Consider the following 125,134-nt stretch of genomic DNA (forward strand, 5'->3'; position numbering starts at 1 on the left):
TTTAGCCCCCCCCAGAATTTGAAAACCTATTTACATTTTTATAAAAATTAAAAAAGTATATACTCGTACTACGCACAAAGTTCCACTAAAGACTTTCATGCACAATCGAATTACTTGGGTTGTGGTAGAAGTCTGATATTTATTTAATAAAGCTGTGGTTGAACTTATGATTTAGTTGAATAAAAAATAGTAGTTTAGTTGAATAAAAAGTATTCTTTCATAAATTAATATCTTAGTAATGCTGCATAAAAGCGTCGCCAAAAAAGAAGTGAAAATGTTCTTTTTGGGTCTGGAAGTGGTACAAAATTGGCGGAGAAGCGATGAATGTAATATGAACTTGTCATAAAGGTTAAAGGTTAAAGTAGCAGCCCGATTAAATTTCAGGCTCACTTAGACTATTCAGTCCATTGTGATATGAACTTGTCATAGAACGAATGTCCACCGTTTCAACAGCCGTTGCAATGAATTTGTTTGCATTTGAATAATTTGTACCATTTTATTTATTCTTACTCTTTTTTTAACTATTTGAAAAAAGAAAACAAAAAATTACGCATTAAAATATAAAAAAATGAAGTAAAAAAACTTCCTGTGTAGTTAAAATAGTTAACTTCTTTGTGAAGACATTCTTGGAAGTGCTTTTAAAGTTGTGCCTTTAGAACAACTCCCAATTTTTTGCTGGGAAAAGTGTGGAACTACCCTACGGGAAATGGATCAACCACAGAACTGGTACAGGACTAGTCCCTGGTGTGTATGGACCAGTCCCAGTTCTGATCAAAACGTATGGAAGGGACCGTCCACTTTAACATGGGTTTGTCATTGACGGAGTAAACTTACATTTTAGGACGCGTCTTGGACTCATCCCAAAGGACACGTCCTGGGACAATTTAGCAGGAGCAACCCATAAACAAGTCCTCAGGAACCAGTCTCGGACAAACTCTTAGAAATCCCTTTCAATTTGGGCTCCTAATCGAACCCGAAATGAAAAAAAAAAACTTTTGAAATATGTCGAACAAAAGGTTATTCTGATAATTTTATTTCACTAAATGTGAAAATTGCAACTGGAGCAAAGGTACCAGTTCTGTGATAGGTCCGTCAGTGGCAATTTGCACCAATTTCCCGTAGGGTACTTTTAGTTGCTTTATTATAAATTGATTGTCGAGTTATTTTTATGTCTATTTTTTATTCAATTTTATGAAATAAAACATTAGTTGAACCTATAAGTTCAGTCTATAAAGTTTTAGCTAGGGGGGCTGTAGCCCCCCTTAGGAAAATTGTCTAGCTACGCTAATGCCTGGCTTACAACACAAAAAAATAATTTTTCATCAAGACAACGCACCAGCGCACAAGAGTGTTTTAACAATGGCTAAAATCAACGAATTAAAGTACGAGTTGCTTGACCACCAACCTTATTCTCCTGATTTAGCTCCCAGTGACTTTTACTTGTTCCCAAATCTAAAAAAAATCCTTGCTGGCAAGCGAAATAAAGATGCAATTAAAGTTGTAAACCACTATTTTGAAGAACTTGAGGAAAACTATTTTAATTAAGGGATAGAATTGCGTTGGACTAAGTGTATTTAAGTTTCAGGAGATTATATTGAAAAATAAAAAACTAACTATTCTCTTTCATTGATAGGCTAAGAACCGCCCTCGTATGTATGGGAGCTATAGCTAAATTTGAACCGATTTCGATGATCTTTTGCACATATAGTAAGTACTATAGAGAATAAGATGAGGCCAAATTTGAGTAAGATCCCTTGATAAATAAGGGACTTATGGGCAAATTTGCCATATATGGTAGCTATATCTAAATCTGAACCAATTTCGATGAAATTTTGCACACTTAAAGGGTGGTCAATTAGATTACTTTGTGGCAAATTTTACGCTGATTGGTTAGTAAATGAGCGCAATCTGACCCCATTTGTAGAAATCGGGCGATGCATATATATGGGAGCCAAATTCAACAGCGTTCGTCCTTGTCGAAATTTTATAAAAATCGATTAATAATTGCGACCGCAATCCTGCAAACAACAAATACATGGACAGACAGACGGACACCAAGTGTTAGATCGGCTCAGGAGGTGATTCTGAGATTTTTTTCTTCCAAATTGAGATTTTTTTCTTCCAAATTGAACCATTTGTTCACCACCACTGTGCATCATCTTCTCACATAGCTACAATCCTTAAATTTTATTTTTCGATGTCAGCTTGTTACTACATTTTCCTTCCTTCCCGTTTCTGCAGAAATTTGTGATTTGTTAATTATTTGTTAATTATGAGCGAGTACCGACTGTCATGTTTACTGCACCATACATAGTGATTTTGGCTTAAAGTCTCCAATTGAAATAACTCCATTCTTAAGTTTTTTTTTTTTTTTTTAACTCGTTAACAATTTTATGAACATTCCTAAGAATTGAAACTTCTTCGCAGATAAGCTATTTAAGCTATTTTTTAACCCTAAAAATCCCCCAAACGTGGAAAAAAATCCCTAAATTTGGGGGGAATAACCCCCTGTGTGCAAAAAGATACGGCTAAACTCAGTACTCATACAAGTCCAAAACATATTTTTCTGAGTGTACTCAAATCGATCGATATATGTTAATAACCCTGTAGGATATTATAGTATGTATTCATAAAGTTGCTAATAATTGCACTTATCCATTAGTCTACATTTTTCCACTTGTGTATTCCTCGAATGTAATTTCGTTAACACTGTAACGACGATATTAATTGTGAGCATAAAATTGCTCTGTTATAAGAACATTCAACCTAAAATCCTTCTTCCCCTCACCACATCCGAATACCTTGGATAACTGGTAGAAGCCGGCAGGAAGCATTGTCTACACACACACACACACAAATACCCATGTCTGTCTATCTATCCACAAGCGACAGATACATTCTTTTGTATATTTCTTTCTCCCGGTTTAAACAAAATTTTGAAATTTATTCGAATTTTGCGCTCATTTATGCCTGTTCTTTGCTCAACTCATTATATTATTACAACAATAACAATAATGACAACACCAACCGTGGTGGCAATGGCAAAACGTCCCCTTGGATGTTGGCTACGACGGAGGCAACGACGACGACGACAACGACAACAGCAATGTATGTAGTACGAGCAAACAAATTATACATATACATTGGGATGTCTCATAGTTTTGGAAAGAAATTTCATCCGTGAGCAGGAAGAAGAAATGGAACCAGGGATGCACTGAAAAAATATTGTCGTGAGCAGGGCTGTGGAGTCGGAGTCTGAAGATTTTGCTGGAGTCGGAGCCGGAGTCGTAGAAATTTTGCTCGACTCCGACTCCGGCGAAACAAACTTTGAAAAACACTTCCTATCCTATCCTATAGAACAACGAAAACCGAATAATGGACCAAAATATTTCCAATTAAAAAGTTAATTGAAGTTGAAATTTTTTTCAATTAATAAATTAATTGGTACAATTAACTTTTTAATCAAGATAGAAACATTAAGTTAATTTAGTCAATGATTGAAAATTTTAAAATTTTTAATTAAAAAGTTAATTGATACAATTAACTTTTAATCAAATTCGGAAGACTAAGTCAGTTATAAAAGTGATTAAATTTTTGATTAATTTTTTTTTTTTCAAACAACCAATTGTTAATCCAACTAAAAATTCTAAGCCAATTCAGAATGTAATTGAAAATAGTTACCTTTGTTTAATTACTAAATTAATTGAGTTTTGCAATCAACATCAATTAAGTTTTTAATTGAATCAATTAAAAACTTAATTGAAATTTGGTAATGAAATCAATTAATTTTTTAATCAAGAATTTTTTCTATGCCCAATTAAAACTGTGATTGATACTATCATTTTCGTGATTGAAGATATTTCAATTAAAAAATTAATTGGATCAATTAATTTCGTGATTGAATCAGAAAAATTTTTTTTTGTGTGTAGCAATAGAACCTAACGTTCTAAATTTTTTGGCAGGCATGTCGAGTTCGAAGATGGGTCATGCCGGACAATTTTATGATATAGCACCTAAACCTAAACCCATCTTCCGATTTGTTTTAAGAAGTTTTTTCCAGTCTAAAATTTTCATAAGATTTGTCAAAATTTTGAATTTAGAGTTATTTGAGATCCATAAATAAATGCGGAAATTTACCGTCGGCCCAGATTTTGTATATGGAGATAATTTCTTGAGAAATTTCCATATACACCCGATGTCCTTGGACGCTGTAATTTTAAATTGAACCTCGGCCAACGTGCCATCTGAGCCGGTCTTTTGGGAGAATATTTGTTTCATAATCAAATTCTTTACATTAATGTCCATAACTGATAGACCATTTATAAATCGATGTTTGCTTAGCGCATTTCTGTAATATAACGTTTTGTTCCTTGTCCAAAAGTCGGTAAACTTTTCAATGAAGTCGTGTTGTCCTTACACGGATGAAAAAGACTGTTTTTCATATGTTTGGCTATAAACATTATATGTTTGGAACACAAATTTTTAAACACAATATTTTTGAGTGCAAGCATATAATGTTCATAAACTAGCATAACATGTTTGGGACATATATGTTAATATGTTAGAACATATTATGTTTGGGACATAAAATGTTTTTAAATATAATATGCTTGGATGCAAACATATATTAATTTAGAAATAGCCTATAAACATATATGTGTTTAGTAGCTTGGAGCGCTATTTAACAGGGAGCGATATTGAATTAAGTTGGTGGTTGTTGCTTGTTATTACAAAATTAACATTTTATTTTTCCTTGGGCAATTGATCAGCTACTTCTTTGATCCTTACAAACTGTGTGGTCCGCTGTTCGAATCCCCGTCCGGCAAAAGGTAAAATTAAAATAAAAAAATCATACAATTGAATAATTTCTTCTACAATGTTTGTATTACAGAAAAAGGTGCTAAGAACTAAAAAATCTCGTGGAAGTGAGAAAGATGTGGGGGAATATACAATTGGGCAGAAACAAAATTTTGAGCATTCAGGTCGAAAACCTATGTTGTTAGCACCTATATTACCTGTTTATTTTCATAATTCATTATGATTGTAAATATATATAAATAAATAAATAAAATTTTGAGCACATTATTGTTTGGGAGAATTTTTTTAAGCATATAATATTTTTGGGTGCAAAATGCTTCCAAACATATTATATGTTCACATAATAACATATTGTATTTGGAAGACAACATTATTGAATTTGGATGCAAAAATACAAAATGTTTGGAACTTAGACTACCCAAACATATATTGTTTACACCAATATGCTTTCAAACATATTATATATTGGAAGAGATCAAACATATAAATGTTTGGGCAATACCCAAAAATGTATATGCTTGAAGCAAAATATGTTTGGGAGTATATGTTACAGAAGCGATTTTTTGTGAGCGTGTACAACCGTGCATCGAGCCAAAAAACGAGCCGGACTATCGACTTACAAGAAGGTAGTGATAACAAAATACGACGGCCAAAGCGCGATCCCGGAGGCTGTACACGACGATGCTGACGAAGTTTGACTGCGTGGTAATGGACGACGAAACCTACGTCAAAGCCGACTACAAGCAGCTTCCGGGACAGGAGTTTTATACGGCAAAAGGAAGGGGAAAGGTAGCAGATATTTTCAAGCACATAAAACTGTCAAAGTTCGCAAATAAATATCTGGTTTGGCAAGCCATCTGTACCTGTGGCTTGAAAAGCAGCATTTTCATAGCTTCCGGGACTGTCAACCAAGAAATTTACGTGAAAGAGTGTTTGAATAAACGTCTGCTGCCTTTCCTGAAAAAACACGGTTGTTCCGTACTGTTTTGGCCGGATTTGGCAACTTGCCATTACGGTAAAAAGGCCATGGAGTGGTACGCCGCCAACAACGTGCAGGTGGTTCCCAAGGACAAGAACCCTCCCAACACGCCAGAGCTCCGCCCAATTGAGAAATACTAGGCTATTGTCAAGCGGAACCTAAAGAAGACCAGAAAAACTGCTAAGGACGAGCAGCAGTTCAAGGCAAACTGGCTTTCTGCGGCGAAGAAGGTGGCTGTACAAAATCTGATGGCAGGTGTCAAGCGTGAGGCCCGGCAATTCGGATTTGGAAAAGCGAAAGCCTAACTGAATATTTTTCCTGAATTTTATACTAATTGAACTTGAAAAAGAAATTTAATTTGATTTTTTAAATAAACGATTTCACCGATTTACACGCGTTTTCCCTTGACCACATTTTGACCGTATCACCCTTTAAGATTTAATTCGTTTGTGTTTGAGATTGGTTGATTTCTGATTACTTTTCTTTAGACGGTAAAAATTTTCCCTTAAGGTGAGTATTAAGTTCGAGTTTAGCCGCTAATTTTCACTAAAGTGAAAACTAAATCAGTAAAAAAAGTCATAAAATTATACATATTTGTTGCAGATTTCATTATAACTTGATGGGGAATAGCCCAAAGCAAATTTTAACAAAGTTTGTATTCCCTAAAATGGATTATTAAGGAAAAGTAATCGTGAAAAAATGACGATTTTAGCGGCTAAACTCGAACTTAATACTCACCTTTAAGATCAAATTACAACCCAGAAAAAAATACTTCAGCAGTAAGAGTGTAGTTGCGCTTTTTGGTATACAATAAAGTAGGCAGTGCATCCACACTGCATGAATCGTTGGCAATAACGTAAACGAGTAATCAAACTAGTTTATGATCATTCGTTTACGTTATTGCAACCAATTCATGCAGTATAGATGCATGAAAGGTAGTGCTGTTTTCCTTCACACCAACAATGCTATACTCAAAATTATATATCACTTCTGAGCAATATTTCTATTAAAATCAGCAATTATATCAGCGCTATGTAGAAGCTGCTCTAAATCGGGACATCGCCCACAAAAATCAGCGCTGATTCGGTTGTTTTGTAAGCAGTTGGCACTGCCTCTCTCCCTTACAATCCTGCTGAAATAGTGCTCCATTTTTTGCTGGGATATCACTTCTGAGCAATATTTCTATTAAAATGAGCAATTATATCAGCGCTATGTAGAAGCTGCTCTAAATCGGGACATCACCCACAAAAATCAGCGCTGATTCGGTTGTTTTGTAAGCAGTTGGTACTGCTTCTCTCCCTTACAATCCTGCTGAAATAGTGCTCCATTTTTTGCAGGGAAATATTAGAAAGAATTCTAGCTCCACTTGTCATAAAATCGGATTTATTTGCTCTTAAAGAAAATAATTAAATCAAAGGGGAATTTCGTTCGGAATATACGAGGAATATATCGTATATACCGATTACTATAATTTTAATGCCTAGAATTTGCTCTTTTATGCTTATATTTGAAATTTGATGCAATTTAAATCCAAGAAGTACACTTTTTATTTTCGTTGGTAGAGTGGAAAAAATCGACCAACCAATGATTTTGGTATTGAGCCAAAGAAGCGGAGAGTTTAAGTAAGGATACCTCTGAGACACAATTCTTTTTATACCCTTCACCACTACTGTGGTACAGGGTATAATAAGTTTGTGCATTTGTACACCCTCACAAAAAATCGCTTCTGTAACATATACTCCCAAACATATTTTGCTTCAAGCATATACATTTTTGGGTATTGCCCAAACATTTATATGTTTGATCTCTTCCAATATATAATATGTTTGAAAGCATATTGGTCTAAACAATATATGTTTGGGTAGTCTAAGTTCCAAACATTTTGTATTTTTGCATCCAAATTCAATAATGTTGTCTTCCAAAAAACAATATGTTATTATGTGAACATATAATATGTTTGGAAGCATTTTGCACCCAAAAATATTATATGCTTAAAAAAAATTCTCCCAAACAATATTGTGCTCAAAATTTTATTTATTTATTTATATATTTACAATCATAATGAATTATGAAAATAAACAGGTAATATAGGTGCTAACAACATAGGTTTTCGACCTGAATGCTCAAAATTTTGTTTCTGCCCAATTGTATATTCCCCGACATCTTTCTCACTTCCACGAGATTTTTTAGTTCTTAGCACATTTTTCTGTAATACAAACATTGTAGAAGAAATTATTCAATTTTATGATTTTTTTTATTTTAATTTTACCTTTTGCCGGACGGGGATTCGAACAGCGGACCACACAGTTTGTAAGGATCAAAGAAGTAGCTGATCAATTGCCCAAGGAAAAATAAAATGTTAATTTTGTAATAACAAGCAACAACCACCAACTTAATTCAATATCGCTCCCTGTTAAATAGCGCTCCAAGCTACTAAACACATATATGTTTATAGGCTATTTCTAAATTAATATATGTTTGCATCCAAGCATATTATATTTACAAACATTTTATGTCCCAAACATAATATGTTCTAACATATTAACATATATGTCCCAAACATGTTATGCTAGTTTATGAACATTATATGCTTGCACTCAAAAATATTGTGTTTAAAAATTTGTGTTCCAAACATATAATGTTTATAGCCAAACATATGAAAAACAGTCTTTTTCATCCGTGTAGACGATACACCCAGCTTATTTGCAGCATCTCGGAGAGAGAGGTTAGGGTTTCGCTTGAAACTACCGGCAACTCTCTTTGTCGTCTCAGCGACTTCCGGTTTTCGATTTCCCCCCGATCCAGACTTCCTGGCTGTCGACAAACGTTCCCCAAACACTTTAAATACATTTGTAATGGTTGATTTGGCAACTTTTAGCGATTTTGCCAGCTTTGCGTGCGAGTAGCTCGGATTTTCGCGATGCGCGAGCAAAATTTTGATACGTTGCTCTTCTTGCTTGGACGGCATTTTGACAACTGAAGAGTGAATTCCAAAATCAAAATAGGAGCAACATTCTACACACACACACCTTCAAAATGAGGGGTGTTCAGGGGTGTTTTTAAATGCAAAATTGAAAGAAATACGTCAAGTTTATATTGACCAAATTTTGACCGTATCACCCTTTAGTAATACTTGTAACATTTCTGAGAATTTTACACTCAGAAAGGGAGCCACCTTAGTGCAAAGTTTTCCGGCGGTGGATTATCCCACCTCAGTAGGTTAGGTTAGGTTAAAGTGGCAGCCCGATTAAGATTCAGGCTCACTTAGACTATTCAGTCCATTGTGATACCACATTAACTAAAAGTACCTATTACATATGGGCACTTCTAGTTTTAATCGTTGAACCCTCTCGATTATTTTCTTCTGTTGAACCAACCAGATTGTTCCAAAAACATTAGCATACTGCTTAAGTTAACGTTTTCCAGGTCCGCCAGTAATCTGAAGCTATATGCCCCTAAAATTTGCTTACGCTTTACACACAATGAAGGACACTCACACAAGAGGTGTTTTATTGATTCCTTTTCCTCCGCATCATGACAGCTCATACAATAGTCATTATACTTCGCACCAATAGTTTTTGCAAAATCGCCTATCAGGCAGCGACACGTTATAGCAGATATCAGGAGTGCTATCTGACGCCTTGAGAACACTAGCATATCTAGTGTGCGGTTTAAGTTTAAATGGGGCCATATATGCTTGGTGTCGATACAACCCTTGCAATTCTCCCATCGAATATTGGCCATCATAACAGCCTTCTCACGCAGTAAGAGCTTGCAGGTGGCCAGATGCATACCAAAAGATTCTAGTTCCCCTGGAATATGTAAGGTAGTTCCTAGCCTTGCTAGCTCATCTGCTTCGCAGTTCCCCGGTATGTTCCTGTGGCCAGGCACCAATATTAGGTGAATATTGTGCTGCTCAGCCATCTCATTGAGAGATTTGCGGCAGTCGATGGCCGTTTTCGAGTTGAGGAACCTCAGTAATGCTGGTGATATTTCTGAGGGTTTCAAAGCTTCTCTAAGTGGTTTCACTGCAATGTGGAACGCCGTTCGGACTCGGCTCTAAAAAGGAGGTCCCTTGTCATTGAGCTTAACATGGAATCGGGCAGCACTCAGTGATAAGAGAGAAGTTCACCAATGTGGTATCACAATGGACTGAATTGTCTAAGTGAGCCTGATACATCGGTCTGCCACCTAACCTAACCTACATTCAGAAAAAAGTGAATCCACCATGAAAAAAATGTAGGTTAAAAATAAAAATGGTTTGTTATTGTTTAAGAAAATGTCATATTTGGAAGGGGAAAAAGGAGTCAAAAGTTGTTAAAATATCTTTAGAGCTATACGAAGTTCAAGTCGAGTCTGAATTTGGAAATTGAATTTTTCGTTAACATGTTTTTAAAGAACTTTGATAGCACATGAAGACAAAAACGAAAAAAAAAATTGTTTCCTAGAATCAAGTACACGAATTCGAATTTAAAAGAGAATTGTGTTTTATATGTATCCTTACATCAATTATCCGCTTCTTTGGCTCGGAATCAATACCAAAATCAGTGTATAGACAAAATCTTTGGTTTTGTATGGTTAAAATGGGCATGATTTGGCGCCAAGCATGTCCATTTTAAAAAGTACACCAAGGCATTAAAATTTCCGGGTTTTAACAACGCTTTGTGGAAATCTTATAATATTGGAGTACAATTTAGTTCAATTTTCGCACGAGGTATTTCATTCTTCCAATAAAAGAGTTTACTTTTTTGTGTGTATCCTGCGCATAAAATTATATAGACATGAGATGATTCTGAGTGTATGTGTTTATATAGTATATTTATTTTATGCTTTTTATTTCATTATATTTTCTTACCGAAAATATTTATAAGATTTTGGCCTTGTTATATAGATACACAGAAAAAATATCACCTTTATATTTCCAATTAAAATTTTAATTGCATTTATAAAATTACTCAATTTGAAAAATTAATTAAATCAACAAATTGTTTAATTAAAGCAAAAATTAATATTATTAATTCATTTTTTAATTGAAACAATAAATTTTCAAACAATTCAATTAAAAATTAATTGCTTCAATTAATTTCGTGATTGATCCAAAAAATATTTTTTTCTGTGTAGTCAGTCAATAATCAAACACTTGTATGTAGGTTATTAAGAATTGACTTTATTGCTGTAGAAATTCTCTAACCGAAATTGATGATCACAGAATTAGTGGATAAGGACACCCTACTGCACATATGCTTCATAACGCCATCTACTTATATACATATACAACAATCTTAGTTGAATGACAGTGAGCGCACAAGTAACCGTGTACGTTGGATAGTCGTTGTGCGAGCAGAGAACATCGCAAGCAATTTGACTCTTTGATTTTATTTTCATTATTACCCAGTCGAGTTGTTGTTGTTGTCGTAGCTATTTCTTCTTTTTTATAATTTTCTTATTTTGGAACAACAATACCGCGCTTATAAGTTTTCTTGTCTTCAGATACATTTCAAGTCGTTGACGTCAGCGTCGATGTTGACGACGGCCTCTGTTGGCGTATGTTTCAATTTAGTTTAAATTTTCTAGTGTTTTGTTTTTATTTTTCTAGTTGCTGGGCTCAGCAGCAAACGAAAAGTACTCAGTATTATTTAGATTTGTTTGCAGTTGATGGCAAGAGGAGATGCGAGTGTGTTTGATTTTGTTTTTACATTTCTTTAAACTAGGTTTGTTTGTATCATATTAACACATTAGTATGATGGGAACGTGTGCTGTTGCCATTGATGTTGGCTGTAATTTTCTTTTTTTTTTCTTTTTTGGGATTCTAGATTTGATTGGCTTTGAAGTACAGAGTATTTTGGAATGTTGGTTCCTTTTTTTGGTTAGCTGATATATACTAAGATTCGCCGCAAAACAAAAAAAACAAGTATATACGGCCGTAAGTTCGGCCAGGCCGAAGCTTATGTACCCTCCATCATGGATTGCGTAGAAACTTCCTCTAAACACTGCCATCCAGAATCGAATTACTTAAGTTGCGGTAACGCTTGCCGATGGCAAGGTACACAGTCTCACATAAGTTTACATACCCTTGAGGTTTTTACCTTATAACTAAACATGTTTCTTGTTGTTGTTTATAATCCAGACTAAAAACATCTACTTGAAAATGGACAAATACTTTGTTTTTCAAATTAATTTACAAAATCTAAAGCATATATATGCATATTTTATTATATTTTAATAATTAAAGAAAATACAATTTCTTAAACCGTATGTAAACTTGTGTAAGACTGTGTATCTTAAAACCTCCTAACACCATCTTCTAAATTGATGTAAGTCCATACGTGGTATATATTAAATCAAAAAAATCGATCCAATACGTATATAATTCAGTTTGACAAAGTAGACATAAAATTTTGACAAAATTTTCTACAGAAATAAAATTTTCACAAAATTTTCTATAGAAATAAAAATTTTGACAAAATTTTCTATAGAAAGAAAACTTTGACAAAATTTTCTACAGAAATAAAATTTTAACAAAATTTTCTATAGAAATAAACTTTTGACAAAATTTTCTATAGAAATAAAATCTTGGTAGATTATTTTTGGCTCGAGTGGCAACCATGATTATGAACCGAATAAAATTTGAACAAAATCTTCTATAGAAATAAAATTTTGACAAAATTTTCTATAGAAATAAAATTTTGACAATGATGAAAATTTTATTATGAACCGAATAAAATTTTAACAAAACTTTCTCTAGAAATAAAATTTTGACAAAATTTTCTCTAGAAATAAAATTTTGGTAGATTATTTTTGGCTCTAGTGGCAACCATGATTATGAACCGATATGGACCAATTTTTGTGTGATTGGACCAATTTTGGTATGGTTGTTAGCGACCATATACTAACACCACGTTCCTAATTTGAACCGGATCGGATGAATTTTACTCCTCCAAGAGGCTCCGGATGTCAAATCTGGAGAACGTTTTATATGGGGGCTATATATAATTATGGACCGATATGGACCAATTCTGCCACGGTTGTTAAAGATCATATACTAACACCATGTTCCAAATTACAACCGGATTGGATGAAATTTGCTTCTCTTGGAGACTTCGCAAGCCAAATCTGGGGATCGGTTTATATGGGGGCTATATATAATTATGAACCGATGTGGACCAATTTTAGCATGGTTGTTAGAGACCATATACCAATATCATGTACCAAATTTCAGGCGGATCGGATGAAATTTGCTTCTCTTTGAGGCTCCGCAACCCAAATCTGGGGATCGGTTTATATGGGCGCTATATATAATTATGGACCGATGTGAACCAATTTTTGCACGGTTGTTAGAGACCATATACCAATACCATGTACCAAATTTCAGCCGGATCGGATGCAATTTGCTTCTCTTTGAGGCTTCGCAAGCCAAATCTGGAGATCGGTTTATATGGGGTCTATATATAATTATGGACCGATGTGGACCAATTTTTGCATGGTTGTTAGAGACCATATACCAACATCATGTACCAAATTTCAGCCGGATCGGATGAAATTTGCTTCTCTTTGAGGCTCCGCAAGCCAAATCTGGGGATCGGTTTATATGGGGGCTATATATAATTATGGACCGATGTGGACCAATTTTTGTATGGTTGTTAGAGACCATATACCAACACCATGTACCAAATTTCAGCCGGATCGGATGAAATTTGCTTCTCTTTTAGGCTCCGCAAGCCAAATCTGGGGATCGGTTTATATGGGGGCTATATATAATTATGAACCGATGTGGACCAATTTTTGCATGGTTGTTAGAGACCATATACCAACACCATATACCAAATTTCAGACGGATCGGATGAAATATGCTTCTGTTAGAGGCTCCACAAGCCAAATCTGAGGGTCCCTTTATATGGGGGCTATACGTAAAAGTGGACCGATGTGGCCCATTTTCAATACCATCCGACCTACATCGATAACAACTACTTGTGCCAAGTTTCAAGTCGATAGCTTGTTTCGTTCGGAAGTTAGCGTGATTTCAACAGACGGACGGACGGACGGACGGACGGACATGCTTAGATCGACTCAGAATTTCACCACGACCCAGAATATATATACTTTATGGGGTCTTAGAGCAATATTTCGATGTGTTACAAACGGAATGACAAAGTTAATATACCCCCATCCTATGATGGAGGGTATAAAAATATATATATATATATATATATATATATATACACATGTGGACAGAGAAATAGGTGTAAGTATTTTATTTAACGAGGCCATGGTCCTTCTATTTTATGTTTTTTATTGAATATTTCGGAATTATTTATAAAGAAGGCATGTTTCGTGCACTTGAAAATTAGTTTAGAATTCAGATATGACTAAATAATAACTTAAAATAAAATAAATTAAAAAAAATCGTCGAATTTTATGTGGATAGTAAAATTGGTGTATATGAAACATGAAAATAATATAAGAATTTGTACATTAAAGTTAGTTTTTGCACTAAGCATCAAACTAGGCGCTAATATCCTGTATATTCACCGGAATTTTTAAGGACAGCTTCAATTAGCTTAGGCATGGATGACATTAACTTACTGCAAATCTCTACCTGTATATTACACCATACTTTTTGAATATTTTCCCATAATTATGTTTGGAGACAGTTATGCTAACATACTCTGAGGAAAATATTTCACTTGTTCGGATATATCAGCAGGATAACGACCCGAAACACTCATCAAGGTTGGTAAGTGAATGGTTTCGGGATCAGAATTCGAACGTTGTTGAGTGGCCAAGTCAGTCCACAGACCTCAATCTCATTGAAAACCTTTGGGACGAACTCAAGAGACATTTCTCTAAGCTTCCCTGCAGACGCAAAACATATTTTATGGGAAAATATTCAAAAAGTATGATATAATGTACAGGTAGTGATTTGCCGTAAGTTATTATCATCCATGCCTAAGAGAATTGAAGCTGTCCTTAAAAATCCCGGTGAATATGCAGGATATTAGCGACCTAGTTTTATGCTTAGTGCAAAAACTAACTTTAATGTACAAATTCTTATATTATTTTCATGTTTTTTCATATACACCTACTGTCCACATAAAACTCGACGATTTTTTTTAATTTACTTTATTTTAAGTTATTATTTAGTCCTATCTGAATTTTAAACTAATTTTCAAATACACGAAATATGTCTACTTTATAAATAATTCCGAAATATTCAATAAAAAACATAAAAAAGAAAAACCGTGGCCTCGTTAAAAAAAATACTTACACCTATTTTTCTGTCCACATGTGTATATATTAGCATATGCATGACTCATGTTGGTTAAATTTGAGTTCATTAAAATTAATTATTTAAGACTTCATGAAAATATGAAAAGTTTTCATATACATATACCAATATTCACCTTGACACATAATAATTTTATGAAATTTAATTTCTTTTAAAATTAGCTTTTTATTATTTATTTAAAGATTTTTCAACTGTACAGAATGAAAAGTAAATATTTTATGGGAAAAATAAATTGCCTCGTGCGAATATTCTACATCACTTTTTGAGATTTCCACACAAGGAAAATGTTATAAAAGAAAAAGTGAACTGAAAATATTAAACATACCATAGTTCATTTTTACTATTATTGGAAATTGTCCTGAGATTTTCTTCTAATTTGGTTTACATTGATCTTATTTGCACTGTGATTGGGTGTTATAGCCATGTTTAGTTCATAATATTATTGAGACATACTTTGGAATAAGAAATTTACTATCACTTGGATGGCATTATAGGCATAATTTTGACAGATTAATCAGTGGCAACACCCTCAAAAAATGCTTCTCTATGTCACAAATATATTTTGCAGGAAGCACATATATGGCACAGTATGGTGTTTATTTTATATGAACATATAATATGTTTGAAAGTACTTTGTCTGAAACAATATAATATGTTTGGAGACATCTTCACCCAAATAAGATTGGGTTCTTACTGAAATTAAAAATTATTTTTTGCAAGTTGAAAACATAAACATAACAATTTTCCCTTCAAATCATATAGTTCTTTAACAACAATCATTCACAAGTACATTATTTATTAAATTTATTTATATATTATTAATTCCCAAACCATAATTTTTTCAACACACATAAAATATTATTTAGGAGTGAGCAATTTTTTAGTTCATTTAACCCTGGACAGTCATCCTTCGTCAAAATGACGATTTATAATGCTGTTTGGAAATGATAAATTTAAGTTATACTAATTCAAACATTTTATGAATTTTTATTTTATACTAATTAAAAATAAATTGAACAAGAAAATGAACTCAATTTTGTTTCTCATTTTTGCTCACGATGCAAATTTTAGCATCTTCAAATAAGCCGTATTCAAAATGGCGAATGATGACGTCAGTTAAACATCATTATGACTGCATTTAAAGAACAAAGAGAACAGCGCTTTTATAGCTGTTCTCTTTGCGCGCTGAAAATTATGATTTACTTCTCTGGCGTCTTGTTTTGTTATGATGCCGATGGAGATAAAAACGCATACACTGTTAGAAAAATATGTTGTTCATATGTTCCGATATAAACAAAATGTGTTTCGGGCACAATTTTTAAACACAATATATTTAGTGCAAACATGTAATGTTCCTAAACTAACACTAAATGTTTGGACACATATGTTAATATGTTAGAATATATTATGTTTGGGGCATGAATGTTTCATAAAAATAATATGTGTGAATGTAAACATATATAAATTTACAAATTTCGAGTAAACATATATATGTTGTGATATTTTATTCAGAGAGCGGCAGAGAGTATAGAAAAAGAAATAGAGATGGAAACCGGGAGGGTTGACGAAAGATATCAACATAACACAGCGAGAGAATGAAAAGAGAGCAATTTCTGTGAAACCGCTTGTGTGTTGTTTCAGATAACTGTTTTATGATAAGGGCAAAATTTTGATATGCTTAAGTCTAAATATTATTTAATTTGAATATTACAATGAGTATTCGGAGTAAAGAGAGTAGACATTCGGAACCAAGAGAATAGACATTTGAAAAAAAAAAAAACAGCATGTGTTTTCGCCTTGAGAGCAGCATTTTATGTATGTGTGGACATGTGTTTTGTTTATCATTTTGGCATTATGGGCACAATTTTTTTTCTTGGTTCGTTAAAAGAAATCGGAACGTATGCTAACTACTGCTCCACGTGGCCAACAAATGTATGTTTCTGTTAAACAATATTATGTTTGCATGGGCTCGTGGGCGCTGCAAACTATGCTATATAAATGTAACTTATAACGATAATTGTTTATTGGTGACTATAACAGCTACGTAGCTCAGTGGTATTGTGTTGGCTTACAAATTGCATGGTTTCCGGTTCGATTCTCCGTCCAGGCGAGAGGTAAAATTTAAAAAATTATAAAATTGAATAATTTCTTCAACATTATTTGTATTACAGAAAAAGGTGCCAAGAACTAAAAATTTCGTGGAAGGGAAAATTATGTGAGGGAATGAGCACAATCTTCTTGAGGAGAAAATTCTTCCAAGCATATAATATTTTTGGTCTCAAAATGCTTCCAAACATATAATATGTTCACATAAAACAAACATAATAATGTTTCGGCAATATCCAATAATATATGTGCTTCCTGCAAAATATGTTTGGAACATATGTTAGAGAAGCGATTTTTTTTGAGGGTGTATTTAAAACGCTGCTCTCAAGTCAAAAACACATGCTCATTGTGCTTTTCTCAAATATCTATTTTTCAAATATCGATTCTTTTTGTCGCGCTCTTTTCCTCGTTACACTTTTTAATATTCAAATTCAAACAATATCAAATTCTTGGGGAAGCCTCATTAACATCTCAGCAAAAAAAGCGTCGCCAAAAAAAGTCGTGAAAAGTTCTTTTTGGATCCGGAAGTGGTGCAAATTTGGCGCAGAAGCGATGAATTTAACATAGTCTTGTCATAGGACGAATGCCCACCATTTCAACAGTCGTTACACTGAATTTTCGCTATGCCAAACGCATAGCCAAAACAAATGCATTCGTACACATAAATATAGCATGCCCGGTTCCAAAGATTTAGTCTTTACACTAATACTTTCGGTATTGATTCCGATCCAAAGAAACGGAGAAGTTTTAAGACATAATGGTTAGGTTAGGTTAGGTGGCAGCCCGATGTATCAGGCTCACTTAGACTATTCAGTCCATTGTGATACCACATTGGTGAACTTCTCTCTTACTACTGAGTGCTGCCCGATTCCATGTTAAATTCAATGACAAGGGACCTCCTTTTTATAGCCGAGTCCGAACGGCGTTCCACATTGCAGTGAAATCACTTAGAGAAGCTGTGAAACCCTCAGAAATGTCACCAGCATTACTGAGGTGGGATAATTCACCGCTGGAAAACTTTTTGGTGTTCGATCGAAGCAGGAATCGAACCCACTACCTTATGTATGCAGGGCGGGCATGCTAACATTGCACCACTGTGGCTCCCACAATTCTCTTTTAAATTTAAGTTTTGCGTACAGTGAACTCGCGGTAACGTGAACTAATTAAAACCAAGAGAGTTCACGTTAGCGAACTTTGAATTTTAGAACAAAACATCGCCATATTGAGGAGGTTTAGAGTACTAAAAACTTAAATTATAAATTTAATTTTATGAAAAAGTTTACAAACATCGGATAAATGCTAACTAATGCTAATAAATTAATAATTAAAATTAACAAAAAAATGCTAAATGAGATAAAAAACACTCCATAGGTGTATTTAAAATTGTATTTGGCATTGTCAAATTTCATGTATTTTAGCGTTGCCTAACACTTTATGACAAAAAAAAATGTGTTCATGTTATAGAGATTTCAAGTTTGTTCACTATACGGATTAGTTAGTGTAAGTAAAAGCATGTTCACGTTACCGTGATACTAATATCCGCATATATGGGGGCAATATCAAAACATGGTCCGATATATGCATGCCAAATTTGACACAGCTCGTAAATGGCTAAACATCCATATTTCCAGGTGGTACCATTAGGTATCAAAGAGTAATTTTTTTATTGCGTTTTAAAAATCAAATTTTTCATCCCTGGTTGATATCCTTCGTCAACTCTCTCGGTTTAATCACCTTCAACATGATTCAAAGCCAACAATTTGGAGGCTCTCCTTTCTAGCACTGTACATCGCGTTGTACACAATGAAGACCGACCCCTTACATTACTGGGATGTGTAATAAGTAAAAATAAAATAGAAAAAAACTATTCATAAGACAATGGTTTCGATGGCTACCGCGATAATAACCCAGAACAACATAAACTTACGCAGCAAAAAAATTTGGAAGTTGTTCCAAAGGCACAACTTTAAAAGCACTTCCAAAAATGTTCTCAAAACCAAAGATGTTCTCTATTTTAACTACACAGAATTTTTTATAACTGGCTTTTTGATATTTTTAATGTGTAATTTTTTTTTTGTTTCAAATAGGTTAAAAACAGAGTAAGAATTAATAAAATGGTACAAATTATTATCTACAAAAAGTGAGAATTTTTGAAAATATTTGAGGTCAAACGTTTAAGACAAGCGTTAGAATGCATGAAAAATTTTAAAATTACACTAGTTTACAAAATATTTTTTTTCATGTGCATTTGATGAGATGTGACTTCTCGTATGTATTTTGATCTGCTGAATTCGAAAACAAAATTTAATTTTTTTATGGAACAGTTTTTGAGATATTTCGTTATTTTTAGTTTTTCGCTCTTTTTTCACTAAACAAATTATATCTCGAGCTAGAAATGTCCGATTATATCGTTGAAAGGTATTGAGATGACGAACAATCGTTATAATTGGATCTGTCATAAGTTAAGTGGTTAAAAAAAGTCGATGCAAAAGAGCAAATTTTCAAAAAATCAGGTTTTACAGTGACCCTTTTCCGCCGGAAAAGTACAAACCATTGAAAAACGTCCGGCTTCTCTTCATGGTCGTATAGATGATACTCTAACGTAATTCTAATTACGGACACCTCTCAAAAGTGGGCAATGGATGTTTGCAATATTTACTCATTAGAATCAATCTCTCATAACTGGACATCTCGCAAACATGGACAAAATATAGGGGACCGTTGGTGTCCACTCCTGAGAGGTTTCACTGTATTATATTTATTTTTGTATATGAAGTTTCACTTAATACCGGCCTATACACATTCAAAAAAAATCGCTTCTGTAACATATACCCCAAACACATTTTGCTTCAAGCATATATATTTTCAGGATTGGTCCAAACAAAATATTGTTTGTATTGTTCAAACATATTATGTTTCACCTTTGGGCATACACTGGTAGTAAAACAATGTAATGTAATTTTCTTTGTGTGGATATATTTTTAAGGCGCCAATCGGTTACTTCCATTATTTTACTTGCAGCATACTCTCTAGGTCTCTCTTTCTAAACACATATATGATTATAGGCTATTTCCAAATTAATATATGTTTGCATTTTATGTCCCAAACATAATGTTATGCTATTTTATGAACATTATATGCTTGCACTTAAAAATACTGTGTTAAAAAGTTTGAGTTCCAAACATATAATTTTTAAACCGAAACATATGAAAAACAGTCTTTTTCGTCCGTGTAGATAGAAAACAATCCTTTTTATACCCACCACCATAGAATGGTGACGGGGGTATATAAAGTATATATATTCTCGATCAGGGAGAAATTCTAAGGCGATATAACCATGTCCGTCTGTCTGTGTGTTGTAATCACGCTACAGTTTTCAATAATAAAGCAATCGTACTGAAATTTGGCACAAACTCGACTTGGCACAAACTCTGCAGGGAGGTCAAGTTCGAAGATGGGCTATATCGGTCCAGGTTTTGATATAGTCCCCATATAAACCGACCTCCCGATTTGGGGTCTTGGACTTATAGAAACCGTAGTTTTTATCCAATTTACCTGAAATTGGAAATCTAGAGGTATTTTAGTACCATAAAAAGTGTGCCAAAAATGGCGAGTATCGGTCCATGTTTTGGTATAGCCCCCATATAGATCGTTCTCCCGATTTTACTTCTTGAACTTATAGAATCTTGAACTTATAGAATTCTTGAACTTATAGATTTCAAATCAAGGCGTTATTTCATAATTTTCTTGCACACTTACAAGAGATGTTAATGATTCCTCTAAAACTCAAACAAATAACATATGTTTCTAATAAATCCAGAATCTGATATAGTCTTCATCTTCTTCTTTAAATTTATCTTCGGAAAGTGAACTGGTTGAACTGCTCTGCTTGGGAGAATATCTGTCATCAAAACCCCCCTGAAATTTGAAAGAATATTTGATTTATGGTGGTGGGTATTTAAGATTCGTCCCGGCCGAACTTACTGCTGTATATACTTGTTTTTATTCAAAGTGAACTGATAATTTTTATAATGTTCAAAATGAATAAATAGCCCATTAAGTATTGTCAATATGTTAATAATTGCATTTTAGAAGTCCTAGTCTCAACTAAAAAAAAAAAAAAAAAAAACAATATAATGAGTTCAATTAAAATATTAATTGATTTGATTAATTTCTTTCATTTATTAAAAAATAGACTATTAATATCTATTAAAATGTTAGTGGAAAACACCTTGGATATATATATCTTGTGTATTTGTGAAAATAATGGAAATACAAATTCTAAGAAACAATTAAATACGAGTTCAATTTAGGTATTGTACATAGCCTCCGGGCAAAGTAAATACCTACTAAAATTATTCAATTTAGTTTAATTTAACTTGCTGTTTACTTCTGTTTCCGCTAAGTTGAGACGATTTTTTCGATGCTGTTGTTGTTGTTGGAATTTAACATCTATTTATGAGTTCGTCGTGATGCGCTATATGTATACCTACCTATCTGATGGCTGATGTTTGTACATTTCATTATAATTTTCGTTGAAATTTCATTTCATTGTTTGTAAAAATACAAAAGAATCAAAAATATATAAAAAAATACCAACAACAAGAAGGCCGTCGTAGTAGTAACGAAGACTCTTCGACGATGGGAGGAAAAGAAGTCACAAATGTTTCAGTTTCTTGACTTTTGTCGTTAATAAGTCGGGCAGCAACAGCAGAGACCAGAGCACAGTTTAAATTTGCTCTTGTTGTTCAGATCACACAGAATGAATATCTACTGCCATTTGATGTGGCATTCTCTACTCGCAGTAATCATCGTTGTGGTTCAAGACGATGTGATGTGATTTTATTTTTCTGCTATTTCATATTTTTATGTTTTCTTAAGGTGTTACCTAGATAGGGAGGGGTTCACGTGTGTATGAGTGTGATTGGAGTTTTCCATTGTTTGGCTTGTGTAGTCGAATGTATATGAGAGCAATGAGTTTGTGGATGTGTGCGATTAATAAGCACAATAGCTAATGAAACACGTCGTATGTTTTTTTTTTTTTAATTTTTAAATGTGCGGACGGATGTATGATGTTTGTTATTACTTGGATTTTATTCCATTTTCAACTACCGGTGTGAGGTGATTTCCAAGTCATAGTTAACGGCGTCGTCGTCGTCAATGGCGTTGTTGTTTGCACAACGGCGCAGTAGTTGAATCTGCGTCGCAGCTGATTTGTTATATTTTCGTATTTTTCAACTTGCCATCGTCTTCTTAAATTTTCCACTGTTCTCTGTCGCGCTACCATTACGTTGAGTTGACTTGCTGTCGTGAGGTGGAGTTTGGTTGGGGGGGGGGGGGGTTATTGTGTTTGTTCACAAATATGGAATTTTTGAATTTATGTCTGAATAATTGATATTGTGCTATTGCTGTAAGTACGTCGCACGAGTAAATCACACAATCACACACTCACACCATCTTGCTATAATAGTTATTTTATTATAAAAACGTAGATATGTAGCGCACACTGTGTGTAAATAGTATAAATGTTAGACTGGTGCATATTGAAATCATATATGAATGTTTTTGTTTGTTTTGTTTTTTTTTTTTTTCAGTTGAGTTTACCATAGTTTAGAAAGCTCAATGTAGGTATGTACGGATACGGCGTGTATGAAACTATGTTTATATATGAAATGTAATATAATAAAAGACGATGAAGAAACCGTAAACATGTTATAAAACTTTTGTTAAACTGTACTAGTTTTCTTATAGACTCATATATTCATTGATTATTATACGAAATCGTAGAAGGTAATAAAAACTAAATGAATTGAACAGTGGTAAGAATGAACAACCAACTGTGGTTGTCTTATAATCTCATTTCTTCATTGTAAAGAATATTTGCCCAATGTGATGGTTTCAGAAATATCACTAATAAAGACAGTGAGACTGCCTAATATGAGTGTCCACGTAAAAATGTTCGTGAGTGCATCTTCATTAACAAATTGCAACATTTTTTTACAAATCTCGTATTTTCAACCTGGCAAAAAAGAAGATTCAGCACATTTGGCAAATTTAACCACTGATTTTTGTTTACAAATACACGGAAAGAATTCTCTTCGTTAATTTTACGAAGAATTCTTTATTAACTATTCTTCGTGAATTTTTCATTAAAACAACGAAATTTTCATTCATTTCGTACATTTTAGAAGAAGAATATACGACAAGTCTACGAAATATTCTACATTAATTTTTCATCGTAAGTTTCGTACTTTTACCGAAACTTTCTTCAAATTTCATGATTTTTTTGTGAAGAAGTTTTTACGAATTTATGAATATATTGCGAAACATTCTGCGTTAAAATTTCTTCATAAAAAGTACGAAACATTTTCTTTAAAATAACGAAGATGTTTCATAGAAGTTGTAAAATTTCCGTTCGCGACATAACATTGCCTCTGATAATGTGCTTGAGTGTATTCCTTTATTATATTTTTATACCCTCCACCATAGAATGGTGACGGGGGTATAATAAGTTTGTCATTCCGTTTGTAACACATCGAAATATCGATTTCCGACTATATAAAGTATATATATTCTTGATCAGGGAGAAATTCTAAGACGATATAACGATGTCCGTCTGTCTGTCTGTCTGTTGTAATCACGCTACAGTCTTCAATAATGAAGCAATCGTGCTGAAATTTTGCACAAACTCGTCTGCAGGCAGGTCAAGTTCGAAGATGGGCTATATCGGTCCAGGTTTTGATATAGTCCCCATATAAACCGACCTCCCGATTTGGGGTCTTGGGCTTATAGAAATTGTATAAGCCCTGAAATTTGAAATCTAGAGGTATTTTATGACCGTAAAGTGGTGTGCCAAAAATGGTGAGTATGGGTCCATGTTTTGGTATAGCCCCCACATAGACCGATATCCCGATTTTACTTCTTGGGCTTATAGAAACCGCAGTTTTTATTCAATTTACCTGAAATTGGAAATCTAGAGGTATTTTCGGGTCATAAAGAGGTGTGCCGAAAACGGTGAGTATCGGTCCATATTTTAGTATAGCCCCCATAAGAACGATCTTCCGATTTAACTCCTTGGGTTTCTAGAAACCGAGGAGTTAAATCGGATTTGCCTGAAATTGTAAATATTCTGGTATTTGGCTCACAAAAACGTGTATCGGATTAAGTTTTTATCGGTCCATTTGGTAATACCTCCATATAGACCGACTTCACTTCTTGAGGTTGTAGAAGGCGCACTGATCATGAAAATTGCTTGAAACTCAATGTAAAATTTCCAGATTTTACTTCTACAGATGTAAGATTTCAAATCAAGACGTTATTTTATAATTTTCTTGCACACTTACAAGAGATGTTAATGATTCCTCTAAAACTCAAACAAAAATGGTTCTTATAAATCCAGAATCTGATATAGTCCTCATAAGTGAAATCTTTAAATTTATCTTCGGGAAGTGTCCTCAAGCCCTCCTGAAATTTCAAAGGAAACCCTAATATTTGGTTCATGGTGGTGGGTATTTAAGATTCGGCCCGGCCGAACTTAGTGCTGTATATACTTGTTTTATGCATGTTTATGCTACTTCTCATTTGGGTGATAGCGCGCTAAGAATAAAATTGAAGCAATAAAACTAAAAATTATTCAAAAACTTAAGATGTACAGTAGTGATGACATTTGTCACACTTGTTACTACAACCAAATGCAATTTCGACTATAAATTTTTTTTCTAAAAGTTCGAAAATTTTTGAACAAAAATTTTGAACAAAAGTTTTTCATAAAAAGAACGAACATTTTCATAAAAAGAACGAAATTGTTTCATAAAAGAAGGAACATTTTTCATAAAAACTACGAAAGTTTTTCATAAAAAGTACGAAACATTTCATAAAAATATCGAAATTGTTTCATAAAAAGAACGAAGATTTTTAAAAACTACGAATATTCTTCATAAAAGGTAAGGATTTTTTTTCTTACAAACTACGAAAAATTTGGAAGAACTTTTCTTCGTAAAAAGTACGAAATATTTCGGACTTTTAATGAAAAGTTTCTTTGGTTGTCAAACAATGACAAAAATTCGTACTTTTAACGAAATTTCTCGTTGTTTTTACGAAGAAAATTCTTTCGGTGTAGAAAGATTTAACTTTGGAACATGTTTTTAGCTGAGATTGAATATTCTTATTTTTTCATGCAAATACAGTGAGGGTCAATTTTATAACTAATGAAACTAAGAACTTTTGAAAACAATAAACATGTGTCTTCAAAGAAATAATCATTAAATTAACTGAAAATTTTTTTTTGAATTGAAACTGAGAGAGCTTCAGATATAGGCTAGTACTTACATTATTATTTACATAATAAAATTAATAATAAATAATTTAGATTTTTTTTACTTGCATTTACATTTTATATTTATTGCATAATACTCGCTCAACAAGAATACTAAATTCTTATAATTATATTACGGGAGCCAATATCCTATACTATTTTTAAATCTTATAATTAAATATATTATAATATAAACTTAAGACAACAAATTACGACAAAGAAAAAAACCAAGTTTAAACCAAAAGTTGGAAGTTTAACGAAAAACAGAATATATCAAAGTAAAAAATAAAGGCTATCCTATAATTTTTAACAATATAGAATTAATACCAAAACTGGTATATAAAATAAATCATTTTTTGTATTAATTCCATACTTTATACAGACATTTATTTGTACATAAAAAGTTTTCTTAACATACCGCAAACCGCGAATAAAATATCAATAAATGGAATCTGCATACTAATTTTAGTTTAAAGAGTTTAGATTTAAATCCAGATAGTTCCACAAAAAGTCGTTATTTGACTCGGAATCAATACCAAAATCCTTAAGGGTCACAATCTTTGGATCTAAGTAAACTTTTTTTGAGTTATAAAGTGATCAAGTACCTTATATAGATATTTGATCTATCTTTTTTATCTATCATAGACTCCATATGGAAGTTTTAAGATAGCATGCCATCGGCAACTGTTATCCAAGAAATTCAACTGTGGATAACAATCTATATGCCCATGTTCCCAAATCCACTTCCAGGTGAATGTGAATCAATTCCACGATTTTCGTGTCCTACAATCCACTTTCACCGGAATTTTCGTGAAATCAATTCACTTGCAAAAGTCTTGATGAAAGTTGAATTATGTCCAAGATGGATGTATTTCCGGTTAAAACAGTACTCGCGTAAAAAATTTGAAATGTTTTATACTTAATACATGAGTTTTATTAAAACTGCGTCATTTTTAATTAAAAAAAATAATAAATTATAATAAGTCTATTGATTCCACTTATTTTGATTTCCGCCTTAGTGAATTTTTCGGTGATTTGTGCAACCCAGCTGGTTACAGAAAAGTTGAAAAAAGAACGTGGAATTAAGAACACCAAATTTTCACGTTCGTGGATTTGACGTGAATAGTGGAAGTGGAATTGAAGTGGATATCGGAACATGGATGATATTAGAGCTTTGTACGCAATCCATGGTGGCTGAATCTTATGTACCACATTTGCACGAAGAAATATAAACTAGATAAATTCTATGCATTTAAAGCGAATTAGTTTGTTTGTTTATTAATAATTATTATTGTTTTGATTTTAGCTTAAAACCATACGTTGACTAAACTACAAGAGTAGCTTAACCAACAGAGGAAAAGTATATTTGTCAAACCCTTTACTCTGCAAGATAGGCGCATTATTGATAATATTTACAAATTTTAAGAAATTCTGAACTGTGTTGTGGGACACACGAATTTATGCTTCATTTATGTATAATTTGTTCCTCTGTTTAAGTTAATTTAACTAACTTACGCAAATAATTATTAAAGCCATGGAAACTTTCTTAAAACGTAATAAATCCATGAACTAAAATAGAATTAAATCGGCTGTAGTGAAATATAGGGTCCACTTTTTTTGAGTGTGATAAAAATTAAATTGAGTGTGATATATAAAAATATGTAACCTCCTCCGGCGTCAATGACTTTTTGCAATCTTCTTGGAACCGAATTCACCAATGTTCTAATGAAATCTATAGGAATTTCTCTCCAAAGATGCTAAATTTCAGAAATCGTATCGTCGCGAGTCCTTGTCAATGATGTTTCGTTTTTGCTTCATATAGGCCCATACGTTTTCTATAATATTTAAATCAGGACTTTGGGACGGCCAATCCAAAGTATTTACGCGATAAGTTAGTCACTTGATGGGAATGCACTTTCGTACAGAACTTATACATATTTATCCTTAACCATTGTTCCATCAATAAGAAGTATATCTCCGATCTCGTTATATGCAGTGCATCCCCAGAACATTACAGAGCCCCCACCGTGACTTGTTCTCTCACAAACTGGAGCTTTTGTTTTTCGTAAAATTTTTTGAAGTCTTACGTAAACTTTATTTTTTGATGCGTGATCTTGGAAAGTACTATCGTCCGTCCATAAAACATTGTTCCAATATTATGGAGGCATCTGTATATATTTTTTTGCAAACTCCAAGATTTAGCCTTATTTTTAACGGAAATTTGGAGAATTTTTCTAGTAATGTAGGCGACGAAACCACCTTCCTTTAGTCGTCTCCGAATTGTCCTTTTGCTGACTTGAATGTATGAATTTTCACGGAATTCATTTGCGACTAATTTTGGAGTCTTCAGCGGGTCATTTCGAAATTGTCGAAGAATAAGGCGATCATCGTGTCCACTTGTGGCCTTCCAGATTTTGGAAGATTTTTTGTAGTATAAGACTTCTTAAATTTGTTTATTTTATAATATACTGTTTGGTGTGAAGTTTTGTACAATTTGCTGATATTTTCAACCGAAATTCCTGGGTTATACTTCGCCACAATATCAGACCTTATGCTATTCCCCATCAAGTTATAATAAAATTTGCAACAAATATGTATAATTTTATGCCTTTTTACTGATTTAGTTTTCACTTTAGCGATTTTAGCGGCTAAACGCGATTTTAGCATCACACGTTGTTAGTAATATCAATATTTTTAACTTGCTGTGTAATATTGCTGTGCAGATATAAGCGAAAAATGTTTCTTTCTCCTCGTGTTGGTGACCATGATACGAGTACCTCGAATCACTGTGCGCTTGGCTTCTTAATTTAAATAATTATTTGAAATAATGGCAATAAACAATAAAAACATATTTCATTTTCGTTTCCAATGCATTCACATTGGGAGTGTAATTTATTTACGTTGCTTGTTTGCCTGTGTACTTTTGTTGTTGTTGGTTTTTCTCATTTTGCATATTTACATTTTTGTGCTGTAGTTGTCGGCTCTGTGTAATCGGCGATGTTTCAGCGCAGCTCGACTTTGTTTCTTTACATTCCATGCCTGACTAGTGCTGCCACCAAACGAAATGCTATTTGCAACATCACCTCAGATGACGCGGCAGAAATGAATCGAGTTCCTTCATTTCCATCCATGCAACACAAGAGTCGGAAGCTACAACAATAACAATAACAGCAATGCCAGTCATTATAATCGTTCGAAATAATTCGATTCAAATCGTTTCGGCATCTTGTTTGTCTATTGTGTGTGTGCGAGTGTGTGTATGTTTGCGTTTGTGTGCTGCATTGCACTGTGCACCTAATAGATAGATGCCATGCATGTATTTTATTTTATTCTTCGATTAGTGCAATTGCAAGGTTGAGAAAAGCTGAGAGACGCGATGCAAGTGAGAGCATGTGTATGCGACGAATTTGAATTCAAACTTGAATCGAAATATTTTAATCCGAGTACAAATGTCGATGTGTGTGACTGTTGTATTGTTTGTTTTGTTTGTCAGGCCATATATCTGGGCTGTGTATTCGATTAGTGGTTGCTGTTGTTGTTGCTGTAATAGTACTTACCGACCGCGGTGTGGTGTATAAAATATCCTATCCTATCTTATCTTGTTTCATTTCATTTATATATTTCTTTTTAAAATTATTTTTCCATATTTCAATTGAGTCAATGCCATACTACACTCATATTCTCATATACCACAAACGAAGGAAACCAACCGCCAGTCAGTCAGTCAGTGCACACCAATTCAACAATATTAAAAGTTGATTTATTTTCTCCATCCACAGTTGTCCAATTATGGTTGAAAGAACTTTGTCTTGTAGTTTTATTTGCCACAAAATTTTTAGAATGGGGGTTTGTAATCACACCTTTTTTCGACGATGAAAAAAGTTTTTTCATAAAGATCAAAACATTTTAGGTTGTGACCATGTTCTTTTAACTAGGAGAAAAACATTTTTAATGAATACCATAACATTTTAAATCGTGACCATTGTCTTTTCATTCAAACAAAATTCTTTGTATCAATATAATAACATTTTAGATGAGGACAATTATATTTTTCTTAGAACCATGTTCACTGAGCCAACATGGCTGCAGGTTAAAATGTTACAGGGTCGCCGCAAAAATAGCTCCTATCATATTATTTTGCTCTTCGAATAAGATTGTGACAATCATGTTTCTTCTCTGCGTGTATGCTATCAAAGTCCTTTAAAAACAGGTTAACGACAACTTTATTTTCCAAATTCAGACTCAACTTCCTGTAGAAATTATGCTATGTTTCAAGTCAAAGACGTCTTTAAACTGAAGTGTTGAAAAACATGTCCTATATTTGAACGATTTTTTGCTTTGTTGTCAAGAAGATATTTTCATTAATTTTAAAGAATTTTTCTGAATTATTAAAGTCAAGTTGACCTTATGCCAAAAAAATTTTGTTTCATGTTATGATACCCATTGTTAAGTCAAATCACTTAATTATAAGGACAATACGACTTCATTGAAAAGCTTATCGACTTTTGGGCAAGGAACAAAACGCTATACGAGTATTACAGAAATGCGCTAAGCAAACATCGATTTTTAAATTAATGTAAAGAATTTCGAGTGGCTTTGATGAAACAAACATTCTCCCAAAAGACCGGCTCAGATAGCACGTTTTCCGAGGTTCAATTTAAAATTACAGCTTACAAGGACATCGGGTGTATATGGAGATTTCTCAAGAAATTATCTCCATATACAAAATCTGGGCCGACGGTAAATTTCCAAATTTATTTATGCACTGAAAAAAATATTGTCGTGAGGTCAAAGATTTCATGTCTTTAAACTACGAATGCAAATTTTGCTTAGCATAGAAGACGCATTTCTCTAATATAAAGTTTTTTTCCTTGCCCACAAGTCGATAAACTTTTCAATGAAGTCATATTATCCTTATAATTAAGCGATTTCACTTAAAAATGGGTATCATAACATGAAAGAAAAAATGTTTGGGCTAAGGTCAACTTGACTTTAATAATTCAGAAAAATTCTTTAAATTTAGTGAAATTGTCTTTAAATTTGTTGTCTTTTTGCATCTTGACTACAAAGAAAAAATTCGTTCAAATATAGGGCATGTTTTTCAACACTTTATTTTAAAGAGGTTTTTTACTTGAAACATAGCATAATTTCTACTGGAAGTCGATTCTTAATTTGGAAAATAAAGTTGTCTTTAACTAGTTTTTAAAGGACTTTGATAGCATATGAAGGAAAAAAGCTGAAAAAGCGAAAAATTAAAATTTACTTCGTAGAAGCAAGTACACAAAACCGAAATTTAAAAGAGAATTGTGTCATAAAAGTATCCTTACTTGTATTCTCCGCTTCTTTGGCTCGGAATCAATACCACATTTTTTAAAGTAAAGACAAAATCTTTGGAACCGGGAATGCTTTTTTTCAGTGTGGATCTCAAATAACTCAACATTTCTGACAAATCTTATGAAAATTTTAGACTAGCAAAAACTTCTTAACCCTTATACTAACAGGTTGGCTGATAAGTCCCCGGTCTAACAAAGAAAAACACATTTTTTTTGTCAAAATTCGTTTTTATTATTCAACATAGTTCCCTTCAAGAGCGATACAACGATTATAACGACCTTCCAATTTTTTGATACCATTTTGGTAGTACTCCTTCGGTTTTGCCTCAAAATAGGCCTCAGTTTCGGTGATCACCTCTTCATTGCAGCCAAATTTTTTCCCTGCGAGCATCCTTTTGAGGTCTGAGAACAAGAAAAATCGCTGGGGCCAGATCTGGAGAAAACGGTGGGTGGGGAAGCAATTCGAACCCCAATTAATGATTTTGCCATCGTTCTCAATGACTTGTGGCACAGTGCGTTGTCTTGGTGGAACAACACTTTTTATACCCTCCATCATAGGATGGGGGTATATTAACTTTGTCATTCCGTTTGTAACACATCGAAATATTGCTCTAAGGCCCCATAAAGTATATATATTCTGGGTCGTGGTGAAATTCTGAGTCCATCTAAGCATGTCCGTCCGTCCGTCCGTCCGTCTGTTGAAATCACGCTAACTTCCGAACGAAACAAGCTATCGACTTGAAACTTGGCACAAGTTGTTGTTATCGATGTAGGTCGGATGGTATTGAAAATAGGCCATATCGGTCCACTTTTACGTATAGCCCCCATATAAGGGGACCCTCAGATTTGGCTTGTGGAGCCTCTAACAGAAGCATATTTCATCCGATCCGGCTGAAATTTGGTACATGGTGTTGGTATGTGGTCTCTAACAACCATGCAAAAATTGGTCCACATCGGTCCATAATTATATATAGCCCCATATAAACCGATCCCCAGATTTGGCTTGTGGAGCCTCAAAGAGAAGCAAATTTCATCCGATCCGGCTGAAATTTGGTACATGATGTTGGTATATGGTCTCTAACAACCATGCAAAAATTGGTCCACATCGGTTCATAATTATATATAGCCCCCATATAAACCGATCCCCAGATTTGGCTTGCGAACAGTGTTGCCAACTCCCCAAGGCCAAAAAGCACCAAAAAAATATTATAAATTCTGACATACCACCTTCCACCACAAAATCGAAAATTAAATGCTCTACTACTAAAAAAAAAAAAAAAAATAAAAAAAAAAAAACTTCTGAAGATGTATTATAGAACTTTTGTGAATTGAATTTCAAGAAGTTAAGGTGGGCATTAAGATCGAGTATAATAAAATTTGTAGCAAATATGCTTAATTTTATGCCCATTTTTACTGAGACAGTTTTCACTTTAGCGGCAAAACTCAAACTTAGTACTCACCATTATGAACCGCTATTCATGTATACACCTTGATCAGTTTTAATGCTTTCGTCCAATTCATTTTGATCAGTGATGTTTTTCAACTTTCAAAATATTAATATATGGAAGGAGTCTATTGCTTATTTCAGTTGTGCGTGCTTTTGTGAATTTTATACAAACGTTTTTAATGATATCTTTACCAAATTCAAAAATTCGACACTCATCGCTCTACTTTCCTACAGAATACCCTAAATAACAATATTAATTAAAAAATAATCAATACCAACTTCATAACAATCAAATTCTATATTTGGCAATAAATTTGAGTTTCTTCGGCTCTTGAAAGTCTAGTCAAAATTTTTGTATCAATTAAACATAATACTGTTCAAAATAAAAAAAGCACCAAAAACACTAAATGAAAATGCCAGAAAGCACCAAGTTGGTGCTTTTTTTGAAAAGGCACTAAAAATGCAATTTGGTGCTTTTTAGAAATCAAAAAGCACTAAATTTGGTGCTAAAAGCACCAAATTGGCAACACTGCTTGCGAAGTCTCCAAGAGAAGCAAATTTCATCCAAGCCGGTTGTAATTTGGAACATGGTGTTAGTATATGATCTTTAACAACCGTGCCAGAATTGGTCCATATTGGTCCATAATTATATATAGCCCCCATATAAAACGTTCTCCAGATTTGACCTCCGGAGCCTCTTGGAGGAGCAAAATTCATCCGATCCGGTTCAAATTAGGAACGTGGTGTTAGTATATGGTCGCTAACAACCATACCAAAATTGGTCCAATCACACAAAAATTGGTCCATATCGGTTCATAATCATGGTTGCCACTAGAGCCAAAAATAATCTACCAAAATTTTATTTCTATAGAAAATTTTGTCAAAATTTTATTTCTATAGAAAATTTTGTTCAAATTTTATTCGGTTCATAATCATGGTTGCCACTCGAGCCACAAATAATCTACCAAGATTTTATTTCTATAGAAAATTTTGTCAAAAGTTTATTTCTATAGAAAATTTTGTTAAAATTTTATTTCTGTAGAAATTTTTGTCAAAATTTTCTTTCTATAGAATATTTTGTCAAAATTTATATTTCTATAGAAAATTTTGTGAAAATTTTATTTCTATAGAAAATTTTGTTAAAATTTTATTTCAGTAGAAAATTTTGTCAAAATTGTACATCTACTTTGTCAAACTGAATTATATACATATTGGATCGATCTTTTTATACCCTCCATCATAGGATGGGGGTATATTAACTTTGTCATTCCGTTTGTAACACATCGAAATATTGCTCTAAGACCCCATAAAGTATATATATTCTGGGTCGTGGTGAAATTCTGAGTCGATCTAAGCATGTCCGTCCGTCCGTCCGTCCGTCCGTCCGTCCGTCCGTCCGTCCGTCCGTCCGTCTGTTGAAATCACGCTAACTTCCGAACGAAACAAGCTATCGACTTGAAACTTGGCACAAGTAGTTGTTATCGATGTAGGTCGGATGGTATTGAAAATGGGCCATATCGGTCCACTTTTACGTATAGCCCCCATATAAAGGGACCCTCAGATTTGGCTTGTGGAGCCTCTAAAAGAAGCATATTTCATCCGATCCGGCTGAAATTTGGTATATGGTGTTGGTATATGGTCTCTAACAACCATGCAAAAATTGGTCCACATCGGTCCATAATTATATATAGCCCCCATATAAACCGATCCCCAGATTTGGCTTGTGGAGCCTCTAACAGAAGCATATTTCATCCGATCCGGCTGAAATTTGGTATATGGTGTTGGTATATGGTCTCTAACAACCATGCAAAAATTGGTTCACATCGGTCCATAATTATATATAGCCCCCATATAAACCGATCCCCAGATTTGTCTTGCGGAGCCTAAAAGAGGAGCATATTTCATCCGATCCGGCTGAAATTTGGTATATGGTGTTGGTATATGGTCTCTAACAACCATGCAAAAATTGGTCCACATCGGTCCATAATTATATATAGCCCCCATATAAACCGATCCCCAGATTTGGCTTGCGGAGCCTAAAAGAGAAGCAAATTTTATCCGATCCGGCTGAAATTTGGTACATGGTGTCACTATATGGTCTCTAACAACCATGCAAAAATTGGTACCCATCGGTCCATAATTATATATAGCCCCCATATAAACCGATCCCCAGATTTGGCTTGCGGAGCCTCAAAGAGAAGAAAATTTTATCCGATCCGGCTGAAATTTGGTACATGATGTTGGTATATGGTCTCTAACAACCATGCAAAAATTTGTCCATATCGGTCCATAATTATATATAGCGCCCATATAAACCGATCCCCAGATTTGGGTTGCGGAGCCTCAAAGAGAAGCAAATTTGATCCGATCCGCCTGAAATTTGGTACATGATATTGGTATATGGTCTCTAACAACCGTGCAAAAATTGGTCCACATCGGTTCATAATTATATATGGGCCCCATATAAACCGATCCCCAGATTTGGCTTGCGAAGTCTCCAAGAGAAGCAAATTTCATCCAATCCGGTTGTAATTTGGAACATGGTCCATATCGGTCCATAATTATATCTAGCCCCCATATAAAACGTTCTCCAGATTTGACCTCCGGAGCCTCTTGGAGGAGCAAAATTCATCCGATCCGGTTCAAAGTAGGAACGTGGTGTTAGTATATGGTCGCTAACAACCATACCAAAATTGGTCCAATCACACAAAAATTGGTCCATATCGGTTCATAATCATGGTTGCCACTAGAGCCAAAAATAATCTACCAAAATTTTATTTCTATAGAAAATGTTGTCAAAATTTTATTTCTAGAAAAAATTTTGTTAAAATTTTATTCGGTTCATAATAAAATTTTCATCATTGTCAAAATTTTATTTTTATAGAAAATTTTGTCAAAATTTTTATTTCTATAGAAAATTTTGTGAAAATTTTATTTCCATAGAAAATTTTTTAATATTTTCTTTCTATTGAATTATATACGTATTGGATCGATCTTTTTTGATTTAATATATACCACGTATGGACATACAATTTAGAAGATGGTGTTAGGAGGTTTTAAGATACCTTGCCATCGGCAAGCGTTACCACAACTTAAGTAATTCGATTGTGGATGGCAGTGTTTAGAAGAAGTTTCTACGCAATCCATGATGGAGGGTACATAAGCTTCGGCCTGGCCGAACTTACGGCCGTATATACTTGTTTGATTTAATATATACCACGTATGGACATACAATTTAGAAGATGGTGTTAGGAGGTTTTAAGATACCTTGCCATCGGCAAGCGTTACCACAACTTAAGTAATTCGATTGTGGATGGCAGTGTTTAGAAGAAGTTTCTACGCAATCCATGATGGAGGGTACATAAGCTTCGGCCTGGCCGAACTTACGGCCGTATATACTTGTTTGATTTAATATATACCACGTATGGACTTACATACAATTTAGAAGATGGTGTTAGGAGGTTTTAAGATACCTTGCCATCGGCAAGCGTTACCGCAACTTAAGTAATTCGATTTTGGATGGCAGTGTTTAGAAGAAGTTTCTACGCAATCCATGATGGAGGGTACATAAGATTCGGCCTGGCCGAACTTACGGCCGTATATACTTGTTTCTTCTTCATATGGAACCGTTTTGCCGCGTTTTCGACCTTCAAACGCTCCAATAACGCCATATAATAGTCACTGTTGGTGGTTTTTCCCTTCTCAAGATAATCGATAAAAATTATTCCATGCGCATCCCAAAAAAACAGAGGCCATTACTTTGCCAGCGGACTTTTGAGTCTCTCCACGCTTCGGAGACGGTTCACCGGTCGCTGTCCACTCAGCTGACTGTCGATTGGAGGAGTGTAGTGATGGAGCCATGTTTCATCCATTGTCACATATCGACGGAAAAACTCGGGTGTATTACGTGTTAACAGCTGCAAACACCGCTCAGAATCATCAACACGTTGTTGTTTTTGGTCAAAAGTGAGCTCGCGCGGCACCCATTTTGCACAGAGCTTACGAATGATATGACCAACACGTTCCTTTGATATCTTTAAGGCCTCTGCTATCTCGATTAACTTCATTTTACGGTCATTCAAAATCATTTTGTGGATTTTTGTTGATGTTTTCGTCGGTAACCACCTCTTTCGGGCGTCCACTGCGTTCACCGTCCTCCGTGCTCATTTCACCACTCTTGAATTTTGAATACCAATCAATTATTGTTGATTTCCCTGGGGCAGAGTCCGGAAACTCATTATCAAGCCAAGTTTTTGCTTCCACCGTATTTTTCCCTTCAGAAAACAGTATTTTAAATTCCTTTTTTTCCATTTTTTTCACAATAACAAAAGTTGTTTCACAAAGGACGCTCTATCTCACAAACTAATTGACTTACAGACGTCAAATCTGTAAGTCAATTGACTTACACACGAATCATTTGAAGGTTGGTACTATATAAAAATAATATGCATTTAATACTAGCGACGCCATCTATGTGTCAGACCGGGGACTTATCAGCCTTATGAATTTGAAAACATAATCAAGTGAAAAATTCACTTAATCCAATCCAATAAAAAAGTCTGTTACGAAATGAATGAAAATATAATTTTAACCCAATTAAAATTTTAATTACCACAAATAGAAAATATTTCCAATTATTAGGTCGTATTTTTCATCACCGAATTTCTTACTTTTGGATTATAATTAAAAGTTCTTACTACTCAGCATGAATTGAGCATATGTTACCAATTAATGCACTGAGTGATAGAAATTGTTAATTATATTCGAACAGTAAGATATGCGGTGTTGAAAAATACGATATGGGTCATCAAATGACCCTAACGGGTTAAAATAAATCGGAAGATGGGTTTATATGTAAGTGCTATATCATAAAATTGTCCGGAATGACCCATCTTCGAACTTGACATGCCTGCCAAAAAATTTAGAACGTCAGGTTTTACTGCTATATATAAAATTGTACCTTTATCAAGAGTACATATATGGTCAAAAATCGATATTTTAATATGTTAAAAATGGACAATACAATTGATCAATTCAGCCAATATTCTAGTAAAACCTACTTTTTATATCACCGCGAAATTTCACCCATATAAATACACTTTGAATGGCCTGAAATCCATTACTTCGTTTTTCGTTGTTCTATAGAATAGGATAGGAAGTGTTTTTCAAAGTTTGTTTCGCCGGAGTTGGAATCGAGCGAAATTTCTATGACTCCGGCTCCGACTCCAGCAAAATCGTCAGACTCCGACTCCGCTTCCACATCCCTGGTCAATACCATAACATTTTTTGATGAAAACCATGTTAGTTTTCTTAGTATGTATTATGGTAACTGGGCGAAAATTGTACTTCGTCGCCAGGAAAAAATTCTCAAATAATTATTTTTCTCTTCGAATAGGGTCGTGACAATCATGTTTCTACTATGCGCGAGAAATTAATTTAAGCAAATATTTCTAAAATTTAAACACAAACAACATGACCCTGTAAATTCCTATAATTCGGAGCAAATACAAACACTTCTTGTTGGAACACAGTGAAACCTCTCAAACTCGGACGCTCTGAAAACCTGACACCTCTCAAAAGTGGACAATTGTCGTGAGATGTTCGCAATACAGTGAAACCTCTGAGAGGTGGACACCTACGGTCGCCTAATTTTTGCCCACCATATGAGAGATTAATTTTAATATGTTAATATAGCAAACGTCCCCAGTCAACTGTCCAATTTTGAGAGGTGTCCGGTTTTTAGTCCAGTGTCCAAATTTGAGAGGTTTCACTGTATTTACACATTAAAACTAATCTCTCATAACTGGAAACCCTCCCAAACGTGGACAAAAAATAAGGGACCGTGGCTGTCCACCCCTGATAGGTTTCACTGCAGTTTTAATTATATGTACATTGATAGAAGAGTTTTCATTTCTAAGGAATGAAATTTAAGACAAGTATATACGGCCGTAAGTTCGGCCAGGCCGAAGCTTATGTACCCTCCATCATGGATTGCGTAGAAACTTCTTCTAAACACTGCCATCCACAATCGAATTACTTAAGTTGTGGTAACGCTTGCCGATGGCAAGGTATCTTAAAACCTCCTAACACCATCTTCTAAATTGTATGTCCATACGTGGTATATATTAAATCAAACAAGTATATACGGCCGTAAGTTCGGCCAGGCCGAAGCTTATGTACCCTCCATCATGGATTGCGTAGAAACTTCTTCTAAACACTGCCATCCACAATCGAATTACTTAAGTTGTGGTAACGCTTGCCGATGGCAAGGTATCTTAAAACCTCCTAACACCATCTTCTAAATTGTATGTCCATACGTGGTATATATTAAATCAAAAAAGATCGATCCAATACGTATATAATTCAATAGAAAGAAAATATTAAAAAATTTTCTATGGAAATAAAATTTTCACAAAATTTTCTATAGAAATAAAAATTTTGACAAAATTTTCTATAGAAAGAAAATTTTAACAAAAATTTTTTCAGAAATAAAATTTTAACAAAATTTTCTATAGAAATAAACTTTTGACAAAATTTTCTATAGACATAAAATCTTGGTCGATTATTTTTGGCTCGAGTGGCAACCATGATTATGAACCGAATAAAATTTGAACAAAATTTTCTATAGAAATAAAATTTTGACAAAATTTTCTATAAAAATAAAATTTTGACAATGATGAAAATTTTATTATGAACCGAATAAAATTTTAACAAAATTTTTTCTAGAAATAAAATTTTGACAACATTTTCTATAGAAATAAAATTTTGGTAGATTATTTTTGGCTCTAGTGGCAACCATGATTATGAACCGATATGGACCAATTTTTGTGTGATTGGACCAATTTTGGTATGGTTGTTAGCGACCATATACTAACACCACGTTCCTACTTTGAACCGGATCGGATGAATTTTGCTCCTCCAAGAGGCTCCGGAGGTCAAATCTGGAGAACGTTTTATATGGGGGCTAGATATAATTATGGACCGATATGGACCATGTTCCAAATTACAACCGGATTGGATGAAATTTGCTTCTCTTGGAGACTTCGCAAGCCAAATCTGGGGATCGGTTTATATGGGGCCCATATATAATTATGAACCGATGTGGACCAATTTTTGCACGGTTGTTAGAGACCATATACCAATATCATGTACCAAATTTCAGGCGGATCGGATCAAATTTGCTTCTCTTTGAGGCTCCGCAACCCAAATCTGGGGATCGGTTTATATGGGCGCTATATATAATTATGGACCGATATGGACAAATTTTTGCATGGTTGTTAGAGACCATATACCAACATCATGTACCAAATTTCAGCCGGATCGGATAAAATTTTCTTCTCTTTGAGGCTCCGCAAGCCAAATCTGGGGATCGGTTTATATGGGGGCTATATATAATTATGGACCGATGGGTACCAATTTTTGCATGGTTGTTAGAGACCATATAGTGACACCATGTACCAAATTTCAGCCGGATCGGATAAAATTTGCTTCTCTTTTAGGCTCCGCAAGCCAAATCTGGGGATCGGTTTATATGGGGGCTATATATAATTATGGACCGATGTGGACCAATTTTTGCATGGTTGTTAGAGACCATATACCAACACCATATACCAAATTTCAGCCGGATCGGATGAAATATGCTCCTCTTTTAGGCTCCGCAAGACAAATCTGGGGATCGGTTTATATGGGGGCTATATATAATTATGGACCGATGTGAACCAATTTTTGCATGGTTGTTAGAGACCATATACCAACACCATATACCAAATTTCAGCCGGATCGGATGAAATATGCTTCTGTTAGAGGCTCCACAAGCCAAATCTGGGGATCGGTTTATATGGGGGCTATATATAATTATGGACCGATGTGGACCAATTTTTGCATGGTTGTTAGAGACCATATACCAACACCATATACCAAATTTCAGCCGGATCGGATGAAATATGCTTCTTTTAGAGGCTCCACAAGCCAAATCTGAGGGTCCCTTTATATGGGGGCTATACGTAAAAGTGGACCGATATGGCCCATTTTCAATACCATCCGACCTACATCGATAACAACTACTTGTGCCAAGTTTCAAGTCGATAGCTTGTTTCGTTCGGAAGTTAGCGTGATTTCAACAGACGGACGGACGGACGGACGGACGGACGGACGGACGGACGGACATGCTTAGATCGACTCAGAATTTCACCACGACCCAGAATATATATACTTTATGGGGTCTTAGAGCAATATTTCGATGTGTTACAAACGGAATGACAAAGTTAATATACCCCCATCCTATGATGGAGGGTATAACAAGCACTTTGACACAAGAAAGGTTAGAAACAATCGATGAAACGCTTATCATACACAGAAAAAAATTTCACGAAAATTTTTCCCATTGAAACCTTAATTGAGTTTCAAAAAATATTCAATTAAAAATTTAATTGATTCAACAAATTTTTTAATTGAAATAAAAATCAATCACACAAATTAATAGTATCAATTAATTTTTCCATGAACTAAAATAAAGTTAAATTGGTTTTAGTGAAATACAGAGCTCACTTTTTTGAGAGCTTACAAATCTTTTTAAGTAGTCCGGTAGGTGATGCTAGTGAGTGTTTGGGGAAACTTAACCACGACCTGAAGCGGTTGTTTCGATGGGCAAGGGCCAATGGTCTGCTACTAAATTCACTAAAGTCTAAATGTTTGATTATACACAAGAATAGAAGGTTCTCTTTGTCGAATGATGATATTATGATAGATGGTCAGAGAATCGATGTAGTCACTAGTGCTAAGAATTTAGGAGTTGTATTCAACAGCACTTTGAGTTGGTCGAGTCATGTAAACACGGTCGTTGGACAGACATGCTAAATTACGTTCTTTATGTGTTACTCATTCCTACACACCAGTCAATATTCGACTTCTCCTGGCGAAAAGTCTTTTGATACCGGGTTTAATTTACGGATCTGAACTCTTCGCGAATTGTAACGCCGTGAGCAAAAATAGAATTAACGTGGCATTCAATAGTATAGTTCGTTATGTGTATGTACTCAAAAAAAGTTTACTTGGATCCAAAGATTTTGACCTTCCTTTAAGGATTTTGGTATTGATTCCGAGCCAAAGATGCGGCTTCTTTAAAATAAAGACATTTTTTAGGGACCTCCCTGGCTTTAAATCTAGGATCGATAAAATTCAAATTGGATGCAGATCTCATTCATCGAATTTTTATTCTCTGTTGGCATTATATTAATAAAGGTATTCATGTACAAACAAAATCCAGTTTCAAAATCCAAATTATGCCAAGTACTTCAAAGTAAAAACTGTTTTCTTAATGCTAAAAAAACGAAACCAAAGATGCAAATTCTTAAAATAAGTCTTAGCCTATATTTGAAGCATTTTTATATTAAATTTAAAAACTAAATATGTCAGTTGAGTTAAAGACGATTTCTTTAAATTAAAAATGTTCTTCTTTATTTTAAGGAACATTTGCCATACTTCAGAGATCTACCACTTCAATAGAGGGACGCAAAATTTCAAGATTTGTGTCCTAAATTTAATGAAAAAAAATTTTGAAACAAGGATTATAAACTTTCTTTTAATTAAAATGTCTTTATTTTAAAGAATTTTGTCCTTAGCATTGCGTAAATTTCGAGTCCTAAAATTTAAGTTGCATAATTTTCCATATTAGGTCAATATTTTTTTCAGTGTGGGTTACGCAGGACCGATCATATTTCGCATGTTACATACTCCCTCTTTGGCTTTAGTTTTAATACCCTGCTTAATCGTTAGTATTTCTGCATAAATTGATTTACAGACGAAAACCAAGCTATCTCTATGATAGAATTCGGTTTACCAGATCTGATAGGAATATAATACCCTTTAGAAGGACAAGTCTTGTGTCCGAATGGCAGTTCTTTATTGGCACGATACGTCTCTGGAACACTCTACCACCCGATATACAATGCATCATCTTTTAAGAAGAGTATTCAAAATTTATTTCACAATTACAATATTTAATATTAAAATTTTGCTTGTAGATATAATATTGACTCACAATTTCAATCATCAAGAATGCTATGGATTTGAATATTAAAACTAATTTTCTTCTTTTTTCTTTAATATGTTAATAGACAATATTTATGGCAAATTTTCTTTTTTAGTTGAAGGAAATTTTCCACAAAGGTTATGGTAAGAGCTGAGTAATTTTGATTGGCGTGAAAATGAGACTACAGAAATTCTTGCCTAGACCACAATTTTTACCATGTTGGACTATGAATTGTTTCCTGAGCCGCCCTTCTATTCATGTACTTGCTGCTCACCTTTATTGAAACTGTGTATATCCTAAAAGTTTTATAATACGCAAGATAACAAACACAGAAAAAAATATCACCAAAATATTTCCAATTAAAAAGTTCATTGAAGTTGAAAATTTTTTCAATTAATAAATTAATTGATACAATTAACTTTTTAACCAAGATAGTCACAGTAATTTAATTAAGTCAATGATTGAAATTTTTAAAATTTTTAATTAGAAAATTAATTGATACAATTAACTTTTTAATCAAATTCGGAAGATTAAGTCAGTTAAAAAGTGAACATTTTTGTTCATTTTTAATTAAAAATGCATTTTAAACAATCAATTGTTAATCAATATAAAAACTCTAAGTCAATTCAGAAAGTAATTGAAAATAGTTATTTTTTTTAATTAAAAAATTAATTGAGTTTTGCAATCAACATCAATTAAACATTTAATTGAATCAATTAAAAAATTAATTGAAATTTGCTAATGAAATCAATTAATCAAGAATTTTTTCTATATCCAATTAAATCTGTGATTGATACTATCATTTTCGTGATTGAATCAGAATTTTTTTGTGTGAATGCATGCACAAATGAATTCTTTTAATGATGGTGGTTTTATTAAAAAACAGTAGTAAGTTCGGCCGTGCCGAATCTTAAATACCCACCACCATGAATCAAATATAATAGTTTCCTTTGAAAATTTCAGGGGGGTTTGATGACAGATATTTTCCCAAGCAGATCAGTTCAACCAGTACGCTTCCCACAGATAAATGTAAAGATTTTACCTATGAAGACTAGATCAGATTCTGAATTTATAAGAACCATTTTTTGTTTGAGTTTTAGAGGAATCATAAACATCTCTTGTGAGTGTGCAAGAAAATGAGGAAACAACGCCTTGATTTGAAATCTACAATCTGTGGATTTTCATCCCAATTATTTAAATGACTACGGGAAGTAAAATCTGGAAATTTTGCATTCAGTTTCAAGCAATTTTCATGATCAGTGCGCCTTCTATACCCTCAATAAGTGAAATCGGTCTATATGGAGGCCTTACCAAATAGACGGATAAAACTAAATCATATACACTTTGTTATGGGTCTAAAATGCCAGTATATTTTCAATTTGTGGCAAATCGGATGAAAACTACGGATTCTAGAAGTAAAAACTACTATGAAAACTACGGATTGTAAAAGTAAGAAGTAAAATCGGGAGTTCGGTGTAATGGGAGCTATACCAAAACATGGAAGGATACACACAGTATTCAGCACATTTAATTATAGTTCTAGAATCTAGACCCCAAATCGGAGGACCGGTTTCTAAGGGGGCTATATAAAAAACTGTACCGATACTCAATATATTCGACACACCCCTTTATGGTCCTAGTATACCTCTAGATTTCCAATTTCGGGCAAATTGGGTAAAAACTACAGATTTTAGAAGTAAAATCGGAAGATCGGTCTATATGGGGGCTATATCAAAACACGGACCGATAATCACCATTTTCGGCACATCTCTTTATTTTCCTAGAATACCTCTAGATTTCCAATTTCGGGCAAATTGGGTAAAAACTACGGATTCTAGAAGCCCAAGAAGTAAAATCGGGAGATGGACCGATATAGCCCATCTTCGAACTTGACCTGCCTGATATTTCGATGTGTTACAAACGGAATGACAAACTTATTATACCCCCGTAACCATTCTATGGTGGTGGGCATAAAAACAAAAAAATCGTGAATATATTCTTCAGTTAAATAGTAAAAGAATTCATTTGAAATGAAAATGTTATAAATGATCTAAATAAACATTAAATGATTGCGAAGATCGTGTCCAAATACAATATGTATATCTCAATAAACTCACTTCTTCTTCTAGTGCATTAATAAGGATATCAGTGTAATATAAACTCATTTTTAGATTACTAATATTCTATACCAGTTTATATTATATATCTAGACCAATTTTTCTAGTTTTGTTCTGAGGGTCCGTGTGTAGATGTGTGAGAGTGCATAAAAAGATAGAAGATACTCGTTTGCTAGTTTTTGATTTTTATTTACAATAATTTTTGTTTTTGTACGTTTTTCGTAAATATGAATGTGTAATTGTAGTTTCATAAAAATTCCAGCTGTTTTGTTTGTTTTTTATTATATTTCTTATGGGTCTGTTTGCCTAAGTGAGTGTACAAGTATTGTGGATATTTTGTTCGTGTGTGTGTGTGGTTGTGTGCGTGTGAGCGTTTGTTTGCCTTTTATTAATGTACAACAGAAATGTTCCTTATACACTTCTTCTTCTTTTACTTGTTATTTTCATTTTAGATACCAATTCCCCACTTACTACTTATTGTTATTATTATTATTATTGTTGTAGCAGAGCTGTCATCGTACACCACCATAGTTAGCAGAGTAGCAGCGACGTCGACGACGGTGCACCACAGTCATGACGAGTGGCACAAGCACTCAACATTTCAGCCGCAGTTAGTTTTCAATATTGGATCAGAGTCGTCGGTTGTCGTTGGTTTTAATGACGTCGGCCGTCTCATGCATTCCGGCGGATATTTTGTGATACAATTTTGGATATTTGTACGTGCGTGTGTGTGTGTGTGTGTTTTTAATTTCCTCCTCATAGTTGATTTAATTGCTGTTGTACAATAAACAATTTTCTCATTGAAGTATTTATCGATTAATAAAACAACAAAAATATATATCTATGTATTGTCGCTTGTTATGTGCTTCTTTCTGATGATAATCGCAAATAAGAAAATTCAAAATAATATTAAATGAGAAAGAATTACGACAAATTACCACCACCAACCGCCACTACCGTGAAAATACACGACATGACCGATGTAGGAAAAAATAAAAACGAAAGACTCGCATGTATTAGCCATCCAGAAATGTAAGAAAGATAATTCTCCATCATTGTCGTGCATTATTCTTGTGTGTGATAATTATTTGGCTGTATTGCCCTCTGCTTGCTGGATGAGCTATTTTGCGAACCATTCTTTCATACCAAACCAATAACATTGGCAGCTGTAGAAGAACGAGTAGCAGTTGCTCACCCTTTCGCCTTTGGCATAAAAAATCGTTCTATTGGACTGATATGTTTGTTTTTTGGCGTTGTGTTTACTGTTTGACACTCCTAGTTCGATACTATGGTTCGGTCGTAAACCCCATCACACACGTTGGGGCACTCACTCATTCCTATAGAAGAGATGCATAGGCAGACACTTGTTGTTTTCTGTTGGTTCACGTTGTGTTATTACCAAGTTCGTTCACATGTTAAAGTGTCGAGCTCCATCCAACTTGTTACAAACCCCATGCAGGCTGCTGTTATCCCCCACATGCTCTTGTAACAACAGTTTGAAGGCTTAAACTTGAAAATCAAAACGTAATACTATAGCACGAACAAAGAATCAATCGCGTGTGAGGAAATATTTATTTGTTTTGCCATTGAATCGGTTCGTTCGTTCGGTCTGTCGCTCATCTACAAATTCGGTGCTTCTCATTATTATGTTGTGCATACAGATTTGATGATTTAAGAACTTTTCGCCACAAATCAAAGTGAGCGATGTAAAAGAAAAATATATTGCTAGCGTTTCATGACTTAATTCTTGGGTTACGCTTTCCATATTTACCACTTGTCGGATGTTGTACGTTACGACAGTAATCAGTTCTAACCGAGAATAATAAGCATACAACAAAGATAACGGTTACGTTCCAACAAAACCTCCCCCATTTGAATAATGAATTAAATTGAAGAGTGTATATGTATGTTTAAATTTTGTACATGCATGTATTAGTGTCTCGTATAATAGAAAATTAATAAGTAGTAAATGGGAGTGGAATAAGCAAAGTAAAAGAATATTGGCTAAAAGATTTTCTTTTCTCCTCATTAGAGTCTAAAATTGACAAGTGTAACAACACATCGCACTTATTCACTGTGAATTTGTGTTGACAGTGTTTGCGAGAATATAAGGAGAAAGAGAGAGCGAGAGAGATTAAATTGTTCTCGCATTTACTGTATGTATGAGTTTTGTGTGGTGTAATCAAACAATAACAGTCATTTAAATGTCATCAATATGGATACAACAACAACAAATACGACTACAACAACAGCAGTGGCAGAGTCTACATCAAATTTACAACAACTATGCCGCATTTGCATCTCATCGAATATTAATTGCAACACACAAATGATTTCGATATTTGGCGAAGATTCATTATGGCGAAAAATTACAACATTGGCCAATGTTCAGGTATGTGTGAGTGCGTAATTTAATATGCTAATATCGTTGTCTCCGGCATTGCGGTCGATTATTATTTTCTTTATATTAAGTATATACGAGTATGTATGTGTGTATACTTCTGTTGTAAGCTATTTACATTTTACTTAATTCACTGCTATTGATTGATATACATACACTTCTGTTTGAAGTACACGTATGTATTTACAATATCATTTCTTTTCCATGATCGAAAATCGTATCTATAATTAATTAAAAATAATAATAAAATTAAATACGTTTCCTGTTTGAGCTTTATTTTGAATCATTCGGAATGTGGTTTTCTTCCGACAAGCCATGCACATATTATGTATTATAGTTATTTTCTTGTCTATTTTTTTTTTTGGTTTTAATTAAATTCGTTTAATATATTACATATGCAATATGTTTATGTACCTATGTAAGGAAAATTCGATTTGGGTATGTATTTTCCATACATAAGTTTTTGTTTTCAAAGTTGACATAATGAATCACAACTTTTCTTTGCGAAGTATAATAGCACTTGATTCATTGAGTCCAATGAACTCCCGATGGAATAGAGCAAATTACGTCACAAATATACTCTCAGATCGATACACTGTCCACAAATTTTATGCGCGCCGATGTTTGGCCTTATTTTGGGCATATAAAGCTTTATTTGGAAACTACCATATAAAGCTTTATTTTTAAACTTCACACAAAAAATTATAACCAAAACTTTTTCAATTAAAAGTTTAATTGAATTCTAAAAAAAAAAATCTTCAATTAAGAATGTAATTGGTTCCACAAATATTTTAATTGAAACAAAAATCAATCACAAGAATATGTTTTTAAAATGGCTTATAAATGATTTACCAGAATCAATATTTCGGTGCAACGTTTTAATGTACGCAGATGATGTTAAAATTTTTCATTCTTTTAACGATCATACTGGTCAAACTATTTTACAAGAAGATCTAGACAGATTATTTCAGTGGTGCAAGGTGAATCTGATGGAGCTGAATAAAACTGTTGCACTCATGCTATGTCTTGAACGATCGTGAACTTGAATCTGTTAATTCTATACTAGACCTTGGAGTCACATTGGACCCACGATTGGATTTTCGACGACATATCTCCTTAACCATTAACAAAGCATATGGAACTCTTGGCTTCATCAAAAGGTGGAGCAAGGAGTTCTCTGATCCGGTTGTAACAAAACTGTATTTCGTTTGTGCGCTGTATACTTGAATATGCATCTGTAATTTGGGATCCTGTTTATGCGATACACTCCAATTCAATAGAATCGGTTCAGAAACAATTTCTTTTGTTCTGTCTTCGCAGATATGGCTGGAATTCTAGTAACCTTCCCAGTTATGAATACAGGCTGAATATAATCAAACTCCCAACTTTAAAGAGTCGCCGTACAATGCTAAATATTAGCTTCTTGTCTAATGTTTTTCACGGACGAACGGATTGTGTCGCCACGAAACTACCAGCTGTTCAAAATCCCATGTTCTAGGTCAAATTATGAGAATAATAACCCAATACTTCGTCTGTTCTCCCAATTCAATAAGTATTTCTTCTTACTGGACCTATCTGAAGATCATACCACGCTTAAGCGTAAAATAATACTATTTTTAAATGCATAATGTTATTTGTAAATATGTATTTATAGAATTAGTCTGTAAGGATTATTTAATCTATAGACTTAATAATAAAAAAAAAACAATTAACAGCACCAATTAAAGTTTTATTCGTCAATTAATTTTTTAATTGACGTTGGCGATTGGTAATATCATCTCCGTGATTGAAAAAATTCAATAAAATCAATTAATCAATTAATTTCGTGATTGAAGACATTTTTTTCTGTGTTCAACAAAATCACTAGACTTAAAATTTAAATCGCATAATACGGACCAATGTTAGTAAAAAATATGGGAATAGTTTCGCAAAAGAGCATGCATCGTGTATACATCTCATTAGAGGCATACACGCAGAGAAGGAATACGATCACCCCAAACATGTTTAAAGAGCAACAAGTTATTTTTGAATGGTGAACAGAGAAAAAGAAATCGAGAAAATAACAGGATTGCGAGAAACATGTTACATGTTCGCTGTCCAAAAATAACAGTTTGCTTTTGAAACAAACTTTATTTTAATTCATGACAATTAAGTGCTTTAGTTAAATTTTGTCCAATGTGAACAATGTTCCTCATTTGAATAATTTTTGTTTACTTTAATGACGTGAACTAAAAATAAAAAAGTTGTATACAAATATAGTACAAAATTTTACTAAAAAATAAAAATTTTACTAAACATTTTCCTAAAATGAGTAAATTTTAATAAAAGTGTACCTGTCTTGAACTTCGTGTACCTCTAAAGATATTTTAACAGTTTTGAAATCCAATTTTTCCTTCAACATAAGGAATTTTCTTAAACAACAGAAAAATTTATTATTAATAACTTTTCTTCAATTTGATAAGTTATTTGTAACATGTTGCTATTAAAAAACTATTTTAGTTAAACTTTTCTTAAATAAACCTACATTTTCTTTCTGTTGGGTTCACTTTTTTTGGGTGAGTTTTGGCACAATATTTGGCAAAAACGATATTTACAGTCCGAGCCATATCTAAATCTTAGCCGATTCTATGGAAAGTCGCACGAACACATATATGGTGGGTATATTTAAATCTGAATCGATTTTGACCCAATTCTGCACACTTAAGTAGAATGTTCAATCTGTTCTCTGTGTAAAACATCAAGTCTATTTGGTAAATGGACAAATTTGGCATGCATAGCTAGAATGAATGTTTCATCGGGCGATATGTATATATGGCTATATCTAAATCTGATTCGATTTCAAATATATACAAAACACATACATGTGCCAAATTTGAAGTCAATTGGACTAAAACTGCAACCTAGACTTTGATTATAAAAATGTGTTCACAGATAGACGGACACGGCTAGTTCGACTTAAGTGCCGGCACTGAGTATTTTGCCAAAGACACCATGTATCTATCTCGTCTCCTTCTGGGTGTAGCAAACATTTGCAATAACCTAAAATACCCTGTTCCACAGAGTGATGCACGGTATACAAATCATAAGCGCCAAATCATTAACATAACATGCCGTAGTTCAGTCGTACTATTTTTGAGAAGTGTACGGAATGTTTAGTTCATAAAATTTTTGAGAAATATTTGGAAAAAAGAAAATTTCATTGGGAAAATTTCTTTAAAAAAAGCTGAAAAACTTTTTAATACTTAGTCCAAACTGGAATTGATTCCATGACCCTTTGTATGCAAGGCGGGCGTGCTAACCATTATAACACAGTGGTTCCCAATAAACTTCGACTCAATCTTTGGTTAATTTCGAAGAATGTATGTGGAGAATTGTGGTTTTATTTAACTGATTCTTTGGCACCTCGCCAATTAAATCCTCGCAACTAAACGGCCCCAAATTGTGAATCATTTGAAGGTTTCGTAATTTCACTATCCTTTGGCTGATCACTTATGTGTATATATATCGTAGCTTACCAACACAATAAAACACTCGAACTACTATCAGGCATTCCCATTTTAAGTATTCCATATCGATGTCTACATTCCAAAGTGCGCTAAGTCTAAAAAGTGAATTTTACAGGAAACAAGAAACAAGTTTTGTTTTTCGAAATTTCTCAAAACACGTATAAGATAGAAATTCCCTTATTTTCGGTCTTAAAATCATATTTTTTATAATTTTTTTTTAGTATGTACGAACTCAAAATAGTGATGATGGAACATAGCTAAAAATGACTTAGACCACTTTAGACCGAACAAACCTTTTTGCCCTTTTTGGGTTGGACATTTTTTAAAACTTTAGTCAAAGGCTAAGTACAATATTAACCATAACTTTTGATAGAAATGTCCAATAAATTCGAACTTTTGACAGGATGCAATTCACATCCATCCGTATAAAAAACAGCGAACTCCATCAAAACATGCTAAGTCGACTTAGCGCACTCTGGAATGAGGGCATCGATATGTCTTCCTAGTTCATTGATGTTCTTTTATTTCCAAATTTCGAATCATGATTGAATCGATAGCTAGTACCTATGTTGACCAAATTAAGAGTAGTGTGTTGTTGTTTTTGTTGTAGAGCAAACTGTTTATTTGGCAAATCAAAATTTTTACGAATACGAAGAGCCATTATTATTAATTGTTCATTTTCAAGCATATGAAATAAACAAATTTGCTTATTTCATTGTGGTTGTTGTTATAATTTTTATTGTTATTATTGCTAGTATTGTGACTGCTGATTAATATATTCACATGCGCACATATATACATATATGATGTGTTTACGTATGTGTGTGCGTGTATATCCATTTTTATACCCACCACCATAGGATGGGGGGTATATTAACTTTGTCATTCCGTTTGTAACACATCGAAATATTGCTCTAAGACCCCATAAAGTATATATATTCTGGGTCGTGGTGAAATTCTGAGTCGATCTGAGCATGTCCGTCCGTCCGTCCGTCCGTCCGTCCGTCCGTCCGTCTGTTGAAATCACGCTAACTTCCGAACGAAACAAGCTATCGACTTGAAACTTGGCACAAGTAGTTGTTATTGATGTAGGTCGGATGGTATTGCAAATGGGCCATATCGGTCCACTTTTACGTATAGCCCCCATATAAACGGACCCCAAAATTTGGCTTGCGAGGCCTCTAAGAGAAGCAAATTTCATCCGATCCGGCTGAAATTTGGTACATGGTGTTAGTATATGGTCTCTAACAACCATGCAAAAATTGGTCCACATCGGTCCATAATTATATATAGCCCCCATATAAACCGATCCCCCGATTTGGCTTGCGAGGCCCCTAAGAGAAGCAAATTTCATCCGATCGGGCTGAAATTTGGTACATGGTGTCAGTATATGGTCTCTAACAACCATGCAAAAATTGGTCCATATCGGTCCATAATTATATATAGCCCCCATATAAACCGATCCCCCGATTTGGCTTGCGAGGCCTCTAAGAGAAGCAAATTTCGTCCGATCCGGCTGAAATTTGGTACATGGTGTTAGTATATGGCCTCTAACAACCATGCAAAAATTGGTCCACATCGGTCCATAATTATATATAGCCCCCATATAAACCGATCCCCCGATTTGGCTTGCGAGGCCGCTAAGAGAAGCAAATTTCATCCGATCCGGCTGAAATTTTGTACGTGATGTTAGTATATGGTCTATAACAACCATGCAAAAATTGGTCCACATCGGTTCATAATTATATATAGCCCCCATATAAACCGATCACCAGATTTGACCTCCAAAGCCCTTGGAAGAGCAAAATTCTTGCCATTCGGTTGAAATTTGGTACGTGATGTTAGTATATGGTATTCAACAACCATGCAGGAATTGGTTCCTATCAGTCCATAATTATATATAGCTCCCATATAAACCGATCCCCAGATTTGACCTCCGGTGCCTTTTGGAGAAGCAAAATTCATCCGATCTGCTTGAAATTTGGTACGTGGTGGTAGTATATGATATTTAACAACCATGCCAAAAGTGGTCCATATCAGTCCACAATCGTACATAGTGAGTGAGTTGAAATTTGGTACATTGTGCTAGTATATGGTCGTTAACAACCATGCCTAACTAGATCCATATCGGTCTATACTTATATATGGCCCTCAGATAAATCGATCCCCAATCACACAAAAGTTGGTCCATATCAAGTTCATAATTGTATATAGCCCCCATATAAGCGACCCCCATATTTCAATTCTGGCTCTCTAAGTACAAAAAGTCCATATCGATTCGTAATTATTTGTAGACTTAACTATACATAACTTTTTTGTCTAATATATACCATGTATGGACTAAATCACAGTCTTTCGTAGAAGTTTCTACGCAATCCATGGTGGTGGGTACATAAGATTCGGCCTGGCCGAACTTGCGGCCGTATGTACTTGTTATTTTTGTTGTTGCTTTCGTGCGAATACATATTTGCAAATTTATTAAATTTCATATCAAATTGTTGAGATTTTCAATTAAACCAAATAAATAAAGGCACCAACGAAGACATTGTTGGCCGCGTCAATGGCAATGGGGTCTCGTCTCAGTGGGAGGGATGGGGAAGGCAGAGCGAAACATACAAATATGAAAACATTAATTTCGACGAATAAAAAGAAACTTGTCGCATACACATACCCGCACACACACACACTCACGCCCATATTATTTCCCATATACCATACTTACTAAATAACAATAATTTTTATTAAATTAAATTTCAACTTTTGTATACAACTTGTTGTGTATGTGCTCTCTTGTTGGTTTTATTTCTTAATGTTTGTGTCTTTTGAGAGTTTTATGCAATTCAACAATGACATGTTGTGGGGCGGGGGGAGCTGTGTACAATGAAAATCGTCTATACCCAACTTACTTCCCATATTCAATAGGGGCCCTCTCTCACCTCTCTCGGCAATTCCTCTTGTTTCTTACTCAAGCTCAAATAAAAGCAAACCAAATTTGTATTTCAGTTCATTTGAGTTGAGCTTTTTTTTTTAATTTGTATTTTTCATTCAATTAAAGTTTTGTTGTTGTTGTTAGGTTTGTGTATTTAACGTCGTCAAATATGTTTGGTACGACAATGATTACTTATTTATGGTGATGGTGACAGATGGTCGGAGGAAACTCACTGACATACGGACATTTGAACGCACATAATATTGTATTTTGTTTTTCTGTGTTTTTTTTTTCATTTTTAATTTAAATCGGTATAAGTCCACAAGAACTATCTGCTGGGGACCACATATATATCTCATTTTAAAGAGTGAAATTTTGTACATTTTTTGAAGAGAGCGTAGAACAATTCGCAGCGATCATTTTCGCCTAGAGATTATATTGGTTAATGAATGATAAAAAAAACTATTGTCCTAATATGAAGAAAACACAAAAATAATTTTTGGATTCAATCGCGAAATTAATTTATTCAATTACTTTTTGTTTGAAATGTCTTCAATCACAGAAATGATAGTATCAATCACTGAAGTCTATTAAAAAATTAATTGATACTATTAATTTTGTGATTGTTTTTGGTTTTAATTAAAAAATTGTTGAATCAATTAAATTTTTAATTGAATATTTTTGAAAATTTCAATTAAAATTTTATTTGGAAATATTTTGGTGAAAATTTTTTCTGTGAATCTGCAACCTAAATTTTAGGATACACAATATATAAAATATTAAGGAAAAATGTCTTTAAAATAAACAAATTTGAAATTGAACCATTGTTTATAATCTTTGCCTTAAAAATTGTATTCATTACATTTAGGACACTAATCTTTGAAATTGATGCATTAAAATCGTATGACTTTGAAGTAAAGTAATTTCATTTTTGATTTCTTTAAATTGAGATATTGAACATTAGAATTATAGATAAAAAAGCATATTTGGTTTAATTTTTTTTATAGGAACAATTATTATTATTTTTTATTTAGTTATTTATTTAGTTCATTCCTAATACAGCAAGACTAATATCTTATTAAAGTAGTACTAGAATAATGTACGTTATGTGCATTAGTAGTTAGTACCTTTAACTTATTCAATACTAATTTTAATTTAAACAAAAAATATATTTTTTATAGTTTTTAACAATGGTATAATTTCTTCTATTTAAATCTACGAAGAGTTTTGTAGGAAGTTTTTTTAAACAAGTTTTAAATTTAGCTGTGTTATTGCTTTCAAATATCTGTTATAATTTGGATTAAAAAAAAAAAAAAAAAACAAGTATATACGGCCGTAAGTTCGGCCAGGCCGAAGCTTATGTACCCTCCACCATGGATTGCGTAGAAACTTCTACTCAAGATTGTCATCCACAATGGAATTACTTGGGTTGCGGTAACACTTGCCGATGGCAAGGTATCTTAAAACTTCCTAACACCGTCTTCTAAATTACAAGGTAGTCCATACGTAGTATATATTAAACTAAACAAGTATATACGGCCGTAAGTTCGGCCAGGCCGAAGCTTATGTACCCTCCATCATGGATTGCGTAGAAACTTCCTCTAAACACTGCCATCCAGAATCGAATTACTTAAGTTGCGGTAACGCTTGCCGATGGCAAGGTATCTTAAAACCTCCTAACACCATCTTCTAAATTGATGTAAGTCCATACGTGGTATATATTAAATCAAAAAAATCGATCCAATACGTATATAATTCAGTTTGACAAAGTAGACATAAAATTTTGACAAAATTTTCTACAGAAATAAAATTTTCACAAAATTTTCTATAGAAATAAAAATTTTGACAAAATTTTCTATAGAAAGAAAACTTTGACAAAATTTTCTACAGAAATAAAATTTTAACAAAATTTTCTATAGAAATAAACTTTTGACAAAATTTTCTATAGAAATAAAATCTTGGTAGATTATTTTTGGCTCGAGTGGCAACCATGATTATGAACCGAATAAAATTTGAACAAAATCTTCTATAGAAATAAAATTTTGACAAAATTTTCTATAGAAATAAAATTTTGACAATGATGAAAATTTTATTATGAACCGAATAAAATTTTAACAAAACTTTCTCTAGAAATAAAATTTTGACAAAATTTTCTCTAGAAATAAAATTTTGGTAGATTATTTTTGGCTCTAGTGGCAACCATGATTATGAACCGATATGGACCAATTTTTGTGTGATTGGACCAATTTTGGTATGGTTGTTAGCGACCATATACTAACACCACGTTCCTAATTTGAACCGGATCGGATGAATTTTACTCCTCCAAGAGGCTCCGGATGTCAAATCTGGAGAACGTTTTATATGGGGGCTATATATAATTATGGACCGATATGGACCAATTCTGCCACGGTTGTTAAAGATCATATACTAACACCATGTTCCAAATTACAACCGGATTGGATGAAATTTGCTTCTCTTGGAGACTTCGCAAGCCAAATCTGGGGATCGGTTTATATGGGGGCTATATATAATTATGAACCGATGTGGACCAATTTTTGCATGGTTGTTAGAGACCATATACCAATATCATGTACCAAATTTCAGGCGGATCGGATGAAATTTGCTTCTCTTTGAGGCTCCGCAACCCAAATCTGGGGATCGGTTTATATGGGCGCTATATATAATTATGGACCGATGTGAACCAATTTTTGCACGGTTGTTAGAGACCATATACCAATACCATGTACCAAATTTCAGCCGGATCGGATGCAATTTGCTTCTCTTTGAGGCTTCGCAAGCCAAATCTGGAGATCGGTTTATATGGGGTCTATATATAATTATGGACCGATGTGGACCAATTTTTGCATGGTTGTTAGAGACCATATACCAACATCATGTACCAAATTTCAGCCGGATCGGATGAAATTTGCTTCTCTTTGAGGCTCCGCAAGCCAAATCTGGGGATCGGTTTATATGGGGGCTATATATAATTATGGACCGATGTGGACCAATTTTTGTATGGTTGTTAGAGACCATATACCAACACCATGTACCAAATTTCAGCCGGATCGGATGAAATTTGCTTCTCTTTTAGGCTCCGCAAGCCAAATCTGGGGATCGGTTTATATGGGGGCTATATATAATTATGAACCGATGTGGACCAATTTTTGCATGGTTGTTAGAGACCATATACCAACACCATATACCAAATTTCAGACGGATCGGATGAAATATGCTTCTGTTAGAGGCTCCACAAGCCAAATCTGAGGGTCCCTTTATATGGGGGCTATACGTAAAAGTGGACCGATGTGGCCCATTTTCAATACCATCCGACCTACATCGATAACAACTACTTGTGCCAAGTTTCAAGTCGATAGCTTGTTTCGTTCGGAAGTTAGCGTGATTTCAACAGACGGACGGACGGACGGACGGACATGCTTAGATCGACTCAGAATTTCACCACGACCCAGAATATATATACTTTATGGGGTCTTAGAGCAATATTTCGATGTGTTACAAACGGAATGACAAAGTTAATATACCCCCATCCTATGATGGAGGGTATAAAAAGGCCGATTAAATACGTATATAATTAAGTTTAAAGTTTCTATAGAAAAAAAAATTTGACAAACTAAAATTTTGATAACATTATTAGATTATTTTTGGCTCGAGTAGCAACCATGATTATGAACCGATATGGACCAATTTTTGTGTGATTGGGGATCGGCTATATATAATTGTAGACCGATATGGACCAATTTTGGCATGATTATTAGCGGCCTTATAGTAACACCACGTTGCAAATTTCAACCGGATCGGATGAATTTTGCTCCTCCAAGAGCCTCCGGAGATCAAATCTGGGGAACGGTTTATATGGGGCTATATAATTATTGACCGATATGGACCAATTCTTGCGTGTTTGTTAGATACCACATTCTAATAACATGTTCCAAATTTCAACCGGATCGGATGAATTTAGCTCCTCCAAGAGGCTCCGGAGGACAAATCTGTGGATCGATTTATATCGGGGCTATATATAATTATGGACCGATATGGATCAATTCTTGCGTGGTTGTTAGAGACCATATACTAACACCACGTACCAAATTTCAACCGGATCGGATGAATTTTGCTCCTCTAAGAGGCTCCGGAGGTCAAATCTGGGAATCGGTTTATATGGGGGCTATATGTAATTATGAACCGATATGGACCAATTTTTGCATGGTTGTGAGAGACCATATACTAACGCCACGTACCAAATTTCAGCCGGATCGGATGAAATTTGGTTCTCTTAGATGCTCCGCAAGCCAAATCGGGGGATCGGTTTATATGGGGGCTATGCGTAAAAGTGGACCAATTTTTGCATGGTTGTTAGAGACCATATACTAACACCATGTACCAAATTTCACCCGGATCGGATGGAATTTGCTTCTACTAGAGCAATCGCAAGCCAAATTTGGGGGTCCGTTTATATGGGGGCTATACGTAAAAGTGGACCGATATGACCCATTTGCAATACAATCTGACCTACATCAATAACAACTACTTGTGCGAAGTTTCAAGTCGATAGCATGTTTCTTTCGGAAGTTAGCGTGATTTCAACAGACGGACGGACATGCTCAGATCGACTCAGAATTTCACCACGACCCACAATATATATACTTTATGGGGTCTTAGAGCAATATTTCGACGTGTTACAAACGGAATGACAAAGTTAATATACCCCCATCCTATGGTGAAGGGTATAAAAAGAATGAAAATTCGATAAATGAGATCTGTATCCTAATTTTATTTTTAAAGAGCCAAAATATAAAGCTAGATAGCTCCCTAGAAAATGTCTTTATTTTATAGAAGCCGCATCTTTGGCTTGTCAAAGGAATGTCAAAATATTTAAATTCAAGTAAATTTTTTTTTCGAGTACCGAGAAGAAATTGTTGACTTGAAAATGATTAAAAATTAACTTAATTTTAATAAATTTAATTAAACCATTAACATCCAAAATGAAACTGCAGGGGCAAAAGCTGATTTTATGGGTTTTTATTAACTCAATAACGACTAAATAAAAAGATTTAAATAGGAAAACTGACACTTTTTAGAAAAAAGGGTGCCCCCATGTCGGGAAATTGGGCAGATTAAGTATGAACTTTTTAACTTTTTAGTACAATTAACTTAGCAGTTTTATCTACACACAATCGAGATATCAATGTACACACAATCGAGATATCAATGAAGAATTATAGATTTTTGATCACCTGGCACACATAAAACTATTGAAAGTATTTTATGAAAGTTATCTGAATAATAACAAGAATATAAGGCACTGAATTAGTGGTGTGCACGTGACACCAAATTGTCGCGACTCACGAAAATTTTGGTGATTCGTGAGTCACGCTCATGACAACAGCGTGAGTGTGCGTGAGCGTGATTAACAAACCAAAATGTCGTGCGTGAGTGTGAGTTACGAAAATAATATCTTCGTGAGTGTGCGTGAGTAACGAATTACACTCACGAAAATATTCTTGGTCACCAATATAAAACGCTTAACCCTTTAGGCGGGCTCCATTTAATAAGGAAGCTTTTAGTAACACACACCTTAAGACAACAAAAATGGACAAAATAAAAAGAAAACTTATTTGAAACTATTCAAGAGGATTTGCAGCATATGCTGAATTTTACCGTATAAATTTTTCATGCTTAATTCTCTTGCTTTTGTATCGTTAACATTGAAAATTTAATCAGCTGGCAAAAAAAAATTGGGGCATTAGAGGGTTAAGAGTTAAATTCAATTAAAATTTTAGTGACACCTGGGATGTTAAGAGTTTAATAACACTCTCGATTTTAATAATGCTCATGTTTTCAGACACTTCGGTAAGGTAAATTAATCATAAAATTATTCGTGAGTCACGATATTTTTCGTGAGTCACGGTATTTTTCGTGAATCACGACGTTTTCTTGCGTGAGTGCAAATTTTCTTTTCGTGAGTGTGCGTGAGCGTGAGTCCTACCAAAAGATATCGTGCGTGAGTATGATTTTTCAGTCGTGAGTGTGCGTGTGCGTGAGCGTGAGTAAACTATTACTCACGTGCACACCTCTACACTGAATATGACACTTGTTTATCAAATGCGACCAAGTGTCTTTGTTTATAGATCATATGCAGTATAAAGCTGTCATATGAGTATTTAAAATTACATAAATAAAGGCTAGCTGTTTAACTTTAAATAGGTGTCCTCATATGGGGACAGAGGACGGTAATCAAAATAACAAAAATAGATCAAATGTAATTTAATTAAAGTAATTAATTAAATAATTTAGATTAAACAAATTAGCGAAGAAACTAACAAAATTTCATGATCAAAAGGTTAAACCGGGAGTAATTTTAAAGGGTGATTCGGTCAAAATTTGGTCAAGGGAAAACGCGTGTAAATCGGTGAAATCGTTTATTTAAAAAATCAAATTAAATTTCTTTTTCAAGTTCAATTAGTATAAAATTCAGGAAAAATATTCAGTTAGGCTTTCGCTTTTCCAAATCCGAATTGCCGGGCCTCACGCTTGACACCTGCCATCAGATTTTGTACAGCCACCTTGTCCATCTTCTTCGCCGCAGAAAGCCAGTTTGCCTTGAACTGCTGCTCGTCCTTAGCAGTTTTTTTGGTCTTCTTTAGGTTCCGCTTGACAATAGCCCAGTATTTCTCAATTGGGCGAGCTCTGGCGTGTTGGGAGGGTTATTGTCCTTGGGAACCACCTGCACGTTGTTGGCGGCGTACCACTCCATGGCCTTTTTACCGTAATGGCAAGATGCCAAATCCGGCCAAAACAGTACGAAACAACCGTGTTTCTTCAGGAAAGGCAGCAGACGTTTATTCAAACACTCTTTCACGTAATTTTCTTGGTTGACAGTCCCGGAAGCTATGAAAATCTGCTTTTCAACACGCAAAAAAATAATTCTTTCCTCCCAAACGAAATTTTAGACAAACAAAGTTCGTTTCTCATTTGCTTTTCGCTGTAAGGAAGTGTATTTGGAAGAAAAGTATATACTTTTTGTGATAAACGTTTATTCTTTTCCAGGATGTAAAAACAATTTCATAAATTTCATAAAAACATTATTTTCTTGCTAATTGCATTGTCCCTCACATCTTTCTCACATCCACGAGGATTTTTAGTTCTTAACACCTTTTTCTGTAATACCAACAATGTAGAAGAAATTATACGATTTTATACATTTTTAAAATTTTTTTTACCTTTCGCCTGGACGGAGAATCGAACCGCGGACCATGCACATTGTAAGCCAACACACTAACCACTGAGCTATGTACCTGTTATGGTCATCAATAGATAAATATCCATATAAGTTATATTTATATAGCATAGCTTGCGGCGCCCACGAACCGAATAAACAAAGTTTATTTACCGGAAAAAAACATTTAGTTTGGCACCGTGGAGCAGTGGTAGCTACGTCCGACTCTGATGCCAAGGGTCGTGGGTTCGATCCCTGCTTCGGCCAAAGTTTTTTTTTGCTTTTGTTTTTTTTTTACATATATTCCAGATATATTCGGAAGATTCCGAAAAAATGTTCAACATTACATTGTACTACATTAAATTTTGAACTGTAAAATGTGTCTTATTAAAGACCTAAAGTCAGAAAAGAACAGTGTTTGATATAAACGAAATGGACTGTGTTGTTATTTCAAAAATAACTTTTTTTATTGAAAAAATAAAAATTTTGTAACAAACGATTTTTTTGGTGATAAAAGTTTAAAATTTTCGAAGCAATTCAAAAAACTCTAACAAAAGAAAAACGTTTTCGGTACACGTTTTCCAAACGTTTTTTTTCTTTGCGTGAAGCCACAGGTACAGATGGCTTGCCAAACCAGATATTTATTTGCGAACTTTGACAGTTTTATGTGCTTGAAAATATCTGCTACCTTTAACCTTCCTTTTGTCGTATAAAACTCCTGTCCCGGAAGCTGCTTGTAGTCGGCTTTGACGTAGGTTTCGTCGTCCATTACCACGCAGTCAAACTTCGTCAGCATCGTCGTGTACAGCCTCCGGGATCGCGCTTTGACCGTCGTATTTTGTTATCACTACCTTCTTGTAAGTCGATAGTCCGGCTCGTTTTTTGGCTCGATGCACGGTTGTAGACGATACACCCAGCTTATTTGCGGCATCTCGGAGAGAGAGGTTAGGGTTTCGCTTGAAACTACCGGCAACTCTCTTTGTCGTCTCAGCGACTTCCGGTTTTCGATTTCCCCCCGATCCAGACTTCCTGACTGTCGACAAACGTTCCCCAAACACTTTAATTACATTTGTAACGGTTGATTTGGCAACTTATAGCGATTTTGCCAGCTTTGCGTGCGAGTAGCTCGGATTTTCGCGATGCGCGAGCAAAATTTTGATACGCTGCTCTTCTTGCTTGGACGGCATTTTGACAACTGAAGAGTGAATTCCAAAATCAAAATGGGAGCAACATTCTACACACACACACCTTCAAAATGAGGGGTGTTCAGGTTTTTTAAATGCAAAATTGAAAGAAATACGTCAAGTTTATATTGACCAAATTTTGACCGTCTCACCCTTTACTGTTAACCCAAGGGAAATTTTAGTGAAAATTTATCAAATTAAATTTTGCAATGAAAAAATATAGACTTAATGAAATTATCTACATTCTATGAAAGAAAGTATACAATATTCGGAATAATTTTTTTGGAAAATGTTTTAATTAAACTTAAATTATTATACTTTATTTTTTTATTTTTTGTTTCATTAAACTTAAGTTATACTCGTCATTAATAAATAGAACCTCTTTTACTACTAAAGGTTTTTTAGAATTGGAATTTTTTAATACGAAATGTCTCTGTAAACAAAATCGGTTTGAAATGATTCAAGTTGAATATCTTTGGAGCCAAGTACATTATCAATAATTATTTTGTTATTATTTAATTGATATTCTGCTAACGTCGAATGTCTTTGGTGTTTTGTGCCATGGCAAATGGCACAAAAATATCGATTTAACAAAATAAGAGATGCACAGTTATTATTCTTGGAAATAAATAAAAGCGTCAATCTATGGAATCATAAAAGTTTTTTTTTTGTTTTCTTATTCAAGTTTTTCTCTTTACAAAAAAACAAACAACTACAATTATTTTAATAACAATTCTCTTAGTCACTCCATCTACAATGTCCAGCCACTAAATTTTCATACATTTCTTGTGAACAACGGATTGATGAACATATGGATATGGCTTTTGTCGGTTTCTTGTACTGGTTGGCCACCAAATATGTACGACAAAACGGGTTCACATAAAAAAATTAACAAAATAATAGAAAAAAACCCACTTTGTTTCCTTAGGAATGTATGTTCAATAAGCGAGATAGTCATTGATTTCCACAATGGTTTGATTGAAATCGATTTCTTAATATAGTGCTTGCAACAAGAAATGACCTACAATAGCCCCTTGAGTATTGTATCTCGATCTTTATCTTATAGCCAAATCGAGAAAAAATCTTTTTTTGTATCCTATTACTTTATTTGCTTAAAAATCGTTTCTTTATCAACATTGTACTTTTAATAAGTCGAGGTGTAATTATTGTTATTAACTTCCGTGTGAAATAAAATAAAAAATCATATATTTCTAAGGTAGTTATGTGCTAAATATTGATTTTGTAAAACTTTTTGGTGGTGTACTTAATCGTGTTTTGGATGATGGATTTTTTAAGTTTGTTCTCAATAATTTTAGATTGACTTTGACAATTGCAACCCGGACTAAATTTAATTTATTTGAAAGAAATTGTACTTAATGCACTGAGAATTAAATTTAATAAAAATGTCTTTATTTTAAAGAAATATGTCTTTAATAATGTGTAACTTGTGTATTCTAAAATTTAGGTTGGATAATCTTTCATATTAGGTATTAATACCACAAACATTTTTTTCTAATTCAATCACGAAATTAATTGATCCACTTAATTTTTTAATTGAAATGCCTTCAATCACAGAAATGATAGTATCAATTAAAAAATTAATTGATCCAATTAAAAAATTAATTGATACTATCATTTTTTTGTGATTCAACTAAAAAATTGAATATTGAATATTTTTTTACTCAATTAAGATTTTAATTGGAAAAATTTTTGTGAATTTTTTTTCTGTGTAGTTTGAAATTCGAATGATGCTAAAAACATTTTTGCAATTTTGAACTACGAAATTTTCTTTAACAATTGAACAAAAGAATCATTATGTCTAGATAAATTTTCTTGAATATATATATTGGTTTGAATAGTTGAAATATATTTATTTTATTTTGTTATCGGCGTTTGTAATACACACTGAAAAAAGGATGCCCGGTTCCAAGGATTTTGTCTTTGCTCCAATGATTTTGGTATTGATTCCGAACCAAAGAAGCGAAGAATTGAAGTAAGGTTACTTTTAGAACACAATCTTCTTTTAAACTTGAATTTTGCGTACTTGATTTAGAAAACAAATTACATTTGTCTTTTTTTTTCATACACACGGGGGTATAAGTTTGTCATTCCGTTATTAACATAGGTGATACGGTCAAAATTTGGTCAAGGGAAAACGCGTGTAAATCGGTGAAATCGTTTATTTAAAAATTCAAATTAAATTTCTTTTTCAAGTTCAATTAGTATAAAATTCAGGAAAAATATTCAGTTTGGCTTTCGCATTTCCAAATCCAAATTGGCGGGCCTCACGCTTGACACCTGCCATCAGATTTTGTACAGCCACCTTGTCCACCTTCTTCGCCGCAGAAAGCTAGTTTGCCTTGGACTGCTGCTCGTCCTTAGCAGTTTTTTGGTCTTCTTTAGGTTCCGCTTGACAATAGCCCAATATTTCTCAATTGGGCGGAGCTCTGGCGTGTTGGGAGGGTTCTTGTCCCTGGGAACCACCTGCACGTTGTTGGCGGCGTACCACTCCATGGCCTTTTTACCGTAATGGCAAGATGCAAAATCCGGCCAAAACAGTACGGAACAACCGTGTTTCTTCAGGAAAGGCAGCAGACGTTTATTCAAACACTCTTTCACGTAAATTTCTTGGTTGACAGTCCCGGAAGCTATGAAAATGCTGCTTTTCAAGCCACAGGTACAGATGGCTTGCCAAACCAGATATTTCTTTGCGAACTTTGACAGTTTTATGAAAATATCTGCTACCTTTCCCCTTCCTTTTGCCGTATAAAACTCCTGTCCCGGAAGCTGCTTGTAGTCGGCTTTGACGTAGGTTTCGTCGTCCATTACCACGCAGTCAAACTTCGTCAGCATCGTCGTGTACAGCCTCCGGGATCGCGCTTTGGCCGTCGTATTTTGTTTATCATCGCGATTTGAGTCAATACCTTCTTGTAAGTCGATAGTCCGGCTCGTTTTTTGGCTCGATGCACGGTTGTAGACGATACACCCAGCTTATTTGCGGCATCTTGGAGAGAGAGGTTAGGGTTTCGCTTGAAACTACCGGCAACTCTCTTTGTCGTCTCAGCGGCTTCCGGTTTTCGATTTCCCCCCGATCCAGACTTCCTGGCTGTCGACAAACGTTCCCCAAGCACTTTAATTACATTTGTAATGGTTGATTTGGCAACTTTTAGCGATTTTGCCAGCTTTTCGTGCGAGTAGCTCGGATTTTCGCGATGCGCGAGCAAAATTTTGATACGCTGCTCTTGTTGCTTGGACGGCATTTTGACAACTGAAGAGTGAATTCCAAAATCAAAATAGGAGCAACATTCTACACACACACACCTTCAAAATGAGGGGCGTTCAGGGGTGTTTTTAAATGCAAAATTGAAAGAAATACGTCAAGTTTATATTGACCAAATTTTGACCGTATCACCCTTTATTCTGTTGTAATCACGCTACAGCCTTCAATAATGGATGTGCGTGAAGATAAATTCCGAATTTAATTAGTACAGACACAAACCATTTGTTTGCAGAGCTCTGTTAATTAGTTAACAGAGCTTCATAAAGGAGCTAACAGAGCACTGTAAAGAGTTAACAGAGGTATTTTCTGCCCTAACCAATGACAGATTTATTTTTTGATCACCAGGAAAAATATTAAATGGTCTTCCTGACCAATTTACTTTATCTAAAACTAAACCAGACACTTGTGCCATTGTCACTCACAGCTACATCCACACATATGTCTAAAAATTTTGCAGAAAATTGAGTTTTTAGGCAAAATTTTTTGGGAGGATGGGACTCCAGTGGCCATTGTGGCCAAATGGACAATTGTCCCACTATGACCCATACACCATATGAAAGAGCATGAAGAGCTCTATCGATATTTGATAGAATTTTTTAGATCCGCCGGTCAGTTTTGGAGAAAAATCAATTTCCTTGTAAAATTCTGGACAGGATGCCTCCAGTGGCCATTGTGGCCAAATGGACAATTGTCCCACTATGACCCATACACCATATGAAAGAGCATGAACAGCTCTATCGATATTTGATAGAATTTTTTAGATCCGCCGGTCAGTTTTGGAGAAAAATCAATTTCTTTGTAAAATTCTGGACAGGATGCCTCCAATGGCCATTGTGGCCAAATGGACAATTGTCCCACTATGACCCATACACCATATGAAAGAGCATGAAGAGCTCTTTCGATAGAGCGGATCTAAAAATTTCTATCAACTATCGATAGAGCTCTTCATGCTCTTTCATATGGTGTATGGGTCATAGTGAGACAATTGTCCATTTGGCTACAATGGCCACTGGAGTCCCATCCTCCCAAAAAATTTTGCCTAAAAACACAATTTTCTGCAAAATTTTTAGACATATGTGTGGATGTAGCTGTGAGTGACAATGCCACAAGTGGGTGGTTTAGTTTTAGATAAAGTAAATTGGTCAGGAAGACCATTTAATATTTTTCCTGGTGATCAAAAAATAAATCTGTCATTGGTTAGGGCAGAAAATACCTCTGTTAACTCTTTACAGTGCTCTGTTAGCTCCTTTATGAAGCTCTGTTAACTAATTAACAGAGCTCTGCAAAAAAAATGGTTTGTGTCTGTACTAATTAAATTCGGAATTTATCTTCACGCACATCAATAATGGCGCTATCGTCCTGAAATTTGGCACAGATTCGTCTTTTGTTTGCAGCGAGGTCAAGTTCGAAGATGGGCTATATTGGTCCAAGTTTTCATATAGTCCCCATATAAACTGACCTTCCGATTTGGGTTTATAAAAACCGTAGTTTTTATCCAATTTGCCTGAAATTGGAAATCTAGAGGTATTTTAGGACCATAAAAGGGTGTCCCGAAAATGGTGCCTATCGGTCCATGTTTTGGTATAGCCCCTATATAGACAGATCTACGTGTACCGCAAATGGTGAGTACCGGTCCATGTTTTGATATAGCCACCATATGACCGATCTCCCGATTTTTCTTCTTGGTCTTCTAGAATCCGTAATTTTTATCCAATTTGCTTCAAATCGGGAATCTAGAGGTATTATAGGACCCTAAAGACGTGTACCGAAAATGGTGAGTACTGGTCCATGTTTTGATGTAGCCCCCATATAGACCGACCTCCCGATTTTACTTCTTGGGCTTCTAGAATCCGTAGTTTTTATCCAATTTGCCTGAAATTGGAAATCTATAGGTATTCTAGGAATATAAAGAGATGCGCCGAAAATGGTGATTATCGGACCATGTTTCGATATAGCCCCCATATAGACCGATCTCCAGATTTACTTCTTGGGCTTTTAGAATCCGTAGGTTTTATCCAATTTGCCTGAAATTGGAAATCTAGAGGTATTCTAGGACCATAAAGGGGTGTGCCGAATATATTGAGTATCGGTACAGTTTTTGATATAGCCCCCTTAAAAAACCGGCCCTCCGATTTGGCGTTTGCATTCACTCAAAAAAAGTGAACTCTCTATTTCACTAAAGCCAATTTAACTTTATTTTAGTTCATGGAATTATTATGTTTAGAGAAAGTTTTCGTTACTCTAATAATTTTTTGTGTACGTTAGTTAAATTAAGTAAACCCGAGGAAAAAAATATACTCCAATGAAGCATAAAGATGAACTAAATTCGTGTCTTCCACAAAATAGTTCAGAATTTCTTTAAATTTGTAAATTTTACCAAAAATGCGTCCATCATGAACTTCGTATGTCACTAAAGATATTCTTGCAATTTTGAACTCCAAGTTTTTCCTTGAAACTACAAAATTTTCTTTAAAAAGTGAAAAAAAACTTTGTTATGTCTAATAAATTTTCTTGAATTTATCGAAAAATATGTACTTATTTTTATGACATCGGCGTGATGCCAACGTTTGTAATACTGTTTAGTTAAAATTTTCTACAAATATTCAAAATTTTCTAAAATTAACCGAAAGTTTTCTTCCTGGTGGGTTCACTGTTTTTTCAGTGTTCTAGAACTACAATTAAATGTGCTGAATACTGTGTGTATCCTTCCATGTTTTGGTATAGCTCCCATTACACCGAACTCCCGATTTAACTCCTAGGGTTTCTAGAAATTGTAGTTTTTATCCGATTTGCCACAAATTGAAAATATACTGGCATTTTAGACCCATAACAAAGTGTATATGATTTAGTGTTATCGGTACATTTGATAAGGCCTCCATATAGACCGATTTCACTTATTGAGGGTATAGAAGGTGCACAGATCATGAAAATTGCTTGAAACTGAATGCAAAATTTTCAGATTTTACTTCTCGTAGTAATTTAAATAATTGGAATGAAAATTCAGAGATTTTAAATCAAGGCATTACTTCATCATTTTCTTGCACACTTACAAGAGATGTTTATGATTCCTCTAAAATTCAAACAAAAAATGGTTCTTATAAATTCAGAATCTGATCTAGTCTTCATAGGTAAAATCATTACATTTATCTGTGAGAAGCGTACTGGTTGAACTGATCTGCTTGGGAAAATATCTGTCATCAAACCCCCCTGAAATTTTCAAAGGAATCTATTATATTTGATTAATGGTGGTGGGTATTTAAGATTCGGCCCGGCCGAACTTACTACGGTATATATTTGTTTTTTCTTCATTTGCCTTTCCTTTATAAACGTGTTAACGACAAGGTAAATTTTCAAATTCAGACTCGACTTTAAGAAACGTCTTTAATGTAAAGTTATGAAAACCATGTCCTAATTTTGAAAGAATTTTTGTGTTGTAGTCATGATGTGAAAAGTCAACAAATTTAAAGACTATTTCATAATTTTTGAAAAATATTTCTGAGTTATTAAAGTCAAGTTGACCTTAGTCACGACCTCATTGAAAAGTTGGTCGACTTTTGGACACAAGAGAAAAAACGTTATATCAGAGAAATGCATCTTTAGTGCTAAGTAAAATTCGCATTCGCATTTTAAGGACATGAAATCTTTGGTCTCACGACAATATTTTTATCAGTGCAGTGTAGTTAAAATTTTCTAAAATTTATCCACATTTTACTTACTGGTGGGTTCACTTTTCTTTGTACCATAATTTTTACTATATTACATATATATTTTTTTATAAAATAAAAATACTATGCCATAATAAAAATATCTTGTACCGAGAGTTTCTGAGAAAAATGACGAAGATTTAACCATCGAATTAGAAATTATTAGAAAATCCATTAAAATTCCATGATTTGTAGTATACAGTAATTCCATATAAATGTCATTCAGTTTTTCCAAAAACAAAATCATTTGCGTAAGATATTCACAGTTTGTTCAGAGAAATATATTCATGACACATATTGTTACCATTAGCGTAGCTAGACAATTTTCCTAGGGGGGGCTATAGCCCCCCTAGCTAAAACTTTATAGACGGAACTTATAGGTTCAACTAATGTTTTATTTCATAAAATTGAATAAAAAATGGACATCAAAATAACTCGACAATCAATTGATAATAAAGCAACTAAAAGTACCCTACGGGAAATTGGTGCAAATTGCCACTGACGGACCTATCACAGAACTGGTACCTGTTCTCCAGTTAGTTGCAATTTTCACATTTAGTGAAATAAAATTATCAGAATAACCTTTTGTTCGACATATTTCAAAAGTTTTTTTTTCATTTCGGGTTCGATACTCCGTCAATGACAAACCCATGTTAAAGTGGACGGTCCCTTACATACGTTTCGATCAGAACTGGGACTGGTCCATACACACCAGGGACTAGTCCTGTACCAGTTCTGTGGTTGATCCATTTCCCGTAGGGTAGTTCCACACTTTTCCCAGCAAAATATTGGGAGTTCTAAAGGCACAACTTTAAAAGCACTTCCAAAAATGTCCTCATAAAGAAGTTAACTATTTTAACTACACAGGAAGTTTTTATACCCTCCATCATAGGATGGGGGTATATTAACTTTGTCATTCCGTTTGTAACACATCGAAATATTGCTCTAAGACCCCATAAAGTATATATATTCTGGGTCGTGGTGAAATTCTGAGTCGATCTAAGCATGTCCGTCCGTCCGTCCGTCCGTCCGTCCGTCCGTCCGTCTGTTGAAATCACGCTAACTTCCGAACGAAACAAGCTATCGACTTGAAACTTGGCACAAGTAGTTGTTATCGATGTAGGTCGGATGGTATTGAAAATGGGCCATATCGGTCCACTTTTACGTATAGCCCCCATATAAACGGACCCTCAGATTTGGCTTGTGGAGCCTCTAACAGAAGCATATTTCATCCGATCCGGTTGAAATTTGGTACATGGTGTTGGTATATGGTCTCTAACAACCATGCAAAAATTGGTCCATATCGGTCCATAATTATATATAGCCCCCATATAAACCGATCCCCAGATTTGGCTTGTGGAGCCTCTAAGAGAAGCATATTTAATCCGATCCGGCTGAAATTTGGTACATGATGTTAGTGTATGGTCTCGAACGATCATGCAAAAATTGATCGACATCGGTCCATAATTATATATAGCCCCCATATAAACCGATCCCCCGATTTGGCTTGCGGAGCCTCAAAGAGAAGCAAATTTCATCCGATCCGGCTGAAATTTGGTACATGATGTTGGTATATGGTCTCTAACAACCATGCAAAAATTGGTACACATCGGTCGTTAATTATATATAGCCCCCATATAAACCGATCCCCAGATTTGGTTTGTGGAGCCTCTAAGAGAAGCATATTTCATCCGATCCGGCTGAAATTTGGTACATGGTGTTGGTATATGGTCTCTAACAACCATGCAAAAATTGGTCCATATCGGTCCATAATTATATATAGCCCCCATATAAACCGATCCCCAGATTTGGCTTGTGGAGCCTCTAAGAGAAGTATATTTCATCCGATCCGGCTGAAATTTGGTACATGGTGTTGGTATATGGTCTCTAACAATCATGCAAAAATTGGTCCACATCGGTCCATAATTATATATAGGCCCCATATAAACCGATCTCCAGATTTGGCTTGCGAAGCCTCAAAGAGAAGTAAATTGCATCCAATCCGGCTGACATTTGGTACATGGTATTGGTATATGGTCTCTAGCAACCGTGCAAAAATTGGTCCACATCGGTCCATAATTATATATAGCGCACAAATAAACCGATCCCCAGATTTGGGTTGCGGAGCCTCTAAGAGAAGCAAATTTCATCCGATCCGGCTGAAATTTGGTACATAGTATTGGTATATGGTCTCTAGCAACCGTGCAAAAATTGGTCCATATCGGTCCATAATTATATATAGCCCCCATATAAAACGTTCTCCAGATTTGACCTCCGGAGCCTCTTGGAGGAGCAAAATTCATCCGATCCGGCTCAAATTAGGAACGTGGTGTTAGTATATGGTCGCTAACAACCATACCAAAATTGGTCCATATCCGTTCATAATCATGGTTGCCACTAGAGCCGAAAATAATCTACCAAAATTTTATTTCTATAGAAAATTTTGTCAAAATTTTATTTCTACAGAAAATTTTGTTAAAATTTTATTCGGTTCATAATATAATTTTCATCATTGTCAAAATTTTATTTCTATAGGAAATTTTGTTCAAATTTTATTCGGTTCATAATCATGGTTGCCACTCGAGCCAAAAATAATCTACCAAGATTTTATTTCTATAGAAAATTTTGTCAAAAGTTTATTTCTATAGAAAATTTTGTTAAAATTTTATTTCTGTAGACATTTTTGTCAAAATTTTCTTTCTATAGAAAATTTTGTGAAAATTTTTATTTCTATAGAAAATTTTGTGAAAATTTTATTTCTATAGAAAATTTTGTTAAAATTTTATTTCTGTAGAAAATTTTGTCAAAATTTTATGTCTACTTTGTCAAACTGAATTATATACGTAGTGGATCGATCTTTTTTGATTTAATATATACCACGTATAGACTTACATACAATTTAGAAGATGGTGTTAGGAGGTTTTAAGATACCTTGCCATCGGCAAGCGTTACCACAACTTAAGTAATTCGATTGTGGGGGTCAGCGTTTAGAAGAAGTTTCTACGCAATCCATGATGGAGGGTACATAAGCTTCGGCCTGGCCGAACTTACGGCCGTATATACTTGTTTTTACTTCATTTTTTTATATTTTAATGCGTAATTTTTTGTTTTGTTTTTTTTTTTTCAAATAGTTTATAAAAAGAGTAAGAATAAATAAAATGGTACAAATTATTCAAATTTTGCCACAAAAATGCTACATCCATTATAGAAAAATCGATAATATTTGAAAAAACGTTTCAAACAAGCATTAGAATACATGCATTAAAAATCATAAAAAGTATAAAAATTATTTATTTGGGAAAATATCAAAAAATTTTTAATTCACATTCAAAACACTGAATTCAGATCACACCTTAAGAAGTGATGCAAATTCATTGCTACGGTTATTGAAACGGTGGACATTCGTTCTATGACAAGTTCATATTACATTCATCGCTTCTCCGCCAATTTTGTACCACTTCCAGACACAAAAAGAACATTTTCACTTATTTTTTGGCGACGCTTTTTTGCAGCATTATTAAGATATTAATTTATGAAAGAATAGTTTTAATATCAATTACTATTTTTTATTCAACTAAATCATAAGTTCAACCACAGCTTTATTTCATAAATATCAGACTTCTACCACAACCCAAGTAATTCGATTGTGCATGAAAGTCTTTAGTGGAACTTTGTGCGTTGTACGAGTATATACACTGAAAAAACAGTGAACCCACCAGGAAAGATAACTTTCGATTAATTTTAGAAAATTTGGAACTTTTTTAGAAAATTTTATCTAAACGGTATTACAAGCGATGGCATCACTCCGATATGGCAAAAATAAGTAAATATTTTTCGACAAATTCAAGAAAATTTATTAGACATAACTAATTTTTTTCAGTAGTTAAAGAAAATTTTGTAGTTTTAAGAGAAATCTTGGAGTTCAAAATTGCAAGAATGTCTTTAGTGACATACGAAGTTCATGATGGACACATTTTTGGTAAAATTTACAAATTTAGAGAAATAATGAACTATTTTGTAAGAAATACGAAATTAGGAAATCTTTATGCTTTATTTGTGTATAACCTTTTCCCATTTTTTAGTTCATTTAACTAACATACGCAAAAATTTATTTGACTAAAATAAACTTTTTCCAAACATAATGATTCTATGAACTAATATAAAGTTAATATGGCTTTAGTGAAATAGAGAGTTCACTTTTTTTTGAGTGTACTTGTTTAATTTTTATAAAAATGTAAAATCGTAAATAGGTTTTCAAATCCTGGGGGGGGCTAAAATTTTTCTGGGGGGGGGGTCTAAGCCCCCTCCCTAGAGGCCTTCCTACGCTTATGATTGTTACATATTGAAATCTAATCCATTTTTGCTTGGAAAGAATCAAAAAGGCTATAAATTTCACCAGTATTAGTGAGATATACATATGTATACGAGAGTATACGGTGTTTATGTACTTAATCTAGTTACATACTAAATATACATACTTAATATAATATGTATGTATGTATATTTAATTTACACCACTTCATATTTTCATATCTAGCGTATAATTTTGTTAATTTTTATTCATTTACAATACAATTTTGTTGTTTGTGCACACAAGCAATGATGTCGCTGGCGTCGAGTCAACGTCGTCGACATAGTCGATATTGTCGCAAGCTTTGGCAGCGATGACACAGAGCAGCCGGCGCATATACATACGAAGTATTTTGTAGTTTCTACTACACAAAAGCAAAATTTACCGTTCGAATTGCCGCCTGACTGTTTTCGGAATATATTTCGTGTTTTTTTTTTATTTGAATTTATTATTTTCTTTTTTATATCATTTATATTTCTTTAAACTTTTTATTGCTTCTCTATGGATGAATGTGTGAATGTAGCCGTGTGTATGTAGTGCCCATGGTGGAGGTTTTTGTTCACACATTTGTTCATATTTAGGCACATACTTTGCACATGATGTTTGTTTCTTTTGGATTTCTTCTTACTTTTTTCGTTCTTGTAATTGTTGTGTGTACCTTAGTTATAAGTCGGCAAAAATTTGAGACAGTGGGGCATGATAAAATATGAGCTATTCGGATCATACACTGAAAAAAAGCATGCCCGATTCCAAAGATTTTGTCTTTACTTTAAAAATGCTGGTATTGATTCCGAGCCAAAGAACCGGAGAATACAAGTAAGGATACTTTTAAGACACAATTCTCTTTTAAATTTGAGTTTTGTGTACTTGCTTCTAGGAAGCAAATTTTAATTTTTCGCTTTTTCAGTTTTTTTCATATGCTATCAAAGTCCTTTAAAAGCGAGTTAACGACAACTTTATTTTCCAAATTAAGACTCGACTTCCAGTAGAAATTATGCTATGTTTCAAGTAAAAAAAGTCTTTAAAATAAAGTGTTGAAAAACATGTCCTCTATTTGAACGATTTTTTGCTTTGTTGTCAAGATGCAAAAAGACAACAAATTTAAAGACAATTTCATTAAATTTAAAGAATTTTTCTGAATTATTAAAGTCAAGTTGACCTTAGCCCATACATTTTTTCGTTCATGTTATGATACCCATTTTTAAGTGAAATCACTTAATTATAAGGACAATATGACTTCATTGAAAAGTTTATCGACTTTTGGACAAGTAAAAAAAAACTTTATATTAGAGAAATGTGTCTTCTATGCTAAACAAAATTTGCATTCGTATTTTAAAGACATGAATATTTTGTTCAGTGTAGTTAGAATGGTGTTTTCTATCACAGATCATCTGTATTAAGAACCTTCGAAAAAAATATTTTATAAGCTTCTAGATAATTTAGAACCTTTGTAAAAGCAAACCCCTAATTCGCTCTAAAGCTTAAAAAGACACACCCAAAATAACACACAAAAATTTTTTTCTTATTCAATCACGAAATTAATTGATCCCATTAATTTTTTTAATTGAAATGTCTTCAATCACGAAAATAATAGTATCAATCACAGTTTTAATTGGGCATAGAAAAAATGCTTGATTAAAACAATAATTGATTTCATTAGAAAATTTCAATTAATTTTTTAATTGATTCAATTAAAAATTTAATTGATGTTGATTGCAAAACTCAATTAATTTTTTAATTAAAAAAGGTAAATATTTTCAATTACTTTCTGAACTGGCTTAGAGTTTTTATTTGGAATAACAATTGATTGTTTGAAATACATTTTTAATTATAAAGTAAAAAAAAAGTTCATCGCTTTTTTAACTGACTTAGTCTTCTGAATTTGATTAAAAAGTTAATTGTATTAATTAATGTTTTAATTAAAAATTTTAAAATTTTCAATCATTTACTTAATTAACTTAATGTTTCTACCTTGATTAAAAAGTTAATTGTATCAATAAATTTATTAATTGAAAACATTTTCAACTTCAATTAACTTTTTAATTGGAAATATTTTGGGGATATTGTTTTCTGTGAACAAAGGGGCCCATAAACATTGGGTATCTAGAGTACTTTCTGAATGACTAATTGCACTAAAAAAAATATTGACCTATATGAAAGATAGATTATACAACCTAAGTGTTAGGCCACGCAATGTTAAAGACAATTTCTTTAATTTAATGAAACTTTAATTAAAAAAGAAAGTTTATAATCTTTGCTTCAATTTTGTTTCTTTAAATTTAGGACACGAATCTTAGGAATGTGCGCACCTTCGTTAAAGTCGTATGTCTTTGCAGTAAAGAAAAATTTCCTTAAAGTAAAAAAAATGATTTAAAGAAATGTTTAAATGAACTGATGTATTTATATATTTAGATTTAGATTTCAAATATAGGCTAAGACTTATGTTATTTTGAGAATTTTGCATATTTGGTTAAATATTTTTTGAATTAAAAATATGTTTAACTTTTAACTATTTGTTATACTTTGGACTTTTAAACAGGCTTTATTAATATATCGTAAACAGAGAATAAAAATTCGATAAATAAGATCTGCATCCTAATTTTATTGATACTAAAGCTAGATATGCTCCAAAAAATCACTTTATTTTAAAGAAGTTGCATCATTGGCTCGGAATCAATACCACAATATATAATGGAAGGTCAAAATCTTTGGTTTTGAGTGCTGATAGCACTTCCCAGCAAAAAAATTTGGAAGTTCTTCCAAAGGCACAACTATAAAAGCACTTCCAGAAGAAGCACTCCCCATGATGTTCTTTATTTTAACTACCCAGGAAGTTCTTTTAATTCGATTTTTTATAACTTGGGTTTTTCATACTTTTCGTGGGTAATTTGGACTTTTTTTTGTTTCAAATAGGTTAAAAACAGAGTAAGAATTCATAAAATGGTGCAAATCATTTAAATTTTGTCGAACAAAATGCTAAATACAATCTGAAAAAAAATGTGAATTTTTGAAAATATTTGAGGTCAAACGTTTCCGACAAGCGTTAGAATCCATTAAAAATTATAAGAATTATTTATTTGACAAAATATCACAGAATTTTTTAATTTACATCCAAAACATTGAATTCGGATTACACTTAAAGAAGTGATGCAAATTCAGTGCAACGACTGTTGAAATGAAGGACTTCTGTCCTATGCCAAGCCCATGTTAAATTCATCGCTTCTTCGTCAATTTTGCACCACTTCCGGATCCAAAAAGAACATTTTCATTACTTTTTTGGCGACGCTTTTTTTGCTGGGTTATTGATAGAGGAGTTCTCTACTTTTTCCAAAGATTTTGCCTTTACACTAATGATTTTGGTATTGATAAAATTAAATCTATTTTTCAAGTAAAAATCGTCTTTAAAGTTTTGAATGCAGTTTTTGGATAATCTTAAAACACACACCTTTTACTGATACGAAGTTTTTTACTTGGCCAAATGTCCGTAAATTATTCAATGAGGACGTTTTATACTTAAAGGTGAAAATGACTACCATTAAATAAAAGAACATTTTCGTTGAATTTTTCAATATTATTAAAATCCTTAAATTCTATAATTTTTTGCATTAGGAGATGTCTTCCCAGAGCTGGTTAAAAAAACATTTTACTTTAAACATCCCTTATATTATATTTATATTTGAAGTCGAGTTGAAATTGTGAAGTTTTGGTTAGCACGCTTTTGAAGTACTTTGATACCACCTGTTAAAAAAAATCAAATTTTCTTCTCATACTGAAAACAGTGAATCCACCAGGAAGAAAAATTTTGGTTAGTTTAGAAAATTTAGATTATATTTAGAAAATGTTAACTGAAAAGTATTAGAAACGCTGACATCACGTCGATATCACAAAATTAAGTAAATGTTTTTCGACAAATTTAAGAAAATTTATTAAACATAGTTCAGGTTTTTCACTTGTTAAAGAAAATTTTGTAGTTTTAAGGAAAAAATTACTAAAAATATTCGAAGATCAAGATGGGTTCATATGTAGTAAAATTTATAAATTAAAAAAAGTCGGTTATCATCTGTGATAGCAACATAAGTTTTACTGTGATATTAATTTAAGTTAATTATTTTTGCAATTACTAAATATGTGTTTTATGTCGAATTGTAGTAATATCGTAATAATGGACGTACACTCAAAAAAAAGTGAACTCTCTATTTCACTAAAGCCAATTTAACTTTATTTTAGTTCATGGAATAATTATGTTTAGAGAAAGTTTTCTTTACTCTAATAATTTTTTGTGTACGTTAGTTAAATTAACTAAACCCGAGGAAAAAAATATACTCCAATAAAGCATAAAGATGAACTAAATTCGAGTCTTCCGCAAAATAGTTCAGAATTTCTTTAAATTTGTAAATTTTACCAAAAATGCGTCCACCATGAACTTCGTATGTCACTAAAGACATTTTTGCAATTTTTAACTCCAAGTTTTTACTTCAAACTACAAAATTTTCTTTAACAAGTGAAAAAACTTAGTTATGTCTAATAAATTTTCTTGAATTTGTCGAAAAATATTTACTTATTTTTATGACATCGGCGTGATGCCAACGTTTGTAATACTGTTTAGTTAAAATTTTCTACAAATATTCAAAATTTTCTAAAACTAACCGAAAGTTTTCTTCCTGGTGGGTTCACTGTTTTTTCAGTGTATTTGTTTGCAAATGTAATTGACGATAAATTGAATATCCAATAAAAAAATCATCCCAGATGAAGCTGGAAATAATCCCAGCGAAACGTTGGATGAAAATAATGAAATAATTCAATATTTGTTTTATTCAAAAATGACTTTGAAAGCCCAGAGAAATATATATTCAGAGAAGAGAATAATAAACAAATTAATCTTGTAATAATGAACTATTTTTGAGAAGTACGAATTTAGTAGGTCAGGTTAGGTTAGGTTAAAGTGTCAGCCCGATTAAGTTTCAGGCTCACTTAGACTATTCAGTCCATTGTGATACCACATTTAACTAAAAGTACCCATTACATATGGGCACTTCTAGTTTTAACCACTGAACCTTCTCTATTATTTTCTTTTGTTGAACCAATCAGATTGTTCCAAAAACATTAACAGACTGCTTAAGTTAACGTTTTCCAGGTCCGCCAGTAATCTAAAGCTATATGCCCCTAAAATTTGCTTACGCCATAAGCCTAGAACTAAGATCACGTTTTCGCACAAAAAACTGTTATACTCCATATAAAAAAAACGTTAGCGCGGAATAAATGCGAAATCTTTGTTTGAGCATTTTCAGACAAATATTTATACAACCCTGGATTTTTCGCACGAAAAAATAGGCAGGCATATTATTTCGCATAAATAAGTTAACATTCCTGGGATTGAGACCCTATTTACGGAGATATATGAAGATATTCGTTTTTCGCAGAAACGAACTTAGTACTAAGCATTACACAAAATGCAGGACACTCACACAAGAGGTGTTTAATTGATTCCTTTTCCTCCGCATCATGACAGCTCATACAATAGTCATTATACTTCGCATCATTAGTTTTTGCAAATTCGCCTATCAGGCAGCGACCCGTTATGGCAGATATCAGAAGTGATATCTGACGTCTTGAGAACACTAGCATATCTAGTGTGCGGTTCAAATTTAAATGGGGTCATATTTGCTTGGTGTCGTTACAACCCTTGCAATTCTCCTATCGAACATTTGCCATCATGAAATGTGAATCAGTAAATCTTTATACTCCATTTGTGTATAATTTTTCTCATTTTTTAGTTCATTTAAAAAGGCAACTTTCTCCAAACATAATAATTCCATGAACTAAAATAAAGTTAAATTGGCTTTAGTGAAATAGAGGGTTCACTTTTTTGAGTGCAAATTGTGTCTTGAATGCCTCCTTAGATCAATTTCACGCTAAAAAAGTAAAAACTTAGTTATTTTTAATCCATAATAAATTGAAAATCGAAGATTTGTAAACCAGTTTATATTGGAATAGTCTTGATCAGCGAGAAGCCAAATGTTTCTCTTATTTAAGCAAGCAAATTGACTTGTCTATTGTCTTAAAGACATATTTTTAAACTATTAAAGATACGAATTTATTCGGGGACATGGCATATTTTAACATACACTTTTGCACACAACTGTCGACTTGGTAAAATTTTCTCTTTTTTTTGTGAACTTTTAGTTAAGTTTGACTTTTTCATATTTTATGATGGTTTCATAAAATTCTTTTCTTTAGCACACACACACGCACACATTCTAGGTAACGACATTGCGCGCACAACAAACAATCATAGTTTATTTAATATGTACAACAACGTTCGTTGTACCCTCGGTCATGTGCATTGTTGTAATTTCGTTTCTACGACGGACGCATCGTCGTCATTGTCGTTCTTCTTGTTGTTAGTTCTTGCTTCCAATCATTTTGCCAAGTTAGATTATTTTTTCATATGCGTAAGATTGCATATGTGTGTGTTTTCGTTTTGATTCTGTTATTTTTATTTTCTTTCTTATTACTTTTGTTGTTGTTATTGCTTTCGGTGTAATTCTTTTCCGTTTCTCTCTTTCATGCCAGAGTGTGGGGTTTGGTGGAGTATGACTTGCAATTTGTTTTGTTGTTGTTGTTGTTACGTAGACGGATAGTGTATTTGTTTGCTTAGAAGGTTGGAATGCCTGGCTAGACGCGCTGTATGCCTGCCTGTTGTGCCTTTGTTTTGTTATGTTTGAAAGCATGGACATGGATTTGGTTGTGAATAGACAAAAGAACAAACTGGTTGTGTATGGTTGGGCTGGATGCAAGGTGGTGGTGCAAGCAAGTTGGAAGATGGGAAAATTACTAACACACCCAAATATAAACAGATAAAACCATCATCTCCTTAGCCCCTTTACCGATAAATTTAAGCGCGCGTCTATTTCAATAAAAATACGTATGTGTGCGTGTGTGTGTTTCTGATTTAAGAAGGAAATTCTTAACTACATTTGGTTTTTCGTACTTCTTAACCGATTGTGTGATATGTACGAACGCCGTATGTTCACTTATTTATTCAAAATAAAACAACCTGTGTATATTTCGCTTAATTGTTTGAGTGTGAGAATGGAATACCGACAACCTGCACATATACACGAAAATTTATCAATAGACTGACTGTATGTATATTGTATGTGGTAATGGATGATAATTTAGCTTGCTGTCTTTCTTATCTAATTTCCATTCGGAGCTTGTGTGACAAAGAAGACCGAACATCGCATGAAATGTGAATCAGATCAATTATTCATTTATTACAGCTTCAATTGCACAGTGAATACAAAAAAAATGCTATGGCTTGAAATCATTCGAATCGCTATAGAGAATATTTATTATTTAACTGACCATTGTTTGAAGACAAACTGATAGTAAATTTAAGTTAATTCTATCCAAATAAATTATTTTTGCGTAGTTTAATTTTATACTTTTTTTTTTAAATCAAATGTATTTTTTTGAAATTAAATAGTTTTATTGAAATCTTTCCATAGATACATAAAAGAAAAACGTAAATAAAAAATCAAGAAAATCAAATGGCTTTCAGTCGTAGTGGCATCGACTCTACCAATTTTTGGCACAGTTCTTCCTGTAACATTTTTTTAACCCTTATGTATGTGATAACACCGGAAGCGATACCAGCGTGATGAGATCCCGTGGTTCTACAATAAAAAAAGGATGGTAGAGAGGTTATCCCTAGATACCCTGATGTTTGTCACAGGCGTGGTACCTATAAGTATCCTTATACAATATTTTTTTTTTGCATTCGTTTTGTTCGCAGAGTAGTGTGCATAGTGGTTGCTTCAAACATTGTCCAAATATGTATAGAAATATAAAAACTTAGATCGACCAAGCAACGAAACCAATGGAAACTTCAAAACTGACAAATTCTTCTAAATAACGGTATTTTCTGAAAGGATGTTAGTGTTATTAATTGTTCCAAATACAAAAATCGCAATATCTTTACGCTGCTTTTTAAACTGCGCTAAAACCACTAATGTAATTAGTAGTAGGTCCCATTGGACCTCATCACGCAGAATCGCTCTAAACTTTTTCAAATACCTATAAAAAACCGATTTAATTATTCAATCACATAAAAATTTAAAGTTTTCAACTTAGAACACTTTAATACAATAAGTCATAAACCATCACGCTGCAAATTATATAAAAGATAAAGTAATGTATGAATAAAAACCAAAAAGGTCCAGCGGGACCTCATCACGCACAGAGGTTAAGGGTTGTCTCAGATGAAATTTGGTTTTGTCTGATTCACGATTCCAAATGAGACCCTAGTTTTCAATGGGGTTGGTATCTGGGCTTTGCGGTGGCGTTTTGAGGTATTTGGTGTTGTGAAGGAAACACATTTTCACATCTCAGGCCGTGTGTGTTGGCATCGTTGTCTTATTGGAACAAGAAGTCTTTATCTCAGAATCCCACTTTATGCGCTTTACAGACTATCAGTTATTCCGGACGGAATGTCGGTGTTTGTAAAGAATCTTACAGTGTGTCGGATCGATACGACTTGTCGGCGATGACTAAATAATCGGTAAATGTGTTATCGATCCCATAAACATGCAGCAGATTATGCCTTCGGACTTAACTTATAATGTGCACAATATATGGGATATGTTCGACACGAGCACTGTCGTCCGGAATAACGTATAGTCTGTAAAGCGCATTAGCAGCGCTGGGGTGAAGATTTTCTTTCAAAATGTTTAAATACATGTTGGTGTTCATTATCCCATCAATAAAAACTCCACGTGCTGACATACAACCACTATTCTACTTTCAAGGGTTCCCCAGGCTGTAGGCAATATTTACTTACTCCCGGTATATTGACTTGAATGTTTTAAAAACTTCAAACTCACAATACCATCGTGATTTTCATTGGTGAAGTGTTTGTAATAGAAAACCAATGTTGCCTACCAATCACTATAAAAACACGCCTATTATTTTTGTATTTCTTTATGAGTTTTTAAATTAAATTTCCCTTCACCAAATATGAACTGTACAGGAAGTCTTAATGAAATAAGTGAACTTTTCTTAATCTTTATCTTGAACTTACATCACAATTACACAAACAAAAATCACACACAAGATACACCCACATTCTCTCTCTCTCTCTCCTTATCTCATTGGTATCTGAAAAAGAAAACAACAACTACATACAAATTTATATTGTAGAAACTCAAATATGCCGTTATTTTATTAATAGAGAATATTAGAGGAAAGTTTAGTGCACTTATACACCAACCCATCTCTCATGGTATGGTTTTAGTAAGGCGTTGGGTTTTTTTATTGCTTCTTCAACGTTCCGTCTACAATTTTGTTTTATTTATTTTTTAAATTAATAATTTTTTCCACTCTTCAATATTTGTTCTTTATATGTGCATGTTATTGTCATACGTTGTTTGTTTTTGTCAGTGATGTTCTTGCCGTTGTTGTTTTTGGTAGTTGGTTGTAGTTGTTGGATATATTATTTATGTAGAATTTGAATTGAATAGTTTCATATTTTTGTTTGTTTGTTTGGCCCGACTGGCGGCTTGGTTGGGTTGATGGTTGGTTATTGGGCTCGATGGTTCGATTTTTATGCTTGCTTATTATTTTCATTGTTGTTGCTATTTCGTTGTGAGCCACTCCCTGTTTCTTATTTTGAAGACAACAAATTTACATTTTTAGTTTGAAATTTTACACTTTATTATATTTTGTATTTTTTGTGTTTATTTTTTTCTGAAATTGTACTGATAAGTGAATATCCATCCATACATATACGTTGGCTAGGTACCTGACTATTGAATAAGTATTGTATAAATAATTTATCATTGTGTATCTATTTACGGCTATTTATTTATTTTGGAATTATTTATTTTGTAAATGTGTATGGAGGTATTTAACTTAGTGTTTTCTATTTTCCTTGGCATAGATTATGACAATGTGATACCGAGTGTCTAAAAAAAATAGTAATAGAAATTTCTCGAAAGACTTTATTTATAATGAGGTTTTCCCAAGCACACAACATTCTTCAATCACGAAATTTCAATTTCGAAAGTTCAACCAGTACGCTTCCCAAAGATAAATTTTAAGATTCTACCTATGAAGATTAGACCAGATTCTGGATTTATAAGAACTAATTTTGTTTGAGTTTTAGAGAAAACATAAACATATCGCTATACCAAAACATGGCTCGATACACACCATATTCGGTTGACATATTTGTGGTCCTAAAATACCTCTAGGTTTCCAATTTCAGGCAAAGTGGATAAAAACCACATATTCTAACAGCACCAAGACATAAATTTAGGAGGTAGGTCAATATGGAGGCTAACCAAAACATGGACCAATACTCACCATTTTCCACACACCACTTAATGGTCCTCAAACACCTCTAGAAGCCCAAAATTTATAGTCGAGAGCCCAAAAAGTATAGTCGAGAGATCACTCTATATGGGGGCTATACACAAACATGGACCAATAAGCACCATTTTTGGTACACCTTTTGATGGTCCTAAAACAACTCTAAAGTTCTAATTTCAGGCAAATTATATAAAAACTACGGATTTTAGAAGCCCAAGATGTAAAGTCGGGATATCGGTCTATATGGGGGCTACACCAAAACATCGACCGATACACCCCATTTGCGACACACCTATTTGTGGTCCCAAAATACCTCTAGATTTTCAATTTCAGGTAAATGGGATAGTAAATGCAGTTTCTAGAAGCCCAAGAAGTAACATCGGGAGATCGGTCTATATATGGTCCTCGAATAGTAAATACAGTTTCTAGAAGTCCAAGAAGTAAAATCGGGAGATCGGTCTATATAGGGGCTATACCAAAACATGGACCGATAGGCACCATTTTCGGGACACCTAGAATACCTCTAGATTTCCAATTTCAGCTAAGTCGGGTAGAAAATACACTTTCTAGACGCCCAAGAAATAAAATCGGTCCATATGGCGGCTATACCAAAACATGGACCGATAGGCACCATTTTCGGTACACTTTTTGATGGTCCTAAAATACCTCTAGATTTCCAATTTCAGGCAAATTGGATAAAAACTACAGTTTTTATAAGCCCAAGACCCCAAATCGGGAGGTCGGTTTATATGGGGACTATATCAAAACTTGGACCGATATAGCCCATCTTCGAACTTGACCTGCCTGCAAACAAAAGACGAATCTGTGCCAAATTTCAGGACGATAGCGTCATTATTGAAGGCTGCAGCGTGATTACAACAGACAGACAGACGGACATGCTTATATGGTCTTAGAATTTCTCCCAGATCAAGAATATATATACTTTATATAGTCGGAAATCGATATTTCGATGTGTTACAAACGGAATGACAAACGTATACCCCCGTCACCATTCTATGGTGGTGGGTATAAATATACAATCTTTCGTTTACAATTAAAGTTACGGACACAACGTAATCCATTTAATGAGTTTTTAATAATACGACCATACGACAAATTTTTAATTAAATTTACGATTTCCTTGTATGTCTCAAAAAGAGAGAAGTAAATTTAATTAAAAAAATTAATTCAACCAATTATTTTTTGATAGAGAACGGCAAACAGCCATTGTTTTAAATTGAATATTATTTAATTTTAATTAAAACGTTCATTGAATCAAATGATTTTTTAATTGACAACGTCAAAATTTTCTATCACTTTTTAAATGAATTCATTTTCAACTTTAACTAAATTTGTAGTTGAAAATAATTTGGTGATATTTTTTTCTATGTAAATTTAGAGCTATTACAGTTCTGTTTTAATACAGAATAAGAAATAAGAAAATCATTGCTCCATGACGTGGGTGTAGTCAGGTATTCGGCCAGGGGTGGGCATGGTTTATTTTAAGAAAGGAATCAAACAAATTTTATACTTACTGTGTAAGTTTTGTAAACTAGGCTACTTCAATACATGTTTTGTGAAAATATAATTTTTGTATTTTAAGAAAGGAATTATTTTAAGCTATATTATAAGAAAGGAATTTTAAGGTTTATTTTATGAAAGGAATCAAACAAATTTTATACTTACTGTGTAAGTTTTGTAAAATAGGCTACTTTGTGAATATATAATTTTTGTATACCCTCTACTATAGGATGGGCTATATTAACTTTGTCGTTTGAAACACATCGAAATATTGGTCCAGACCCCCACGCTAACTTCCGAACGAAGCAAGCTACCGATTTGAGACTTGCCAGAAGCATAAGCGTAGGAAGGCCTCTGGGGAGAGGGCTTAGACCCCCCCCAGAAAAAATTTAGCCCTCCCCAGAATTTGAAAACCTATTTACGATTTTACATTTTTATAAAAATTAAACAAGTATATACAACCGCACAAAGTTCCGCTAAAGACTTTCATGCACAATCGAATTACTTGGGTTGTGATAGCAGTTGCCGATGGCAATGTTTGAAGTCTGATATTTATGAAATAGAGCTGTGATTGAACTTATGGTTTAATTGAATAACTAAAGCTCCTTTATTATATTTTTTTAGTCTGGTTTAGTCATCTTAATTAAAAAATAGCAATTGGTATTAAAACTATTCTCGTCATAGAACGAATGTCCACCGTTTCAACAGCCGTTGCAAAAAATTTGCATCACTTCTTACGGTGTGATCCGAATTCAGTGTTTTGAATGTGAATTAAAAAATTGTGTGATATTTTCCCAAATAAATAATTTTTATTTATTCGTTTTTTATTTGATTTTTGGTCGACCTTTTGTTAGAATTATATAAATATTTATAAAGACCTCGAGCTTCACGAAGCATCAATTTATAATAATTTTTATATTTGTTTGAATATTTTCAAAAATTATCGATTTTTCTATAATGGATTTAGCATTTTTGTGGCAAAATTTGAATAATGTTTACCATTTTATTTACTCTTACTATTTTTTTAAAATATTTGAAAAAAGAAAACAAAAATTACGCATTAAAATATGAAAAAACTGAAGTAAAAAACTTCCTGTGTAGTTAATATAATTAACTTTTTTGTGAGGACATTTTTGGAAGTGCTTTTAAAGTTGTGCCTTTAAAACAAATCCCAATTGTTTTGCTGGGAAAAGTGTGGAACTACTTTTAGTTGCTTTATTATATATTATTTTGATGTCTATTTTTTATTCATTTTTATGAAATAAAACAATAATTGAACCTATTAGTTCAGTCTATACATTTTAAGCTATGGGGGGGCTATAGCCCCCCTAGGAAAGTTGTCTAGCTACGCTAATGGCCAGAAGTAGTTGTCATTGATGCAAGTCGTATGGTTTTGAAAAAAGGCCATATCGGACCACTTTTAGGTATAGACCCCATATAAACCGACCTCAAGTCATAGACCCCATATGACTTGCGGAACCTCTTGGAAGAGCTAATTTTCAACCGATTGCAATTTGATACGTGGTGTTAGTATGCAAAGTTGAGTCCATATCGGTCGATAATTATATATAGCCCCCATATAAACCAATCCCTAGATTTGCCTGTCGCAGCATCCGATCCGGTTGAAATTTGATACGTGATGTCACAATTTTCCCTTTTACCACCATGCAAATTTAGTCCATAATTATATAAATAATTATATAAAATCCCCATATAAACTGATCCCTACACTGAAAATAGTATTGTCTTGAGGCCAAATATTTAATGTCCTTAAAATACGAATGCGAATTTTCCTGAGCATAGAAGACGCATTTCCCTGTCATAAAGTTTTTTTTCCTTTTCAAAACTTTCCAAGGAAATCGTCTTGTCCTTTGTTAAGTGATTCGACTTACCCCCATTTTCATGAACCTCCGTTAGTGCTACGTTAGCTAACGAACTTTTAAACCGCACTGTAGACATAAATATCTGTCATCGTGCCTATATATTTCATATGTCGGTTAGGAACTTAGCTGCTAAAAATTTTTCAGTTAAATTTTTCTGTCTGTTAACTGGGACTTAAAGGCTAACGGAGCTACATGAAAATGACCTTTAATTGAGTAATTTAGGTATCTCTATATAAAAGAAAATTTTGTTTGCCTAAGGTCAACATGGCTTTAATAATTTTGAAAACAAATTTCAAAATTAATGAAATTTTTTGACTTTTTGCATCTTGAGTACAAAGCAAAAACGGTTCAAAAATTGGAGTTTTTCAATACTTTTTTTTAAAGACGTTATATACTTGAAACATAGCATTATTTCTTCTTGACGTCGAGACTGAATTTGGAAATTTATGTTGTCGTTGACACGTTTCTAAAGAAATCGGAAAGCACATGAAGAAAAAAGTAGAAAAACCCAACTAATTTAAGTTTGTTTCCTAGTCTAAAGTAAGCAAGGTATTAAAGGTATTCTTACTTCAGTTCACCGTTTCTTTGGCTCGGCATCAATACCAAAACCATTTGTGTAAAAACAAAATCTTTGGAACCGGACAAGCTTTTTGTCACTGTAAAGCCCGTTATGCAAATCTTGCGAAATTTTCGGTAGCAAAAATCTATTTAAGGCTCTGACAAAAAATGATTTGTGTAGAGGAACAAAATGCATACAAATTTTGAAGCGACTAATCGCTATTGAAGCACTTTAAACTTTTTATTTATTTTATAGAAATTTATCTCTTATAATGTGTAAATTTTGTGTCCTAAAATTGCAGTTGCACCACCTTTCATATTAGGTTAATAGTTTTTCAGTTTACCAATTTTCCAAGGGGTTTCACATTTGTGAAGAAATTGTTACACATTCCGAATTAATTTTACCGATCTCAGTTGGAATGTTTAGGTCAATTTCTATCGAATGGAATCAACTTCTATTTCAATAATAATTCAATACAGGCTTTTGCCTCGAGTCTACTGAAAATATTAAATTTGACGTGAGATACTTATCAAAATTTGAAATCACATCAGTTTTGCTAATCTTTTTCCATATTTTATCTTACATAATTAAGATAAGTCTTTCATAGTTTTCTTTCGATTGCTGCCCTCTATAAAACACAATTTTACAATAACTTATCAGATTGCTATGAAATTTGGTGGGTACGTGACACCTATATTTATTTATTACACACCATTAATAACATCAACTTGCTTTAATGAGGTACGTGATGCAACTATATTCTGGAATATATTTGGCGGAAGCTTTCTTCAAGAGGGTTGTAATTACAAATCGTACACAGAAAAAAAAATAAACGCCAGTTTTTAAACTGATGTTAAAATTATCTTAAATATATTGCAACAAAAAAAACATATTTTGGTTTAGGTTATTTTGGTAATATTTTGTTCGGCGATCGACTACAGAATGTTTGTACACTTTTTCTTGTTGTGTATCTTGTATTTCTCTCATTTTCTAATTCTTCATTTTTTCACTTTCGGTATCTTTGTTCCAGTTACATTTAGACTGACAAGCCAGTTGTGATATCATACTTGGTGAAGTTCTAATTTATAAACAAGTATATACGGCTCGTAAGTTCGGCCAGGCCGAATCTTATGTACCCTGCACCATGGATTGCATAGAAACTTGTACTACACTGAACCAAATATTGTCGTGAGGTCAAAGATTTCATGTCTTTAAAATACGAATGCAAATTTTGCTTAGCATAGAAGACGCATTTCTCTAGTATAAAGTTTCTTTCCTTGACCAAAGATCGATAAACTTTTCAATGAAGTCGTATTGTCCTTATAATTAAGTGATTTGATTTAAAAATGGATATCATAACATGAAAGAAAAAATGTTTGGGCTAAGGTCAACTTGACTTTAATAATTTAGAAAAAATCTTTAAATTTAATGAAATTGTCTTTAAATTTGTTGTCTTTTTGCATCTTGACTACACGGTTGAAAAAGACTGTTTTTCATATGTTTGGCTATAAACATTATATGTTTGGAACACAAATTTTTAAACACAATATTTTTGAGTGCAAGCATATAATGTTCATAAACAACATTATTGAATTTGGATGCAAAAATACAAAATGTTTGGAACTTAGACTACCCAAACATATATTGTTTAGACCAATATGCTTTCAAACATATTATATATTGGTAGAGATCAAACATATAAATGTTTGGGCAATACCCAAAAATGTATATGCTTGAAGCAAAATATGTTTGGGAGTATATGTTACAGAAGCGATTTTTTGTGAGGGTGTACAAAGCAAAAAACCGTTCAAATATAGGACATGTTTTTCAACACTTTATTTTAAAGACGTTTTTTACTTGAAACAGCGCATAATTTCTACTAGAAGTCGAGTCTTAATTTGGAAAATAAAGTCGTCGTTAACTTGTTTTTAAAGGACTTTGATAGCATTTGAAGAAAAAAAGCGAAAAATTAAAATTTGCTTCCTAGAAGCAAGTACACAAAACCCGATTTTAAAAGAGAATTGTGTCTTAAAAGTATCCTTACTTGTATTCTCCGCTTCTTTGGCTCGGAATCAATACCAATTTTTTTAAAGTAAAGACAAAATCTTTGGAACCGGGTATGCTTTTTTTTCAGTGTAAAGACTGTCATCCACAATCGAATTACTTGTGTTGCGATAACACTTGCCGATGGCACTGTATCTTAAAACTTCTTAACGCCGTCTTCTCAATTATAAGTTAGTCCATATACTCAAAAAAAAAGTGAACTCCCTATTTCACTAAAGCCAATTTAACTGTATTTTAGTTTATGGAATTATTATGTTTGGAGAAAGTTTCCTTTACTCTAATAATTTTTTGCGTACGTTAGTTAAATGAACTAAAAAACGGAGAAAAATTATATACAAATTAAGCATAAAGATTTACTAAATTCGCATTTCTCACAAAATAGTTCATCATTTCTTTAAATTTGTAAATTTTACTACAAATGCGTCCATCATGAACTTCGTATGTCTCTAAAGACATTCTTGCAATTTTGAACTCTAATTTTTCCCTTCAAACTACAAAATTTTCTTTAACAAGTGGAAAAAAAATTAATTATGTCTAATAAATTTTCTTGAATTTGTCGAAAAATATTTACATATTTTTGTGATATCGCCGTGATGTCAGCGTTTGTAATACTGTGTAGTTAAAAATTTCTACAAATAATCAAAATTTTCTAAAATTAACCAAAAGTTTTCTTCCTGGTGGATTCACTGTTTTTTCAGTGTACGGGGTATATATTAAACAAAAAAAGGCTGATTAAATACGTATATAATTCAGTTTGACAAAATTTTCTATTGAAATAAAATTTTGACAAAATTTTCTATAGAAATAGTATTTTGACAAAATTTTCTATAGCAATAAAATTTTGACAAAATTTTCTATAGAAATAAAATCTTGACAAAATTTTGTATAGTAATAAAATTTTGACAAAATTTTCTATCGAAATAAAATTTTGACAAAATTTTGTATAGAAATAAAATTTTGACAAAATCTTCTATAGCAATAATATTTTGACAAAATTTTCTATAGCAATAAAATTTTGACAAAATTTTCTATAGCAATAAAATTTTGACAAAATTTTCTATAGCAATAAAATTTTGACAAAATTTTCCATAGAAATAAAATTTTGACAAAATTTTCTATAGCAATAAAATTTTGACAAAATTTTCTATAGCAATAAAATTTTGACAAAATTTTCTATAGCAATAAAATTTTGACAAAATTTTCTATAGCAATAAAATTTTGACAAAATTTTCTATAGCAATAAAATTTTGACAAAATTTTCTATAGCAATAAAATTTTGACAAAATTTTCTATAGCAATAAAATTTTGACAAAATTTTCTATAGCAATAAAATTTTGACAAAATTTTCTATAGAAATAAAATCTTAATAAAATTTTCTATAGTAATAAAATTTTCTATAGTAATAAAATTTTGACAAAATTTTCTATAGAAATAAAATTTTGACAACATTTTGTATAGCAATAAAATTTGACAAAATTTTGTATAGTAATAAAAGATTGACAAAATTTTCTATAGACACAAAATTTCTATAGAAATAAAATCTTGACAAAATTTTGTATAGTATATATAGTGTATATAAACAATTTTGACAAAATTGTTTATAGTAATAAAATGTACCAAATTTCACCACGTACCAAATTTTAACCGGATAGGATGAATTTTGCTCCTCCAAGAGCTCCGGAGGTCAAATCTGGGGATCGGTTTAAATGGGAGCTACATAGAATTATGGACCGATATGGACCAATTTTTTCATGGTTGTTAGAGACCATATACTAACATCACGTACCAAATTTCAACCAAATCGGATGAAATTTATACACCAAAATAAAAGACACATTTTAAATAAAAATATTTTATAATTTTATTGTATTTTGTCCATTTTCAGATTGAACCCGGCGATATCCTACCACAACAAATCTGCATTTCCTGTGCCAAAAACACGATATCCGCGTGTCTGTTCAAAAAGAAATGTGAAGATGCGGATAACTTTTTTCGGCAACAGCTATTCTTAGGCAAACTTGCAAGGAAAACAGCAAATACTCAGGATACTCAAGACTCAGAGGCCGAGGAGATTCTTCCCAATGGTCAAAATCACAGAACCGATGATGATGATGATGAGGACGATGATGCGATCAGCGAGCACAGTGACAAACGATATCACAGGCAACTAAATGGCGATCATTCTGCGACTGAGGAGTATCGACAAGACGACAATCGTACGCATGATGATCAATTCGAGGACGATTTGGGTCACTTGGAGAGTAATGGCTTGAAAGCACTGAACAATAGTCAAAAGCAACCTGCATTTGATTTTAATTCCATACGCCTCATGCATGAGTATATGCAGCAACAATTGAGCAAATTCAATGGCCTACAGAGCCAACAAGCCGATATGGCCGGTAGCGATGACGAAGGAGGTGGCGACAATGGTGCTAGTGGCACAGATACCGATCAAGACGATGAAGAGCATTTGCCTTTGATACCTGAAATAGAACTGATAACGCCCAGTGATGAAGGTGGGCCGGGGACCAATGGTGGTCTAGCCACTGATGGCTCGGCAGAAGCTGGTGCTACAGCCATGACACAGATGCGAGGCTACCAGTGCCCGCATTGTTTTCAAATATTCGAAATGAGGCAAGTGCTGAAGGCGCACATGCAAAGCGTTCATGGCACAGCTGGACCTGTGTACGAGTGTACGAATTGCAAGAAAACCTACTTCTACAAGCGTTTCCTTGAGAAGCACATACGTCGAGGTCGTTGCGTTAAGAAACGGCGCAATCAAACGTAAGTACGATGATAGAATGTGGCAAGTAGTTTGATGGTTAATCAATTCTCCTTTTGTTGTAGACGTCCTATGCAATGTTCGGATTGTAATGTCCTCTTTCCGACGGGTCATCATTTAGGCTGGCATAAACGAACCGGATGCCCTTCAAAAACCGCCAAAATGTAAGATTGTAGTGACACATATTTGTTTGATTTTTTTTTGTAATGTAATTGCGAATATTTTGGTATTTAGGCCTTTGCAACAGCTCTTCAAACAGAATATTGTGCAATATAATAACTTTCCACGACGCATTGGTATCAGAAAACCAGAAAACGCCTTATACCTTCACAATCGGAAGTAAGTATATATGTGGAAGAGAGACTTTGTGAAATAAAACAAGTGGTATAAATAGCTTAACAAAACAAATTCTTGTTCTACAAATATCAATAACTTTAACTTCTGGTTATACCGGAAATACTTATAATTTGTATATTTAAGTTTCAGCGATGTCATCTTGTTATTTTGGAAAAAATACTGATACTAGACTCAAAAAAGGAACTTTATTTAGATCCCACAATTTAGCCTTCTTTTGAACAGAAGTTATTTTCCGATTCAATTGGGAAATTCATTGATCCAGTTAATTTTTTAATTGAAATAACCTCAATCATGATAATATCCATTACAGAGTTCATTAGAAATATACTTGATAAAAAATTTAATTTCTTCGGAGCAATCAATTAATTTTTTATTTGGTTCAATTAAAAATTTAATTGATTTTGGTCGCAAAACTCTACTAATTTTTCATTGAGCCAATTAATTATTTATTGTATTAATACTTATATATTTATAATTATTTTACCATTAGATGAAATAATTTTCTTGTAATTATATCAAGGTATATTTAGGAAGGTAGTTTCAAGCTATCAGATGATTACAATTTTTTCATTTGAGCAGAACTTTGATTGTCGGTATCTGCTTAATGGCATAGGCGTAGCTAAAGGGGTTTTATGGGTTTTTCATCTCCCCCTACCAAATACCATTCAGTATTTCTTCAAATCATGATTATATATCATTGAATTAAATATTATGGTTTCTTCCCATCTATAAGAATTTATTTTTTCTCTTTTTGAGGTATCTTCACAATGAGCACACATCGTAGCTTTTACCCCCTACGAAAATGTTGCTAGCTACGCCAATGTTTAATAGACAATTGTGAAAATTCAAAATAAAATTATTTTATACCAAAAATTTTGAATTTTCAATTTGCTTTAAATTTATGACAGAAAAGTATGGAAATAAATTATCCTCATAATTGATGGTAAGAATTACTTCAATTATTCTTGTAGACCGTATCATATTTCGAAGCATACATCGATCATTTCCAGATTTTCTCTATTTTAAATTTCCAACTTGTTGAACATATTGTTCAACAAGTGAGAAATTTAATTCAATTTGACTGACAATCAAAGTTTCAATATGGCGACTGACATTTTTGTTTTTGTAATACTAAAACTACCTTACTAAATCTGCCTTGTAATTATATAAACATTTTTACACACAGTTTTTTTTTTCAAACAAATTGATTGAATTGATTTTTAAATTGAAATTTTTTCAATCACGAAAATTAGAGTATCAATCACATAATTAATTATAAAATAAAAACAAGTAAAGTATAAAGTTGGGCTGACTATATCACACCCTGAACCAATCGTACACCCAAAGAAATTTGTTAGTAGGGACAGCAGAAAAATCTGCTAAAACAGCAGAAAGTCTGCTGAAAAAGGGACAGCAGTCACTGTTTGCTGAAATAGCAAACATTTCCTGCTATTTTTGAAGCTCGATTACACTAAAACATGTTTTATTTTGGCTAAAACAAATAAAAAAGTCAACTTAAGAGCTATCCTAACATAATTAAAACAATATTTTATGAATATCTAGAGTATTTGACCAAAAATCAGAATATTTATCGAACTGAGGCATAACAGCAGCAGGGGCAATTTTTTCAATATCGGGCGAAACATATATGTGGGAGCGCAATTGGACCTCATTTGTCGAAATCGGCGATACATATATATGGAGCTCTATTTAAATTTGATCCGATTCAAAAGCGAATATACTATAATTAAAAATATTGATATAAAAAAATAATAAAAAATTTAATTCTAAAAAATTAATTAACTAAAAATAAGACTCAATAAAAAAACATGATGCGATTCAACATGAATATGAAACTACTCTATGAGTAAATCAACATTGCTAACGTAGAAAGCTAGTAATGAAAATCAATACATTATCATAACGAAATAATTAATATAATAGAAAAAAATAGAATAGAAAAAAACATCAGAAAACAAATAAACTAATAAATTAAAAACTACTCATTTTTTAATTATATAAAAGGATATATTTGAAAAGTTTGTTAGGAAAAAAAATCTAACCATAATTGTACTCGGAAAACTCATGTAAGAGTATAAACTCTTATAAAATTAAAACTCTATATTAATTATTAAAATTGTAAGAAAATTATTCCATCTAATGGTAAAATAATTATAAATAAAAAATATTGTAGTTTCCGACCAATATCAATTACATTTTTAATAAAATCAATTAATAAAATAATTGAAAGTGCCGAAAGATCAATTAACTTTTCAATCAAGTAGGTTAGGTGACAGCCCGATGTATCAGGTTCACTTAGACTATTTCGTTCATTGTGATACCACATTGGTGAACTTCTCTCTTATCACTGAGTGCTACCCGATTCCATGTTAAGCTCAATGACAAGGGACCTGCTTTTTATAGCCGAGTCCGAACGGCATTTCAATCAAGTATATATTTTATTTCTATTAAATATTTCAATAAAGATATTAATTGAATCAATAAATTTCGCGATGGAATCAAAACTTTTTTCTTTGTGTATGTATACAGAAACTAATTCAATTACATATATTTTTAATTGGGAAATACATTTTTATTTGATTAACATTTTACTTGGGACAATTAATATTTTAAATAAAAACGTAAAAATCATAATTTTCTTAACCGGCCTTTAATTTGACTAAAAATGTAATTGTATCAATATTTATACCCTTCACCACTACTGTGGTACAGGGTATAATAAGTTTGTGCATTTGTATGTAACGCCAAGAAATAGTGGTCATAGACCCATCTTTTACTATACCAATCGGCTTAGAATTAAATTCTGAGTCGATTTAGCGATGTCCGTATGTCTGTCTGTCCGTCCATCTGTCTGTATATGTAATTTTGTGCACAAAGTACAGCTCGCAATTTAAGTCCGATCGTCCTCAAATTTGGCATAGGGCCGTTTCTTGGGACAGAGGCAATCGCTATTGGTTTTGGAAAAAATCGGTTCAGATTTAGATATAGCTGCCATATATATTTGTCCCCGATTTGGTCATAGTTATCGTGTTTATCAACCGATTTTCTTAAAATACCGTACATCCAAATATTATATGAATCTCGAAAATCTTGCATAATATCAGCCAAATCGGTTCAGATTTAGATATAGCTCCCATATATATCTTTCGTCCTATTTAGACTCATATGACCACAGAGGCCAAAGTTTACTACCGATCTTCGTGAAATTTTGCAGAGAGGGTAGAATTGACATTCTACCAATGCTTGGTAAATTTGGTTGAAATCGGTTCGAATTTAGATATAGCTCCCATATATATCTTTCGCCCGATTTGGACTTATATGGCCTCAAAATCCAGGGTTTTGCCGTGATTTGCTTCAAATTTCGCACAAGGAGTACGTTTAGTACTATCGGTAATTGTGCCAAATTTGGTTGAAATCGGTTCAGATTTAGATATGGCTCCCATATATATCTTCCGTCCGATTTGCACTCAAATGACCAGGGGGCCAAAGTTATACTCCCATGAAATTTCGCATAGATAGCCGAATTATTATTCAAAATCGGTTCAGATTATATATAGCTCCCATATATACGTACACCAGAGTTGGGGAAATATGTTATGGTAGACTGTTACACATTTTAGACCCATTTTCAATGGAAGTTTCCTCCAATTAACTGGATAGCGTTAGCCGATTTAAATTTTAATTCTTGTGAAGTAGTTGAGATGGTAACACAAATGACCTACATAGGGGTGAAGGGTATAATATAGTCGGCCCCGCCCGACTTTAGACTTTACTTACTTGTTTTTAATTGGTTGCGTTATTAACTTCTATCAAACATTTAATTTGAAATATTTTGGTGGTACTTTTTTCTGGGTAGTTATATGTTAGAAATTGTTTGTATTCCGCTAAATCTCTCATGCCCATTTCAGCAGAGGAAATGTTTGGTGTTTTAGCTAACGGATATGTTTGTTGAAATAACTACATTGACTGCTTTCCCTTGTTAGGCTGATAAAAACTGCTGTTGTAACGAACTCTTTTGATGTTATGAATAACAAATTTTTTATACCCACCACCATAGGATGGGGGGTATATTAACTTTGTCATTCCGTTTGTAACACATCGAAATATTGCTCTAAGACCCCATAAAGTATATATATTCTGGGTCGTGGTGAAATTCTGAGTCGATCTGAGCATGTCCGTCCGTCCGTCCGTCCGTCCGTCCGTCTGTTGAAATCACGCTAACTTCCGAACGAAACAAGCTATCGACTTGAAACTTGGCACAAGTAGTTGTTATTGATGTAGGTCGGATGGTATTGCAAATGGGCCATATCGGTCCACTTTTACGTATAGCCCCCATATAAACGGACCCCAAAATTTGGCTTGCGAGGCCTCTAAGAGAAGCAAATTTCATCCGATCCGGCTGAAATTTGGTATATGGTGTTAGTATATGGTCTCTAACAACCATGCAAAAATTGGTCCACATCGGTCCATAATTATATATAGCCCCCATATAAACCGATCCCCCGATTTGGCTTGCGAGGCCCCTAAGAGAAGCAAATTTCATCCGATCCGGCTGAAATTCGGTACATGGTGTTAGTATATGGTCTCTAACAACCATGCAAAAATTGGTCTACATCGGTCCATAATTATATATAGCCCCCATATAAAGCGATCCCCCGATTTGGCTTGCGAGGCCCCTAAGAGAAGCAAATTTCATCCGATCCGGCGGAAATTTGGTACATGGTGTCAGTATATGGTCTCTAACAACCATGCAAAAATTGGTCCACATCGGTCCATAATTATATATAGCCCCCATATAAACCGATCCCCCGATTTGGCTTGCGAGGCCTCTAAGAGAAGCAAATTTCATCCGATCCGGCTGAAATTTGGTACGTGATGTTAGTATATGGTCTCTAACAACCATGCAAAAATTGGTCCACATCGGTTCATAATTATATATAGCCCCCATATAAACCGATCACCAGATTTGACCTCCGAACCTCTTGGAAGACCAAAATTCATCTGATTCAGTTGAAATTTGGTACGTGGTGTTAATATATGGCCTCAAACTCCCATACAAAAATTGGTCGATATCGGTCCATAATTATATATAGGCCCCATATAAACCGATCCCCAGATTTGACCTCCAGAGCCCCTTGGAAGAGCAAAATTCTTCCCATTCGGTTGAAATTTGGTACGTGATGTTAGTATATGGTATCCAACAACCATGCAGGAATAAGAAGTTTTAAGATACCACAACCCAAGTAATTCGATTGTGGATGACAGTCTTTCGTAGAAGTTTCTACGCAATCCATGGTGGTGGGTACATAAGATTCGGCCTGGCCGAACTTGCGGCCGTATATACTTGTTTTAGTGTAAAATTATGACGAGCGCAATAATTAGGTGTCTCATTCTAGAGACCATTCTATTGGTTACCATCTCATAGGTGTTTGTCTCTTTTTTGTTTTGCAGGCTTATGATGTCCAATAACAAACGAAAGGGACGCACTCGAATCAAATTAGATGCTCGCAAAATAGCATTGGCCAAGCAATTAATTTTGCGCGAGGCTACAACCACGGTCATAGCCAATGAATTGAATATATCCCGTACATTTGCTTGGCGTCTGCGTAAAAGTTTGGTCAATGGTGTAAGCTTACATGAGCGTGTCATTGATCCACCTGAGGAGGATGAGGATAATAATGAGTATGCGGACAATGCTACTGCCACAGCAGTTATTGAAGAGAATGCCGAAGAGACCACAGAAACTGTGCACAAGACTAACAATTTTCTAAATCATCATCCATTTACTGAGCATATTAAAAGTGAGAATGCCGATACCGAAGATGATGAAGTCGAAAATAATCATGCCGATATTGATGACCATGAAGAGTTGCGAGACCAGCAGCAACAGCTTTTGCGCGAAGGACAAATTCATATGCGGATGTTGCAGGAACAATCAGTCCAAGCAATGAGAAACAATAACAATTTGGCCGTTGCTACATCAGTTATCCAACGAGCAACAACATCAACCACAAAAACGGCAAATGAGAATCAACATCAGCAACAACAATTGCAGTTGCAACAGCAACAAGCCATAGAACAAAAGTTCCACAATACAATATCGGTAGTACAACAACAAAGACTTATGGATTTAAATGCGAACAAAGAATATACTCAAAGGGGACATCATCAACAACAAGTCGCCAACAGCGCAGTCGTACTGAACAATGTTGATGCTGACGACGATGAGGAAGATGGTACGGAGAGTAGAGAGGAAGATAGTGAAATCCATGATGATCATCACTATCTTCGCCAACAACAAGAGACTGAATGTGGTGTTAATAGTCATGAACAACAGCAACAACAACAACTAGAACAAACCTATTTGAAAAATAATTTGAATTCTCTCACCCATACCGATGATCGGGAATCACATCAAAAATTGTCCCTAATATCACAATTATCACCAGCAGTTGCTGCTGCCATGTAAGTTCATTAAATAAAAAATCCGATTCAAATGTAATCCATGCTCTTTCATTATTTTAGCAATCAATTACCGGTTAATCTTTCCATTCGACCAATATCATCAATGCAAAATAATGAAACGTAAGTATTGCGGAATATATTGATAATTTAAGGTTAGGTTAGAATGGTAGGGTAGGCGAAGGGGGGGCTTACACTATATGACACCACAGTTAAGTATATGCAATTCAAAACAACCCACAGCTTTCGAGAAAGGGTTGCCTAGCGTCATGTGTGCTCCGGCACTCATTTTTTTAACTAACTCGAACACTGGATGTACGCCATTTAAAAGTTAATTTAGTATTTCTTTTGTGTGCAGGATAAATACTTAGAGGTACCCATTGTGGTGCCTTACATACAAAGGGTTCTATCCTAGATTCGTATGCTTCTTCTCTGGAATTCTTATGCAAGTCGATCCTCCTGGTTCGTAGCGACAGCTAATTGTTATCTTCAATTCTTTCTACTACGACATGTTCCAGAGTCCGAATATACATTTTTACATGACATTCTTTGTATCTGATTCTATGGTAATCTTCGCAAAGCAATTCCACCCACACTGAAAAAAAAGCATACTCGGTTCCAAAGATTTTGTCTTTACTTTAAACAATTTGGTATTGATTCCGAGCCAAAGAAGCGGAGAATACAAGTAAGGATACTTTTAAGACACAATTCTCTCTTAAATTTAGGTTTTGTGTACTTGCTTCTGGGAAGCAAATTTTAATTTTTCGCTTTCTCAGCTTTTTTCTTCATATGCTATCAAAGTCCTTTAAAAACGAGTTAACGGTAACTTTATTTTCCAAATTAGGACTCGACTTCCAGTAGAAATTATGCTATGTGTGAAGTAAAAAACTTCTTTAAAATAAAGTTTATAAAAACATGTCCTAAATTTGAACGATTTTTTGCTTTGTAGTCAAGATGCAAAAAGACAACAAATTTAAAGACAATTTCATTAAATTTAAAGAATTTTTCTGAATTATTAAAGTCAAGTTGACCTTAGCCTATAAATTTTTTCTTTCATGTTAAGATACCCATTTTTAAGTCAAATCACTTAATTATAAGGACAATACGACTTCATTGAAAAGTTTATCGACTTTTGGACAAGGAAAATAACTTTATTTTAGAGAAATGCGTCTTCTATGCTAAGCAAAATTTGTATTCGTATTTTAAAGACATGAAATCTTTGACCTCACAACAATATTTTTTTCAGTGCAATAAGTGTCTGAATGAGGTATCCTCTGGTATGGAGTTATGCATTTCTTAAGAGTCTGGTGTTTTTATTGTGTCAGCTATTACCTTTTTTAACTAAAATTCGTCAAGTCTCATTGGCCTTGGACAATTTCTTCTAGACCTGAATAAATTAAATTAATTACGACCATATTACGCATATTTTTAGAATATAGCTTAGAAGTGGCCAAGATTTAAGTTAAGCATCCCTACAATCCTTTTAATAATACCCTTCTAATGTGGAGGTTTACTTATTTAGAAGCTTTTACTTACGTGATGACCAACATTCCAATGAATTCCATCTTATTGTTTTTTTTTTCATTTCGTCTCATTCCAGCACATCAAATGAGGCAACAAATGCCAAAAAGAAACCTCGTAAACCCAATGTTTTCATCGATGATGAAAAATATGCCATGGCTAAGATGTTAGTGGGCCAAAATGCATCAACTATGGAAATTGCAAAGGCTTTGAATGTCTCACAAATGACAGCTTGGAAAGTACGGGATGCCATTATCAAAGGTGTACCGCTGTCCTATCGTAATCGACGAGATATGCGTATGACCATGACAAAACAACAGGATGAAGAGGCAGCCGGTGGAATGAGTGAGGAGGGTAGCGAGGGAGGAAGTCGCCGAGAAACAGAAAACGAAAGACAACAGCAGGCCTTATTAGTCAAACAGCAGTTGGAGCATCAACAAAAACTGCAACAACAGCATCTGCAGCAGCAACAACAAATCCAGGAATTACTGCAAAGGCAACAACAATTGCAACAACAACAACAACAATTGGAACAGCAAAAACAACAAAGACTACAGCAACAACAACTTGAAGAGCAGAAACAACAACAAATGCTACTCAAACAGCAGCAAAAGAGGCAACAGGACCACAAACTTCCAAATCCTCGGCGTCGCCTCAAAGCAGCCGAACGCGAGTTGCGAGACAAAGAAATCACACGAGAAATATTAGAACTTATCAAGGAGGATAGTAATATTCAGTATTGGAAGGTCTCAGCCCGTCTAGCCGAAAAGGGCTATGCCATTTCACCATCATCGGTGTGTCAAAAATTAAAGTCAATGGGCATACACAGGCGCTGGAAGCCTGGCGATAAGCCCCCACTGATTGACATGGAACATCTTAAGGCGGCCGCTGGAACCTCTAATGCTGCAGCAGCAGCAGTTAACAATAGCATTGCGGTAGCTACACTAGCAGCAGCGGCAGCCAATGCACAAAATGCTTCCTCATCAGCCGATGAAAGTTATGAACAATTCGATATGGGAGGCGGTCATTTTCTTAGTGCCTTTACACGTTAAGCGATACATTCACACATACATAGGGAGAAAGACAAACAACAGCTATTTTTAGGAGATGTTACAAATTTCAGTCAAAAACAATTGCATTACAGCAACAACAACAACAACATTATTATTATTGATTAGACAAAAACAACAAAGAAGAAACAATTGTAGGGAACATCTAGATATAGCCAAAAGCCTACAAAATAGAAATAATCTAGTTGTAGCTTACATACACACATACAGATATATTTATTGCATATTTTATTGTTTCCATTGCAGCTATTATTAGAAGTATTACAAGAACAACCGCATTAGGGATAATCATTAGACTGCCTTTTTGGGAAATCCTACCCTATCCATTTCTTTCCTTTTCATCTCTGTACTTGCTTTACAAGTGCCAGCTTTAAATTTTCAAAATATCGACATTTTTAATGCATACTCTAGCTCCGGCCTAATCGATATTTGAAAGCCCAAATGGTGGATTCATAGAAGAAATCTGCAAAACATTGTCTGTGTCTGCTGTAATATTTTTGTAAATTATGGTTTAGCAAATAACAACATGTGAAACTTTAAAGTGTTAGCGGATTTTCCAGAACAAAATATAGTTTTTTTTATATTATTAATATTACTTTATGAAATATTATAGAAGTTATTTTATGGCGCCAATTGTTTGCTGACCATTCCTTTATTTGAGTAAAATTTTAGAACAATCATAATAAAACTTAACACTAAACGGTGACTGTTTACCTTTGTGTTGTTTAACAGATTACCCTATTAGTGCTGACCGATTCTGTGTTAAGCTCTATACATTCGAATTTTCAATTTCAAATATTTTTTCGATAGTTGGAATACTTTTAGCGAAAAAAGTAGTATAAATTCTTCTGTTGTAACAAACGAAACTGTTCCCTTTTAAGCCTAGTACAAATATCACTTTTTCGTATGAAAAAGTGTTATACGCCCTATAAAAAGAACATGTTTATATAATTCTGGTAGAACATGTTTATATGTTCGGTAGAATGTGCTTGCGTTGTATTTCGAACAAATAAATTAATTACCCTATGTTTGGAACACTGTCCGCGGTGATAAATGTTGATATCCGAAATTAGTACTACACCCAAAGAAATTTGTTAGTAGGGACAACAGAAAAGTCTGCTAAAACAGCAGAAAGTCTGCTGAAAAAGGGACAGCAGTCATTGTTTGCTGAAATTGCAAACATTTCCTGCTATTTTTGAAGCTCGATTACACTAAAACATGTTTTATTTTGGCTAAAACAAATAATAATGTCAACTTAGGAGCTATCCTAACATAATTAACACAATATTTTATGAATATCTATAGTATTTGACCAAAAATATGAATATTTATCGAATTGAGACATAACAGCAAACAAAATGTTTGCTGATCGTAGTTTACTTGGATCCAAAGATTTTGACCTTCCTTTAAGGATTTTTGGTATTGATTCCGAGCCAAAGATGCGGCTTCTTTAAAACATTTTAACATTTTTAAGGGACCTCCCTGACTTTAAATCTAGGATCGATAAAATTAAGATTGGATATAGATCTCATTCATCGAATTTTTATTCTCTGTTTGCGATATATTATTAAAGGTATTCATTTACAAACAAATTCCAGTTTCAAAATCCAAATTATGCCAAGTACTTCAAAGTAAAAACTGTTATCTTAATGCTAAAAAAAAACTTTAAACCAAAGATTCAAATCCTTAAAATAAGTCTTAGCCTATATTTGAAGCATTTTTATCTTAAATTTAAAAATGCAATATGTAAGTTGAGTTAAAGACGATTTCTTTAAATTAAAAATGTTTTTCTTTATTTTAAGGAACATTTGCCTTACTTCAAAAATCTACAACTTCAACAGAGGGACGAAAAATTTCAAGATTTGTCTCCCAAATTTAATGAAAACATTTTTTGAAGCAAGGATTATAAACTTTATTTTAATTAAAATGTAATTAATTTAAAGAATTTTGTCCTTTGCATTGCGTAAATTTCGAGTACTAAAATTTAAGTTGCATAATCTTCCATATTAGGTCAATATTTTTACAGTGCAAAAATATACCAAAAACTAATTTTGGTTCTTAAATAGGCTTTGGGGAAAATTTTATAAATTGTTGTTCATTACGCCCTGAAGTACAAAAATATAACAGCAGACATCGACTGCTGTTTTTAGCAGACTTTTTTCTATGAGTGTAAGCATTACAGCAGACACAAACTTCTAAAGCAACTAATTTATTTATTATTGTATTTAAAATTCCCGAACACGGTTGTCACAGTTGGTAGAATTCTGCCAAAAATGGTAGATTTTTTACTGTTTGGTAGATTTGTATAATTTTTCATGTTTTGGTAGATTTTACAAAATATTCCTCTTTGACAAAATGTTCTATAAAAATAAAAATTTGACAAAGTTTTCTATAAAAATAAAATCTTAACAAAATTTTCAATAAAAAAAAATTGACGAAATTTTCTATAGAAATAAAATTTTGACAAAATTTCCTATTGAAATAAAATTTTGACAAAATTTTCTATTGAAATAAAATTTTGACAAAATTTTCTATTGAAATAAAATTTTGACAAAATTTTCTATAAAAATAAAATTTAAAAAAAAATCTACAAAAATAAAATGTTGACATAATTTTCTATAAAAATAAAATTTTGACAAAATATTCTATAAAAAATAAAATTGGGATTTTTCGTTTGGCTTGAGGTCTCCTTGCAAAGCTCATATCTAACATATATATATGAGCTTTGCAAGGAGAAAGTCTATTACTTTGTAAAATATAATATCTTGCTGAAGATGATCACCGAAGGTGTATCGAAATATCCGAAATAGCAATATTTCAATAATAAAACAATGAAAAACAATTACAACATCATTTTTCATTTATCATGACCTAAAGCCAAACGAAAAATCCCAATAATTATAAATATCCAAGGGTCAACTAAGAAAACTAAACAAAAAAAATAAAATTTTGACAAAATATTCTATAAAAAATAAACATTTGACAAAATATTCTATAAAAAATAAAATTTTGACATAATTTTCTATAAAAATAAAATTTTGACAAAATTATCTATAAAAATAAAATTTTGACAGCTAATTTTTTTTTATAGAAATATAGAAAAATAAATAAATAAAACAAATAAATAAATTTTGACAAAATATTTTTTTTTTGTTTGGTAGTTTTTTGGAAAAAATTGCTCCAAATTTCGGTAGAGCCAAAAGTAGGCTCGAGTGGCAGCCGTGGTCCCGAATGTCCCGAATGTTCCTGTCATGTCTCTTACCAAAAACTGTTCCAGAAAGATTTCCATTTCCTTTAAATAGACTAATGATTAATTCCGAAATCAAAGAGTTAAAAACCATACTCCTACATAATAAAATATATTCACAGACATATGTAACTAATTAGAATTTAAGCGAATAACAAATATATTAACATAGTAAAAAAGGCTTATTGTATGTTAACTGATATATGAACTGAACAAAACCAATCCTCTCATGACTACTAGTTAAAGAAAACAAATACATATATTTTAACTACATGCATATAAAAATGTGAAAGTATGAAAACAAATTCTTTTTTTTTTGTTTTCATTTTTTATCAATAAAAAAAATTATATTTCAAGTTAGGCTACCAAAAATCGCCAAACTAATACCGATTTATATTAAATAATAGAAATGTTTACTTGTTTATAAATTTTTCTAAATTAAATTTCAATTATTGTATGAGTTTGGTGGATATGTTTTTTGAAAAATAGACCCCCAGACAAGATTCGGAAACTTTTTCACAAGAAATTAAATCTTAATCATTTTTTATGTGTATATGTATGTAGATACAGCGACTGTTTTTTATTTTGTTTTCGAATTCCAATCATAATAATCTATTCGTAGACATAGCACATCATTATCGAATTATATAATTTTTTTTTTATTTTTAATATATACATTTTTTTAGTTAATTTATGTAAAATGTCTCCTAATTGTCCAAACACACAAGGATTTATGTATAATTGTTTTAAGACTACATTTGTATGTTAGAAACCCCGAGCAATTTAGTAGAGCTGGGGCAAAAAAAAAAAAAAGATCAAATCAACATTCCTTCACTTCATATAAACAAATGCAACTTTTTTGCAGCTATTCTTGAATATCTATTTTAATTACTTTTTTCTCCTATACTTTCCTTTTTGGAATAACTATAGTCTGTTATAATTTTACATTTAGTTCATATTTTCTCCAAGGTATTTTTTGTAGTATTTCTGTTTTACTTTTAAAGTTTTTGTTTCTTTACAAAATAACTTGTTTTAAAAAGACATGATTAGTTTTTTTTTTTGTATGGAATACATTTATTTATAAATTTATGGAATACATTTATCGTTGTAGAAAAGGCAAATGTGAATTCAAACAAAAATCCAAACACATCCACAAACAGTCCACATTTTATGAATATGTGATTAGAAAATTATATATAAATATACTTTTTTTGTTTAGAATTAAGTAAGGCAAGTGCATTTAGTTGAGAAGATATGTATGTAAGCACCTTTATAAATATCGATACTTTTATTTCGTAGTTTACTAATGGTCTCTTCTTCAATGAAAGAAGCATTGTGAATAATTGGCCGTATCTGTTAATTGTGATCATCATCTTCACTACATAGTCGCAGAGGATGAAAGCAGTGTTATGGAATTAAAATCTGTTTGGTTGCATTTCAATTAGGAGGGAACAATTGAATTTATTTTCCCTTTAGGCTGGGTACTAAGCTGGGTACTAAATTATAACATTTCTTTGAAAATCTTATAAAACGTGAAGGGAAATGATCCACACCAAAACTCAAAAAGTTTATTTTCTTTATGCTGAATTATTGAACTATTTTAGTGCAAACTTAATACCGACCTTAAAAATGCAATTAACGAATCCCAATTTCACATGACTCAGTATACTATGTAATTAAATTATCGATACAATAATATATCCTTGAGAATACATACGTCCACACATTGTAATCGAAAGTTATTATTTTTTCCACAGACATATTATTTTAAATTTTGAAAATGGAATATAATATTCCAATGCTAAAAGTTTATAAAAACAAATCGTATATATATATTTATCAAAATAAAAACTGATTACTAATCTTAAAAACAGGTATTGTTTATTATTATATTGTGAAACCAGAATGTTAACTAAAAAGGTCAAGGAACTCTGCGTGGCTCCACCCTGGTGCAATGGCTAGCATGCCCGCCTTGCACACACAAGGTCGTGGGTTCGATTCCTGCTTCGGCCGAACACCAAAAAGTTTTTCAGCGGTGGATTATCCCACCTTAGTAATGCTGGTGACATTTCTGAGGGTTTCAAAGCTTCTCTAAGTGGTTTCACTGCAATGTGGAACGCCGTTCGGGCTATAAAAAGGAGGTCCCTTGTCATTGAGCTTAACATGGAATCGGGCAGCACTCAGTGATAAGAGAGAAGTTCACCAATATGGTATCACAATGGACTGAATAAGTGAGCCTGATACATCGGGCTGTCACCTAACCTAACCTAAGGACCTATGCGTGTAAGACTCACTGTATATGCCAAGTAATCTGGTATTGAGTCGAGTAGATTTGGTATTGAGTCAAGTCACAGATATAACATTGATAAAAATACGTGTCAACTCCAAAAATTATTTTCTTCTATTTAATTTTAAGTTGTTCGTGAAGAGCATTAAGTATTAAAATTAATTGATGGTGAAAACTAAAACGATAGAAACAAAAACGTAAAAGTGTTCTAGTTTTCTTCATGTATTCTTAATCTTTGGAACTGTCAACAGTGTTTGACTCGGACAGCCCATCTATATAAATCTGTTACATATATAGCAAGTGAACAGTAGACGTGTTTTTGATGGGTTCCTCGATAACAGCCACGATTTTATTAAAATTTGTATGTCAAATTGGCCGTGTCCTATACTAGACTTAGTTAGAAGTGATAATCAATTAGTGGATCTTGGAATGCTCGAGAATATATACAAATCGTAAACTTTGTGATGTAATCTTCTAAATTCGTCTCCGCCAGGTGGCATTGCAGTAAATATTGCTGCTATACGCGATAATGTGGTTAAAGAGATATCCACCTCAACTCCATGTAACCATTCCAGTTTTTATTTTACGATAGCTATTTGCCACATTTATGGAATGAAGTAGATTTTAGATTTAACATAGTACATAATTCCATAGTACATATTCATGCATGCTCGCACAGTTGGCATCGCAGTAAATATTGCTGATATAGGCGATAATGTGGTTAAAGAGCCGTCCACCTCAACTTGGCGACGGGACCAATAAGTGTTCTCTCTAACAAAGTGCTATTGGCTCCAGACATAAAGCCGCAAACGTTGTCAATGGTAACAGAAGATAATATTTTTTTTTCTTAAAAAGAAATACGGAAAAACAATGGTTATTTCGTGCGACAAATTGAACCGCTAAGATCATATGATTTGACACCATTTGCGGTTATGCGAATGAAAAGATTTACGTTAATAAGCCGGCATTAATTCAACAAAAACTAAAGCATGAGATAATCCGACTCTTTGACGCCATAAAACCATAATTCAATAGCGCCATTGAACATTATTTTGTATCATCCGATTGAGAAGTGCTGTCGAAATCGAGTCGGCCTTTTGGGTTCCATACATAATTGAACCGTACGGCGATTTAAATTTAACCTTTAACTACCGAGGTTAAATATATACTGCGGTGGTGGTAAATTTTACCTCTTTATTTTCTTTGAAAATGTTAGAAATTTATTTTTTGATTTTTTTTTTTGCTTTTAAATGGCTAAAATAAGAAATTAAAGATATTAGACTTTTAGTTAAACAAAACGAGGCTTAATAGCACACAGTAAATTAAAAAAGGGGGTAAAATTTTCCACCACCACAGTAGTTAAAGTCGAATTGTCAAAATTTTATAAAAGTGGAAAAGTCAAGTCGCTAAGATAAGATTAATAACAAATCACTTTGAAACACGACAACAGAATTTGCTTCCAAGAGATTGACCACATTTAAGGTGGGTATTAAGTTCGAGTTTAGCCGCTAAAAACGTCATTTTTTCACGATTACTTTTCTTTAATAATCCATTTTAAGGAATAAAAACTTTGTGAAAATTTGCTTTGGGCTTTTCCCCATCAAGTTATAATAAAATTTTCAACAAATACGTATAATTTCATGCATTTTCCTTACTGATTTAGTTTTCACATTAGCGATTTTAGCGGCTAAACTCGAACTTAATACTCACTTTTAAATTGAAACTTATTTTGACTTTTCCAATTACAATTTCGGTGCCATCTGTTAAATTATCGAAATTTGAACAGTCATACTAGATTTCAATACATGTGCCAAATTAAGCAGAAAACAAAAGATTTTTCTTCAATTTGCACTATAAACAAAGAAAACACAACTGCAAAACGTTTTATTTCATTTTTAATTTTATTATTAACGTTATTTACCTATGGCTAACAAAGTAATGATGAATGTAATCATGTGGAATTAATAGAACAAGGAACAATTGTCTCTCTAAAATGGAGCAAAATAAACGGGGCGTAGCATCATAGATGTTTCATCTGAGTGGTAATTTCATGTACAAACTGTAGATGACATTTTCATATAATAATTTGTACTTGCGATATACATGAATAGTATTGTATATATAATAAATATTGTTATAATTAACATATTAATGATTTAGTTTATGAATATATATTTTTCAAGCTTTAGACTAAACTTTTTAATCTAAACATTTAAATATCGAAACTTACGAAAATTTATGATTTCTTATTTGTATATATTTGTTAAACATATAATCACCAACTTTCGGATTATCGCAGAAAATGTCGGAATTGATGAAACAGATCAAGGAATTTGACTTGAAATTCTATTTAAATTTTGATATTACGGATCGTAATAGAAATATTTCTAGACTTCAGTAGTAAGTTGGCCGATAAGCACCACAAAATTGGATTGATATTTTAACGTAGATATCTGTTCATTATCAATAAAAAATTTGTGGCATAAGAGTTATTAATCTGCATAATTACCCGTTTTGATGCTGCCTTGAAATGTATAGGGTTGTTGTACCAACAATCCTAATTGAAATTGTAGCATTTGACCAATTAACCAAATGTAGACTCCATTAGATTGTGTTCCCCTTTGCCAACTTTCTCCTGGCTTTCGGTCCAAGCTTTGGCTATCATTTGTTTTGTTTTCGAATCGCCTTGATTATACATTTTCTTCATGATATTAACCAGGGCATCATTGGGATTTTCGCTGGCTTGCTTCAACTCTGTATCAGCCTGATCTTTCAGGCGTTTTTCTATCGATGTCAAACAAGGCCAATGTTTACCTTCGAGTTTCTTCTTCATGTAAATTGCCACCATTCCAGTTTTGATTTTTCGATAACTATTTGCCACATCTATGGGAAAAACTAGATTTTTGACTACCAGTACATAATCCTTGCCATTGAAATTCTCTATGTTCAAATTCAATGAATTTTCTGTGAACTCAACAACGACCGCTGATTCATCGATATTTTGGATGCCATCCAATGTAACGAATATTTTTACAAATTTCTCACTTTGGTCCCAGCCGTATTCATTCAATTCCGCATAGAATCTACGTTGCAAATAAAAACAAAACGCACGTGTGAATGTAAACAAAAGAATATCGATTGTTTTGTTTTGCATTGGATTTGGATTACCCACCTTTTAGGTCCTGCTTCCTTACGTTCTGCAGCTTGTTTTTCTTTCATTTCCAGGTTAACTATTTCACGATCAACTTCAGCTTTGGCTTTAACCAGGGCATCCTTAACCCGTTTTCTGGTTGCCTCAGCCAAAAATTTGGTGATCTCCTCCGAATCTTTTTTCAACTGCAATGTTTCAAACAACGTAATGTATTTTCCACTTTTCTACTAGGCATTTAAACATTTTGTCGCAACTAGTTCTTACCTCTTCCGCAAGGGACATTTTTGATTTTGTTCTATTTTTTTTTCTTTCAGAGTGAATGTTTTAACGATATCTTTGAAAGATTCAATAAATAATGGAATATTCGGGAATCAGCAAAGAAATGAATGATGCAGTGTTGCCATTGTTAAGTATTTACCGTTTTCAACATTTGTTTGATTTTATTTGGCCATATGGGCCGTGCACACAAGATTTCTGGTAGGATTATCTAATGGGCACCCACTAAACACAAACGTTTGAAAATTGCTCAATTTCAACAAATTTTCAAACATTTTTTCAAGTTGAGAAATTGTTGAGAAAATCGTGTTCTAAACAAACAAGTAAGTAAAGTAGAAAGTCGGGCGGGGCCGACTATATCATACCCTAAACCACCATTACAGAAGTAGTAATCATAAGCATTTGTGGGGTAATTTATAGGTCTGGGAGATAGTTGCATATTTAATGGTGTTTTCTTTTCTGAAAAAAGGGCTTTGCCTTCATTTTGTCTGTACAGAATGCGCATTTTTAAAAAATGCTATCATTTCAGCGGGCAGAAAAGAATTCAAAGAAGGAAACAGGGCAATCGCAGCACTCTCGTTTGTAGGCAGTGCTGAAAATGCCCGTAATTTGTCTCTATGCGTGGCGCTATTTTCACAACAGAATGCGAAGCCTTTTCGCACTTTTGCCTGCTTTTTTTAGAAAAGAACCTAAAAAGTAAATTTTCCGGGCAAATGTTTATGCCAGTTCATATTAGGAAGAGTTTGAGGTTTTCATTACTAATGTCTTCTGTTAATTACTGTATTGAAGTAGTATCAGGTGCGAATTTGGCTTGTTTTAGTAGGCTACAACGAATAGTGAATATGATTGTCCGGTTTGTTTTCTCTTTAAGGCGCAATGATCACACTACGGGCAGTGTATTAGAGTTTCTAGGGGTGCCTTTTCCTATGTATATTGAGCATAAGGTTTTGATGTTGTTTTATAGGCTAGTAAATACGGGTTCTCCACTTCTGCTCCGAAGCCGTTTTATTTTTTCAAGGTCAATCAGAAATCCGCAGATAATTTTCCCTCGCTTTAATACGGCTGTTTGTGATCGATCTTTTACAGTGCGTGTCGCTAGAATCTGGAATCATCTTCCGCTTCATTTAAGAAAGTTTTCTTATTCTACTAAGGAATTTTCTCGAAGACATTTTCTTCATTTAAAAGAATGTATTCAATGATAAAAATCATTTCTTTTTCTAGTCATCAATAATGGACCATAATTTCACATATTTTTTTATTTCTTTATTGTTGTAGGCTGGGGAGCCAAGGTCTTGTCTTCTTTTTTTTAATTTAAAAAAAAAATTAATTTATATATATATATATATATATATATATATATATATATATATATATATATATATATATATATATATATATATATATATATATATATATATATATATATATATATATATATATATATATATATATATATATATATATATATATATATATATGTATATATATATATATATATATATATATATATATATATATATATATATATATATATATATATATATTTTTTTTTTTTTTTATGTTAATTCTAATATTTTTATTATATATTTATTTATTAGCTTAATTGTTATTAAATTCTTTTAGATTTTTTTTTTAAATATTTTTTCTTAATAAACCTGTTATTGTAGTTAGTTTATTACCGCATAAATCTGTAATATATTGTTAATTAGGCCAGGTTTGGCTTTGTGTATATTACTTTGGAGAATAATAAATGAAAATGAAATGAAATGCAAAGAAAGTGCGCATTTTTTACAAGAAAAGAAAACGCCATAAGAAAATTAAGGGGTACATGTCTATGGGTGCTTTGTGTCAATCTGACTATAGCTCATAGTCAATGTTGCCACGGAAAATGTTCGGTTTACCCTACAAGGACAAAAACAGTTCCCTACTTTCCCATACATTACCAAACAATTTTCCCTACTATATTTTTCTTTAAATTTAAAAAATTTTACAAAACAAAAATGATTCTAAGGGTATGGTCACACTAGGCAAATATTTGCCCAAAATGAGTGTCAAACTTTTTTCCTGGAGCACTTTCTAAATATCTGGATACCGTTTTTGGAAAATACTCCTATTGTGATGTATTGCATCCAATATGAGCTAAAAATGATTGCTGGTTTGACTGTGACGACGAATGTTGTTTTGATTTCTGTCAAATATTTGCTCAGTGTGACCATATCGTAAGTACTTTATTATCTTAAAACATGAATATGCAACGTATTTAACTTAGAATATAAATTTGTATTACCACCACAAATTAGTAATCTTTTTTGTTAAATCTCTATAAAAATAAAATTGTGGAAAAAGTTTCTATAAACAAATTTTTGTAATTAATATTTCTATAGAAATAAAATTTTGACAATAAATTATATAGAAATAAAATTTTGAGAAAAAATTCCACAGAAATAAAAATTTGGCAGACTTGAAGGGCGATGAAAAGGATTACCTTTTGCCAAATTTGGTGACGATCCGTTTAAAAAAACGCGCAACGTGACCCCATTTGTCGAAATACATATATATGGGAGCTATATCTAAATTTGATCCGATTTCTCCCAAATTCAATAGCGTTCGTCCTTGTGCCCAAAAAACTCCCTGTACCAAATTTCATCAAAATCGGTTAATAATTGCGACCGGAATCCTGTGAACAACAAATACATGGACAGACGGACGGACGGACACCAAGCGCTAGATCGACTCAGGAGGTGATTCTGAGTCGATCGGTATATATTTTATGGGGTCTAAAATCAATATTTCTGGTAGGCACATTTTTTGGCCGATCAAACTTATTATACCCTGACCACTATGTGGTTTACGGTATAAAAACAGACAACCTGTCAGCATTTTGAAGTTCCATTTTATACACATCGCTACCACAGACTGATAAGTGACATTACAACAATCGCCAACTGTGATGGGGGAAACGTATCAAAAAGTACGAAATGTACATGAAAGTATTTTGCCATCGTCACAAGAGCCATTTTATATCTTGTGAAACACCAAGCGCAACTAGCTTATTATAAATTATTTAAATAAAAACGAAAATGAGGTGCCGAAAACATAGTTATTACGCTTAAAATTGTGAAAGGAATATTGGTAAACAATTTTCGACTTTCCAAATGGAATAAAATGATAGTTTTTCAGATATTTTTCCAGACACACTGCCTCCATCAAGAATAATCAGTGGTAGACGCTGGAGCATCAGCCGAATATAGAAGAATTGCAACTTATAAATCAACATAATTCCTTTGTTAAGACATTACAGCGCACTCGCGATAACCCTGCCAGCATTTCAAAGTTCCATTTCATCTTCATCGCTACCACAGACTCATAAGTGACACTACAACAATCGCCAACTGTGATGGGTGAAACTTATCAAAAAGTACGAAATGTACTTTTTTGTAAATTTTGCCATCACTATTGTTACAAGAGCCATTTTATATTTTGTGAAACACCAAGCGCAGCTAGCTTATTATAATTTATTTAAATAAAAACGAAAATGAAGTGCCGAAAACATAGTTATTTTGCTTAAAATTGTGAAAGGTATATTGGTGAACAATTTTCGACTTTCCAAATGGAATAAAATGATAGTTTTCCAGATATTTTTCCAGACACGCTACTTCCATCAAGAATAAACACACTAGCTGATACACGCTGCAGCATGTAACTTGCTACTTGTTACTCAACATCATTCTTTTATTAATGCAAAAAAGTATGTTAAATGTGTTGTGATAGTCGTATAAATGTTATATTTATAAGAAATTATAAATTTTTAATAAAATTAATAAGCATCTAAATAATCGTGTTTTACTTATACAACTATCTTAAAAAGCACCTTTTCTGATAGTTTGAAGGAGCTCTTATTGGCGTCGTTCTAAATTTATCTGAAAAGGCACCTAATAATTGCATTGATTTAGTCTGGCTTTTTTCCTGAATTTTTATTATTAATTTAAATTGCTTTATAACAACTACATACCCACTGATATTTTTCCGATCTCTTGTTTTTTTTTTTAATTTTTTCATGAAACTAAATCAAGTTTTTAAGTTTACTAATAACAAAAATAAAAGACTATCACACTAGAACGTGTAAAACTCCCGAATATGGATATGTTTTGTTCTGAAATTCGATAACGTGAACTCTCTTGGTTTTAATTAGTTCACGTTCCCTGCCAACATTTTTTGAAGTTTACGGCGCTTCTGAGAATCCCCATCATGCCTTTAACGTCAAATTTCATGTTTTTAGTACTAAGTTCGTTTCTGCGAAAAACGAATGTCTTTATCTATCTCCGTAAATAGAGTCTCAATCGCAGGGCTGTTAACTTAATTATGCGAAATAATATGCCTGCCTAGTTTTTCGTGCGAAAAATTCAGGGTTGTATAAATATGTGTTTAAAAATGCTCAAAACAAAGATTTCGCTTTTCTTCCGCACTAATGGAATATAACAGTTTTTCGTGGGCAAACGTGATCTTAGTGCTAGGCTTTACGGAGTAGTTAGTGTAAGAAAAAGCGTGTTCACGTTATGCGGTGTTCACGTTACCGCGAGTGCACTGTATATTCAATGCATTTTTATTCGTATAAAAGTTTGGAATAATAATAAATATAATATAAATTTTTATTAAAATTTAAATAATCGTTTAACATTTAAATGACAACAATGATTCTTTTACAACTATCTTAAAATTCACTTTAGCAGAGTGCCCTTCAAGTAAAATTCAACACTTTAAGGTGGGTATTAAGTTCGAGTTTAGCCGCTAAAATCGTCATTTCTTCATGATTACTTTTCTTTAATAATCCATTTTAAGGAATACAAATTTTGTAAAAATTTGCTTTGGGCTATTCCCCATCAAGTTAAAATAAAATTGGCAACAAATGTGTATAATTTTATGCCTTTTTTTTACTGATTTAGTTTTCACTTTAGCGGAAAAACTCGAACTTAGTACTCACCTTTATATCAAATTTAATTACTATGCGGGCAAAGTAACAATCTAAGGCCTTCAGAAAATTACATCTCGAGATCGGTTCATATGTGGCTATATAACATCGTTTTAAACTTTGCATCTCTGTGTGGAACTAAAAGAGCACAACAACATATCACCAATATATTTTCAATTAAAAATTTGATTGAAACTGGAAACCTACTCGTTCTAATTAAAGTATAAAGTGAATTAGGAAATTATTGAACAGTATGACACCAATTAAAGTTTAATTGCATCAATTTAAAAATTAATTGAAATTTGCTAATGAAATCAATTAATTTTTAGTCGAGTATTTTTATGCCCAATTAAAATTGTGACTGATCCCTGCCAACATTTTTTGAATTTGGGGGCGCTTCTGAGAATCCCCATTACGTCGAAAACAGTCGTATACGATATCTAAAACTTCTCGGAAAAGCGCCGTCACTATTGAGAAGTTGTACCACGCCAAGTTACTACAAAAAAGTATCGCATAAGTGCAATTATAAGGTGCCCTTCTGGATACATTTATAAGGACGCCAGTAAGAGCCCCTTCAAACAATCAAAGTGCATTTTAAGATAGTTGTAAAAGAATCATTGTGGTCAAGTAAAACACGATTGTTTAGATGTTTATTAATTTTATTAAAAATTTATAAATTCTTATAAATATAAAATTTATACGACTATCACATTACATTTAACATATTTTTATGCATTAATAAAAGATTGACGTTGAGTTACAAGTTGAAGCTACATGTTGTAGCGTCTATCAGCCAGTGCTTTTATTCCCAATGGAGGCAGCGTGTCTGGAAAAATATTTGAAAAACCATCACTTTATTCCATTTGGAAAGTCAAAAATTGTTCACCAATATACCTTTCACAATTATAAGCGAAATAACTATGTTTTCAGCACTTCATTATCATTTTTATTTAAATAAATTATAAGAAGCTAGTTGTGCTCGGTGTTTCACAAAATATCAAATGGCTCTTGTAACAATAGTGATGGCAAAATACTTTCATGCGAATAGTGATGGCAAAATACTATCACAGTTGGCGATTGTTGCAGTGTCACTTACGAGTCTGTGGTAGCGATGACGATGAAATGGAACTTTGAAATGCTATCATTCATTATTGAAGATATTTCAATTAAATTTAATTAATTAATTTTAATTATATCAATTAATTTTTAAATTGATTATGTTGTCAACTTCAATCCATTTTAAAATTTTTAATTAGAAATATTTTGGCGCTATTTTTTGAGTAAATGTGTTGTGATAGTCGTATAAATGTTATATTTATAAGAAATTATAAATTTTTAATCAAATTTATAAGCATCTTATACAACTATCTTAAAAAGCACCTTTTCTGATAGTTTGAAGGGGCTCTTATTGGCGTCGTTCTAAATTTATCTGAAAAGGCACCTAATAATTGCACTCATGCGATACTTTTTTGTAGTAGCTTGGCGTGGTACAATTTCTCAAAAGTGACGGCACTAGTTTTGGATATCGTAAACGACTGTTTTCGACATGATGGGGATTCTCAGAAGCGCCGTAAACATTCAAAAAATGTTGGCAGCGCTATTTTTCACTAAACTTACTAAATTTTAAATAAATGTAAAAGAACAAGAAAATTTTTTCATCTAAAAGAAAATTAATTATAAATAAATAATAAGAATAACACAGTAAATAATTGATTGCATCTATTAATTTGTTTTTTTACCAAAATCAATCAAAATTTTAATTGAACCAATTTAAAATTTTTTTGAAGGTTCCGAATAAATCAATCAAGATTTTAATCAATAATATTTTTATTGCCAATTAATTCTGTGATTGGTGCTATCATTTTAGTGATAGAAGAACGTTCAATAAAAATTACCTGTATCTATTAATTTCAAGAAACAAAAATGTTTCTGTGTATATACATATTATTCATTGGTTCATTATGTTGTTTATTTGTAATTAGTTTGAAATTTAAAGTATATAGTATATAAAGGGTGATTTGTTAAGAGCTTGATAACTTTTTTTTAAAAAAAAACGCATAAAATTTGCAAAATCTCATCGGTTCTTTATTTGAAACGTTAGATTGGCCCATGACATTTACTTTTTGAAGATAATTTCATTTAAATGTTGACCGCGGCTGCGTCTTAGGTGGTCCATTCGGAAAGTCCAATTTTGGGCAACTTTTTCGAGCATTTCGGCCGGAATAGCCCGAATTTCTTCGGAAATGTTGTCTTCCAAAGCTGGAATAGTTGCTGGCTTATTTCTGTAGACTTTAGACTTGACGTAGCCCCACAAAAAATAGTCTAAAGGCGTCAAATCGCATGATCTTGGTGGCCAACTTACCGGTCCATTTCTTGAGATGAATTGTTCTCCGAAGTTTTCCCTCAAAATGGCCATAGAATCGCGAGCTGTGTGGCATGTAGCGCCATCTTGTTGAAACCACATGTCAACCAAGTTCAGTTCTTCCATTTTTGGCAACAAAAAGTTTGTTAGTATCGAACGATAGCGATCGCCATTCACCGTAACGTTGCGTCCAACAGCATCTTTGAAAAAATACGGTCCAATGATTCCACCAGCGTACAAACCACACCAAACAGTGCATTTTTCGGGATGCATGGGCAGTTCTTGAACGGCTTCTGGTTGCTCTTCACTCCAAATGCGACAATTTTGCTTATTTACGTAGCCATTCAACCAGAAATGAGCCTCATCGCTGAACAAAATTTGTCGATAAAAAAGCGGATTTTCTGCCAACTTTTCTAGGGCCCATTCACTGAAAATTCGACGTTGTGGCAGATCGTAAGTCTATTCATGATGAAATGTCAAAGCATACTGAGCATCTTTCTCTTTGACACCATGTCTGAAATCCCACGTGATCTGTCAAATACTAATGCATGAAAATCCTAGCCTCAAAAGAATCACCCTTTAAATTGAAACTCCTAAAATTAAAATTGGAATAAAAGTTTTTCGATATGAGCGATGTTCAGCTCCAGATGCCAAACATTAGGTGCATCTAGTGCTGGGCATTGTAGTTCAATGAAAATATCGCTCATTTTGTAAATAATGAACTAGTTCGGTAGATAGTTCAATAGTTCATTGTCGGTCAATGACTGATTCATTTCAAATTCTGTTGTTGCTCTTGCCCATTTTCCCAAAAACCACATGCGAAAAGAATCCCGAACAGCGTATGTGCAAAAAAGATCGATATAAGCGTAAAGGCAGAAGATTGTCCAATTATTACGAAAGCGAAAATAACTGAGCGAACAAACTGATAAAATGTGCTTAGTAGTCAAACTGACATGGTGAACGGAAAAGAACGATAGATGTGAACTAGTTCAGCTCACTCATTTCAGTGAACCGTTCAATTGAACTAGTTCGTTCGCAAACTACCCAACTCTAGTTGAAAGAGTAAACATACATAGTTCTGTGATATAGATTTTAAGTTTTGCTGCAATATTTACATTTTATTTATTTATTTAGTTGTTATTATTGTTTGTGATGTCCAGTTTTAATAATTTATAAATGAAACAAATGTAAAACAAGTAAGAACTAAAATCCACAATTAATGAAATCTAAATAGAATTTTCCTCTACAGATATTTCAAATAAAAAAGTTCTCTGGAAAAGGTCGGGAAAAAAAGCCGACGAAACGTAGGGAAAAAAGTTGAAATAAACTTTTTTTATTTGCATTTATATACATTGACCTAAACAGCCCATTAAAATAAACAAAAATCTGATTAAAATTATTTACATAGCCGATTTTTTTGCTTTTTTTAAAATGCAGGTGCCGATTATTTCTAAAAAAAAGTGACGTTTTTTTCTTGAAATGTTATTGGCAGCCCTGGTTATATATCACGGGTTTTGTATCCAGTACTAAAAGCAAATAAGTCTATTGTTTTATTATTCGGAATTTGTTATTTTTAGTGTCGCCGTAATAGGTACCTATTACAAATTCGCTATGTTGTGGTAGAATATACAATCGATGCCAACATAAGTTCCACTTGACTGAAGTAACCAAATTCGGCTATTGATATGAGTTAGGACCTAAACTAGTTAAATTGTACACGTCAGCACAAAAGACGAGAAAGAAAGGAATTGAAATAGTTTTCTAAAGACGTAAATGATTTCCTTGTTTCTAAAAACTTGTAATATCATTTTTTTCTTGCCATAAATCCATAATCTCATTTCGTTTTATCCTTTTTATATCCATAGCAAACATATACTTTGGGCTACATACGCTCCGTAATATTAAACATCCAAATATGGTCCATATTGCTCTACAAGTAATGATGTTGCAAGTTGACACAGGAAGTTCTTTTAGTTCAATTTTTTCTCATATTTTTAACTAACTTTTTTGCTTAAAATATGTTAAAAACAGAGTACGAATTAATAAAATGGCACAAATTATTTAAATTTTGTCAAAACAGAAATGATAAATCCATTCTAGGAAAAATTTCGAAAATATTTGAGATCAAATGCTTCCCACAAGTGTTGGAATGCATTAGAAATTATAAAAAATTATATATACTGAATTCGGATCACACCTAAAGAAGTGATGCAAATTCAGTGCAACAGCTGTTGAAGTGGTGGACATCCGTCTGATGACAAGCCCATGTTAAATTCCTCGCTTCTGCGCCAATTTTGCACCTCTTCCGGATCCAAAAACAACATTTTCACCACTTTTGTGAAGAGAAAATAGCGACTATATACAAAATGGTAGAAGCTTTAATATTATCAAACCTCATAAAGTTTGAAAAACCTACAGTCTTGAGGTTGGTGCTATGTTTAGATTCCACACCCAACCTAACCTAAATATGCTAATTTTCATGTTTTTTATATAAATTTTTACATTTGTACACATTGAATTTAGTGTTTTGATAGAAAATCCGAACATAGCCACTTTTACGCATAGAATTCGCAAAATTGAAACAAATTTTGGATTTGTCTTGTTCTAATCTATGCAGCTACATCCGATTTGCAAGATCGAACAGGGGCCTGAAAATAATTCACCCTAGGATTAAATGCCTTGTGTCTGAAAGACAATTTATCGTACACGGTTATTGTCTTTGGAACTCATTGCCATCTCGGATACAAACTATTAGCAATGCTAATATATTTAAACCCGAAATTTTCAGATTTCTTTCTTAATATTGTTCTTATATTTATCCTTAAATTAATTATTTTTTATTAGAGTCATGCAATTTTTTTAAAATTTTTGTATTCGAATATCCATATTGAATTAATTTGTCAATATTAAGCTAGTACTGTCAATTTAAGATATAAAATCTTGTTGTACTAGCGTTCCAAAAGCAATAAATAAATACAAAAAAATTATGCAAGTAAAAAAATATTCGTTTTATTTTCCCGCTCATGACAACTTATTTATTCAGTATCTTCTTCTTTAAATTTTCTGCTCAATGAAATTTGGAGAATGATAAAATTGTTTTGATCAGCGCCTGCATTCGTAAGTCGTAAGTAAAACCTACACCCGGAAAAAAGGGGCTCTAATGCCAACAAAACTTTATTTTAGTTCATTAGTCGATTTTAGTTAAATTTTGCACAATATGAGTAAATATTCTTTATTTGAATATTTTTTTGCTAACTTTAATGACGTGAACTAAAAATAAGAAAAAAGTTGTATACAAATATAGTGCACAATTTTACTAAAAAATTAAATAGTTCATATTTTCCTAAAATGGCAGAAGTTTGCTAAAGTTGGCTTCAAAGTCTCTCAAATGAATAAATTTTTCTAAAATTGTAACTGTCTTAACCTTCGTACAGCGCTAAAGACATTTTAAAAATTTTAATTCCAATTTTTTCTTTCAACATATGAAATTTTCTTAAATTACAGAAAACAATTAATTATTTATAATAATTTTTCTTCAATTTGACAAAGAGTATTAACTAATTTGTAACATGTTGCAATTAGAAAACTATTTTAGTTAAAATTTTCTTCCACGGTGGGTTCACTTTTTTTGGGTGTATAATTACAATTATATATTATTTATTTTGCAATCTTTAGTTTATATACAAAGGCGATGTTTTTAAATGTTGTTTACTAACCCAAAAAGATATATTGAAAGTAGATGGAAAAACTCAGATTGGCGAATTAATTCATAAAGAATGTAAGTACAGACTATATCACAGTTAAATGCGCGAATTAACTAATAAAATAGGAGGAACATGAAATTTGTCAATAGGATGTATATTAAAATTTTGAGACGATACCTCTCAAAATTACAATTTTAAATGAGGTTCGTACAAGAAAATTAAAACTTTTCCGTGTATATAAAGACATTTTACACTTCCTCCCAACGCAAACTGGATCTCTTTATCACGTTTTTAAATTATTTCATCCCATTTTTAATCAAATATCACTTTAAAATAAATTTTTAAATTTCATGGACTGGGCAAATAATATAAAAATATCAGATGATATTTTAGCGGAAAAATATTTCGATGCGTTCCAGGTTAGATTCTCAAAAATATCGAATACGAAAAAGGTTAGAAATATATCTTAGTATTCGGAATTTTTTGTATTCTTTTGTATATTGTTATCTTCAGATGAAACCATTGACTACAAAGATCTGGTGAATGAAATCGAAAATCAAGGCGATGTGCAAGATATTACAAACTTTAACGCGAAATTAGATTCTGCACTAGAAACAAGAGAAATATGCGACGAATTAAAGTGGTTTGTGAAAGTGGCTTATTCAATAAACATGACGCCTTCGACACATTTTAATAAAAAACAAATTCTTGCTAAACAAATAGTACTGAAAATATTGGTTGTCTCGATCGAAGTTGTGTTTACCAATATATGGTTCATCTATTAATATATTAGTTATCCAAACAAATGTGTTTACAATTATGTCACGCAACAGTTGGTTGTAGTAATAATTTGTGTCTGTTATTTCCTGATAGTACCTGGGACCAAACATTTCGGTTGGCAAAAGAATTGGTTTTCTGTGTGTACATAATTGACTGTAGAAGCACAATTTTACATTTCCTAAAAAATGATATTTTTATAGTTTGTAAGGTGCCATGAACCATGGAAGCCAATACAATACCAAACTTCTTGTAAAAATGGGAAGCAGGACATGAGCAAATCATAAAATATGAACAATTGATCATCATTACAAGCCCAGCAACAAAAGCGTCGCCAAAAAAAGTAATGAAAATCTTCTTTTTGGATCCGGAAGTGGTTTAAAATTGACGCAGAAGCGATGAATTTAACATGAGCTTGTCATAGGACGGAATTTAAAAATTCTGTGATATTTTGTCAAATAAATAATTTTTGTATTTTTATAATTTTTAATGGATTCTAACGCTTGTCGGAAACGTTTGACTTCAAATATTTTCAAAAATTCACAATTTTTTCAATTTGGATTTAGCATTTTTTCGACAAAATTTAAATGATTTATACCATTTTATGAATTCTTACTCTGTTTATAACCTATTTGAAACAAAAAAGTTAAAATTACCCATTTAAAGTATGAAAAAAACAAGTTATAAAAAATTGAATTAAGAGAACTTCCTGGGTAGTTAAAATAAAGAACGTCATTGAGAGTGCATCTTCTGGAAGTGCTTTTAAAGTTGTGCCTTTGGAAAAACTTCCAAATTTTTTTGCTGGGAGGTAACATGAGATCCAGATTACTACCCAGCTAGCATTTCGGTGATTGTTTTAACAAAAATCATCTAAATGAGTCATATTCGAGTACTTTAGGAGATCAAAAACAGGAAAATGAAGAAAAGCTAAAACAATCTGTAAGTATGAAAGACGACGAAACAAACTAACAAATAAAATTGATAATTAATTTATAATTTTTTTTCACACTTTTTTAAATTTTCTAGAAAGAGTTTATAGCAAAAACCGGCGGAGAAGGACCCGCACATTTTTTAAGATATTCAGATCGGAAAGTATATTCCGATGAACTGTCTACAATATATAGCTGGAAGGGAACTAGCACTTAGCCCAGTGCTGAAAAATCTTTCATAATAACTTTAATTAAAAGTAAGTGAATAATTAAATTTTATTACAAGAAAATCACTTATATATTTTTAGATATATGTCATCTTAAATACAAAACGACAAACAGGGAAATGAATGTCGTATTACAAAAACATTTTGTCCATGGTAAGGATCGTTTGACAAAAAGGAAAAGAAGTGATTAAGATTAACAAATGATTGTTATTTATAATTTTGTTATTAAATACTAAGTATTTTAATTAAAATAATTATAATACAAAAATAAAAAATATTATATATATATATATATATATATATATATATATATATATATATATATATATATATATATATATATATATATATATATATATATATATATATATATATATATATATATATATATATATATATATATATATATATATATATATATATATATATATATATATATATATATATATATATATATATATATATATATATATATATATATATATATATATATATATATATATATATATATATATATATATATATATATATATATATATATATATATATATATAATATATATATATATATATATATATATATATATATATATATATATATATATATATATATATATATATATATATATATATATATATATATATATATATATATATATATATATATATATATATATATATATATATATATATATATATATATATATATATATATATATATATATATATATATATATATATAGAATCATAAAATGAGCTCATATTCTGCCTTTTTAATCGCCAAGTAGACTCGAAAAAGACTCGAAAAAGACTCGAAAGTGCTTCAAAAACGGCAAAGATGCTAGCTGGGTATATGCAGGCAACGTCTAACATTGTGTTAGAAAGTAAGTTAAAGTTCGTATTCTTGAAGGGAAACTTTGAAATATAAGTATTGCCAATATTTGAAAATACTATATCATTGAATTTATATTAAAGTCACCAAAAACTAAAATTGTATCTCTTAATGATACCATATTTGAGATGATTGTCATTAATTTTAATACATGAATTTGAGAGAATATACGATTTTTTTCAACTCTAAAACCGAACATAGTACCCACCTTATGCGCTTTACAGACTATCAGTTATTCCGGACGACAGTGCTCGTGTCGAACATATCCCATATATTGTGCACATTATAAGTTAAGTCCGAAGGCATAATTGATACTGCTGCATGTTTATGGGATCGATAACACATTTACCGATTATTTAGTCATCGCCGACAAGTTGTATCGATCCGACACACTGTAAGATTCTTTACAAACACCGACATTCCGTCCAGAATAACTGATAATCCGTAAAGCGCATTAACTGGTGAGGTGAAATTTTGTTGCGTACTTTGGGACGTGGGGTACATTTGACCCCCTCTTTTATATAAATATTTTTTCTATAAAAAATAGTTTTTTGTATCATTATTTAATTTGTTGATCAGAACACATTGTATTTAAATAAAACAATATTTCGAAATATTATATGTAATTTCAAAAATTAACATACACTTTATTTCACATAATAAGGTGGATACTATGTTCGGGTT

The 125,134-nt window shown here is 32.9% G+C and overlaps 2 protein-coding genes across 4 annotated transcripts; one reads left to right on the forward strand and one right to left on the reverse strand.

Moving 5' to 3' along the window:
- Positions 1 to 44,775: 44,775 nt before the first annotated feature.
- On the forward strand, positions 44,776 to 106,748 carry LOC142228443 (uncharacterized). Of its 3 annotated transcripts, none has more exons than XM_075298871.1 (8): positions 44,776 to 45,235; positions 46,463 to 46,822; positions 91,303 to 92,201; positions 92,265 to 92,363; positions 92,434 to 92,538; positions 98,029 to 99,042; positions 99,103 to 99,162; positions 100,640 to 106,748. In XM_075298871.1, the coding sequence occupies exons 2-8, from the start codon at positions 46,646 to 46,648 to the stop codon at positions 101,610 to 101,612; spliced, it is 3,327 nt and encodes a 1,108-aa protein (XP_075154986.1). In that variant the 5' UTR covers positions 44,776 to 45,235; positions 46,463 to 46,645; the 3' UTR covers positions 101,613 to 106,748. The 3 variants fall into 3 exon arrangements, with proteins under 3 accessions (XP_075154986.1, XP_075154987.1, XP_075154988.1); XM_075298872.1 differs by having other exon boundaries at positions 44,776 to 45,162; XM_075298873.1 differs by having other exon boundaries at positions 44,776 to 45,146.
- A 2,298-nt stretch (positions 106,749 to 109,046) lies between these two features.
- On the reverse strand, positions 109,047 to 110,737 carry LOC142229336 (calcyclin-binding protein). The gene is made up of 3 exons (XM_075299890.1): positions 110,580 to 110,737; positions 110,337 to 110,500; positions 109,047 to 110,247 (listed from the first exon to the last, which is right to left on the reverse strand). Exons 1-3 carry the CDS (start codon positions 110,595 to 110,597, stop codon positions 109,749 to 109,751), a joined length of 681 nt encoding a protein of 226 aa, XP_075156005.1. The 5' UTR covers positions 110,598 to 110,737; the 3' UTR covers positions 109,047 to 109,748.
- Positions 110,738 to 125,134: the final 14,397 nt, after the last annotated feature.

The sequence above is a fragment of the Haematobia irritans genome, chromosome 3 (genome assembly GCF_050003625.1).
Source record: "Haematobia irritans isolate KBUSLIRL chromosome 3, ASM5000362v1, whole genome shotgun sequence".
In the NCBI taxonomy this organism is placed as follows: Eukaryota; Metazoa; Arthropoda; class Insecta; order Diptera; family Muscidae; genus Haematobia; species Haematobia irritans.

Bases quoted from the DNA above. Each gene is read 5' to 3' on its own strand.
- LOC142228443 (XM_075298871.1), top strand. From the start codon at position 46,646: ATGGATACAACAACAACAAATACGACTACAACAACAGCAGTGGCAGAG. The intron at 92,364-92,433 runs GTAAGATTGTAG...TTTGGTATTTAG, and splicing joins CCTTCAAAAACCGCCAAAAT to GCCTTTGCAACAGCTCTTCA. The intron at 99,043-99,102 runs GTAAGTTCATTA...TCATTATTTTAG, and splicing joins CCAGCAGTTGCTGCTGCCAT to CAATCAATTACCGGTTAATC.
- LOC142229336 (XM_075299890.1), bottom strand. The intron at 110,248-110,336 runs GTGGGTAATCCA...TTTGCAACGTAG, and splicing joins AAGGAAGCAGGACCTAAAAG to ATTCTATGCGGAATTGAATG.